Consider the following 144179-nt stretch of genomic DNA (forward strand, 5'->3'; position numbering starts at 1 on the left):
TAGCAATTTGCCTGCAAGTTGATATGAGTCACATTTCTATTTCTCCATAACTTTCTTGTTGATTTTTATTTTCTTCTGCAAGCTCTGCTTTCTAGCTTCCGAATATAACAACATAAAAAAAACATGGATAAAGCATTGACTTCATCGCCAACTTTCAGCAGGAAACCTCCAACACATTAATTGTCATATTACAAATTATTAATCACATTATCTGATGAGTTATTCATCAGCTTGCAACCACAGCAGAAGCCTGGAATGGAACACTGTGAGTGATGTAAGGTTGACTTTAGGTGTGTTTGCTTCTCTGCTCTCCCTCCGCATCCAATAACAGGTATCTGACAGATGGGTGGGAAACGGCAGCCGAATAAGCAAAACAAAGTTGTTATCCTCAAATGACTGTATCTAGTCATGGCAACTTTGCAAACTATTTTGTTCTCTCTTTTTATACACAGTTTTTTTTTTATTGAGTATGCAGTTTTGTAACTGATATTAATCATTTAAATATATCTGGTAGATTGTTCTTTTAGCTGCCTTCTAAAAGGAACAACACTGTTACAGTTCTGTGCTGGCACTTCAATGAATCATCCGCAAAAAGAAAAGGCCCTTTAGTTAGATGAGTGATTTACTGATGGAGCAGAAGAAAACAAGAAAACGAGTGTTGCAGAGGATTGTCTGAGAATATCCAACTGTTCTGAACCACTCTTCTCTCTACTTTCAAGTTCCCCCTCTTTCCATGCCACAGCTTAGCTGGAACCCCTACTAACCATTCCCTAAGCTACATATTTTAGTCTCACTTTATTCTCAGCGAAATGGCTGATGGAGGAGGAACATCAGAGTCAGTACTACAGCTATGGGTTATAATAGACATTTACATTTACATTTAAGTCATTTAGCAGACGCTCTTATCCAGAGCGACTTACAAATTGGTGCATTCACCTTATAATATCCAGTGGAACAACCACTTTACAATAGTGCATCTAAATCTTTTAAGGGGGGGGTTAGAAGGATTACTTTATCCTATCCCAGGTATTCCTTGAAGAGGTGGGGTTTCAGGTGTCTCCGGAAGGTGGTGATTGACTCCGCTGTCCTGGCGTCGTGAGGGAGCTTGTTCCACCATTGGGGTGCCAGAGACAAAGGAAACACTTAAAAAGCTACCATTACAGAGGCTGTCCTAAATATTCCTGTTGGGTGTCTGGTAACACACAAACACACACATATACACTCAAAGTTTTCCATCTCAAATCAATTCAAATCAAATTGTATTTGTCACATACACGTGTTTAGCAGATGTTCTTGTGGGTGTAGCGAAATGCTTGTGTTTCTAGCTCTAACATTGTAGTAATATCTAACAGTAATATCTAACGAGTTCACAACAATACACACAAATATAAAGTAAAGGAATGGAATTAAGCATATATATATATATATATATATATATATATATATATATATTTGGTTGAGCAATGTCAGAGTGTAAGATACAGCAGAATAGGTTAGAATAAAGCATATACATATGAGATGAGTAATGCAAAATATGTAAACATTATTAAAGTGACTAGTGTTCCATTATTAAAGTGGCCAGTGATTCCAAGCCTATGTATACAGGGCAGCAGCCTCTAATGTGCTATTGATGGCTATTTAACAGAATTTAACAGTCTGATGGCCTTGAGATAGATTCTGTTTTTCAGTCTCTCAGTCCCAGCTTTGATGCACCTGTACTGACCTCACTTTCTGGATGATAACGGGGTGAACAGGCAGTGGCTCGGGTGGTTGTTGTCCTTGAGGATCTTTTTGGCCTTCCTGTGACATCGTTTATGAGGGTTTTAGGTGACAAGCCAAATTTGTTGCGCCTTCTTCACCACACTGTCTGTGTGGGTGGACCGTTTCAGTTTGTCAGTGATATATACGCCGAGGAACTTGAAGCTTTCCACCTTCTCTTCTGCGGTCCCGTCGATGTGGATGAGGCGTGCTCCCGCCGCTGTTTCCTGAAGTCCACGATCAGCTCCTTTGTTTTGTTGACATTGGGTGAGAGGTTATTTTCCTGGCACTAGACTCCTAGGGCCCTCACCTCCTCCCTGTAGGCTGTCTCGTCATTGTTGGTAATCAGGCCTACTACTGTTGTGTCATCTGCAAACTTGATGATTGAGTTGGAGGTGAACAGGGAGTACAGGAGGGGGTTGAGCACATCCTTGTGGGGCCCCAGTGTTGAGTATCAGCAAAGTGGAGGTGTTTTGTCCTACCTTCACCACCTGGGGGAGGCCTGTCAGAAAGTCCAGGACCCAGTTGCACAGGGTAGGAATCAGACCCAGAGCCTCAAGCTTAATGATGACATTGGAGGGTACTATGGTGCTGAATGCTGAGCTATAGTCAATGAACAGCATTGTTACATACGTATTCCTCTTGTCCAGATTGGATAGGGCAGTGTGCAGTGTGATTGCATCGTCTGTGGATCTATTTGGGCAGTAAGCAAATTGAAGTGGGTCTAGGGTGTCAGGTAAGGTAGAGGTGATATGATCCTTGATTAGTCTCTCAAATTACTTCATGATGACAGAAGTTAGTGCTATGGGGTGATAGTAATTTAGTTCAGTTACCTTTGCTTTCTTGGGTACAGGAACAATGGTGGACATGGTGAAGCATGTGGGGACAGTAGATTGGGATAGGAAGAGATTGAATATGTCTGTAAACACTCCAGCCAGCTGGTCTGCGCATGCTCTGAGGACACGGCTAGGGATGCCATCTGCTCCTGTTCTTCTGTGATCCATCACTTAAAGCAGCTTCCATTGCATTACAGTAATTGAGTTTTTTTGACAGGCGATATCTTAATTCCAGCATAAAACTACTGACTCCATTACCGTATTAATTAGGCTTCCATGATGTGTGATGAGCTCTGGGGTGCCTCAGTTCTGGCTGCCAGATTCACTTAGTGGCGTATGTTTCCTGTTGTCAAGCATCTCAGAGACAATAGAAAGCTGAAAGAAACCTCTGAAAAAAGTTTCACTATGTGCTGCCTGTTGTGTTTGCAAAGCTGCATGTTCTCGTCTCATTGTACGGGCTTCATTAGCAAGTCCTCAGAGCAGGTGTCTGTCACGTCTTTATCTCATTTTTATCCTTCTCCGCCTCCTCTATCTCTACGCGTGTCAGTTTTTCTGTTTCACAAAGCCCAGGGTGCACAATGTTTATGCTCCAGCGCTGCACAGTCTATTTGTGGTGCTATAAAGTTGAAAGTCATTACAACCCCCCCGGAAGAAATAAAATGGCTTCAAAGAGTTCGCTACGAGCTGGTGAAACCTCAGGCCTCACACTGACTGGATATGTCATAGCTCCAACAATACTTACCACAACAACAAAAAATCACACCTGATCAAAGTTAAATTAAATTAAAAATGTAATTAAAATACAAATCATTAAAATCCAGATGGAACATATTTACACAAGAAGCAACCTAATATCACACAGTCAAACTCTGTCATTTAGTAATGACACGGTTGTCATGACAACCACCATTAGATCAATTATAAATGATTTAAGGAGAAAAGGCTGATGAGATGGAATTTCAAGGTAGCCCATGGAGTCACCCACATCTTGGTTTAGAACTCCTCCCCCAAAGATGTTTTACCTGCAAATCACCATGCTTTTACTTAATCAGGTTCCCTTGAACCATGAATCATAGTCTTCCTTCTCATGGACATAGAATCAAAATATAGATTAACAAAGAGGCCAATAGTAGTTTTCCTGGCATGTCGTTTTGAGCTTAAAGTTTGTCTCATGGCATGGCACTTTATTTAACTAGGCAAGTTAGTTAAGAACAAATTCTAATTTACAATGATGGCCTACCCTGGCCAAACCCTAACGACGCTGGGCCAATTGCGCACTGCCCTATGGGACTCCCAATCACGGCCGGTTGTGATACAGCCTGGAATCGAACGAGGGTCTGTAGTGAAGCCTCTAGCACTGAGATGCAGTGCATAGACCGCAGCGCCACTCGGGAGCCCCAGAAAACATGACATCTATTGAGTAACTTTAATTACTTAGTGTTCACATTACTGCAATATAATTACTGACTCATATTGCCATCACAATCACTTTCATTGTATGAGGCCTTAACTTTTAATAGCAGCTTGAACGTTTGCAGTTCCTACAGGAAATTCAAGAAAAGATTTCAGAACATGTTTCACCTGAGAACCTCAGGTCTGCCACTCATAGACTGACTCAGTCAAAATTCTTTAATGATGTGACTTGCTGTGCTCATCCACTTCCTCTCTGCCATGATGGTGACAAAGCCATCCCAGTCTTCTTCAATCAGCGGAGTAATTTAACATCTCTACACTTCATGGTAAGGACACTATCTTCCCCTCTGGCTTTCCAGTAATAACATTTGAGACAGAGGATGGAGGTCAGTATATTCTGAGAAGTGTTAGTAGTTCACGGGAAATGAGAGAAATGAGCTCTCGACAGATCCTCTCTCACGTTGGGCTCCTAAAGGTCTCCGATGAGGGGTAGCATTTGCAGTGTCTTTGATGGTGTTTCTCTGACCTTTAGTGTTGATCTGCTTTAAAGTCTGACTGATCTGATACAATGTGAATAAGCAATGCCCAAAGAGGAGGCATACTGTTCTCAAGCACTCTGTGAATGCTGGTTACTATTGCCACTCAGAACTATGTACGTTTTGAGAGTATAGAGCAGTGGTTCCCAGCCAGGGGTACTAGGCCCCCTGGGGGGTATTTGGCCTATCCGCAGGGGGTGCTTGAGAAGACTCATGAGGCCATAGGCCTACTGATAAAGTGCCCTTGCAACAGGGAATAGAGCTATAACCATGTGTAGCTTATGTGTCACGCTCGTCGTAAAGATGGGACCAAGGCGCAGCAGGAATGTGTAAACTCATCTTCTTATTTATTGTGAAGAAACCGTGAACACAGAAAAACAAAATAACAAACAATGACGAAGACACTAACAGTCCTGTAAGGCACAACACTATACCAGGAACAACTACCCACAAAAACCCATAGACAAAACACCCCTATTAAATAGGACCTTCAATTAGAGGCAACGAGAAACAGCTGCCTCCAATTGAAGGTCAAACCAAATAAACTAAACATAGAAATAGAAAAACTAGAACGAACATAGAAATATACTAACATAGAACATTAACCAAAAAAACCGAAACACATAAAACAAACACCCCCTGCCACGCCCTGACCAAACTACAATAACAAACAACCCCTTTTACTGGTCAGGACGTGACATTATGTCTCTTTATACAAGGTCTTAGAGGACATTAACAGACATACCTGTCAATCCACTGCATACCTGTCAATCCAGACTTGATACAGCAAAATTCACAGGCCAAATTTAAAAGGGCAACACACTCCATAATCTTTGTTTCCTGCAGTTATGTCAAATGTCTCTATTTTCAGAGGTAGCGTTGGAAATGAATTCACCGTACTTCCATTGTTGGGTAACACTTACAGTATGTTGAGTAACACATGTTAGGTAACACTTGTTTACAGATATCCAGGTCTTCAGAGTATGCAGAGTTTCCTGGGTTAAGGTATATCAACACTCTTCATGCACTGGGAGAGTGCTGACTTGATAGTTGAGTTTCTTTTGATTCACACAGTGTTTGATTTAATCAGAACAATCAAAACTCTCATTCTAGCAGTACACTCAGTACAAAAGCCACAGTTAGAGCTATCATCTGTTATTCGATATAGTGTGTATAGAAATGGCTTATAAAGGCTTCAACTTAAAAATCAAAGATGCACAATCAAAGGCTCGCTCTCTTCTTCTCACATCAAGGACTTTGAACAGGAAAAGCTGATGTAGCCAGTCCTTCACAGACAGATTTGACAGTATGATTCTTACCCCTCATCATCCCATCTTGTGAAAAAATCCTGTGCGCCTCATTTTGAGACAAACACTTGCTTCTCCTATCGCCTCCAGCAATAACAAGATATGACAGTTGAGATGCCAAAGCAAACTTAATATGAAAGGCAGGAGGGTTTTTTTGCACCACAGACTACTTTGTGTAATAATGACGGTAATAGCCCTTCTCCTTCCTCTATGGGGTGAATGCAACTGAGACCACCTGTCTCACTGTCTGCTTTTCAAAGGTGAAAGGCTTTTAAAGCTGCAAATGTTACCTCTGAGCACCAGTGAATTAGCCATGCTCTGTCACCTTTCTCGCAAGCCAGGGAAAACAGTCAGGACCTGGAGAGAAGCTAAAATAGCCAGTGTTTTGATTGCGCTGTGAACAAAAATGCACAATCAATGCGACACATAGTTGAAGAATAATGCATGTCAGCTGGTCGGATGGTTTGTTCCATTATTCATCTGTTTAATATTTCATCCATTGGCCTCTTTACATGAATGGGTGCCATGTTGAAACGTGTCGTGCCGCAGGACTTGACCAATTACTACACACAATGTACAAAATGGGCCTGCCTGTCTGGGGCTATTTGTCCTGGCGATCGACGCCTCAGATTCAACCAGTCTTTGAGATTTTAGTGGTCAACTGGTGTGATCAATGCACGCACTACATAATTTACAAATTACAGCCCTCAGTGCTTCATGTGGTAATGTAAATCCCAAAGAGATATGTGCTTTTGTGGATCTGATTATTTATTGCTGACACAGACAAGAGGTCAGCGGTACTTACCTAGAGACAATTCAATTCCTAGATGGTTCATTCAGCAACAAACACATGAACATATGATGCATCACCATCCCATGATCTTTAACATAGTGGGTGAAATGGTGATGCTTATGTCCTTGCACTTTAATAGCCAGTTTTGAGGGCTAAAAACATGGTCTGATGTTAAAATCTCTTGCACAAACATACCAGTCCTATTTCCTGTTATTTACCAAATGGACAATTACTTTGTTTATTTGACTTGCTTAGTATACTGTAGGGGGCATGTCAGTGCTAAATAAATGGTTCAAAAAGTTTAGTGCCACACAAGGCCGTGAGACAAGCTGTCCTTTTCCCCTTTTCTGTCACTAGGGTCTCTTTCCCCCAAAAGGACACACTCTGTAGTCACCTTACATATAGTCACACAAAGATTACATACCCTCAGGCCAAACTAAATTATTAAATTTAGAGCATTAATGTATTATTTAGGAATACTCAATTATATATTTGTTTTGTGTTTCAACCGAATCTCAACAACTACAGTAACTAACTCCCATAAGGCATATTCCTGGTACTTGCTTCAGAAGCAAAATTACCATGGGAGAGCCGGGTGAATTCCACAACGTAGAGGCCTTTTGATGCCACCCTGGTGTTACTGCTATGTGTAAATTTAATATTTAAACAGCAAAAGCCATAATTGTAAACTAACAAGACACTGTTTAGTAAAATGGCATTCCAAAGCAAAGTTGTTCTTTCCCTATGTAATCTAATGATCTCCCAGTTGGTAGTGCTCGTGCACACCTCTCTTTTAATTACTTTTAACAACACACTGTAAGAGCTCAGCGTTCTATCTGTTGCTTGGATATGAAAGAGAGCGTTCGCATCCCAGTGAATAATACAGATCTTGAACATTTTAGCCTTGTAGGAGTGTTTGTTATATCAGTCATTGTAGTTTCAATTAAACAAATCAAGTGTCCAATGAACACATCAATTGTAAAACATCCATTATATTATTTGGGTATTTAAAAAAAATCTATTTTCAACTAAGAACATCAAGTGATAATCACTAGTGCATGTGTTGCCGACGACAGGCATCAAACCCTTTACCATCTGCACAACTCTAGATGACAGTATAGCCCGGTGAGCTAAAGCCAAGACATTGGTTCTTGCAGCTAACACAAGTCTTCAGGTCTGAGTTAAGGTTATACTCTTCATGAAGGAGTGGTTCAGTGAACCATCTCTGATACATATGAAGTGACAGTGGTACCTTGCATTCCTCCTCCTACTCATCTCATTAGTCATTCTATATTGTCCAGTACCATGGTGACATTCCTGTTGAGGTGACATCCACACTCACCCTCAACTGTCTCCAAACACATTCACAAGTCAAACCATATTCCTTCTTACCACATAGTGTTTGTGTTCTAACCAATACACTGAAATGTTCATATTTCAGAAATATTTATCTTCTTGTACGCATTGTGAATTTAACAATGGCTGACACTCTGCTTGTGAAATTCTGTGATTCATTGTGGCGGTAAAAATGCCATCTTTACTCTGTACTACTATATTGCTGTATTTACGATATGTACATTTTAATCTGGAATCCAAGGTGAGGAAATGTGTTTGGATGACACTGCATCTTGCATAATGTGTTATGAATATCACAAAACAACATGCCATGGATGTAAGAGCAATGAATGGGCTTTACTCCCGCTCCCTGCTGCAAACTGTGCCCACAGCACATAGCAGAACTGATTTAAACAGCGTTTAATTTCTCAGGTTTGTAATGCATTGTCATTCTGCATTTTATAGATGCTGTGTATGCACAATGCATTCATAATTTATTAATTTCCTGGCTTCCCACTGTAGTTTATGGAAAATAGTAAGTTAACATGAATCATTCATGAGCTCTTGCTGTGAGTTTTCAATGTATAGAACTGCGCAGTAGATGCTCCTGACAACAATGTTGTTTTAAAATATTGCTTTACTGCTAGCATGGAAACATTGTAAACTCTGGGATGTGGATAAAGATATGTAAGAGATGAACAACTCAGTCTTTTTTTATCAGAGTAGGCCTTTCACAAATCCAGTGTGAACGAGAGAGTCTTCACTTGGACTAGAGACTCCTTTATTTAACCGTTGAAGCAAGTAATGTGTTTGTCTTTGTATTTGCCATTCCATTCAAACATTCCATATAGCCTGCGCTGATTTCCACGCACACCACAATTGCTAATCAGTGGTGGGAAAGGTACCCAATTGTCATACTTGAGTAAAAGTAAAGATACCCGAATAGAAAATGACTTGAGTAAAAGTGAGTCACCCAATAAAATACTACTTTAGTAAAAGTATTTGGTTTAAAATATACATAATTATCAAAAGTAAATGTAATTGCTCAAATATATCTAAGTATCAAAAGTAAAAGCAAAAGTTTAAATAATTTCAAATTCCCTACATTTTGTAAACCGGACGACATAATTTTATTGTTAGTCCAACACTCATACTTAATTTACAAACGAAGCATGTGTGTTTAGTGAGTCTGCCAGATCAGAGGCAGTAGGGATGACCATGCTACACATTCAAAATGTAAGAAATACTTTTGGGTGTCAAGGAAAATGTATGGAGTAAAAAGTACATTATTTTCAATAGGAATCTAGTGAAGTAAAACTATAAAAATCTAAAATCTAAATATTAAAGTACAGATACCCCAGAAAACTACTTAAGTAATACTTTCAAATATTTTTACTTAAGTACTTTACACCACTGCTGATAATTGTCTTGTCAATTGTTACTGTGTTCTCATTGGTTGTTCAGACTGACACAGGTGCACATGCTTTTACCTAGTAAAGAAACATGCATTTTTAACCTGTGTCAGAAGTAATTGGAGAGTTGTCCTGCCAAGGGGATGTTTTACTACCTATGGTTTTACTTTTGCTCTGCAGTTTTAAGTAATGTTGAACCTCTTTGTATCGCTGCATTGTCCCGTGTCGTTTAGTTGGTAGAGTATGCTACTGTCACGCCCTGACCTGAGAGAGCCTTTTTTATGTCTCTATTTAGGTTGGTCAGGGTGTGATTTGGGTGGGCATTCTATGTCCTTTTTTCTATGCTTTGTATTTCTTTGTTTTGGCCTGGTATGGCTCTCAATCAGGGACAGCTGTACATCGTTGTCGCTGATTGGGAGTCATACTTAGGCAGCCTGTTTTCCTTTGGGGTTTGTGGGTAGTTCATTTCTGTTTAGTGTGTTGGGATACATGACATGACATGACATGACATGACATGACATGACATGACATGACATGACATGACATGACTGTTTGGCTGTCGTTTGTGGGTTCTTTGTGAAGTGCCTTTTTTCATCCAAAATAAAAGATGAACAAATTCCACGCTGCACCTTGGTCTACTTCTTCAGACAGCCGTTACAGCTACTTGCAACGTCAGCGGTATGGGTTTGATTTAGTTGGTAGAGCATGGTGCTTACAATGCCAGGGTTGTGGGTTCGATTCCCACTGGGGAAAAGTATGAACATATATGCACTCATTATTGTAAATTGCTCGGGATAAGAGCATCTACTAAATTCTAAAAAATATATATTGTTTTAAGCCTTTCAAGTGTTCGAATAGACAGGACCAATTGTTTCTGCCGTTTGCAAAAACATACACTATGGCGCCAAATCCGCCAATCTAAACAGAAAAACAAATATTATGCTGTCCAAAAAGAGCAAACACTCTCAAATATATTCTCTGTCAGTGTCTCTCCCATGATCCAAAGTCATAAGGCTCCAGACAAGAGAACAGTCGTGGGTTCAAACAAGGCTGTAATGAGGTTATTATCAGGCCAATCAGGCGCCCATTCTTTTCCGATGTTCTTGAATAGTGCGCGCAGAGTTGATCTCGGTTGCCAGTGAAGACAAATCCGTAGTCTTGTTTTCTTATTTCTGCTCCAGCAGCGGAATTTAGAAAACTTTGTCCTATATGCTATTATGTGAAAGAGCAGTTGATCGGGCTATACATTTTATAATCTGCAATAACCTAATAAAGTGTCAATATTTTTACTATTCTTGTGTACATAAATATCATTATTAACTAATCCGTTTAGGTTACACTTTATTACCAAAAATAGACAGGTAAAGAGCTGCATGCACAATCATTATGCCATAAACGTCTTGGCAACTCCACTACTTTAACAGTTACGAAAGTAGTACAGTCTGGGCAAGGGATTTGGGCATTCCCAGTGCTGTACCAATTTATTTAACCGTCATTTTCAGAGTGGGTGAATACTGCGCTAGAATGACAAAACCATCGTTCCCTCCCATTTCATACTGATATAATAATTGAAGCTCCGCAGACTATATCTAATGTAGGTAGGGCTCTCAGTCGGTTCGTTTATTGGCATGGTTATTCTTCTTAGGTCTGCGCGCACAGCAGAGTCAGCGAAAGAGAGCGCTACCATAGGGAGAGAGCGGTTCTGACGCTGCTATGAGACCAGGCTGCAATACAGTTCTGCAAATTCAGTTGGTCTATTACAACTATGGATGCATTGTGAGTCAGTGAACTGACAGAGCCTTGTGAGGAACAGAAGCAGACCTTTTGGAATTTGTCTCTTTGTTCGTCGCCAATGCAAAAGGAAATATGCAGCGAAGCTTTACCTTGGTCTTTGTCAGTTTTTGTGTTGGGTTTTGCTATGGGTCAAGTTTCCCAAGTAATATAAATATAGGTGAGTATTATCAACACGGAATGCTTATTATATCACTACTACATCTTGTTAGTTTGACATCTAAACTGAGTTGCATGACAGTCTCCATACGTCAAATGTTGTAATACATTCAAATATTCGTTGTATGATGACAGTTGACGTGAACCTACTTTCAACCTTGTCTTCAATGATTTTTTTTGTCTTGCTAACAGGGGGATTGTTCCCAAAGGGCTCCCATGAAAATGAGGTTTTTCATTTTGCACTCTCCCATCACCAGGATATCCCCAAACTGGTACCACAAGTGGATATGGTCGACACTGCAAGTAGCTTTGCTATGACATATGCATGTAAGTTTAGCCTTTATCTCCCGAATGAAGAGTACATGTAATTGCAGTGTTCCCACTTTGATGACAGTTAGTGTTCAAGGTGTTCAAATGCTGCCTGGATTGCATTAACATCTGTTGCTTTAATAAATGTCAAAGATAATGTCATTCACCCCTTCTACATTCTGACATTTTGATTTTGGAGTTAGGAAATGATCCTACCTAGGCACACATACCTCCATAAATCTGCAGTTTTCTGATAGATTAAAACATTTTAATGCACCATATGTTGGCATCATGCAACTACTTTTTTTTTTTGTCTTTCATTTTGTCTAAGGAAGCTGCCCAACAGTTGGAGAATAATGGGCATTAAGGGCGCCAGAAACTACTGAGAGGTGTTCTTTTATTAATCATTTATCAACCAACAGGGGGAGTTCAGCTGTGTGGGGGGGGGGGGGTGATGTGCAACAGCACTATCAGGGAACCATCATTTACGAAATATGAGAAGCAAATTAACAGCACTACCAGGGAACCATCATTTACGAAATATGAGGAGCAAATTAACAGCACTACCAGGGAACCATCATTTACGAAATATGAGGAGCAAATTATCTGAAAAATACACAACCTGCTCAATTGAGTAGCCTATAATAAAAACATTTCAGGCTGTCTTCCTAAGTTTTCCTCAAGCTTCCAAGAATGTTAACCTCAGCCCTGTCTACATAAAAGGCATTCGACTACCAGGCAGTGGCTTTGTGTTCAGGGCTCTTGTTATAAGAGATCAGTGATTCAGTATTGTTCCTGTCAATGCCTCCTGATTCTAGACATTCGTGTGAGCTGTTCAGGATATCAGGATTTGCTTTAGGAAGGAGAAGCTGTGTTTTTATCAGTTGATTTAAATAGTCAATGTCTATCTAGGTTATGTACTGTACATGTAAATGAACTGGGCTATCTAGGTTACGTGTATGTATTGTACATTTAAATAGACTGGACAATCTAGATTCTGTACTTTACATTTAAATAGACTGGACAATCTAGATTCTGTACTTTACATTTAAATAGACTGGACTAATCTAGCTGTGTGGACTAACACAGCTAGATTATGTATTGTGCGTTTAAAAAGATGTAGACTATGTAGGTTATGCACTGTAAATTAAAATTTTTCTTCAGATAGCACAATTGATCTTAGTCATGATCAACGTCATACTGATACTTGGCTGTATAAGACAGTAGACAACCTATTGATGGATTTCACGGTCGCGTCACTCTATTGTTATGGACGTTCTCAGCCCGACTGACTCCCATTCTGACTGTGCTGCCCCAGGCATTCTCAATGGGGGCCAATGATGATTTTGTCTTAAGTACACTATAGTGTCTTGGGAATACAAGGATATTTTTTAAGAAAGCAAACCATTAGTAGGAAACCCTTTTTGTCATCGTTATGGTACTGTCAGATTTACTTTAGACAGATGGCTATGTTGCCATAATCTAGCAACCATCATCATGAAAAACATAATTGAATTGCCCAGGGTGAGTGAGAGGAATGACAAGACATGGAGAGCCATAATAACAGTTACAATAATAATGTATAGTAGAATAATAATAACATCCAATTATTCTATTAGAACCATTTGCTAGGCTACCAATAACTCAGAGAAACTACTTGATGCCTACCATGGTGAAGGATTAATGCGGAATGCATTGAGGTTATTCAGGCTAATGTGTCTGCATGCATCACAAACACGTTCACACACATCTACAGCCAGGGTCTCAGGAAGTGCAGACACAGCTGCCTGCTTTTCCGAGGCAGCACAGTATCACACCTGGTAGAGAGCTCGGACACACATGGGAAATGGAGTTAGTGGACTCTTGACAGTCTCTTGTGCCACACATGACTTAAGGTGTCCCACATAGCTACATGTCTTAAAGGGATATTTCAGGATTTTGTCAATTCTCCAGAGTCAGATGAACTTGTGGATCAAAATGTTATGTCTCTGTGTGCAGTTTGAAGGAAGTTGCTAACAAACGTTAGCGCAATTGCTAACTAGCTTCACCGCAATAACTGGGAGTCTATGTTAACTGCTAGCATGCTGTCATTGCGCTAACGCTAGTTAGCATTGGCACACAAAACTAGATCTACCTTCATACTGGATGCAGAATCATCAAAATGGTATCCATGGGTTCATCTGATTCTGGGGAAGTAGAATTTGCCAATATCTAATAAGAAATGCACATATTTGCAACATGTTTTTTTTCTGGAAACATGAATGAAGTCGGCCTAAATATTTTGGTTACATTTTGTTAATACACTCCAGGACTTGTCCAGAGCAGATTGTGGATAAATACTTTTCATCTTTTTATCTGTAAAATACTAAAGACATAAAATGTACGTAAGACATAACAGTTACGTAAAATGCATTTTTGGCGCATTTTTCCAAAGAAAATGTTATCTAGAATAAAAAATGTACAACATATTAACCAATTCCCTCTGGGCAGGTCTGGATAATATAGCTAAGCATAACCACACAAAATGTGAAATGTGGTGAATGCAGATTCTTCTGAAGCTGAGAAAAATTTATTGCCGTATGGGAAGAGTCTGACTTTTGGGAAATTGCAGTTAAAGACAAGTACACTGAAATAAGACTACCAAATGCCAAACGCCAGTTTAGATCAAGCCACCATCTCTTCAAGTAAGTTAGTGAATATAGTCCAGGTTGTAACATTCTGTATGAAATGGGCTTTTAAATTATGTGTAATTCAATGTAGCGAGCTTTGAAATGAATGATCTATGTACATTTTAAAGTGGTTAAAATTCAAAATTTGACATTTTTATGTTTATTTTTTGCAAATACTATAGAACGGACCAAAATGTCAACACATCTCAAAATTGATAGTTCGATGGAAAAATGCCATTTCAGCCTGGTCTTAAAATACCTATAATGTATTCAAACATTTCTATAAATACTTGATAGCTCCAGTGCAGACTCTCTGACCACCTAAAGCTAACCACCACAAGTGTATCGGTTGAAGCCATAATGTCATGCCCTGTATCCTGACATCAGGCCTATAGAGGGCAATGTTGGGGCATAGACAAAATAAGTGGTGATGGTTACAGTGTATTCTAGTCCAGTAAAACCAAGTGCTGTTTATTCAAAAGACTGGTTTTCCAGTGAAAAGGTTGAGAAAACCAATTTCATTGACTAGATATACTAGTTCACTAATCAATCGTGTCTAGAATTGTCATTCATTTTGGAGGCACAAACAGATAAAGATGGACTAAGTCCATCCCAAACCGCTATCTGTATGATTTATCAGTGCTGGAGTATTGTTTTGTTGAATTATACATTGTACTAGAAGCTAATCCTCCTTGAGTGAAGAAGTTTCCTCAGTAGTCCATGGGTCAGACTAGAAGTTTGTCCACTTTGGGGTGGCAAAGATTTGATGGTATTAAATTGTTCCCCACTAGCCCCTGATCAAATTGATATATGATAACCTCTCCAAAAATGTAGTTATCTATGTTTTTCACACCTATATATGTCTTGTTGTATGGGAGTCTATGCAATTGAATGTTCACAGGCAGATTTTTGATAAAGGATTGTTGAGACAAGTAGGAACGTTCACATGCTCATTGAAAATTAGTTTATCAAAAAACAATACTCGAACATTCTATTGGATCTATTGGATCTCATCTTAAGACCAGGCACCACAGGCTAAAATGACATTTTGAGATTTGGGTATTTCGATGATTTAAAATGAGTATTTTCAAAAAGTCATATCATACTACCGTCATCAAAATGTCATGAATTGCAATTACTTTTAAAAGGCCATTTCATATAAAATGTTACGAACTGGAATATATGTAGTAACTTACTTCGAAGAGATGGTGATTGGTTCTAAATAGGTGTTTGAGGTTTGGTAGTGTACTTGTCTTTAACTGACATTTTCCACACACCAACTCATTTTTATAAGCCTCAGAAGCATCTGTATTCACCACATTTGTGTTGTTATCCTTAGACGCATTCTCCAGACGAATACATAGGGAATTGTTGATATGTTGTCAAACTTTTATTCTAGATACCATTTCATTTTTTTTTAAATGCCAAAAATGTATTTTAGGTACAGTTGAAGTCGGAAGTTTACATCCACTACACAAATTTCTTGTTAACAAACTATAGTTTTGGCAAGTTGGTTAGGACATCTACTTTGTGCATGACACAAGTCATTTTTCCAACAATTGTTTACGAACAGATTATTTCACTTATAATTCACTGTATCACAATTCCAGTGGGTCAGAAGTTTACATACACTAAGTTGACTGCTTGGAAAATTCTACAAAATTATGTCATGGCTTTAGAAGCTTCTGATAGGCTAATTGACATCATTTGAGTCAATTGGAGGTGTTCCTGTGGATTATTTCAAGGCCTACCTTCAAACTCAGTGCCTCTTTGCTTGACATCATGGGAAAATCAAAAGAAATCAGCCAAGACCTCAGAAAAAAATTGTAGACCTCCACAAGTGTGGTTCATCCTTGGGAGCAATTTCCAAACGCCTAAAGGTACCACGTTCATCTGTACAAACAATAGTACGCAAGTATAAACACCATGGGACCACACAACCTTCATACCACTCAGAAAGGAGACGCATTCTGTCTCCAAGAGATGAATGTACTTTGGTGCGAAAAGTGCAAATCAATCGCAGAACAACAGCAAAGGACCTTGTGAAGATGCTGTAGGAAGCAGGTAAAACGTATCTATATCCACAGTAAAACAAGTCTTATATCGACATAACCTGAAAGGCCGCTCAGCAAGGAAGAAGCCACTGCTCCAAAACCGCCATAAAAATGCCAGACTACAGTTTGCAACTGCACATTGGGACAAAGATCGTACTTTTTGGAGAAATGTCCTCTGTTCTGATGAAACAAAAATAGAACTGTTTGGCCATTATGCCTATCGTTATGTTTGGAGGCAAAAGGGGAAGCTTGCAAGCCGAAGAACACCATCCCAACCGTGAAGCATGGGGGTGGCAGCATCATGTTGTGGGGGTGCTTTGCTGCAGGAGGGACTGCTGCACTTCACAAAATAGATTATGTGGATATATTGAAGCAACATCTCAAGACATCAGTCAGGAAGTTAAAGCTTGGTCGCAAATGGGTCTTCCAAATGGACAATGACCCCAAGCATACTTCCAAAATTATGGCAAAATGACTTAAGGACAATAAAGTCAAGGTATTGGAGTGGCCATCACAAAGCCCTGACCTCAATCCCATAGACATTTTTGGGGCAGAACTGAAAAGGCGTGTGCGAGCAACGAGGCCTTCAAACCTGACTCAGTTACACCAGCTCTGTCAGGAGGAATGGGCCAAAATTTACCCAACTTATTGTGGGAAGCTTGTGGAAGGCTACCCGAAACGTTTGACCCAAGTTAAACAATTTAAAGGCAATGCTATCAAATACTAATTGAATGTATGTAATCTTCTGACCCACTGGGAATGTGATGAAAGAAATTATAGCTGAAATAAATCATTCTCTCTACTATTATTCTGACATTTCACATTCTTAAAATAAAGTGGTGATATTAACTGACCTTAGACAGGGAATTTTTACTCTGATTAAATGTCAGGAATTGTGAAATACTGAGTTTAAGTGTATTTGGCTAAGGAGTATGTAAACTTCCGACTTCAACTATACCTTTCTGTAGTATTTAACAAAGAAAAAATGAAAAAAGGATTTATCCACAATCTGCTATGTAGAAGTACCGTCCTGGACTGTCTTAACAAAATGAAACCAAAACGTTTAGGCAACTCAATATTAGGAAGGTGTTCTTAATGTTTGCTGTACTCAATGTATATATTCTTTATTTATATATACACACTACCGTTCAAAAGTTTGGGGTCACTTACAAATGTCCTTGTTTTTGAAAGAAAAGCACATTTTTTGTCCATTAAAATAACATAGAATTTATCAGAAATACAGTGTAGACATTGATAATGTTATAAATTACTATTGTAGCTGGAAACGGCAGATTTTTAATGGAATATCTACATAGGCGTACAAAGGCTCATTATCAGCAACCATCACTTCTGTGTTCCAATGGCACGTTGTGTTAGCGAATCTAAGTTTATCATTTTAAAAGGCTAATTGATCATCAGAAAACCCTTTTGCAAGTTTGTTAGTATAGCTGAAAACGGTTGTCCTGATTAAAGAAGCAATACAACTTGCCTTCTTTAGACTAGCTGTGTATCGGGAGCATCAGCATTTGTGGGTTCAATTACAGGCTCAAAATGGCCAAAAAACAAAGAACTTTCTTCTGAAACTCATCAGTCTATTCTTGTTCTGAGAAATGAAGGCTATTCCATGCGAGAAATTGCCAAGAAACTGAAGATCTCGTACAACACTGTGTACTACTCCCTTCACAGAACAGCGCAAACTGTCTCTAACCAGAATAGAAAGAGGAGCGGGAGGCCCCGGTGCACAACTGAGCAAGAGGACAAGTACATTAGAGTGTCTGGTTTGAGAAACAGACACCTCACAAGTCCTCAACTGACATAGTAGTACCCGCAAAACACTAGTCTCAACATCAACAGTGAAGAGGCGACTCCGTGATGCTGGCCTTCTAGGCAGAGTTCCTCTGTCTAGTGTCTGTGTTCTTTTGCCCAATCTTAATATTTTATTTTTATTGGCCAGTCTGAGATATGGCTTTTTCTTTGCAACTCTGCCTAGAATGCCACCATAACGGAGTCGCCTCTTCACTGTTGACATTGAGACTGGTGTTATTTAATGAAGCTTCCAGTTGATGACTTGTGAGGCGTCTGTTTCTGGTGACCGGTTTGCTGATTTCAATGTTGTGAATAGAGTGCCCCCTGGTGGCGTTGGGGTTATGGTATGGGCAGGCATGAGCTACGCATAACGAACACGATTGCATTTTATCGATCGCGATTTGAATGCACAGAGATACTGTGACGAGATCCTAAAGCCCATTGTCATGCCATTCATCCACCGCCTTCACATCATGTTTCAGCATGATAATGCATGGCCCCATGTCACAAGGATCTGTACACGATTCCTGGAAGCTTAAAATGTCCCAGTTCTGCCATGGCCTGCATACTCACCAGACATGTGACCCATTGAGCATGTTTGGGATAATCTGGATCAATGTGTTTGATAGCATGTTCCAGTTCCCACCAATATCCAACTTTGTACACCCATTGAAGATTGGGACAACATTCCACAGACCATAATCAATAGCCTGATCAACTTTTTGTGAAGGAGATGTGTAACGCTGCATGAGGCAAATGGTGGTCACACCAGATACTGACAGGTTTTCTTTTTTTAAGGAATCTGTGACCAACAGATGCATATCTGTATTCCAAATCATGTGAAATCCTATATTAGGGAATTATTTATTTATTTCAATTGACTGATTTCCTTATATGAACTGTAACTCAGTAAAATCTTTGAAATTGTTGCATGTTGCATTTATATTTTTGTTCAGTCAAGTTAAAGTAAAATCTGTTTCCATTTATAAAGCGTTTATAGCTAAGCACTTAATATTAATCAATTGTACAGTTTGCCACTGCTCTATAACAACAAACATTTATATATGAATTCTATGCAGTCAATGTAATTTAATTAATATTTTCCCATTCATAATGGATTTATGAAGAATTTAAAAAGAACACGGACACAACACAGAATTGTAAAGGAAATATTAACATTTTATATCAATTTTCCAGATGTAGAACATAAAACATTTGCTGAGGAGATCGCCGAAGAATCCTACTATTGACATATTTCAGTTTGACTTTCAACAAATATTCACTGCATTGAAATTCAATTCCCCATTTCAGACTCGTAGCTCGCAATAACAATTTTAGTGAGTAAAACATACTTACACAGGGTGGTATAGATAGCTAGCATTTCCCCCTTATTCACTAATGTAGCTAGCTAGCAGCAAGCTAAGCCCCTGGCAATGTCAACACGTTTTCCAACTTGGTCAATAAACATTACAAAATCATCATAAAAACTCATAAAACATTTAGTTAACAATGGTATCTATCTTACTATTTGAAGACTTACATTGTACTTTTGCACATTATGAACCTTTTAACATGACAAATTAAGCGACAGAAACATTATGCCTTTTTTTTCAATTTGTCTGCACAGCCACAGAAGGAAAGTGTGACAGGTCTTTGAAATGTCACTTCCTGGTGACCTCTCGCTTCTACAGAAATTGTCCATAAAACTAATTAAACATTTAGTTAACCTTTTGGTTCACTATTTCATGACTGAAAGTGTACGTACAATGGCTTGCGAAAGTGTTCACCCCTTAGCATTTTTCCTATTTTGTTGCCTTACAACCTGGAATTAAAATGTTTTTTTTGGGGGGGGGGGTTGTATCATTTGATTTACAGAACATGCCTACCACTTTTAAGATGCAAAATAAGACAAACAAGAAATAAGACAAAAAACGGAAAACTTGAGCGTACATAACTATTCACCCACCCAAAGTCAATACTTTGTAGAGCCACCTTTTGCAGCAATTACAGCTGCAAGTCTCTTAGGGTATGTCTCTATAAGCTTGGCACATCTAGCCACTGGGAGCTTTGCCCATTCTTCAAGGCAAAACTGCTCCAACTCCTTCAAGTTGGATGGGTTCCACTTGTGTACAGCAATCACAGATTCTCATTTGGATTGAGGTCTGGGCTTTGCCTAGGCCATTCCAAGACATTTAAATGTTTCCCCTTAAACCACTCAAGTGTTGCTTTAGTATTACACTTAAGGTCATTGTCCTGCTGAAAGGTGAAGTTCCGTCCCAGTCTCAAATCTCTGGAAGACTGAAACAGGTTTCCCTCAAGAATTTCCCTGTATTTAGCACCATCCATCATTCCTTCAATTCTGAAAAATTTCCCAGTCCCTGCCGATGAAAAACATCCACACAGCTTGATGCTGCCACCACCATGCTTCACTGTAGGGATGGTGTTCTCTGGGTGATGAGAGGTGTTGGGGTGGCACCAGACATAGCGTTTTCCTTGATGGCCAAAAGCTCAATTTTAGTCTCATCTGACCAGAGTACCTTCTTCCATATGTTTGGGGAGTCTCCCACATGCCTTTTGGCAAACACCAAACATGTTTGCTTATTTTTTTCTGGCCACTCTTCCGTAAAGCCCACCTCTGTGGAGTGTACTTCTTAAAGTGGTCCTATGGACAGATACGCCAATCTCCACTGTGGAGCTTTACAGCTTCTTCAGGGATATCTTTGGTCTCTTTGTTGCTTCTCTGATAAATGCCCTCCTTGCCTGGTCTGTGAGATTTGGTGGGTAGCCCTCTCTTGGCAGGTTTGTTGTGGTGCCATATTCTTTCCATTTTTTAATAATGGATTTAATGGTGCTCCGTGGGATGTTCAAAGTTTCTGATATTTTTTTACAACCCAACCCTGATCTGTACTTCTCCACAACTTTGTCCTGACCTGTTTGGAGAGCTCCTTGGTCTTCATAGTGCCGCTTGCTTGGTGTTGCCCCTTGCTTAGTGGTGTTGCAGACTCTGGGGCCTTTCTGAACAGGTGTGTATATATACTGAGATCATGTGACAGATCATGTGACACTTAGATTGCACACAGGTGGACTTTATTTAACTAATTATGTGACTTCCGAAGGTAATTGGTTACACCAAATGTTATTTAGGAGCTTCATAGCAAAGGGGGTGAATACATACAGTGGGGGAAAAAAGTATTTCATCCCCTGCTGATTTTGTATGTTTGCCCACTTACAAAGAAATGATCAGTCTATAATTGTAATGGTAGGTTTATATGAACAGTGAGAGACAGAATAACAAAAAAATCCAGAAAAACGCATGTCAAAAATGTTATAAAATGATTTCCATTTTAAAGAGGGAAATAAGTATTTGACCCCTCTGCAAAACATGACTTAGTACTTGGTGGCAAAACCCTTGTTGGCAATCACAGAGGTCAGACGTTTCTTGTAGTTGGCCACCAGGTTTGCACACATCTCAGGAGGGATTTTGTCCCACTCCTCTTTGCAGATCTTCTCCAAGTCATTAAGGTTTCGAGGCTGACGTTTGGCAACTCAAACCTTCAGCTCCCTCCACAGATTTTCTATGGGATTAAGGTCTGGAGACTGGCTAGGCCACTCCAGGACCTTAATGTGCTTCTTCTTGAGCTACTCCTTTGTTGCCTTGGCCGTGTGTTTTGGGTCATTGTCATGCTGGAATACCCATCCACGACCCATTTTCAATGCCCTGGCTGAGGGAAGGAGGTTCTCACCCAAGATTTGACAGGTCAAATGATGCGGTGAAGTTGTCCTGTTCCCTTAGCAGAAAAACACCCCCAAAGCATAATGTTTCCACCTCCATGTTTGACGGTGGAGATGGTGTTCTTGGGGTCATAGGCAGCATTCCTCCTCCTCCAAACACGGCGAGTTGAGTTGATGCCAAAGAGCTCCATTTTGGTCTCATCTAACCACAACACTTTCACCAGTTGTCCTCTGAATCATTCAGATGTTCATTGGTAAACTTCAGACGGGCATGTATATGTATTCTTGAGCAGGGGTACCTTGCGGGCGCTGCAGGATTTCAGTCCTTCACAGTGTAGTGTGTTACCAATTGTTTTCTTGGTGACAATGGTCCCAGCTGCACAAGATCCTCCCGTGTAGTTCTGGGCTGATTCCTCACCGTTCTCATGATCATTGCAACCCCACGAGGTGAGATCTTGCATGGAGCCCCAGGCCGAGGGATATTGACAGTTCTTTTGTGTTTCTTCCATTTGCGAATTATCGCACCAAATGTTGTCACCTTCTCACCAAGCTGCTTGGCGATGGTCTTGTAGCCCATTCCAGCCTTGTGTAGGTCTACAATCTTGTCCCTGACATCCTTGGTGAGCTCTTTGGTCTTGGCCATGGTGGAGAGTTTGGAATCTGATTGATTGCTTCTGTGGACCGGTGTCTTTTATACAGGTAACAAGCTGCAGTTAGGAGCACTCCCTTTAAGAGTGTGCTCCTAATCTCAGCTCGTTACCTGTATAAAAGACACCTGGGAGCCAGAAATCTTTCTGATTGAGAGGGGGTCAAATACTTATTTCCCTCATTAAAATGCAAATCAATTTATAACATTCTTGACATGCGTTTTTCTGGATATTTTTGTTGTTATTCTGTCTCTCACTGTTCAAATAAACCTACCATTAAAATTATAGACTGATCATTTCTTTATCAGTGGGCAAACATACAAATCAGCAGGGGATCAAATACTTTTTTTTTTAAATTTCACTTCACCAATTTGGACTATTTTGTGTATGTCCATTACATGAAATCCAAATAAAAATGTTTAAATTACAGGTTTTAATGCAACAAAATATGAAAAACGCCAAGGGGGTGAATACTTTTGCAAGGCACCTTGCAAAGCTGTCATCAAGGCACAGGGTGGCTACTTTGAAGAATCTCACAATATAAAACATATTTTGATTTGTTTAACACTTTTTTGGTTACTACATGATTCCATATGTGTTATTTCAAAGTGTTGATGTCTTCACTATTATTCTACAACGTAGAAAATAGTCAAAATAACGGAAAACCATTAAATGGGTAGGTGTGTCCAAACTTTTGACTGGTACTGTACATGGTTTAGTGCTATCACTATGTTGAAGCCAATACTTTCGGCTATAGGGAAAACTGAGCTGTAAGCTACAGTATGTGTGTGTGGTGGAAGTGGTGAACAGCATATTTACAGTACACACCTGTTTCCCCTCATGACAGTTGTGAAAAGTCATAGCTGGGAAGACAATCATGTTAAAGGTCCATGTGTAATACAGAACTTATCCTGTGTGATTACGTCATTATAGCAAGAAATTGTTACCTAAGTGACGTTGGTGTCTCAATGGAGCTTGTGCCTGTTATGTGAATTGTTTAGCGGGGCCCTGCCTCAATGAACCCATTTAACCTTTTCATGAGCGAGTTCGAAATAACTCTAACGGTCGCCCCAGTGTGAGTTGTTTTATTCACGTGACGTCAGAATGCACTCACCGTTCCAAAATGTGATTGAATGCAACAAGACAGTTAACCCACACTGCCCTCAAACCAAGGTACACTGCCTGCTAGTTATCTATAGGCTATGTTTCAACTTGTCAATTTCAAATAAATTTCTAACAAATTAGATTTTCTTACAACAGTTTGAATTGAGGTGTGTTCCGCCTCATTAATTCACATAAGAAGTAGTCCCTTTCACTGTTGCGGACAATTTATGTTTGAGGCGGACAAACTTCTCTCTTTGACGAGAGCCCAAGCGTTTCCCCAATTAAGTATGAAGACATTGCGCATCTAGTCAGAACAGGCCTTGCACTAACTTTTTCCCCCTAAACATTTTCTGGCTGGCGGCCACATTGCCTTCCATTGTTTACAAATAACGTGTGCGTTACTATCAAAGTAAGGCCCTTATTTTCTGTATATCGTGTTGTCCTTTCTACTATTGCATACCGTATGTATGTATGGAGAATAATGTATTGTGTTTTATTCAAATTTCTTCAAGTACTGGTGACAAATCATGCATTCTGATTCTTGCATAGATTGTAATAGACACGTGTGTAAAATACTTTGAAGGTTGTACTGATTATGAGCTTATGCTAAGCTTTTGTCCAGCTATGTGTGGTGCCATGTTTGTTGACATTATACAATGCATTTTGGTTGCCACTTAAGGGTCTGTCAGACCAAAGGTGTTAGAAAAAAAAGGAGGCGAAGGGATAGTTCACTGGACTAACTTATGGTGCTAACAAGACAACTGGGAACTCGGAAAAATATGAGGTCAAATCATGACGTCAGTGATCTTCAGGTCGGAAAGTCAGAGCTCTAGAAAAATCATGGGAATGGAGAGGGGTTGATTGGGGGATGCCCAGCTCGGACGCCAGGGTAACGTCCATGATACTCATATTGGCCTCCCGAGTCGATGAGTACCTGGAGAGACTTGGACTGGTTGCTTCACAGCAGGGTGGCATGGAGAGGAGGGTGAGTAAGAGGAGAAGAACAATTATCTTTAGGACCCACCAGAGTACTCACGCCAACAAATGAGCTGGGTCTCTTGAAAGGACAGGTAAACACAAAATGACCGACAGTACCGCAATACAGACAGCTCTGGGTGTTCAGTATGCCAACGCGGTCGGCTGGAGGCACCCTAGCCCTGCATCGGCTCGGGAAGAGGCAACTCGGCAGTCTTCGGAGGCTCTTGGATTTACTCGGGTAAATTCGGATTCTCTCGGGGTCTTCCGTAGTTCATCAGATGCAAGGTGGGCTCCTTGAGTGAGCGATTGGGACGGCAATCAGACCTCTTCTCCCTCCTACATTCCCATAACCGTCCATTGATCTGGATGGTTAAGGTGATGAGTGAGTCGAGAGCCATCGGTAGTTTCCGGGCTGCAAGCTCGTCCTTTACCCCCACCGATAATCTGTGCATAATCTGTGCTCCAGTTCTTGTATACACTGTAACAAGTACTCAGAGTACGACCCTGCCTCACACAGGAAGCGGCGCAGGTCCTAATCCAGGCACTTGTCATCTCCCGTCTGGATTACTGCAACTCGCTGTTGGCTGGGCTCCCTGCCTGTGCCATTAAACCCCTACAACTCATCCAGAAGCCGCAGCCCGTCTGGTGTTCAACCTTCCCAAGTTCTCTCACGTCACCCCGCTCCTCCGCTCTCTCCACTGGCTTCCAGTTGAAGCTCGCATCCGCTACAAGACCATGGTGATTGTCTACGGAGCTGTGAAGGGAACGGCACCTCCATACCTTCAGGCTCTGATCAGGCCCTACACCCAAACAAGGGCACTGCGTTCATCCACCACTGGCCTGCTGGCCCCCCTACCTCTGAGGAAGCACAGTTCCCGCTCAGCCCAGTCAAAACTGTTCGCTGCTCTGGCACCCCAATGGTGGAACAAGCTCCCTCACGACGCCAGGACAGTGGAGTCAATCACCACCTTCCGGAGACACCTGAAACCCCACCTCTTTAAGGAATACCTAGGATAGGATAAAGTAATCCTTCTAACCCCCCCCTTAAAAGATTTAGATGCACTATTGTAAAGTGGTTGTTCCACTGGATATCATAAGGTGAATGCACCATTTTGTAAGTCGCTCTGGATAAGAGCGTCTGCTAAATGACTTAAATGTAAATGTAAATGTACTCAGTTAATATTTTTCAGGCAATGGGTGCAGTCATATTGACTTTGACTTTGTTTATTTGCCTCTTATAGTGAATGGCATTCTGGGATTAGGGCATTTTTGGTTGTCAAATATAAACAAACATGGCTGTCATCATAAAGAATTTGGCTGCCGTTAGCTGAGCTGACACATATCTCTTTTCTAAACAATATTACATTTCTCCCTTGTGCTCACCAGAGATGTGATACATTGTAAACAGCTAAATTAGGTTTCATTTTTTTGTCAGCGCATATGTTTGGCTGTGGGTGTGTTCCATGTGATGTTTGGATGATGAAGTTTGCATTTATCTTTTACAATAAAAGATCAAACTGAGGACTAAAGTTGTGAAGCCCTTTATTTCTCATCAGTACAAACATTGTTTAGATGCTTTTCAGACAAGAATGCTGTTTACACACATTTGTTGCATCATATGTTCTGTTGCTACTGTGCCAATCACGTATGTGCGATGGTACGCCGCAGGGATCACTCAACAATGATCACAAATATCTGATCGTACACGTCAAAGGGTTAATCTATTATTCATTACATCATAACTAAACTGATTATTTTCTGCAGTTAAGAATTGTGAATATGTGGTATTAACTCTGGGGTAATGCAGAAGGGGAAGTGCAGTTGTTAAAAATCTTTTTAAGTAGGAGGGGATTGAAAGTATTTAGCAGCTGTAGGACATATGTTCTCCTGTGGTTAGGCTCTGTAATGCTTAGATTACGATATCAAGGGGAGTAGCAGGTATCCAGATGATAGCCATACTCCATAAACGGTGGAAAGACATTGCTTGTTTGTAGAAAATGACAATGTGATCTGATACAAATGGGGTGCAGGAGCAGCATGCTTGATCAGGAGCCTGTGGTGTTGTCCTTCGGGGGAGGGCAGTGGCCACTAGGCATGACACGGACCTCAATGTGGGCAGTTGGACAGAAGAGTACGTGGGAATCAAAGGCTACGTGTTGTTGTCCTCTCCAGTGCGCATGGGCAATTCCATGGTAACGGAATTACGCTGAGACTCAGATTTTCACTTTCAAATGTATACCAAACAAAAAAACTTTGAATCAAAACTTTAACAAACCAAGCACTTTACGCACAAGGACTACTTTTAACTATTTCCACAGAAAATTTTACAAAAACACATTTACATTAAGAACTGTCCAGATACAAACTGAGGGAGATTTTACTATAATTCTGTTACCAAACTTTGGTTGTGCACATTTTTTCCAGTAAATGTTTTTTAGATTTGTATTTACTGTGTAAATTGTTCAAAATAGTCATTGTCCAAAGAGTCTCAGTGTAATTCCATTACAGGCAAAGATATTGTGCCGCCTTAAGCCCCTGGTCTCCTCCCATTGTTTGGGTATTCTATGCTTGTCAGTCCCAGACTACTGTCTCTCTATTGTGTGGCATACATCCATCAATGTGAGTGCATTGTTTGCCTCCTGCCTAAAGGTGTGGCTAGAATATTGAGGAATGAGTAACGTGACTATCTAATTTATTGTCTGATGCAGCAGCATCAATTTACATTGATTCTGAACAAAGGCACCATATTGTGTATGCCTGTAACAGCTGCTTTCAATAGAAAATGCAGAGCAATTGATCTTGGTAACTCTTGAGGCCTAAGGGAATTAATGTACAATATGTCTGGATAAAACAATTGTCATGTTGTCAAATTTTGAATCTGTGTATGTGTGCATTTTGTCACATGAATAGGACATCTGGACTAACATGTGCAATCCTGTACACATTGTCTTTCTCAGTTTGAGCATAACATGGGGCCTTGTATTTTTCTAAGTCAAGGTGTTTCCAATAGATGTGTAGGACTATGCATTCCAGCAGTAAGAGAGAGGCACAAATAAATTCAGTCCCCACTGTTCAGTCCTGTCAGGACACCCACACTAGTAGCACGTCATCCTTGTGTCAGGCTGTCCGGTGTGTTCGTTTCATCCGTCAGAGAGTGCTTTTGGTCATCCTCCCAACACGTCAGCTCCTTCATGGTGGTGACATGCAGCCAAGCCAGACGCCCCAGTCATGTCACTCAACCACAGCCCCACAGCAGCCTACATGGTGATAGCAGTGTTTATGTTAAACACACACAGAGAGCAGAAAGCCTCTCTCCTCTCCTTCCCCGCAGTCTTTTCAACAACAAGTCCTTCCTGGCTCTCTTTCTCCACACACTACCGCTGAAGGTTCTGAATCATGCAGCCAACACCTACATTTTGTGAGGCATTGTCTCTGAAGCAAGGATGAGCTGCAGGCCCTGCAGGCCCTATTAGCAGGGTTCTGGGATCTTTAAAAATAAAGCGCTGTCACACTTGGGCATTGTCTTTAGTTCGCTGTTGTGGAATAGGTTGGTTTTAGGGGGTTTCTATGTTGATTGTATGTGACATATCTCATTAGCTTGATATAATTTGCCGACAGGAACAGGCCCAAGGTCAGAGAGGACAGCTGGTCTCCTTGTGCAGGGTTGTTCAGATATACTGTCTGTTTTTTCAGTCCACTCATATATATATGAGCTTTAAGTATTTAGTTATACATGGTATGGCCATATTTCAGACCTATTTTATGAAATGGCTTAGAACCCCTAAACGACTTGGTCCACATTAAGTGACATTATGTCTGTATCCTTCTTACACTGGGTGAATTAGTGTCACAACAGTTGGGAGTGTCACTAGGGCAAATCACACAATTGACAGAGCTCATGTAGCTATAGTCTGGTGCAGTCTGGCTCTACTGATAGTGGCTATGGCAGATATCTTTTGGGAATCATAAAGCACCAAATCTCACTCAATAAACTCTGTAACAAGTTAACTTTTTTTGCACCAAAGCCAGCAGAACATGAGGGCAGATTGAAAGCATTACAATTCACGTTAAGAGCCTGAGTTTAGGCCTAAGAAGTGGATTGTATTGAGATCTGGCTCTGATTCATGATGAGGCCTGGCTCCAGTTCCAGCATGATGCTCGTAAAAGTCAATATGTGTTATCACTGTTTGTCAACACAAAGTGCTTCAGCAATGATACGGCTGTGTAAGACAGTCCCAACTGGACGGCCAGTCTTTATTTGATCCTCTCTGTAGCAAGAGAGCAGGCTGCCAGAACAGAGAGCCCCAGCTGCCATCAGCTGATCTTCACTGGGGAGCCAGAGGATCAGAGAGGATCGTTCACTTCTGGAGCGTTCTGCATCTCCCAAAAACACCCCAGGAGAAACACCTGTTTTTCTCACTGCTTAATCCAGGCTGTGACATGAACTACCTCAATTGAGAACAGTCCAAGGTCATGCTCATGAATAGCAATGTGTTGTATACAGTGATGGAAAAAAGTATTTTATCCCCTGCTGATTTTGTACGTTTGCCAAAGAAATGATCAGTCTATATTTTTAATGGGAGGTTTATTTGAACAGTGAGAGACAGTATAACAAAAAAATCCAGAAAACCGCATGTCAAAAATGTTATAAATTGATTTGCATTTTAATGAGGGAAATAAGTATTTGACCCCCTCTCAATCAGAAAGATTTCTGGCTCCCAGGTGTCTTTTATACAGGTAACGAGCTGAGATTAGGAGCATACTCTTAAAGGGAGTGCTCATAATCTCAGTTTGTTACCTGTATAAATGACACCGGTCCACAGAAGCAATCAATCAATCAGATTCCAAACTCTCCACCATGGCCAAGACCAAAGAGCTCTCCAAGGATGTCAGGGACAAGATTGTAGACCTACACAAGGCTGGGATGGGCAACAAGACCATCACCAAGCAGCTTGGTGAGAAGGTGACAACAGTTGGTGTGATTATTCGCAAATGGAAGAAACATAAAAGAACTGTCGATCTCCCTCGGCCTGGGGCTCCATGCAAGATCTCACCTCGTGGAGTTGCAATGATCATGAGAACGGTGAGGAATCAGCCCAGAACTACATGGGAGGATCTTGTCAATGATCTCAAGGTAGCTGGGACCATAGTCACCAAGAAAACAATTGGTAACACACTACGCCGTGAAGGACTGAAATCCTGCAGCGTCCGCAAGGTCCCCCTGCTCAAGAAAGCACATATACATGCCCGTCTGTAGTTTGCCAATGAACATCTGAATGATTCAGAGGACAACTGGGTGAAAGTGTTGTGGTCAGATGAGACCAAAATGGAGCTCTTTGGCATCAACTCAACTCGCCGTGTTTGGAGGAGGAGGAATGCTGCCTATGACCCCAAGAACACCATCCCCACCGTCAAACATGGAGGTGGAAAAATTATGCTTTGGGGGTGTTTTTCTGCTAAGGGGACAGGACAACTTCACCGCATCAAAGGGATGATGGACGGGGCCATGTACCGTCAAATCTTGGGTGAGAACCTCCTTCCCTCAGCCAGGGCATTGAAAATGGGTCGTGGATGTGTATTCCAGCATGACAATGACCCAAAACACACAGCCAAGGCAACAAAGGAGGAGCTCAAGAAGAAGCACATTAAGGTCCTGGAGTGGCCTAGCCAGTCTCCAGACCTTAATCCCATAGAAAATCTGTGGAGGGAGCTGAAGGTTTGAGTTGCCAAACGTCAGCCTCGAAACCTTAATGACTTGGAGAAGATCTGCGAAGAGGAGTGGGACAAAATCCCTCCTGAGATGTGTGCAAACCTGGTGGCCAACTACAAGAAACGTCTGACCTCTGTGATTGCCAACAAGGGTTTTGCCACCAAGTACTAAGTCATGTTTTGCAGAGGGGTCAAATACTTATTTCCCTCATTAAAATGCAAATCATTTTATAACATTTTTGACATGTGTTTTTCTTGATTTTTTTGTTGTTATTCTGTCTCTCACTGTTCAAATAAACCTACCATTAAAATTATAGACTGATCATTTCTTTGTCAGTGGGCAAACGTACAAAATCAGCAGGGGATCAAATACTTTTTTCCCTCACTGTAGTTTGTATGAAATACAATGCCGGGTAAATTATGACGAGATTAAAAGGTACATGGGAAAATGTACTGTGGTAAAAGGAGATAACAGAACTGTGGAGTCTTGTATTGCCTTTGTATCTGCTAAAGAGAAAGATGTGTATCTTGAAAGTAATAAAATATACTTTGTCAGCTTCTGGTATCTTTGGCATTGGAGGAAAAATGGCCCTGGCTTTTACAAGGACAAATTAATCAGTAGTTGTGATTTAAATGGAAACAACATAGCGTACACAGTAAAGCTAATCAAATCAGCACAATATAATCAGACAAATTAGCATAAGTATATTAATTCAAATCAGCATTACACAAGTCACTCCAATTCTGATACTTTTTTGGGTCTGTCTCCCCTAAAGGGGCAATCTGAATTTGAAACAATAACAACGCGTTCTCGTAGCCACTATTTCGGTAATAAGCTGATGGATGGGGCTGGATGCATTGACCATTCATGATATAAAATTATAGTTTAAAAAAAATACTTGTTTTGAGGCTATACAGTGTTTGTTTACATTTACTTTGTTTACAAACATTGTGTCACGGCTGTTAGAAGGATCTGACCAATACGCAGCATTATCGTAGTTCAACATCTTTTATTCAATAGTGAAACTAAATGCAATAAACAATAAACTGGGAATACAAAATAAGAAAGCCTTGACGCAGAGCAGGCATACACTACTCACAAAATTAATCACCCACAAACACCAGTGAGACAAACATCAACTTAAATATGGTCTCCAATTAGAGACAATGACAAACAGCTGCCTCTAATTGGAGGTCATGCCAAACAAAAACTAATCTAAAAATACAAAAACTAGAAACTAAACATAGAAATACACAAAACAGACAAACACCCCCTGTCACGCCCTGACCTACTCTACCATATAAAAGAACAACTTACTATGGTCAGGACGTGACACATTGAAGTAAAACAAGCTTATATTTTGTGTTCTGATGGGCTACGACAGTTAAACTTAGCTCATGAGGCATTTATAACTTATATTCTTCAAAAATCTATGGGTACCTACCAATAATTGAAGTCCATAAATTGATGTAGCAACTGCAGATTGCCCCTTTAAAAGGTACTGTTTGGTTAGCATTGTTTTCTTTCTCCACTGAACAGCCATGTCTACTTGAATGAAGGCAGCTGAGTCGCTAGCAGATGAAATACATACATCAAAGCGTTCTATATAGGCCATGTGTATACAGCACCATTGCTGCAGTCCTTTATCATGTCATTTTATGGCAGCAGCTCTTGTCTTTTTAGATGGCTTTTGGCTCCAGGCTGACTCCCTGCATGAGACTCATATTGAATAACAAGCAAACAATTGAAACTGAAACCTGCAGAGAGATGCAACAATGAGTGACAGTGCAGAAATGATTGCGCTAAACCATGGAAAGAAATTAAATATATACACAGACATGAATAAGATAAAAGGAACACCAGCTTAGAGAATCAATGGAGGACTGCAAAGACAGCTGTCACAAACATCCCATCCCACACACATTCTGTCTCTTCTTTAAAAGGTTCCCAGAATGTTTCATTAGGTTGTGGGAACAGTCTGGTGAGAATATTATGGGTTTCCAAAACACCACACCTGTCCAGTTGTGCTGACATTCAGATAGCTTTTGTATCAGGGTGAACAAAACAATCCTTTGATGTTGCTAGAATGTTTACAGAAAAGACGTTGAGTACTTTAAAAGGTTCCCAGAACATTTCATTAGGTTGTGGGACCAGTGTGGGTACATTTACAAGAGAGGTTCCCAAAACACAAGATATGCTCAGTTGTGTTGACATTTGTTAGGTTGCAAAGGACATTCCTATAGTGTTGTAAGAATGTTGACAAAAACACCTGGACTAAGTTATTATTTTTTTTGAATATTTAATTAAGTTATAGGAGTTGTCTGAGATGTTGCAAGAATATTCTTGTGATATTCACAGTTTCCACAGAACATTCCCACAATATTGCACAATTTCCAAATACAGTAATTCTGTTTTTATGACATTCATAACATATTTGTTTTAGGTTTAAAGTGGAGCTGACAGCATTTTAGCAACAAATATTATAAAAAATCTGTTCATATACACCCCCAGGAAGAATGACACTTCCAAATTTTTTTTAACTTAGGACATTCCTATAAGAATCAAAATGGGTACATAACAATACTTTAAGTCCAAAAATGTATGTAGCAACTGCAGATTGCCCCTTTAAAAAGGTACTCTTTGGTTAGCATTGTTTTCTTTCTCCACTGAACAGCCATGTCTACTTGAATGAAGGCAGCTGAGTCGCTAGCAGATGATATGCGTACATCAAAGCGTTCTATACAGGCCATGTGCTGAGTAGCGCAGCGGTCTAAGGCACTGCATCTCAGTGCAAGAGGTGTCACTACTGTCCCTGGTTTGAATCCAAGCTGTATCACATCTGGCCGTGATTGGGAGTCCCATAGGGCGGCGCACAATTGGCCCAGCGTCGTCCGGGGTAGGCTGTCATTGTTAATAAGAATTTGTTCTTGACTCACTTGCCTAGTTAAATAAAAGGTTAACTAAAAAATAAATGTAGACATGGTCATTATCACGTTTTCATAAATTCTTACAAATGTTTGAGAATTACGTATACTAAGGCATTTGTGAAAATCCTCTAGCAATATAGAGTGGGAAAGTGGCCGTGTGTTTGGACAATTAATAGACACTGCAGTAATTAAAAACAAATAAAACATCCGACTCGTCCAGGACCGGAGTGTACGCAGACCGGTGCAACATAGCCAAATCAGAGCTACTGAAGGCCTTTATGCAAACAAGCCATTGCCAGACAGGCCTGCCACCATTCCCTTTGAACTGGACTGTGTGTTTACAGGCAATTGAAACAGTGCGACTTTAAAAAGTTTGGACACACCTACTCATTCAAGGGTTTTTCTTTATTTGTACTATTTTCTACATTGTAGAATATTAATGATGAAATAACACATATGGAATCATGTAGTAACCAAAAAAAAAGTGTTACAACAAATCAAAATATAATGTATATATCTCAGATTCTTCAAAGTAGCCACCCTTTGCCTTGATGACAGCTTTGTACACTCTTAGGCTCCGTGTTTTTTATTATTATACATAAATAGAAATGCTAGCCTATTAGCCACATTATGACTGACTTGTCATCACTGCCCTTGTTAGTTTGATTGTATTGACATTCCTAGCCTTAGTTACATTCGTCCGTTTTTGTCCACATTATTGTGTCATTGAAAATGAAACAGTGCATCCCGAATGAAGGCAGCAAACAATGTAGCAGGCCAGCTGTGATTTACAACCTGATAGCAATATTTTTTGAACTACCAAGAAATGTATTGGTGAATTATATTAATCATGCATTGAACTGCCTCCATCTACGTTGAGTCAAATATGCTGTATATTATTTTTAAATTTCTTATATAGTTGGTTTTGTAGCAAAAACTGGGAATTTTATATTTTTTACTGATATTATGATCGTCACATTTTTTGTATTTTTTTTCTAAGTCCACAACAATGCTTAAACCACATCAATCTGATTGGGTGGGCCTGTCAGGGCCTGGCTCCCCAGTGGGTGGGTCTCTGTCAACCCAGGCCCATACATGTCTACACCCCTGATTCATTGTGCATCACAAACCACCACTTCGGAATAAACTTTTTCAATAACTGGCTTGCATACCCATTGTTGCCTTTACATGCTGACTAGACCTGGCACGTGCGTGCGTCTGCGTGCATGTTGATTTTGTCCATCCACACCAGACACGATCAGGACATGCAGGATGAAATATCAAAATGAACTCTGAATCAACTATATTAATTTGGGGACAGGTCAAAAAGCATTAAACAATCATGGCAATTTAGCTAGCTAATTTGCTGTTGCTAGCAAATTTTTCCTGGGATATAAACTTTGGGTTGTTATTTTACCTGAAATGCACATGGTCCTCTACTCTGACAATGAATCCACAGATAAAAGGGTAAACCGAGTTCATTTCTAGTAATCTCTTCTTCTTCTTCAAATGGCGGTTGACAACCAACTTTAAGGTGCATTACCACCACCAACTGCACTGTAATGTGGACCTCAGTTCATCTTTCAATCACCCACGTGAGAATATGTTCCTAAAAACCAATGAGGAGATGGGAGAGGCGGGACTTGCAGCACGTCAAGAGTCACAAATAGAACCAAGTTCTATTTTTGTGCTTGGCTACGCAGACGTTCGTTGACACGCGCGAGCAGTTTGGATGCAATGATTGAATAACATGTATGTGTACATTTATTTTGCAACGCTCACTCACGTAATGCGAACGGTGTGGTCAGCATTTACTGGTAGATACAAGTTGAAACCTCTTTCCTACCTGGGTATACGGCATATACCTGATAATAAACTGGGTGGTTCGAGCCCTGAATACTGATTGGCTGACAGCCATGGTATATTACAACGTATACCATTGGTATGACAAAACATTTATTTTTAATGCTCTAATTAGTTTAGTAACCAATTTATAATAACAATAAGGCACTTCGGGGGTTCGTCGTATAAAGCAAATATACCACGGCTAAACGCTGTATGCGCATGCCTAAGAACAGCCCTTAGCTGTGGTATATTGGCATATACCACACCCCCTCGTGCCTTATTGCTTAAGTGTAGCCTCCTCTCCACCACTGGCCCTTTGTGTTTTACAAAAAGTGCACTCTCCTACATGAGTGCACTGGTATTATGGTTGCTGTCCTTTCAGAATCACAAACCTGTTACACACTGAAAGCCTATAGGTTCACCACTTCGCAAAAATGTCTATAATAGATATAAAGGCTGTTATATATAAAAAGAAAGTATATATTTGGCCTTGTCTCCGCTCGTATTGGGAGGAAATTACGAGTCCTCACTGTCCGAGACTGAGTACAAATGTATCCACCGAGACATTCAATATGAGGTCTCGAGACCGAGACGAGTACTACAACACTGGTACAAGGAGAGCTAACATTAATATGCATGTCAATCTCTCCTGGCTCAAAGTAGAGGAGAGATTAACTTCATCACTTCTTGTATTTGTGAGAAGTTTTGACGTGTTGAATGCACTGAGATGTCTGTAAAAACTACTAGCATAGAGCTCAGACACCCCTGCACACCCCACAAGACATGCCACCAGAGGTCTCTTCACTGTCCCCAAGTCCAGAACAGAATATGGGAGGTGCACAGTACTACGTAGAGATATGACTACATGGAACTCTATTCCACATCAGATACTGTAACTCTTGCAAGCAGTAAAATGAGATTGAAAAACCAGATACAAATACACCTTATGGAATAGCGGACTGTGAGGAGACACACACATACACATGATAACATATGCACTATACACACACTACACATGGATTTTGTGTTGTATATATGATGTAGTAGAGTAGTGGTGTGATGACACACAATGTATTGTGAAATTGTGAAATGTATTGTAATGTTTAAAAATGGTTGTATAACTGCTTAAATGTTGCTGGACCCCAGGAAGAGTAGCTGGTGCCTTGGCAGCAGCTAATGGGGAGCGATAACAAATACAAATACCCCCAAGCCATAAGATTGCTAAAATAGTCCGGGTAGCTATTTGGTTAACTATCTGCTTTGACCCATGCACTAACCCTTTTTTACTCTATGCACACACACTGGACTCTGCCCACACTGACACTCCAACACATACACACCTACTGTCTATTATCTATCCTGTTGCCTAGTCACTTTTCTCCTATGTACACATTTACATGTTGTATTTAACCTTATTTTACCAGGTAAGTTGACTGCGAACACATTCTCATTTACAGCAACAACCTGGGGAATAGTTACAGTGGAGAGGAATGAGCCAATTGGAAGCTGGGGATGATTAGGTGGAAATTATAGTATGAGAGCCAGATTGGGAATTTAGCCAGGACACCGGGGTTAACACCCCTACTCTTACGATAAGTGCCATGGCATTTCTAATGACCACAGAGTCAGGACACCCGTTTAACGTCCTATCCAAAAGACAGCACCCTACACAGGATAATGTCCCCAATCACTGCCCTGGGGAATTGAGATATATATATGTGTTTAGACCAGAGGAAAGAGTGCCTCGTACTGGCCCTCCAACACCTCTTCCAGCAGCATCTGGTCTCCCATCCAGGACTAACCTTGCTTAGCTTCAGATGCAAGCAGGCAGTGGGATGTAGGGTGTTGGCACTGGTACCCCATGTATTTAGCCAAGCTATCATTGCTCATTGTGTATTTATTCCTCGTGTTACTATGTTTTTCTGTTAATATTGCATTCTTTTATTGTATTCTGCATTGTTGGGAAGGACCTAAGCATTTCACTGTTAGTTTGCACATGTTGTTTACGAAGCATGTGACAAACATTTGACTTGAAAGAAAATAAGATCCAAAATAGTCTACATGAGAAAGTATATCAATAACATCCATATTTATGGACTTGCAAACAGAAGTCATCATATTGTCCATTACTGTCCATAACGTTGCAACGTTATGTTAGAGCAAGTCATATAGCTAGCTACAGTTTGCTAACTAAGCTAGCTAGCTTATTGTCTTTGGGAAGTCCTGTTACTTATCCACTGCTAGCTAGGAGTACAATTAATGTTCAACTTTTTTTACCTTTATTTAACCAGGTAGGCCAGTTGAGAACAAGTTCTCATTTACAACTGCGACCTGGCCAAGATAAAGCAAAGCAGTGCGACAAAAACAACAAGGTTACACATGGGATAAACAATTGTACAGTCAATAACACAATAGAAAAATCTGTATACAGTGTGTGTAAATTAAGTAAGGAGGTAAGGCGACGAAGTAATTACAGTTTAGCAATTTACACAGGAGTGATAGATGTGCAAGTAGAATTACTGGTGTGCAAAAGAGCAGAAAAACAAATATGGGGATGAGGTAGATTGTTGGTTGGATGGGCTATTTACAGATGGGCTGTGTACAGCTGCAGCGATCGGTAAGCTGCTCTGCCAGCTGATGCTTAAAGTTAGTGAGGGAGATATAAGTCTCCAACTTCAGTGATTTTTGCAATTCGTTCCAGTCATTGGCAGCAGAGAACTGGAAGGAAAGGTGACCAAAGGAGGTGTTGGCTTTGGGGATGACCAGTGAAATATACCTGCTGGAACGCATGCTATGGGTGGGTGTTGCTATGGTGACCAGTGAGCTGAGATAAGGCGGAGCTTTATCTAGCAAAGACTTATAGATGACCTGGAGCCAGTGGGTTTGGCAAAGAATATGTGGTGAGGACCAGCCAACGAGAGCATACAGGTTGCAGTGGTGGATAGTATATGGGGCTTTGGTGACAAAACAGATGGCACTGTGATAGACTACACAGTCTGCTGAGTAGAGTGTTGGAGGCAATTTTGTAAATGACGTCGCCGAAGTCAAGGATTGGTAGGATAGTCATTTTTACGAGGGTATGTTTGGCAGCATGAGTGAAAGAGGCTTTGTTGCGAAATAGGAAGCCGATTCTAGATTTAACTTTGGAATGGAGATGCTTAATATGAGTCTGGAAGGAGAGTTTACAGTCTAACCAGACACCTGGGTATTTATAGTTGTCCACATGTTCTAAGTCAGAACCGTCCAGAGTAGTGATGCTAGTTGGGCGGGCAGCGATCGGTGGAAGAGCATGCATTTGTTTTACTAGCATTTAAGAGCAGTTGGAGGCCATAGAAGGAGTGTTGTATGGCGTTGAAGCTTGTTTGGAGGTTTGTTAAAACAGTGTCCGAAGAAGGACCAGATGTATACAGAATGGTGTCGTCTGAATAGAGGTGGATAAAAGAATCACCCGCAGCAAGAGCGACATCATTGATATATACAGAGAAAAGAGTTGGCCCAAGAATTTAACCCTGTGGCACCTCCATAGAGACTGCCAGAGGTCCGGACAACAGGCCCTACGATTTGACACACTGAACTCTATCTGAGAAGTAGTTAGTGAACCAGGTGAGGCAGTTATTAGAGAAACCAAGGCTGTTGAGTCTTGGAAGAATACGGTGATTGACAGAGTCAAAAGCCTTGGCCAGGTCGAAGACGACTGCACAGTATTGTCTTTTATCGATAGCAAGGACTCGTTTGATATCAAATTATGCAATTATGCAAATTATGCATCAGGTTCTTGGTTCTGATCAAGAACCCAATGTTCACTCTGACAGAGCTCCAGAGTTCCTCTGTGGAGGTGGGAGAATCTTCCAGAAGGACGCCCATCTCTACAGCACTCCACCAATCAGGCCTTTAAAGTAGAGTGGCCAGACAGAAGACTTTCATCAGTAAAAGGCACATGACAGCCCTCTTGGAGTTTGCCAAAAGGCACGTAAGGAACTCTCAGACCATGAGAAACAAGATTCTCTGGCCTGATGAAACCAATATTGAACTCTTTGGCCTGAATTCCAAGTGTCATGTCTGGAGGAAACCTGGCACCATCCCTACAGTGAAGCATGTTGGTGGCAGCATCATGCTGTGGGGATGTTTTTCAGCTTAAGGGACAGGGAGACTAGTCAGGATCGAGGGAAAGATGAACAGAGCAAAGTACAGAAAGATCCTTGTTGAAAACCTTCTCCAGAGCGCTCAGGACCTCAGACTGGGGCGAAGGTTCACCTTCCAACAGGACAATGACCCTAAGCAAACAGCCAAGACAATGCAGGAGAGGTTTCGGGACAAGTCTCTGAATGTCCTTGAGTGGCCCAGCCAGAGCCCGGACTTGAACCCGATCGAACATCTCTGGAGAGACTTGAAAAAATAGCTGTGCAGCGACGCTCTCCATCCAACCCAACAGAGCTTAAGGATCTGCAGAGAAGAATGGGAGAAACTTCCCAAATACAAGTGTGCCAAGCTTGTAGCATCATACCCAAGATGACTCGAGGCTGTAATATGTACTGAGCAAAGGGTCTGAATACTTATGTAAATGTGATATTTCAGTTTTTATTTTTAATACATATGCCCAAATTTCTAAAAAACAGTTTTTGCTTTGTCATTATGGGGTAGCTATATTGAGGAGGGAAGAAACTATTTAATCAATTTTAGAATAAGGCTGTAAAGTAAGTGTGGAAAAAGTCAAGGGATCTGAATACTTTCCAAATGCGCTGTATATTTACTATGTGTATGTGACGTGAACTTCCATGAGGGCGACCATTGACGACACTCGATCCATCCCATTTTCTTGTCTAAACGGAGCTAGCTGGTAAATCAAGCTCCTGGCGAACTCCAGTCGGGAAAAGAGCAAATGTGTCTTCACCCCTAAGAAAAGCCTTCAATGCTGTTATTTCTTTTCTTTCAATTAAGCTGTGCCCTCCAGTTCTGATATAACTGCTGCTATACCAGCATCAACACCAACCTCCTCAAGAGCAGCCAGTTTTGTTATGATTTGACTTCTGCAGCCAGTACAGGCGGTTCTCGTTGTCGTCATCATCTAAACCACCCCCACAGATTATCAGAGGATGCCGGCCATACAGGTCCTGTCACGTCCTGGCCAGTATAAGGGTTAATTGTTATTGTAGTTTGGTCAGGACGTGGCAGAGGGTATTTGTTTTATGTGGTTCGGGGTGGTGTTTTGGTAAAAGGGCGTTTGATTTAGTATTTCCGGGTTTTTGGTTTATGATCTATGTTTATGTAATTCTATGTTTAGTCTAGGTAGTCTATTTCTATGTAGAGTTAATTGGGGTGGACTTCCAATTGAAGGCAGCTGTGTGGTGTTGCCTTTGATTGGAAGTCCTATATTAGTTGGGTGTGTTTGTCTGTTTAATTGTGGGAGATTGTTCTGAGTTTAGCCTTGTGCCTTGCCAGACTGTTTTGTTGTTCGTGAGTTCGTTTCGTTTTTGTTGTTTTGGTGTTCATTTAGTTTGTAAATAAATACACACGATGAGCATACACATACCTGCTGCGTTTTGGTCCTCCTTAACCGACGACAACCGTGACAGGTCCGGCCATACAGTGGATGGAAGGGAGGGGCTCAAATAGTTTGAATCTGGTCGTGGCCAGACTATATTTGTAGCAAAACAGAATGTAAGCCTGCGAGATCAGGATGATCTGTGAGTTCGCGCCCAGTGCTGGGTGATCTTTAAAAAAAAATGTATATATGGACGTTCTACGACCTTTTCAAATCAACGTCTATTTCTAATGACCAGCTTGGATATTAGTTAGTGCACATAAAAATTAATCTCTATTGTACAAAAAGAAATCAAGACATTATGCAGTCCTAGTTTGACAGTAACTATAGTCTAATTGTCAACCCAAAATTCATGATAATCACTGGATTAAAGTTGCCCATTAAAATATCTTGAATCATGCATTCCTGCTTGGAACTGTTAGATGAAACAACTTATTTATTGAATACCTCAGTAGTCTATTTATCATTCTTGATAAAGCACTATGAATGACTTCACATGATGATTACTCATGATTTTGGGTCCGACCAAATCATGGGCTGGTCCCACAAACTGTAAAATTTAATGGCACCAGTGATACCAGGGGAAAATGTTAGTCGGGAGCCCTGTAATACTAATTAAAACTTAGGGTAGGAAAACACATGACAGACACTAATTTGCAACTTATCTTAAGTCCTTAGCTTGGCTTTAATAACATAAAGGCATAAAGACAGAGAACAAGAAGAAGCACATAATGACAGCAGAAAAGATGCTGAGACAGATAGACAGCACAACAGGGAGGCAAACAAAATGGCTAGAGCAGAGGCACAGGTATAGTATTGAGCTGTATCTCCAGTGGTGTTTTAACACATTGTATTTGTTTTAAACATGAGCTGGTTAAAAAAAGAGGAGCAGGACCATGTTTCAGTCACTTTTGTGTTTTGGAACTCTAGTCATATCCCCACAATGTTCCCAAAACCTAAAGAAACATTCTGAGAACCTTTACATATCAGACAAAATGTGTTCTGAGAATGTTCTTGTAACATCAGGTGAATGTTTTTTGTAGCCTAAAATAAACATTGTATAATCATCCACACAACTGGACAGTTTTGGGGTTTTGGGAACATATCTTTTGTGATGTCCCCACAATGTACCCATCAGACTGTTCCCACAACCTAATGAAACATTCTGTGAACCTTTAAAGAACAGACAAAATGTGTTCTGGCAAATGTTTTATACAAACATTGTCTAATCAACAGCACAACTGGACAGTTTTTGTGTTATGAAAACATTTGCCACAACCTTGACGAATGTTCTGGAAAACATTACAGGTACATTGTGTTATCACCTGGAAACCTAATGAGACCTTTTTGGGAATGTTCTACGGTGGTTGTTACAGAGGTTGTGCACAACATTTTAGTGAATGCTAGGAGAACATTCCAAGGATATTTCATTTAAAATAATTAAATAACATTTTTATTTATCAAAAACATTATCATCCCAATAGATAAAACCCTAAATAGAACTTAAAGCAAGGTTGCTGCAATTCACAAATTTTGCCATGGGGCAGAGAGAAGATTTAGAAATGTCATACGTAACTTCATGCAATTCTACTGATCCATAGGGTGGAGAGAAATGTTTGCCGTTTTTAATATGACATTCGAGAGTTACTAACAAAATCAAAATGGGGGCCGCCCGGGTCGGTAATTCAACCATGATCACTACACGTTTAGAAAGCTGGCTAGACTAACTTACCGATCACATTTTTTTTTTGCTGACAAGGGCTAATTGAGTGACTATCAGTGACTGACATAAGAGAAAAATTGCTGATGCACAAACAAATTTTGAATTTGCACTTTGTGTATACAGTAAGTTGAGACCCCGACTGAGTTCCTTTAAAAAAATGTATCCCCGGGCCTACTTAAGGCGGTCTCTGTTCTCGGGGAGTTAACAGTTAACATGTATGCCTACACCCATTCTTATGTCTCACCGATTTTCTGTCTGTTCAGTCTTTTTCATGAATAAACATAGCAATCAGATGTGATCACCTCTCCTCTTCTTTCTTTTTCCTCTCCACAGTTTGTTCACAGTTTTCCAAAGGAGTCTATGCCATCATCGGACTGTATGACAGGAAGACCATGAACATGCTCATGTCATTCTGCGGGGCTCTCCACGTCTGCTTTGTGACACCCAGTTTCCCCATAGAAACCAACAACCAGTTTGTAATCCAGCTGAGACCGGAACTCCAGGAGCCCCTCATTGCCCTGATCCAGCACTACAAATGGACCAAGTTCGTTTACATGTACAGCTCACATTCAGGTACTGTTCATCATTCTGTCATATTTGTTTTGTGGAACCTGTTGAGAAAGTCAAACTGTACAGTAGGCTACTTGGCAAAAAGAGATGCGTACTTTCACAATACACAGATAAAGCACAGTTGATCAATGTTAAGCTCAAGCATCTCTGCAATTGTTGTTGTGGATACATTTGAAGTAGCCTAGCTATTATTCTGGATACGTTCTATTATTAAAGTATTTGTGGATATATTGTTGATATTTGTTAATGTATTCTCTCTCAGTTCAGAGTGGCATTAATTGAAATGGTTTGGAATGTTGTAAAGTCAGACTCGTCCAATTAAAGTTTGCTGTACTGTTTCCTCTCTGACTACGAGTGTTGCCATGCTGTATATGGTATGTAATATTGTTGTACAACATCTGTGGATGTATTTGTGTTTGTTAAATGCATTGTTTGGTATTCTGCCAGAAGCTCCTCTGGATGTGTAAGCTGTACTCTGTAAACTGTACGTCCTCAATGCACATTTTGTGCTTGGATGGGCATATTTAACTGCGATGGTGTCCTATGGGAAATGAGCCCCTGGTGCGTGTTCCTCTTCAATTTGCAGCCACTCAACTGTAACCATCACTCAACTTCAGTGCCATCAGAAACAGATGCAGCTAGTAGGAGATGTGAACTGCTTAATGATGCAGAGTCTGGTTGATGCAGTGGATGTGCCAAAGATTTAGATGCACTATTGTAAAGTGGTTGTTCCACTGGATATTATAGGTGAATGCACCAATTTGTAAGTCGCTCTGGATAAGAGCGTCTGCTAAATGACTAAAATGTAAATGTAAATGTAAAGGCACTTAGACCTAAGTGTCTGAACCGTAGATGAACAAATATAATTACATAATGTGTACTTGCTTGCTTATTTTTAACATGTACAGTCTTTGATCTGCACATAAGTGGTTCTTTGACAATGGATCGTTTTTTGTTGTTGTATATTTCCGGTGAGATCCATGCAGCGGGACAAATGCTCCATCGATTTGTTTCTCTAGCCGTAGCACTTTAGTCTTGGACAAGGAACTCAAGGTTGTCGACTTCTTCATGACACATCCGAGTGACACACCCCCCTCGCCGCCATTGATTCAAGCCCTGTTGCCTGGATACTGCACCGCACAGTCAGTGGTTATTTAAGCCTTTTAGGGAACTTCACTCCAATGTTTATGTCTGTGACAATGTGTCTGTGTAGTGTGTGTGTGTGTGTGTGTGTGTGTGTGTGTGTGTGTGTGTGTGTGTGTGTGTGTGTGTGTGTGTGTGTGTGTGTGTGTGTGTGTGTGTGTCTGTGTGTGCGCGCGTGCGCTGAGGCTTACATTACATATGTACTCTTCAGGATGTAACCAGAGATGAATTACTCCTGCTTTACTCTAACTCTAAAGCCAGAGCTCAGGGCTCCAGAAGCCACACTGCCCTGCTCAGTAGTGTGACGCCTCAAGGCTAGACTCCAGAGAACAGTTTTGTAACCATACGACAAGACATGCTTCCCTGTAATCTGGTGGGTAGGACCATTGGGCCAGTAACTGAAAGGTTGCTGGATCAAATCCCTGAGCTGACAAGGTAAAACTCTGTAGTTCAGCCCCTGAGCAAAGCAGTTAACCCCAACAACTGCTCTCCGGGTGCAGATGATGTCAATGTAAGGCAGCCCCCTGCACCGCTCTGATTCAGAGGGGTTAAATGCGGAAGATGCATTCCGTTGTACAACTGACTAGGTATCCCACTTTCCCTTAAGTGCTACATTACAGTATGATTGCTAGGGCTGGAACGATAGCAGTTTCACAATATTTTTTTTCCATGGCTAAACTTCAAACATGAAGCAGACCTAACCTCTTTGGTAGAGGTGGATGAAGTTTGATTAGATTAACCCTTATTTTCCTGCCTTGCTAGTTTACACACATGTTTGCAATAGTAAAAAGGAAGGCAACTCTATTGTTTCGCAAAAAAGGCTCAGCCTCTTAACCTAGACAGGGACTATATTATAAAGACCAAAATCCGCTTAAATAAACACTTATGGGGGTTAAAAAAATCTACACTACACAAATGGAGACAATGCGGAAATTGAATTTGGATTTGTGCGACATTTGAGAGGAACTGTGATGGGCAGGTCAGTGAAAGCAGCAGAGAAAGGGGCCGATAGGAGCCCAGGCTGCTTTCTTTGCCAATCCCAACACTGATCTCTTCCGTTTCACTGCTGCAGTGGTGTGACACGTTGCTAGCGCTAGACAGATAGAGGGAGCACAGAGTTTGTCTCCCTAGTTTATCTGCAGGTTAGTGCTGCTCAGTGGATGATAAAGCTGGTTTGCTCTCCAGTGTGAGACAATTTCACAGCTGCTGAGACAAGCTCTATGTGCCTGTACAGAGACGACAGGAAGTGTATCGCAAGGCGAGCAGAGGCAGTTTAAAAATTTGATTCGACAAAGTGTTTTAATTAACATTAAATGCATTTCAACCTCACTGTTACTTCTGACAACCTACTTTTATCATCTGTTGCGTAATCCATGTCGCAACTAAAATTAGAAAAACGTCACTTTCTGTTTCTGTATATGACAGAAAATAACAGACTTAGTTAACCATTCAATCTCTCTCAGAGCATGAAATATTTGGTTTTTACTGCTAATGAATGCAAAGACAAAAGTATTATACATAGCACACATCACTAGGAGATTTTCCTTGTCAGGTCACATGGTCAGGAAAAATTCTTAGCCCTGTGCATCACGAATGCATAATGTAATTGCTCTATTTGCATACAAATTAAAAGCTGTGACTAATTTTATGAGTGCATTAATACATAGACTGCATGGCTCCAGTGATAGCTTGATATAGAAAAGGCAGCAGCTTGCTGTGGTTCCAAATGTATGATCTCCATTTGGGTGTACTTGGGTATTTTTGGTAAATTATATGCATTGTTAATGTTTATGCAAATCATATGCGGTGTAGAAAGATATCTATATTTATAATTTCCTCTCTACCCAGACCTAAATGTCATCTTATGCTCTTCCTCCTGAACAAAGCTGTTGTTTTAGAGATAATTCTGAGGACTTTGGTCCTGAGGTCGCCCACTGGTTGATTCAGACAACAAACACTACTATAAACAGAGGGCCAGAGAAAACAACAACAATCTCTCCCACATCACAACGAAAGAAATCATCTCCCACTTTGTTCATGCCAAGGAGGTTTTGGGGGGCTACCTTAATCAACATCTGCACCCAGGGAGCAATTATTAGGGCTTAACTGCCTTGCTCAAGGGCAGAATGGAATATTTTTCCACCTTGCCACCTTTGGGATTCAAACCTGAAACCTTTCAGTTACTGGCCCAGTGAACTTAACCACTAACCCATAGTTACTGTTTTACTTGACTAACAATAAGGATCATTTCAACTTCATTATTGTAAAAAAAAAGGCCAGCCATCTCAAGTGAACTGTTCTCACCACCAACTTCACATCACCTATCAATGTCCTAGCACACTACTGCCATTTTCCCAACCAATCAAGACGCTTGGTTGCATTGCAGACCCCCGTCTCCTTCCACTTCAGTTAGTGCACCTTTCTCAGGTATTTAAAGCACACTTCATTTTATCTGTCCTGTTATGGCGTCTGAGTCCCTCCCAGTTGGTGGAAGTCCTCATGCTAAAACAGGCTTTTGGGCACTAATGTTGTCTAAGTCTATGGGTATTTTACTCTAGGGTTAGGTTGAGAAGGCTTGCCTTAAGTGGCCTTGGACAAGACGAAAGGACAAAGAAAAATGGAGTGGGGGAGTGCACAAGACTTCTGGAAGATCTGGTGATGGAGAAGATGGCGGATAAGGAAAAAATAAAAAAAGTGGAATATGTTTTGAGGGAATACGGAATGGAGGATCACACGGAACTTTTGGAAGAGTTAGAGAAGGAAAGTGAACGTGAAGAGAGTAAGGGTGAATTAATTGTGGGGACGGTACAGTGATGACTGCTGAGAAGGAGCTGGGTGTAGAGGGAAGCGGTGTGGTGAGGAAGGTTGGCGCCAAGTGCAAAAAGAGGCATACAGGTTCTAGTTTCTCAGAGATGGAACCTACCGAAAGTATGGATGTAGTACGTGCAGTAAGGACCGCCGAGGTCGGGCCTCGTCCCGAGGATGAAAAGGATAATTCTGGCCCAGTGGGAGTGAGATTTGTGGTGAGAATTGATCCTTGCATTTTGGCTGATCCGAATGTGGTGTAAGGTTGGGTGGAAAAGAGGTTGGGGACTTTTGAGTTGGTGAGAGTAACTCGGAGTGGAATAGTGATGATTTATTGTGTTTCTTCAGTCCAGAGGGAGAGGGTGCTACAGATCACATGATTAGGGACAAGAAATGTGACTTTCTTTGCTCTCCGGAGCAGGGCGCCTTTAAAAGAAGTGATAACAGAGGTAGCATTAAGTGTTGAGGAGGATCAGAAATGTAATATGGCCGGTGTCTGTGACGCCCGCCATTTGGTGCGACACAGGTGGAGAGCGTGGGGTAACAGAGAAGTGATTGTCTGTCCTGCTGTGTTTTGATGTAGAGTCTTTGCCTGACAAGGACAAGTTAGGAAGTGTAAGTTATCCCTTGAGAGCTTTTGTTCTGAAATACTACAATGTTTAAGGTGTCAAGTTTATGTGTATGTTGCAGCAGTGTGTAGGAGGGAGATTCCTAGATAGGAAAAGTGTGCAGGAGGGCATGAGACGAAGGAATGTGTAGTATCGGTGAAGAAAGTTGTGGGGGTGCCAATGGGGCTGGAGATCCGAGGTGTCCGGTGAGAGAAAGGCAGGTTGAGGTTGCCAGGGTTAGAGTAGTAGAGAAAGTGTCGTATGCCGAAGCAGTGAAGAGCGTGGTAGAGGAAGATGGTTGCAGGGTGAGGGATACTGAAAGGATTCCTGTCAGTAGACAGAGAGCGATGGGAAGAATATGTGCTTCAGTAAGGTGGGCTTTTTAGCATTCATAGCCATGCTTGTCAATTGTACTGCATAAATGGATCAGAAGTCACAGAAAATAAAGGTTGTCGTGGCACCAGCTGAGAAGTACTTGGGATTGCGAGGATTTACTACAAAACAGTTGCAGGGGGCGTTGAGTGATAAAAGGAAATGGGCATACCTAGTCAGTTGTACAACTGAATGCATTCAACTGAAATGTGTCTTCCGCATTTAACCTAACCCCTCGGAATCGACATCCACGTCATCGGCACCCGGGTTAACTGCCTTGCTCAGGGACTGAATGACAGAATTCGAGTGTGTTCTGTCCTCTCAGACCGTTGGTCTGGAGGAGGATTAGATAGGGTTAAATAGTGGAATGGGGTGGTGTTTTTTTGTTGTTGAGAGGGCTAATAATTTTGTATTACCGTATGAAGAATTTAATGTAGGTAGGTCACACACCAGTACAGTAGGTGGTGGTGACGGCACCTAAAAGTTGAATGTGATCCTCCAACCAAATCCTAAAGGTAGCGGCTTGCCTTTTTAACAATGCCTGGAATTGCCTCTATACTATAGCGTATGAAAATGCTTAGTAGCCTACTTACCTGATGAAATATAAAGTAATTTATCAGGTGGGTCATTTTCAGGTCAGAGCTGAAGGTGGTGTGTTTAAATTGCATCTGATACTTTTGTTTTAGCTGTATTGTTAATTGTTGCCTTAACAAGATTGCCTAGCAGTGGTACTTTGTAGGAGACTGTCTGTTTTGATCAAAAATGTTATTTGAAGATAGTCACTCTGGCCCTGAGGTAAAGGTAGAATGGGGGCCTCTTTGAAGTGAGATTTATTTTTTTCAATTGTCTGCATGACTTCCAATCCTCCATAAATATATAGATTTTTAAATATATTTTCCAACTTTATTGTTTTTCCCCTAACCCTACCACCATCCCCTAATTGAAGTAATGGACAACAATTTAGGCTTAGGCTTCTACTTCCAGCTTATAGTGCATTCAGAAAGTATTCAGACCCCTTCCCTTTTTTCCACTTTTGTTACGTTACAGCCTTATTCTAAAATGTACACACCATACCCCATAGCAACAAAGTGAAAGAAAAAAAAATTCTCACATTTTTGGAAAAGTGCAGGACGGGCACATGCACAATGACTTCGGTCGCCAGTTGTACGGTGTTTCCTCTGACATATTGGTGTGGCTGGCTTCCGGGTTAAGCGAGCAGTGTGTCAAGAAGCAGTGCGGCTTGGCAGTGTCATGTTTTGGAGGACGTATGGCTCTTGACCTTACCCTCTCCCGAGTCCGTACGAGAGTTGCAGCGATGGGACAAATAAAAAACAGAAATACTTTATTCACATAAGTATTCAGACCCTTTGCTATTAGACACGAAATTGAGCTCAGGTGAATCCTGTTTCCATTGATCATCCTTGAGATGTTTCTACAACTTGATTGGAGTCCACTTGTGGTAAATTCAATTGATTGGACATGATTTGGAAAGGCACACACCTGTCTATATAAGATCCCACACTTGACAGTGCATGTCAGAGCAAAAACCAAGCCATGAGGTTGAAGGAATTGTCCATTGAGCTCCGAGACATGATTGTGTCGAAGCACAGATCTTGGGAAGGGTAACAAAACAATTCTGCAGCATTGAAGTTCCCCAAGAACACAGTTACAGTTTAGTCATTTAGCAGACGTTCCTATCCAGAGCAACTTACAGTAGTGCCCGTGTAGCTCAGTTGGTAGAGCATGGTGTTTGCAATGCCAGGGTTGTGGGTTCAATTCCCACAGGGGACCAGAAGAAAAAAAATGTATGAAATGTATGCATTCACTACTGTAAGTCGCTCTGGATAAGAGCGTCTGCTAAATGACTAAAATGTAAATGTAGTGAATGCATACATTTTATGCCCCCCCCCGTGGGAATCGAACCCACAACCCTGGCGTTGCACACACCATGCTGGCGTTGCAAACACCATGCTCTACCAACTGAGCCACAGGGAAACAGGGAAACAGTGGCCTCCATCTTTCTTAAATGGAAGAAGTTTGGAATCACCAAGACTCTTCCGAGAGCTGGCCGCCCGGCCAAACTGAGCAATCGGGGGAGAAGGGCCTTGGTCAGGGAGGTGACTAAGAACCGGATGGTCATCCATCTCCAGGTTATCAATGATTTTTCTCACTTTCTCCTCATACTCCATCCAGGTATCATGTGGAGACTCTGGGATTCCATCCTCAACAAAGTTATTTTGCCTTAATTTTCCTTCTAGGTTCTCCTGCTCTCTATCATTATTAACATCGATTTACAGACAGCGTTGATGTCTTTTCTCGAGGACTCACAGTTCTCATGTTGCTGCAGTCCTTTTTCAAGTCATCAAGCTCTCCTTAAGAGAAATGCACAGTTTTTTCAGGTCCTGGACCTCTCTGGTCAGATCGGCCATTCTTTTTTTTATTGAATCAGCCAGTATTTGGATAAAGCTTGTGAAGCTATTTTCCTGCAGTTTTAACAGCTTCCTGTAGACATTTTGTTTGTTGGTTTAAAATGTATTTCAACTGCGTACGTGTGATTCTGTCCTCCTTGTTTGACATGATAGCAGCGTAGGCTATCATGATGGCGCCAGAGGGGAGGGCTGCCATCTTATTGGCTCTTAACCAACCATGCACATTTTTTTTGCCCCGTTGTTCGTAACTTGTTTTCTACATAATGTTGCTGCTACCGTCTCTTATGACCGAAAAGAGCTTCTGGACTTCAGAACTGGGATTACTCACCTCAAATTGGACGAGGAGTTCTTCAATGAGTCGGACGAGAGGGATATACTACAGACACCCAACCAGGCCCAGATCCCCCGACCATAATTCTATCCTCCTGATTGCTGCTTACAAGCAAAAATTTAAGCAGGAAACACCAGTGACACGGCCTATAAAAAAGTGGGCAGATGAAGCAGATGCTAAACTCCAGGACTGTTTTGCTAGCACAGACTGGAATATGTTCTGGGATTCTTCCGATGGCATTGAGTACACTACAGTCACTGGCTTTATCAATAAGTAAATCGAGGACGTCCCCCCCGCAGTGACTGTACATACATACCCCAACCAGAAGCCATGGATTACAGGCAACATCCGCACTGAGCTACAGGGTAGAGCTGCCGCTTTCAAGGAGCGGGACTCTAACCCAGAAGCTTATAAGAAATCCCGCTATGCCCTCTGACAAACCATCAAACAGGCAAAGCATCAATACAGGACTAAGATTTGAATCGTACTACACCGGCACCGACGCTTGTCGGATGTGGCAGGGCTTGCAAACTATTAGACTACAAAGGGAAGCACAGCCGAGAGCTGCCCAGTGACACGAGTCTACCAGACGAGCTAAATTACTATGCTCGCTTCGAGGCAAGTAACACTGAAACATGCATGAGAGCATCAGCTGTTCCGGACAACTGTGTGATCACGCTCCCTGCAGCCGATGTGAGTAAGACCTTTAAACAGATCAACATTCACAAGGTCTCAGGGCCAGACAGATTACCAGGACGTGTACTCCGAGCATGCATCGACCAACTGGCAAGTGTCTACACTGACATTTTCAACCTCTCCCTGTCTGAGTGTAATACCAACATGCAGACAACCATAGTCTCTGTGCCCAAGAACACTAAGGAAACCTGCCTAAATGACTACCGACCTTTAGCTCTCACGTCTGTAGCCATGAAGTGCTTTGAAAGGCTGGTCATGGCTCACGTCAACACCATTATCCCAGAAACTCTAGACCCACTCTAATTTGCATACCGCCCCAACAGATCCACAGATGATGCAATCTCTATTGCACTCCACACTGCCCTTTCTCACCTGGACAAAAGGAACACCTATGTGAGAATGCTATTCATTGTCTACAGCTCAGCGTTCAACACCATAGTGCCCTCAAAGCTCATCACTAAGCTAAGGACCCTGGGACTAAACACCTTCCTCTGAAACTGGATCCTGGACTTCCTGACGGTCCACCCCCAGGTGGTAAGGGTAGGTAACAACATATCCGCCATGCTGATCCTCAACACGGGTCCCCTCAGGGGTGAGTTCTCAGTCCCCTCCTGTATTCCTTGTTCACTCGGCCAGGCACGACTCCAACACCATCATTAAGTTTGATGATGACAACAGTGGTAGGCCTGATCACCAACGAGACAGCCTATAGGGAGGAGGTCAGAGACCAGACCGTGTGGTGCAAGGACAACAACTTCTCCCTCAACGTGATCAAGACAAAGGAGATGATTGTGGACAACAGGAAAAAGAGGACCGAGCATGCCCCCAATTCTCATTGATGGGGCTGTAGTGGATCAAGTTGAGAGCTTCAAGTTCCTTGGCGTCCACATCACCAACAAAGTAACATGGTCCAAGCACTCCAAGACAGTTGTGAAAAGGGCATAACAAACCTATTCGCCCTCAGGAGACTGCAAAGATTTGGCATGGGGTCCTCAGATCCTCAAGAAAGATTCTACAGTTTCACCATCGAGAGCATCCTGACGGGTTGCATCACTGCCTGGTATGGCCACTGCTCCATGTTGCTTCAATATATCCACATAATTGTCCTGCCTCATGATGCCATCTATTTTGTAAGGTGCACCAGTCCCTCCTGCAGCAAAGCACCCCCACAACATGATGCTGCCACCCCCGTGCTTCACGGTTGGGATGGTGTTCTTCGGCTTGTAAGCCTCCCCCTTTTTCCTCCAAACATAATGATGGGCATTACGGCCAAACAGTTCTATTTTTGTTTCATCAGACCAGAGGACATTTCTCCAAAAGGTACGATCTTTGTCCCCATGTGCAGTTGCAAACCGTAGTCTGGCTTTTTTATGGCAGTTTTGGAACAGTGGCTTCTTCCTTGCTGTGTGGCCTTTCAGGTTTTGTCGATATGGGACTTGTTTTACTGTGGATATAGATACTTTTGTACCTGTATCCTCCAGCATCTTCACAAGGTCCTTTGCTGTTGTTCTGGGATTGATTTGCACTTTTCGCACCACAGTACGTTCATCTCTAGGATACAGAACACGTCTCCTTCCTGAGCGGTATGACGGCTGCGTGGTCCCATGGTGTTTATACTTGCGTACTATTGTTTGTACAGATGAACGTGGTACCTTCAGGCGTTTGGAAATTGCTCCCAATGATGATCCCGACTTGTGGAGATCTACAATTGTTTTTCTGAGGTCTTGGCTGATTTCTTTTGATTTTCCCATGATGTCAAGCAAAGAGGCACTGAGTTTGAAGGTAGGCCTTGTAATACATCCACAGGTACACCTCCAATTGACTCAAATGATGTCAATTAGCCTATCAGAAGCTTCTAAAGCCATGACATCATTTTCTGGAATTTTCCAAGCTGTTTAAAGGCACAGTCAACTTAGTGTATGTAAACTTCTGACCCACTGGAATTGTGATACATTGAATTATAAGGGAAATAATCAGTCTGTAAACAATTGTTGGAAAAATTACTTGTATCATGCACAAAGTAGATGTCCTAACTGACTTCCCAAATCTATAGTTTGTTAACAAGAAATTTGTGGAGTGGTTGAAAAACGAGTTTTAATGACTCCAACCTCAGTGCATGTAAACTTCCGACTTCAACTGTACATAAAGTGCTTTCATTTCTAAGTGGTAAAAAATATGTATGAAAATAACCTAAAATAAAAGGTGACGTTCTGCACTGTCACCTCATCTGACACATTTTATCCAAAAAAATGATGGAATATAGAGCGAAATTAAACATTTTAGCTTCACTGTCCAAATACATTAAATGTGTAGGGGAGTGTACGATATGTCAGAAACACTGTCTCAGAACAGAAGATCCTTATTTTCATGCTAATACTTCTGCTTCAAAACGGATTTACATAAACAGAAGGGTACACTAGAAAGAAAACCCAAGCCTCACTTCCTCCACCACATCATTAAACATACGGGTGAACTTAAATCGGAGGGAATTTATATGGGGGGAATATTGATGAGCCGGTGTTATTGATACAGGGAAGGAAAGGCATTTATACAGGGAAGGAATGGCATTAATTCAGATGGTTCAGCTGCAGTCGCACGTCACCCATCTAAGTTCCAAGTCATGTTCCTCAAGGAGAGAAGAGACGTGAGTGGGGGAAGGACAGGGAGAGGGGGGCCACTGAAGTAGTTCTCTCCACTTCATAGGCCCTTTTTACTATGATCACCCCCAACTGCATAATGTCTTCAGATTAACTGTCTTCAAACATACTTCCTTCTTGTCTTCCTCATTTCAAAATACTCAGCCTTTCCATTTCCAGTATTGAACGGGGTGGAAGCCATTTGAAATGCTAAATTTGTAAATTTTTAAACGTTGGGCCTTTGGGAAAGCAGATACGAAGCAGCACATTTAATTTGGCTGAGGAGAATAAATAGGCATGCAGACAGCAGCATGGTGCCTCAGCTTGGCTGTCAATTTTAGGTGTGGTGACAGTGATTTCAGGTGACTGGTGTGAAAACAACCTGGGCAGCTCTGCCTCGCACGCAGTATGCTGTTTAGCTCGGTGATATCCTCTGTTCTCTCTATGCAGTGGCACTCTGCTAAACAAACCACTCCTGATCAAAAAGCATTATGAATTTATAATACCCGTTTATTTACCAAGGTGGCTTTAAAGGCAAGAGTACACATAGTATGTACAGTGTCTTCAGAAAGTATTTACACCCCTTGACTTACACGTTTTGTTACAGCCTCAATTCCAAATTGATTAAATTGTTTGTTTTTTCTCACCCATCTACACACACAATACCCCATAAAGTGAAAACAACGTTGTTTTTTTTTCAAATCAAATTTTATTTGTCACATACACATGGTTAGCAGATGTTAATGCGAGTGTATTGAAATGCTTGTGCTTCTAATTCCGACAATGCAGTAATATCCAACGAGTAATCTAACCTAACAATTTCACAACAATTACCTTATACACACAAGTGTAAAGGAATGAATAAGAATATGTACATACAAAAAATATATGAATGAGTGATGGTATAGAACGGCATAGGCAAGATGCAGTGGATGGTATAGAGTACAGTATATACATATGAGATGAGTAATGTAGAGTATGTAACATATGAAAGTGGCATTGTTTAAAGTGGCTAGTGATACATTACATCAAGATGGCAAGATGCAGTAGATGGTATAGAGTACAGTATATACATACGAGATGAGTAATGTAGGGTATGTAAACATTATATGAAGTGGCATTGTTTAAAGTGGCTAGTGATACATTTATTACATTCATTTTTCCATTATTAAAGTGGCTGGAGTTGAGTCAGTATGTTGGCAGCAGCCACTCAATGTTAGTGATGGCTGTTTAACAGTCTGATGGCCTTGAGATAGAAGCTGTTTTTCAGTCTCTCGGTCCCAGCTTTGATGCACCTGTACTGACCTCGCCTTCTGGATGATAGTGGGGTGAACAGGCAGTGGCTTGGGTGGTTGTTGTCCTTGATGATCTTTTTGGCCTTCCTGTGACATCGGGTGGTGTAGGTGTCCTGGAGGGCAGGTAGTTTTCACCCGGTGATGCGTTGTGCAGACCTCCCTACCCTCGGGAGAGCCTTATGCTTATGGGCGGAGCAGTTGCCGTACCAGGCGGTGATACAGCCCGTCAGGATGCTCTCGATTGTGCATCTGTAAAAGTTTGCTAGTGTTTTAGTTGACAAGCCGAATTTCTTCAACCTCCTGAGGTTGCTGCGCCTTCTTCACCACGCTGTCTGTGTGGTTGGACCATTTCAGTTTGTCCATGATGTGTACGTCGAGGAACTTAAAACCTTCTACCCTCTCCACTACTGTCCCATCGATGTGGATAGTGGGGTGCTCCCTCTGCTGTTTCCTGAAGTCCACGATCATCTCCTTTGTTTTGTTGACGTTGAGTGTGAGGTTATTTTCCTGACACCACACTCCGAGGGCCCTCACCTCCTCCCTGTAGGCCGTCTCATCGTTGTTGGTAATCAAGCCTACCACTGTAGTGTCGTCTGCAAACTTGATGATTGAGTTGGAGGCGTGCATGGTCACGCAGTCGTGGGTGAACAGGGAGTACAGGAGAGGGCTGAGAACGCACCCTTGTGGGGCCCCAGTGTTGAGGATCAGCGGGGTGGAGATGTTGATACCTACCCTCACCACCTGGGGGCGGCCCGTCAGGAAGTCCAGGACCCAGTTGCACAGGGCGCGGTCGAGACCCAGCTTGATAACGAGTTTGGAGGGTACTATGGTGTTAAATGCTGAGCTGTAGTCGATGAACAGCATTCTCACATAGGTATTCCTCTTTTCCAGATGGGTTAGGGCAGTGTGCAGTGTGATTGCGTCGTCTGTGGACCTATTGGGGCGGTAAGCAAATTGGAGTGGGTCTAGGGTGTCAGGTAGGGTGGAGGTGATAGGGTCCTTGACTAGTCTCTCAAAGCACATTTCATGATGCCGGAAGTGAGTGCTACGGGGCGGTAGTCATTTAGCTCAGTTACCTTAGCTTTCTTGGGAACAGGAACAATGGTGGCCCTCTTGAAGCATGTGGGGACAGCAGACTGGGATAAGGATTGATTGAATATGTCCATAAACACACCAGCCAGCTGGTCTGCGCATGCTCTGAGGACGCAGCTAGGGATGCCATCTGGGCATGCAGCTTTGCGAGGGTTGACACATTTAAATGTTTTGCTCACGTCAGCTGCAGTGAAGGAGAGCCCACAGTTTTTGGTAGGGGGCCGTGTCAGTGGCACTGTATTGTCCTCAAAGCGAGCAAAGTTGTTTAGTCTGTCTGGGAGCAAGACATCCTGGTCCGCGACGGATTGACTGTAGACCCTGCCACATACCTGTCGTGTCTGAGCCGTTGAATTGCGACTCTACTTTGTCTCTATACTGACGCTTAGCTTATTTGATTGCCTTGCGGAGGGAATAGCTACACTGTTTGTATTCGGTCATGTTTCCGGTGACCTTGCCCTGATTAAAAGCAGTGGTTCGCGCTTTCAGTTTTGAGTGAATGTTGCCATCAATCCACGGTTTCTGGTTTGGGAATGTTTTAATAGACGCTGTGGGTACGACATCGCCGATGCACTTGCTAATAAACCCGCTCACCGACGTATTCGTCAATGTTGTTGTTCGCCGCAATGCGGAACATATCCCAGTCCACGTGATCGAAGCAATCTTGAAGCGCGGAATCTGATTGATCGGACCAGCGTTGAACAGACCTGAGCGCGGGAGCTTCTAATTTTAGTTTCTGTCTATAGGCTTGAAGCAACAAAATGGAGTCGTGGTCAGATTTTTCGAAAGGAGGGCGGGGGAGGGCCTTATATGCGTCGCGGAACTTAAAAGAGCAATGATCTACAGTTTTGCCAGCCCTGGTAGCGCAATCGATATGCTGATAGAATTTAGGGAGCCATGTTTTCAGATTAGCCTTGTTAAAATCCCCAGCTACAATAAATGCAGCCTCAGGGTATGTGGTTTCCAGTTTACATAGAGTCAAATGATGTTCGTTCAGGGCCATCGATGTGTCTGCTTGGGGGGATATATGTGGCAGTGATTATAATCGAAGATAATTCTCTAGGTAGATAATGCGGTCGGCATTTGATTGTGAGGAATTCTAAGTCAGGTGAACAGAAGGACTTGAGTTCCTGTATGTTGTTATGATGACACCACGTCTCGTTAATCATAAGGCATACACCCCCGCCCTTCTTCTTACCAGAAAGATGCTTGTTTCTGTCAGCACGATGCGTGAAGAAACCAGCTGGCTGTACCAACTCCGATAGCGTGTTTCGAGTGAGTCATGTTTCCGTGAAACGAAGAACGTTACAGTGTCTGATGTCTCTCTGGATGGCTACCCTTGCACGGATTTCGTCTACCTTGTTGTCAAGAGACTGGACATTGGCGACTAGTATGCTCGAGAGCGGTGCGCGATGTGCCCGTCTATGGAGCCTGACCAGAAGACCGCTCCGTCTGCCCCTTCTACGGCGTCATTGTTTTGGGTCACTGGCTGGGATCCGATCCATTGTCCTGGGTGGTGGGCAAAACAGAGGTTCCGCTTCGGGAAAGTCGTATTCCTGGTCATAATGTTGGTGAGTTGACGTTGCTCTTATATCCAATAGTTCCTCCCGACTGTATGTAATAAAACCTAAGATTACCTGGGGTAACAATGTAAGAAATAACACATAAAAAACGAAAAACTGCATAGTTTCCTAGGAACGCGAAGCGAGGCGGCCATCTCTGTCGGCGCCAGCAAATGTACTGAAAATGAAACATGTTAGAAACACATTTGGCAGTGATTACAGCTGCAAGTCTTTCCGGGTAAGTCTGTAAGAGCTTTGCACACCGGGATTGTACAAAATTATTCAAGCTCTGTCAAGTTGATTGTTGATCATTGCTCGACAGCCAAGTCTTGCCATAGATTTTCAAGCCGATTCAAGTCAAAACTGTAACTAGGCCACTCAGGAACATTCAATGAGATCTTGGTAAGCAGCTGCAGTGTACATTTGGCCTTGTGTTATGGGCTATTGTCCTGCTAAAAGGTGAATTTGGCTCCCAGCGTTTGTTGGAAAGCAGACTGAACCAGGTTATCCTGTAGGACTTTGCCAGTGCTTAGCTCTAGTTTCAAGTTTTGATATCACATGCACAGAGAAATGCCTTTCTTGCAAGCTCTAAACCCAACAATGAAGTAACAATAACAATGTAAAACTAAAAATAACAAGTTAAAACCAAAACACAGGAGAAATAAGAATAAGAACATGATAAAGTAAGCAAGCAAACAATACACAGGGTCAGTACCAGTACCATATTTACAATGTGAAGGGATACTGGATCGACATACATACATACATACATACATACATACATACATACATACATACATACATACACACCTCCAATTGACTCAAATGATGTAAATTTATCTATCAGAAGCTTCTAAAGCCATGACATCATTTTCTGGAATTTTCCAAGCTGTTTAAAGGCACAGTCAACTTAGTGTAGGTAAACTTTTTACCCACTGGAATTGTCATTCAGTGAATTAATTAAGTGAAATAATCAGTCTGTAAACAATTGTTGGAAAAATTACTTGTATCATGTACAAAGTAGATGTCCTAACTGACTTGCCAAAACTATAGTTTGTTTACAAGAAATTTGTGGAGTGGTTGAAAAACGAGTTTTAATGACTCCAACCTAAGTCTATGTAAACTTCCTACTTTAACTGTATACTACCACCGTTCAAAAGTTTGGGGTCACTTAGAAATGTCCTTGTTTTTGAAAGAAAAGCAAAAAAAATTGTCCATTAAAATACATCAAATTGATCAGAAATACATTGTCTACACTGTTACTGTTGTAAATGACAATTGTAGCTGGAAACGTCTGACTTTTAATGGAATATCTACATAGCCATACAGAGGCCCATTATCAGCAACCATCACTCCTGTGTTCCAATGGCATGTTGTGTTAGCTAACCCAAGTTTATCATTTTATCAGGCTAATTGATCATTATAAAACACTTTTGTAATTATGTTAGCACAGCAGAAAACTGTTGTCCTGATTAAAGAAGCAATAAAACTGGCCTTCTTTAGACTGTACGCCTATGTAGATATTCATTTTAAAAAAGCAGTTTCCAGCTACAATAGTCATTTACAACATTAACAATGTTTACACTGTATTTTTGATCAACTTTATGTTATTTTAATTTGCTTTTCTTTCAAAAACAAGGACATTTCTAAGTGATCCCAAACTTTTGAACGGTGGTAGTATACAGTTAAAGTCGGAAGTTTACATAGACTTAGGTTGGAGTCATTAAAACTCGTTTTTCAACCACTCCACAAATTTCTTGTAAACAAACTATAGTTTTGGCAAGTCGGTTAGGACATCTACTTTGTACATGATACAAGTAATTTTTCCAACAATTGTTTACAGACTGATTATTTCACTTAATTAATTCACTGTATGACAATTCCAGTGGGTCAAAAGTTTACCTACACTAAGTTGACTGTGCCTTTAAACAGCTTGGAAAATTCCAGAAAATGATGTCATGGCTTTAGAAGCTTCTGATAGATAAATTGACATCATTTGAGTCAATTGGAGGTGTACCTGTGGATGTATTTCAAGGCCTACCTTCAAACTCAGTGCCTCTTTGCTTGACATCATGGGAAAATCAAAAAAAAATGGTTCATCCTTGGGAGCAATTTCCAAAAGCCTGAAGGTACCACGTTCATCTGTACAAACAATAGTACGCAAGTATAAACACCATGGGACCATGCAGCCGTCATACCGCTCAGGAAGGAGACACATTCTGTCTCCTAGAGATGAACGTACTGTGGTGCGAAAAGTGCAAATCAATCCCAGAACAACAGCAAAGACCTTGTGAAGATGCTGGAGGAAACAGGTGCAAAAGTATCTATATCCACAGTAAAACGAGTCCTATATCGACATAACCTGAAAGGCCGCTCAGCATGGAAGAAGCCACTGCTCCAAAACCGCCATTAAAAAAGCCAGACTACCATTTGCAACTGCACATGGGGACAAAGATTGTACTTTTGGAGAAATGTCCTCCGGTTTGATGAAACAAAAATAAAACTGTTTGGCCGTAATGACCATCATTATGTTTGGAGGAAAATGGGGGAGGCTTGCAAGCCGATGAGCACCATATCAACTGCGAAGCACGGGGGTGGCAACATCATGTTGTGGGGGTGCTTTGCTGCAGGAGGGACTGGTGCACTTCACAAAATAGCATACTTCCAAAGTTGTGGCAAAATGGCTTAAGGACAACAAAGTCAAGGTATTGGAGTGGCCATCACAAAGCCCTGACCTCAATCCCATAGAACATTTGTGGGCAGAACTGAAAAAGTGTGTGCGAGCAAGGAGGCCTACAAACTTGACTCAGTTACACCAGCTCTGTCAGGAGGAATGTGCCAAAATTCACCCAACTCGTGGGAAGCTTGTGGAAGGCTACCTGTAACGTTTGACCCAAGTTAAACAATTTAAAGGCAATGCTACCAAATACTAATTGAGTGTATGTAAAGTTCTGACCCATTGGGAATGTGATGAAAGAAATAAAAGCTGAAATAAATCATTCTCTACTGTTATTCTGACATTTCACATTCTTAACATAAAGTGGTGATCCTAACTGACCTTAGACATGACATTTTTACTAGGATTAAATGTCAGGAATTGTGAAAAACGGAGTTTAAATGTATTTGGCTAAGGTGTCTAGGCATCAGGATATATGAAACAGTGGCAGCAGAGTATATGATGACTGTATGTGAGTGGATGTGTGTAGAGTCACTATACATGCATGTGCATGTTATGTGTGTGAGAGCAAATTATGGAGTGAGTGTTTGTATGTGTGTTTGAGTATCAATGTGATTAGTGTGTAGGGTCATGTGAATAGACAGTGAAAAAAATAAGAATAAAATACAAAATGTCAACTCAGCTGTTACCTACTTAGCAGTCATAGCAGTAACCTGTTCGGGAGCCTGTTGACGTCAGACTTGATGCACTGGTACTGCTTGCCGTGCGGAAGCAGAGAGAACAGTCTATGGCTTGGGTGGTTGAAGTTGTTAACAATTTTCCAGGCCTTCCTTTCACACTGCCTGATATAGAGGTTCTGGTTGGCATGAAGCTCGGCGCCAGTGACGTAATGGGCTGTCTGCACCACCTTCTGTAGCACCATGCAATTGAGTGCAGTGCTATTTTCATACCAAGCAGTGATGCAGCCAGCTAAGATGCTCTCAATGGTGCAACTGTATATATTTTTTGGGATTTGACGGCCCATGCCAAACCTTTTCAATGCGCTCTCTTCACGACTGCGTGCATGTGTGTGGACCATTTTAAGTTCTTAGTGATTTCGACATGAGGAACTTGAAGCTCTTGGCCCGCTTCACTGCAGCCCCGTCAATGTGGATGAGGGTGTGCTCATGCCCAAATTTCCTGTAGTTCTTCCGGCCCCACACTGCCAGGTCACTGACCACCTCCCTGTATGCTCTCATCGTCGCCAGTGATCTGGCCTACCATGTCTTGTCGTCAGCAAACTTGTGATGGTGGGTGAACAGGGTGTACAGGATGGGACTAAGCATACACCCCTGTGGGGTCCCTGTGTTGAGGGTCAGCTTAGCAAGGCGATGTTGCCTACCCTCTCCACCTGGGGTCGGCCCATCAGGAAGTCCAGGATCCAGTTTGCAGAGGGAGGTGTTCAGTCTCACTCCGTCAGTGTCCTAAGCTTGGTGACGAGCTTGGAGGGGACAATGGTGTTGACCAGTGAGCTATAAACAATGAACAGCATTTTTAACATAGGTATTCCTCTTATCTAGGTTGGGTGAGGACAGTGTGGGGTGCAATTGAGATTGCGTTGTCTATGGCTCTGTTGGGACGGTATGCAAATTGGATGGATCTAGTTGATGTGTCTCATAACCAGCCTCGCCTAAGCACTTCATGATTACAGATATGAGTGCTAAAGCCGGTACTCATTGTGGCATGAAGCCTTCGAGTTCTTGGGAACAGGAATGATGGTGGTCATCTTAAAACATGTAGGGATTACAGACTGGGACAAGGAGTGGTTGAAAATGACCTTGAGTATACGGGTTAGCTGTTCTGCAAATGCTCTGAGAAAGCACCCTGAAATACTATTGGGCCCCGCGGCCTTGTGGGTATTGACCTGATTAAAGACTTTACTCAAGTCGGCCCCAGAGAGCGAGATCACCCAATCTTCTGGGTTGGTGCGGCCCTCACTTTCTGTCCAAAAAAAACCTCCCTTGTCATTGCCGATGACAAGCATACCCATAACATGATGCATCCACCACCATACTTGAAAATATGGAGAGTGGTCCTCAGTGATGTGTTGGATTTGCCCGAAACACAATGCGTTGTATTCAGGACATAAAGTACATTTATTTGACATATTTTTTTGCAGTTTTACTTTAGTGCCTTATTGCAAATAGGATGCATGTTTTGAAATATTTGGGTTCTGTGCAGGCTTCCTTCTTTTCACTCTGTCATTTAGGTTAGTATTGTGGAGCAACTACAATGTTGTTCCATCCTCAGTTTTCTCCTATCACAGCTATTAAACTGTGTAATTGTTTTAAAGTCACCATTGAAATCCCTAAGCAGTTTCCTTCCTCTGCGGCAACTGAGTTAGGAAGGACACCTGTATCTTTGTAGTGACTGGGTGTATTGAGACACCATCCAAAGTGTAATTAATATACTCAAAGGGATATTCATTGTCTTTTTTTACCCATCTACCAATAGGTGCCCTTCTTTGAGAGGCATTGGAAAACCTCCCTGGTCTTTGTGGTTGAATCTGTGTTTGAAATTCATTGCTCGACTGAAGGACATTACAGATGATTGGATGTGTGAGGTACAGAGATGAGGTAGTCATTCAAAAATGTTCAAAACTATTATTGTCCACAGAGTGAGCCAATGCAACTTATTATATGACTTGTTAAGCACATTTTTACTCCTGAACTTAATTAGGCTTGCCATAACAAATGGGTTGAATACTTATTGACTCTGCTTTTCATTTTTAATACATTTTTGAAAAATATATTTCCACTTTAACATTATGGGGTATTGTGTGCAGGCCAGTTACACAAAATCTTCATTTAATACTTTTTAAATTCAGGCTGTAAAAGTCAAAGGGAGTGAATACTTTATGAAGGCACTCTACTATAGAAGCTGATTAGAGAAAATCAACTCTGTCAATTCAATAGGTTTTGTAGGTTGTTGTGACTTGCTCCATACAGTAGGTGAAGTCAAGTAAGCAGGTGTAAATGCAATTTAAGTGGCTACAAAGGATGAAAAGAAATTACATATATATACCTAAGTTTGGTTTACTCAAATATGCCCAGACTAATTAGTATTTACCTTTGGTGTTTCTTGTCATTTAGGCCTGACAGTACTCCAGAAGATTCTGGACACGGCAGCAGAAAAGACATGGCAGGTGACATCAGTGAACCTGGACAGTGGTATGGATCAGGCGGCCTTCCTGAAGGTGGTTCAGGACCTAGAGAATAAGAAGGAGTACAACATCATCCTGGACTGTGAGCTGGAGAGACTCAACATGATCCTCAACCTGGTAAATAACATTGGATTGACAGACTGTCCAGTAATGAAAAGGGAGATAGATGTAAACTAGACACATTACTTCAATGATGGGATGGGTTCACTCCAACAAGAGGACCACTCAGCTAGAGTGACAAAATAACCCTTTCTCCTCTTAAGTGTCACGTCTACTCCTGCTCCTCCCCTCCGGTGTGCGACGGCACTGGAATACTAACCACCGGTCCTGGGAATCATCCTTGCGCACACCTGGCACTCATCATTACGCGCACCTGGCACTCATCGTTATGACTCACACCTGGACCTCATTACCTCCCCTTTATAGGTCTCTTTTGTTCATTCCTCAGTTAGTATTGCACCTGTGTTCATGTTACCTCGCTTCTGTCACGCTGTCATGTTTCACATTTGTTGTGTTCATTAAACGTTTTACCTGCTTCTTGCCTCACGGTGTCATTGTTACAGAATACCAACTCAAACAATGGAAGCAGCAGGATATCTCTCAGACGGTCGACGAACAGGGTTACCTTCTGCTTCAGCACCATGACCAGATGGCACAACTGGGGATGCCCATGGATGAGGTCCTTCGCAGTTTGTAGGATCTCGAACATTTCCGGGAGGTGGAGAATACTCTAGAACCAGCCTACCCAGTGAGCCAGCCCAACAGCCCATTCAGCAAACTGCTCAGGTCAGCGATGCCCATTTATCCCTCCCAGAGAAATATGACGGTACCCAATCCAAATGACGTGGCTTCTTACTTTAGTGCACACTTTATTTTACACACCAGATGGAAACCCATACCACGAGAGGTGTAAGGTTGCCACGGTTATTTCTCTGCTGACAGGGCGGGCATTGGAATGGGCTACGGCAGTCGAAGAGAGGAAGTAAATTCATGAGGGGTTCATGGCTCTGTTTAAATGGATCTTTGATCATCCCCCGGAGGGTAGAGAGGGAAGTGAGCATCTACTTCAATCACGGCAGAGAGATCAGGCGGCTGCTGAGTACGCGCTCACCTTCCAGCGCTTCGCACACTATTTAGAAGAGGTCTGCACGACGAGGTCCAGACGGAATTGGCCTGCCGAGATGACAACCTTACCCTGGACGCGCTGATAACTTTGTCCGGGAGTGTCGGCACTCTCATCGCTTCTCTCCCTCCTTCAGCGAACACTCGGAATCAGAGCCTGAACCCATGGAGGTAGGGGTCACACACCTCCCCGTGGCGGAGTGCTGCAGACGGATACAACTGGGGCTCTGTATGTACTGTGGTCAAGGAGGGTACAGACTCCAGCACGTCCGAATCCTGTATCTACTAGAACAGAGGGACGGTCACGTGATCTGCCATCCCCTGGGCCAGGAGTGAATATTCCATCTTCATCACTTCCTGCTAGGCTCTTTTTGGTGTCCATCTCATTGGTTGACTGTCCCTCATGTCCTGTGTCAACAGTTTTAGTGGATTCCGGTGCCGCAGGGAATTTTATAGATCAGACCCTTGCCGCCTCTCTCAATATTACTTCATACCCGCTCTCCTCTATTTTCCAGTGCAAGACCTCGATTGTTGGCCATTAGGATCCGGAACCATTACACACATCACTCAACCACTTACCCTCACTGTGGAGTCCAATCATCAGGAGAATATCCCCTTCATCACCAGTTCACAAGATCATCCTTGGCCTACCTTGGCTTCAACGCCATAACCCCACCATTTCATGGCGAGGATGAGAATCACAGACTGGTAACCTGAATGTCAGAGGACCTGTTCCCTGTGGTTCAACGTTGGTTGCCCTTCAGCCCAACATCCCGGAGGTATACCAGGATCTGAGGGCGGTATTCTCCAAGACCCGGGCCACCTGTCTCTCTCATCGCCCCTGGGACTGTGCCCTCAACCTGCTTGCTGATGCAACACCTCTGTGCAGATGCATCTACCCTCTGTCTGTGCCTGAGACCCAGGCCATGGAGGATTACATTCAGGAGGCGCTCCAACAGTGGTTCATCCGCATGTCTACTTCTCTTGCGTCAGCTGGGTTCTTCTTCGTGGCCAAGAAGGGTGGAGGATTACACCCTTGCACTGGTTACAGAGGACTTGATGAAGTATTGGTGCCGTCTGCCATCGAGCAGCTCCGCGGGGCCCGCTTCTTCACCAAATTGGACCTGCGGAGTGCCTACAATCTCATCCGCATCCGGGAGGGGAATGAGTGGAAGACTGCATTCAGCATAATGTCTGGTCACTACGAGTACTTGGTAATGCCCCTTGGCTTAGCCAATGCCGTGTTCCAGGCATTCGTCAACGAGGTGTTCAGGGACCTGCTCAGACGCCAGGTGATCGTATACATTGATGACACCTTCATCTACTCAGTTAATCTGGAGGATCACATCACACACGTTCGAGCATTCCTGGAACGCCTCCTAGCCCATCAACTGTTCGTCAAGGCTGAGAAGTGTCAATTCCATCAGAGGGCGGTCTCCTTCTTGGGTTACCAAATCAGCCAGCAGGGAGTGAAGATGGATGACAAGAAAGTAGATGCAGTCAGGTCATGGCCAGTCCCAACCACACTTAAAGGGCTACAACGGATTTAGGGGTTTGCCAACTTCTACCGTCGATCATCAGGAATTTCAGCTCTCTCCTTAAGGGAGGCCCCCATAGGTTGGTGTGAGGTCCAGCAGCCGATGAGGCCTTTTGTCTTCTCAAGGGACGTGGAGTACATATGGACAGCGAGGAGTCTGAATCCACGCCAAGCCAGGTGGGCCCTTTTCTTCACCAGGTTTAACTTCACACTAACTTGTCACCCAGGCTCAAAGAACACCAAGGCCGATTCCTTGTCCCACCTCTATGATTCGGGAGAGGGCCCTGTCCTGGGTGAGCCTATAATCCTATCCTCCCGAGTAGTAGCTCCTGTGGTCTTGGACATAGTAGCTCCTGTGGTCTGGGACATATATGTGGAGAGTCGCCAGGCTCTGGAGAGGGAGCCCGCACCCCTGAACTGTCCTCCCAGGAACACCTATGTTCCTACAAGGATAAGGGATCGGCTGCTGACCTGGGCACACGCAGCTGTCGTCGCTGGACATCCAGGTATTTCTCACACCATCCACTCCATCACTGAGAAGTACTGGTGGCCCACCTTGGCACAGGATGTCACTTGTTATTTCAACTCCTGTTCCGTATGTGCCCATATCAAGTCTCCCTGGAATTCTCCAGCAGGGAAGTTCCTACTGCTTCGCGTGCCTCAGCCACCCTGGTCTCATCTATCCATTGACTTTGTAACCGATCTCCCTTCTGACGGTTTCACCACCATTCTGGTGGTGGTGGATAGATTTTCGAAGTCAGGTCTCCCCACTGCTCTCCAGGTTGGTGAGGCACTCTTCAAGCAGGTCTTCCGTCATTATGGTCTTCTGGAGGACATCGTCTCTGACTGTGGCCCCCAATTCACATCACGAGTATGGAGGGCCTTCATGGAGAAGCTCGGGGTCACGGTCAGCCTCACTTCTGTGTATCAGTCTCAGTCCAACAGGCAGGTAGAGAGGATGAACCAGGAGCTGGGGAGGTTCCTAAGGAGTCACTGTCTGGACCGGCAGTGGGCACAATTCCTTCCATGGGCAGAGTATGCCTAGAATTTGCTGCAACACTCCTCCACTGGGTTGACTCCTTTCCAGTATGTTCTGGGTTTTCAGCCGACCCATGGACTCCGGGCCAGACCGAGGCTCCTGCGGTTGAGTGGTTCCAGCATGCAGAAGTGTGTAGCGACGCTCACCTGAGACTCCAGCGCACCGTCCATCGTAAAAAAAAAGAACAGGCAGACAGCCACCACAGTGAGACCCCTGTGTTCCACCCTGGGGATCACGTCTGGCTCTCTACCAGGAACCTCCACCTGCCCTGCAAGAAACTGAGCCCCTGATTTGTGGGGCCTTTCAAGGCCTTTCAAGGAGGGTCAACGAGATGACGTATAGGTTATAGCTGCCCAATCACTACTGTATCTCACCCTCGTTTCATGTCTCCCTTCTCAGGCCTGTGGTTCCTGGTCCCCTAGTGGCTGCTGTCCCCCACGACACCCCCCCCCCCACCCACCCCCCCTGGACATCGAGGGCAGTCCGGCGTATGCTTTCAGATCTCTGCTGGATTCCCAGTGTCGTGGGGGTCGGCTCCGGTATCTGGTGGACTGGGAGGGGTATAGCCCTGAGGAGCGGTGTTGGGTTCCGGTGGAGGACATTCTGGATCCCAACATCATCTGTGATTTCCACCTTCACCACCCGAATTGACCCGCTCCTCGTCCCCGGGGTCATCCTCCTGGTCGGTACTGTCATGTCTGCTCCTGCCCTCCGGCGTGCGTCGCCGGAATACGAACCACTGGTCCTGGGAATTATTACACGCATCTGGCACTCATCGTTATGACTCACACCTGGACCTCATTACCTCTCCTTTATAGGTCCATTCCTTTTGTTCATTCCTCAGTTGGTATTGCACCTGTGTTCATGTTACCTCGCTTCTGTTACTGTCTTGTTTCATTAAACGTTTTACCTGCACCTGCTTCTCGACTCACGGCGTCATCATTACGTTAAGTTTTCCAACTCAAGGTATTGACAAGGGTTCAGGTAGCCCTTTACACTTCTACCTTTATACTGGTTGAAAATGGCAGATTTGGACACTAAGTGCCTAAATTGGAACGCAGTAACGTTATACATGACATTAGAGCTCAGGAAATGTATTTCGCAACTCTGTATGGGTTTTGCTTTACAACTGTTCAGAACTTGAACATTGTGCACGCAACAAGAAGTTGCTCCCATCCCTCCTGGTAATTGGGCAACTTTTGCAATTTTTTTGTTGTCTGAGTAAGGGAAATGCTGTAAATTATGAGGACTCGATGTATTTTGAAAGATGAGACATTAAGGATTATAAATTCCGCTCTAATGTCACAAACAAGCCAAACATCAGTGAGTCAAAGTGCACTTCACATTTCCATAAAACTCAAGTAATATACAGTGTTAACGTTCATGATCACTGTTTGATGTACAGTTACAAGATGCCATGGTGTTAAACCCTGAGTTGTCCTGAACAACTCAGGGTTTGTATTTTTAAGAAAATTATGTTCTATGTTCTATGTTCGTATTTTTAAGAAAATTTGAGATGGACCGCACATCTGAACGCGTTAATTACTCCATTCTATGCGCACAATAATGACAACAAGCTTTTCTGAAAAGCCTAACACTAAGATTGTATTTTATAATTTAACTAGTCATGTTGGCAGTAGAACACGCTTCCAAATGATTCCCCCTGACCCAGATTGCGATTTATAATGGGCCGTTTTTGGATTGTGTAAACAACAGTAATTGTGTAAAGGCGGGGATGCAGGCCTGTGTTCCAAACAAAACTAAGTGTGCTTGTTCTAGTTCCTCAACGACACAGCTAGGAGAGCTCAAAAAGCACTTTGTAGTTGAAGACTCTTTGTGTCACAAAAGTGCATTGAAATTACTTAGGAACTGTGCACACTTTGGACAGTTCCTACCCCAAATTTTCCAAGAATATTGTTACTGAGTGTATTTTCAGATTTAGTTCTCAACAAATGCAGCAAAAAGTACAGGAAATATCAAATGCACATAAAATCAAGTAATGATTGTATTCCATCTTGTGTCAAGTGAGCTGTTGTGTCCTCACGTTTAGTCTAATGTTCCCATAATCTCAACTGTTCTGTTTTTAAAATTGCAACCATGGTTATGCATTTCCATATTTTCTTCTGTACGAAACACTTCCTTTTAGCTCTATCCATAAAGTCCAATTCCCCTGAGTGTAAGCAGTTAAAAGGGTTCAGTTTGAACACATTGTAATGTTGATAGTGTCTCTGTGCTATACTTTGCCGGTCACTGGACAGGGGATAGTGGAGAGAGGTCTGTAGTGAAGAGAAAGATATGTATGATTTAGATCATAACATCAGTCTGTTCTCCGGGAACAACAACAGTTCCCTGGTAACAGTAATTTACTGTACTGGAAATGTCATCGCCCTCAGTGAGTATATTTAAAAAAAAAAACTTTTTATAAATGTAGTGTATCTTGTTTTAGAGAGAGAATAGTTCCTTTGAGCTATTTTGAATATGTAAGATCTCTTTAGTACTGTCTTTTTCCAATGGACAGAAGCTGTATGCTGATGTTAGAATTTGATGACATCAACATGAAGATATTGAGCAGAACAGACCCTGTACTCATACATGTTCCTCTGTGTCCACTTTGCCAACAGGTCACCCGATTCTGATCTTTTGCCAATTATTGGAAAATACAAATTAGTAGAAAAAGATACGAGATGGGCTGCCTGTGTAAACGCAGCCATGGTGTCTGAATAGCAGAGAGCTAGTGAAATTAGTATGTTCACAAACATGTAGGTTTCAGATGAGCATTTGGAAATCAGAGGTCAGGCTCAATTAACCCTGATGGCTGCTTCATTTTGTGTCCCCCAGCCAGAGGCTGTCCCGGGCCTGTCAATCACAGGTGTACTAGTGATTTTGATGCAGATTGTGCACATGTATTCATTAAAGATCTAATTGGGCTTCCCACAGTGACATATGCCAGATCCTTCCCAGCCCTCCACGGTGAGTTGTCCCAGCTGCCCATTTTCTACTGAGCCCTGATATTTTACTCAGACATCCAGGCAGAGATGGGTGATGAGCAATTAATTCCTAAAATATGGGACCAATTAGCTCCTATTTTGGGATGACCACGATTAATGGGACGCTTCAATCCACATCTGTAATGAAATAGCCTCATTTTAATTAGACGTGATGCAAAATGCTTGATCCAAATTACATAATTTTCCTTTCTATTATCCTTTCCAGATCGCTGCTCAGAAGAAAAACCTAAAAAAGTATCACTACATATTGGCTAACCTGGTAAGTCTGGCCGTCTCTGAAACGATGGAAGCTTTAATGCAATATGCAAGCTCCATTGCATAATACAATTTCATTATTTATTTTCAATCTATTTCAAATGTCATCGTAGATATTACTGAAACTCCCAGTAAGGAAACACTACTGTGAAAGTTGTATGAATGTGTGTTTTGTTCACAACACTACAGATGCCACAGTGAGAAGTAAAATAATAACTCCATCCGCACTGAAGGATCAAAAACTTTGAAGCACAACTGTAGCTTACTTTTATGCAGAATTGATAGAAACTGATTGTTTAGATTCATCGATGGTGGCGTTGTTCCGTGTATTGGTGCCTCTTCATCTTCTCTGTATCTGACTGACTGTAGCTCTTCTGCTTGTCTATGCAGAACACAATGTAGACAGATGGCTGATTACCCGCTGAGCAAGGGAATGATCCTCCTGCAAGGCATTGCAGGGCTCTGAGCTTTTTATGTGTAGGAAAATGTGTGTGCGTGCGTGTGTAAGTGTGTGTGCGTGTGTAAGAGTAAGGGCGTGCATGTTTACACTATACTTGTGCTTATATATTTGGTATTGGAATCTGTGTGTGTGTGTGTGTGTTTTCTTTGCATAACTAAACAGAAGTTATTCCTCCATTATTAATGGGATCAATTCATTGCTTGATGTTTATATTCATTGGCCACCATCATTTTATTATTGTTAGTAGGCTAAAATGATAAGCACTGTGATGGTAAATCAAATTCAGCAGGGACCTTATGAGCTTATAGTAGATACAATAAATATTAGGCAGAAGCTACTCTGTTAGAGTGCTTCTGCATTTACACTTACTGTATCCAGGTGTACTGTAGCATAGATGTTTCCATGGAAATAGAACTGTAATGTCTAGTAAGTTATTGTATTTCTTTGGTTGCCTCTCACGTTAGCATAGCTTCATACAGAGATCTGAAGTTAACTGTCGCCCTTGAGGCAACAAGCTAGCATCTTGCTCTAGTGGTATGTTGGGTTAACTTTTAGGTGTGTTATACAGAGTGCTTCTTTAGGAGAGGATGCTGTACGTTTGGCTTGAGGTTGCATGTCAAGAGCATGGTTTAAAAGTGCACTCCAGAGGGCTCAACTCAGAGATCTGAAAACATTTGTGGTAGACCTCATAATTGGACTGTGAAACAGAGAAAAAAACACAGTGACTTCACAGGCAGGATTGTTCAATTCATAATTGGATTGTGCTATAGGAAAAAGAAACACCCCAAAACTGCAATTGTACAAGTAGGATTTCTTAGTTTATAATTGGGTCCAGTAAACGGGGGAGCTGTCAACTCTAAAATAATGATGATCATAAAGGCAGCAAGATGCAACACTCTGTGTAAATAGGATCCCTGCGGTTCATTACCATGGGAGCTATTTTCTGGGGGGGGCACACACACACACAAACATAAACTCACAAACACATTCACACTCCCTCTCTTTTATTGATTAAGCATGGCCTATGTAACAAGACTTGATCTTAGTTATCAACCTGTGAAGATTCCCTATACTTCCAGCGCTCTTCTGATTAATTATAGCCTCAGGTTAAGAATGAAATATGTAATATGGGACTTTTTATCATTCAAGAAAGCATTAAAATAATGTTTGCTGAAGCCTGTTTCTGAGGCAAGCTGCAGTATGACTCCAGATGGGAGGTTTAATGTAGTTTGATGCTCTTAGACTGGAGATGCAGGTAATTAAATGCAAATACGGTGAGGGGAGTCTCTCCCACTTGGTTGCCCACCATATCCCTACGTCAATCAAAGAAAGCACTAGGAACAATTCAATTTGAAGTTCCAATTTGAAGTCCTCAGGCAATTTTCTTGATGTGTGTCTGCTGTATGTTTTAGTATGCACACTTACCCGTATGCTCAAAGACTGAGAGTGCCGTCCTGTGTTTGACTTGAAACAAATGTGTTATTCTATCTTTGCATGAATATAAGTAGTCATATTTGTAAATCAATATAGCAAAAGAGGGCAGATGAAGTTGAAAAGACAGCTGCGGAGATTGCTTGTCGAACTGTAGAAAAGTGTTTTTTGTCTTGCACTTCATAGATTTGTAATGATTGCCTGGACTTTTAATCTCTGGCTTCTCAAGTGGGGTTGAACAGCTGAATAGCAGCTCTGAGAAATCAAAACTTTCAATACCAGCACTCTGAAAAGACTGTCATACAATTATCTGCACCATCATTACGGCTGGGACATTTTTGGCTCTGTTTTGTTTACTTAGCTCAAGTTTGATTCTGTTTTGAAAGAAGTTGATTCCGTCTTTCCTAGGGCTTTTTGGACATGAACTTCACTGAGTTCCAGAAGAGTGGTGCCAATATCACCGGGTTCCAACTAATGAACTACTCAGACGAAAATGTCAGCAAGGCCATAGAGGAGTGGGTGGACTTTGACAGCAAAGACCTCAAACTACCCAAGGGAAGACTGAAGGTATGCTCGAACTGTCTCATTGTTCAGAGATCTTTCTATTCAAGTTTTCTTGGTTACAATAAACATATGTTAGCCTCTAATGTTGCCTCCTTGGATTTGCCCTCTCAGTACACAGGAGCCCTCACATACGACGGAGTGAGCGTCATGGCAACTGCATTTCAGAACCTTCGGAAGCAGCGTATTGACATTTCCCGGCGAGGTAATGCTGGCGAGTGTCTGGCTAACCCACCAGCTCCCTGGGGCCAGGGTATCGACATCCAGAGAGCCCTACAGCAGGTAGGCAGTTAGCATCACTCACTCCACAGCCACAGCTGGATGACAATGACTTGGAATTAAACTCAATACTAGCCGCACAGGTAATGAATCATGTATGACTATGACAAATACTGTACAATACAATAAAATGCAATGCAATAAAATACAATACCAGCTTAATTAAGTACTATTGTGTTAAAACCCTCAGTTTCAGGCCCACCAACATTTTAAGAAACTGCAATTGCAAGCCTATGAGCGATATGTAATTCTTAGATAGTTATCTTATGACCTGGAGACGTATATTATGTTAGACATCATGCAATGTCAACACAACCAGCTGGTAATATTACAATCCTGAGATAGCAATCTTGTGTTCTTGAGATAAGAAAAATGATGTTATGTTATTTTTGCTTGTAGCTATGATGATGTATACAGTATTGTGTGAAAATATAGCAGATGTTGATTTCTTTGTGTGCTGTACTTAAAAAGCCTTGAGCGTTATTCAGATTCCAGGTTGCACATATGTCCTAGAGTTAGCAGTTCTTCATACCAATCCTGGTCTATATCTGGTTTGTCCCACAGGTTCGGATTGAGGGATTGACTGGGCATGTCCAGTTTAACGAGAAAGGCCATCGGACCAACTTCACGGTCAGCATAATGGAGCTGAGCCCAAGTGGACCACTGAAGGTGAATCGGGACTTTTCTATAATCTCTATAATTATCAATCAACCTCTTTATCATCCTCAGGGGAAATCTGTTGTGTACAGTTAGACAGTATACTGTATGATATTTGACCTAAGCACAGTAGACACAGTAGGATAAATCCATCAGATTTGATTTAAATGTTTGATTTAATGATTGGTTTAATGTTAATGACAAATGGTTTTTCAATAAAAATGGACTGGTCATTTACTAGCAATATGCCCAGGATCAAGAACAGCTGGAGCCAAACAAAACATAACAGTAAAATGAACAAATTGGCATTGTCTATAATGAGTGTCTCCAATGTTCAGGTCATGTCAGAATGTGACATACTGTATTTGCTTTCATGGCGTAGTTGTTTTATTTTCATGTTATTTTATTCATATGCAAATCATTTCTTTACAATGAATCAGAAAATGAGTTACCCTAGTTCTTTGAGTTTATAATATACCCATTTATATTTCACATGACAAAATGTACATTTTATCAGAGTAAATACATTTATTCAACCAGTGGCACGTTAGCTATAGAACTTAGTGATCTTGCATATGTTGAGCAAATTCCTCTTATCATTTAGTATGCAGGGTGTTTGTGCATTAAGATGACTGTATATTTCTCTTTAATGTTATCACCAAGACAGTCTTACAACCTGAGAGTAGGACAGGCTGGCCAAGACGTACAGTAGGAGGTGTTGGTTCTCATGGAGTATGGTTTGAGGACTAGCTAGGGGATTAACCATAAGAGTTAAGGGATGTGCTTATCCCCACATTACACTACAGCATATTCATATTTATTACACTATAAATAGAAGTGTAGGATTTCCTCTGCTATGTGTGTTGATATACTGTACCCCTTCTGACTGCAGGTGGGCTACTGGAATGAGAATGAGAACTATGTGAACACAGCGGTATACACGCCGGTGGTTGAAGAATTCTTCGGACTGCAAAACAGGACCTACGTTGTGACCACTATCCTTGTAAGTCTCACTAGCTTACCTGAAAGGCTCAATGTTTGTATGATGATAATGTTCCGTGGACCAAAAGACAACAGTTGTTTAAAGCTGTGTTTGGTATGGAAACATAGAACAGTGGAGTCGCTTTTATCAACCCATGTAGCAGAATGGCAGTGCAGTATAATGTTACAAAGTCCTTAGAACTGTCTGTATTTTTTTTGGCATAGTGATATCTGCACAGCTTTGTAAACAGAAGGTAGCTGCAGCAAAAGAACAGATACACAAATTCTCTCATGTTGTCATATGACAATGACCTGGCAGCAGAAGCTGTGGTATTAGTGTGTCTTTGAGGGCTGTCCCAGAAGCGACTCTCCTGCCTGGCTATGAAGTCCGAGCGGTCAGAGTTGGCAAGCCTGCTGATTATGCTCTTTCCCTTTCTGCATGGTGACTGCATTCAGCTTCACCATTGTAGCTCTGCCATATCAACACATCAGAGAGGTTCAGGTCACCTCTGATCAGTCCCGTCGGCTGTGCTGAATAACACTGCCAGTAGAACTGGCATGAGAATGACGGCCAGGTGGAAAGGCTATACTGAAAAATAGGGATTTTTTTGGTTAGATTCACAAAGGGATAGAAATGATTGGCAACTATCCCAGATACATTGGAGAGTGTATTTATTTAAACTTTTCATATCCTAATTGCAGGGTTTCTATTTCGTACAGCACATTCATCCATGTAAGCAATCCCTGTTGAAATAGTCTATCAATACCAGTGGGTCAAGTCATCTACATGAGGTAGGAAGGGATCAGGGAGGGAGAGACCTTACCTGTTTCAAAATGCTTCTGGGCTAATCTAAACTCTTAATTCTGTCCTTTTGAAACCACCATCTCTACCACACTATGGTCTATTTCCAGATTGTACGCTATGCTTTGTCCACCTGTAGCCTTGCCACGAGGGCTGTTTTCACAGCAGCTCTGTTCTGCTTTATCTGGAGGGCAGAGCTCCACACAGACCCTTTACAGTCACACCGGCCTGGCCAGCCAGAAATAGCAGGAGTGCTGCTCGCCCATCAGATCTGAGTCAACCCACACTAAGGAGAAGGTGCGAGAGGGTGGCCATGAATAATGCCATTTGAAGGCCCCTTCGTGTAGGCTACATAAAGAAATGTACATCAATTGGTGTGAAGCCCTAAGGCCAGGGATGTAGTGCTACTATAGCACGGCTGGTAAAAATATTTCAGTACATTTTATTCTGATTTAATTACCACAAAAATTCCATGAAAACGATAGAACGAGTAACTACATAAATATGTAGGCTATAGCAGCCTATAGGTAGGTAAATGGTGGTTTCCTCCCTGTCTTCTCTCTCTCTGGCAGTGGCGCGAATTATGAATAACTGTAGTTGTGTGTGTGCGGAGGCCCGTCGGTCGGACGCTTGACCACTTTGAGCGGGCCAAATCCAACATAGCAAGATAGACAGAATACTCTACCAGGGGTTCCTAAAACGGCTGTCTTCAAAACAGTTTGTTATGGACTTGGGGCTAACGTATGAGGCACTTGAACTCACCCTACTGTCCGAGAGCTTAGCTCACAGAAAAGTACCACCTCTGTTGCGTATTCAGACAAACTGATCTACCGCATGAACCTCATCATCACACCAACGAGATCAAGGATACAAATTTACAGCGTGTCTGCCTTGACGTTCATAAAGCTCCACGGGACCCCTCTTGCGCAGTGGAACCCAGAACGATTTGCGAGCACTTGGTTACGGTGCTGTTCTTTCACCACCATGATTCAAAGCGTGTTCAAATCGCTTAAAATAACCCTCATCAAGATCTGTTGCCTATTAGTTCTACTCATCACTTAATAATAATAATAATAATGTTACAAATAGAAGCTTATCACTTCTCACAATGATGCTCAACTAGTAAAGGTACACCAAAGCTAAATCAATGTCTCGCAGATCACATAATGATTCATTAGTATTTTACATAACAGAACCAAATATACACTGAACAAAATATAAAGTCTTGGTCCCATGATTCATGAGCTAAAATATAAAATCACAGACATTTCCCATACTCAAAAAAAAGTTTTTCTCTCAAATGTTGTGCACAAATTTGTTACCATCCCTGTTTGTGAGCATTTCTCCATTGCCAAGATAATCCATCCACCTGACAGGTGTGGCGTATCAAGAAGCTGATTAAATAGCATGATCATTACACAGGTGCACCTTGTGCTTGGTACAATAAAAGGCCAATTTCAAATGTGCAGTTTTGTCGCACAACACAATGCCACAGATGTCTCAAGTTTTGAGGGGGAGTGCAATTGGCATGCTGACAGCAGGAATGACCACCAGAGCTGTTGCCAGAGAATTTAATGTCCATTTCCCTACCATAAGCTGCCTCCAATGTCGTTTTAGAGAATTTGGCAGTACATCCAACAGGCCTCACAACCACAGACCACGTGTCTGGCGTTGTGTGGGCAAGCGGTTTGCTGATGTCAACGTTGTGAACAGAGTGCCCCATGGTGGCGGTGGGGTTATGGTATGGGCAGGCATAAGCTACGGACCACAAACACAATTGCATTTTATGGATGTCATGCCATTCATCCACCGCTATCATCTCATGTTTCAGCATGATAATGCACAGCCCCATGTCACAAGGATCTGTACACAATTCCTGGAAGCAGAAAATATCCCAGTTCTTACATGGCCTGCATTTTCTCTAAGACATGTCACCCATTTAAGCTTGTTTGGGATGCTCTGGATCGACATGTACGACAGTGTGTTCCAGTTCCCGTCAATATCCAGCAACTTCGCACAGCCATTGAAGAGGAGTGGAACAACATTCCACAGGCCACAATCAACAGCCTGATCAACTGTATGCGAAGGAGATGTGTCACGCTGCATGAGGCAAGCAAATGGCGGTCACACCAGATAGACTGGTTTTCTGACCCACACCCCTACCTTTTTTTAAGGTGTCTGTGACCAACAGATGCATATCTGTATTCCCATTAGGCCCTAATTGACAGATTGTTGCATGTTGCATTTATATTTTGGTTCAGTATAATAGCATATACTGTAGCATAGTAGGCCTATAATATGTTACACCAAAAACACCTCAGTCATTTCTTATCTGAAGCTGAATAAACCAAAAAAATATCAACTGCACGCGCCACTGGGCAGGATAAATGCTTTGATTTAAACAAAATAAGCCTACAAGAAAGGCTAATAGTTTGTTAACACCATTTGCTTTAATTTGCTCATGAAACAGTAATTCAAGAAGATCTAAATGCATATTTCCATGAAACTGATTGAGATCAGTTGATAGGCATGCAGTTTGGATATTTCACTGGTAAAACGTGAAGAATAATCATTCACGATTGACAGTGATAATGGCCTATTTTGATAATAGGTAGGCCTATGCCTAACTTGTTGTTTGAGAATATAAAAAATATTATATTTTCTTAAGGCTTTCTGTGGTCATAGGCAGATGTTGCAATTGGAGGATGCATTTTATGCATAGGCCTATTCTACAATGATATTCAATAGGCTACATCTGTCAGTACAAACTTTGATTGAGAAATGATGACATCATAACAAAATAATTGCACTATACCACTGCACAATGTTTGCATAGAAGGTGATATAGTATACCGTACTGTGTACATTATCCCAAAGAAAGGTAGACAAGGAAAGCTTTATAATAAGTGCCCCTGAAAGAGTCATGGTGAATGCATGCAATATGTGATGAAAATGTTTAAAAGAACCAGGCATCAATGTTGTCCTTCATGTTTCCAAGGAATCTCCATATGTGATGCTAAAGAAGAACCATGAGCAGCTGGTGGGGAACGATAAGTATGAGGGCTATTGTGTGGAGCTGGCCGCCGAGATCGCAAAGCATGTGGGCTACACCTATAAACTAGAGGTCGTAAGTGATGGCAAGTACGGAGCCAGAGACGCTGAGTCCAAGATGTGGAACGGGATGGTGGGCGAGCTGGTTTATGGGGTTAGTAACCATCTCATGAACATACCGGGCACCTCACTAGGCTCTAAGAGGACAAATGTGTTTATCATACACTCTCAGACAACACAGCAGTCCATGGAATTCATCCAATGGCAATGACAATAATAGCTTTTTAATTTGACACAGCCTGACTCATTTTTAATGTAACCGCTCATTCGGTTTATAAAGTTGCAGTAACTAAAATGGAATGCTGCAAATGTGGTACAATATTTGCAGCAGTACACACCATTTTACCATTCCTGTTCGCAAACTTTTTATAGTCCTGTACCCCTTCAAACATTCAACCTCCAGCTGCGTACCCCCTCTAGCACCAGGGTCAGCACACTCTCAAATGTTGTTTTTTTGCCATCATTGTAAGCCTGCAACACACACAGAACTGCTTGTTGCAATTTCAATGAGGCTCTCTTGTTCAGATATCGGTAAGTGGACTAGAGGCAGGGCATGAAAGGGATAACGAATCCAGTTGTTTGTGCCATCTGTTTCGGGAAAGTACCTGCGTAATTGCGCACCCAACTCGCTCAGGTGCTTCGCTATATCACATTTGACATTGTCCGTAAGCTTGAGTTCATTTTCACACAAAAAAAAATCATACAATGATGAAAAGACCTGTGTGTTGTCCTTGTTAATGCAGACAGAGAAGAGCCCCAACTTCTTAATCATAGCCTCAATTTTGTCCCGCACATTGAATATAGATGCAGAGAGTCCCTGTAATCCAAGATTCAGATCATTCAGGCGAGAAAAAACATCACCCAGATAGGCCAGTTGTGTGAGAAACACGTCATCATGCAAGCGGTCAGATAAGTGAAAATGATGATGGTCAGTAAAGAAAACTTTAAGCTCGTCTCTCAATTTAAAAAAAGTGTCAATACTTTGCCCCTTGTTAACCAACGTATGTTGTAAAAGCGTTACATGGTCGCTGCCCATATCATTGCATAATGCAGAAAAAACACGAGAGTTCAGGGGCCTTGCTTTAACAAAGTTAACCATTTTCACTGTAGTGTCCAAAACATCTTTCAAGCTGTCAGGCATTCCCTTGGCAGCAAGAGCCTCTTCGTGGATGCTGCAGTGTACCCAAGTGGCGTCGGGAACAACTACTTGCACGCGCGTTACCACTCCACTATGTCTCCCTGTCATGGCTTTCATGCCATCAGTAGAGATACTAACATGAGCAGAAGCTACGTTTGGCTACATACGGACTGTTAGTGGAATTCCTGCGAGAGAGTAACGGTTAATGTGATTGATGTTCATTATTTGACTGGGCTACCTGTATTTGACATTGTGTTGTTATTTCGCTGAAAACTAGATGGTTTAATTAGATTTTTGGCAGTGAAACAAGGCTACTCAGGCGAGGAAGAAAAAAAAAAATCACCCAAATGTATAGCCCCGTTGGAAAATATAAATGGACTGTTTGAAAATGTGAAGAAAAAATGTGAATCACATTTTTATTTGGCGTACCGCCAGTGGCATTGCGCGTACCCCACTTTATATAATTTTTTACATACCCTACATTACTCATCTCATATGTATATACTGTACTCTATACCATCTACTGCATCTTGCCTATGCCGTTTGGCCATCACTCATTCATATATTTTTATGTACAAATTCTTATTCATTCCTTTACACTTGTGTGTATAAGGTAGTTGTTGTGAAATTGTTAGGTTAGACTACTTGTTAGATATTACTGCATGGTTGGAACTAGAAGCACAAGCATTTTGTTACACTCGGATTAACATTTGCTAACCACGTGTATGTGACAAATAAAATTTGATTTGATTTGGGCATACCCCAGTTTGGGAATAGCTGCATCACAACCTTCACTATAGCTCTTCCCCAGTGATATGCTTCAATATTCAACCAGACACTACCTTAAACCTATTTTAACCTAACAAATGTCTACAAAAGACAATGATCATATTAGTGGATGTTTGTCACATACTAAATACACAAAACAAATTCAATGTGGCTTTTCGTATAAATACTGTTCTGTTCTCTGGAACACGTACAGATCTACACTGTACGTTATGTTGCTGCTGTAGACAAAGGACATACTGTAGTGCAGTTTATTTCTTTCCAATACTATGTAGGGTTAACATAATATCTTTGAGAAGAATGACAATGTGTTGGAGAAGTGTGTCACAGCTTGGCTTCAGCCAGGACACAATGTGTCCCTATGAGCTCTAAGATATGTTCTGTCCATCAGCTCCCTCAATGTCAAAACATAACTACACAATGCAGATGGGCCCAGATAGGCTGTCAATGTTGAAGTGGTAAGGTACCAAATAGTCAAAAGCTGTTGCCCGTTACCCCCCAAAAGTTGAGTAACAGGCAACATAATGAGCACAATACAGTAGCTGGATGTGTATTCCAGGAAGTCTGTTATTGAAATGTCCCTTACCAAACTGTCACTTCCCATATCTTCAATTCTTCATGGGAATCATGTCAAACCCTATTTCTCTGCCCTCAGGAACTTGATATGAAAGATACGCTCTAACAGTTTGGTCTAGGGTAATGTAGAATATGTTCTGTCCATACAATGACAGAGGTGCTGGGTGGACTCAACCAAATCAAGTCTCGCTTGGAGGGTTTTTGTTTTTTCTCTCAGAGTAGTAAGCCTAATATTTCTTGAAAGCGATTCATTATTATTCAGCTTGAAAAGACTGAGAGTTTATGTAAGCTGGAGCTCTCTAGAGAGAGTTATCTCAGAAAGTCCTCTCTTATGAAAAGAGAGTTTACTATTACTGATGTGTATGCTAATCCCTGCCCATGGGAATAGTTATTTACATTCCTTACCTCACCTTAAGGAAATACTTTTGTCATCTCCACTTGAAGACTTTATGGGTGGAAGGACGAGTACAGAGATGGGATTTCTGAGAGTAGGGATACTGTTGGTGAATTGATTTTAATTAAATTGATGGATACATAGATAAACACGTAATTATCTCCTTGCCTCCTAGAAAGCGGACGTGGCAGTAGCGCCGTTGACCATCACCCTGGTAAGAGAGGAGGTGATCGACTTCTCCAAGCCCTTCATGTCCCTGGGCATCTCCATCATGATCAAGAAGCCTACCAAGTCCAAACCTGGAGTCTTTTCCTTCCTGGATCCTCTGGCCTATGAGATCTGGATGTGCATTGTGTTTGCTTACATCGGCGTGAGCGTGGTTCTCTTCCTGGTCAGTCGCTTCAGCCCGTACGAGTGGCAGGGGGACGACTCCGATGGGGAGGAGGGTCAAGAGCAGCAGCAGAGACAGCAGCACAACCAGCCATCGTCCTCCAGTCCCAGGAGAGAGCCAGGTCAGTCCCAGTCCCAACAGGGCCAAAACCAGGGCCAAGGACAGGGACAGGGCCAGGGGCAGAACGAGGGGCACACCAATGAGTTTGGGATATTCAACAGCTTGTGGTTCTCGCTGGGCGCCTTCATGCAGCAGGGCTGTGACATCTCGCCAAGGTAGGTGATCTGTTTTCTACCCCCGCTGTTACCTGTAGTGTTTCTATCAACAACGTTAACGTCCTTCCTCATCCATCAGTATTACTGTGTGTCATCATCAGCAGACATAATCTTGAATTGTGTTTTTTTGTTGTTGTACTTGAGTAATACTGTATTTGTTATCGGTGAGATCCTCCATACAATGTCTTACAACAAAATACATTATTATGATTAATACCAAGGAAATGAAAATACAATTAACCCAGGTAATGCGTGAAAACATTTGAACTGATGAAGGCAGGTGACCATTGTCAATCTACTGCAACTGCACTCTGCTGAAGATAAATCCTCCAGTGTGATGAAATGCATTGTCCCCCCCATACCCCCTTCCACATGGTGATGAATTAGGTCAAGAACAAAAGTAGTTAGAATAATTACCCCACAGTGAAGACAGCGGAGATGCGTCATCAGCAGACAGGATACAGAGGCATCCTGCAGAACAGAACAGAAGCAGAGCAGAGTGACAGACTGACCGGCAGACAGTATGGCTGGACTGGGCCTTGAGGAGGTTATGTTCTATTCACAACCCAAGGCAGCTGCAATGAGGTCCAGGTCAGACCCAGGCCAGGTGTACCCTAGCCCAGGTCAAGCCCCAGGGCTTAGTGCACAGAGTCCAGTCTGGGCCAGGAGGCTGCTGTTGGAGGGGCTAGTTGTTGTGCTCTTATCAGGGCAGACAGGGACATCAACAGACGCTTCTCAGAGAGGATATCCAAAGGTTTCCTTAAGATAGTGTTATTTTTGGGACACAAAAGAGTGTTTCTTTTTCATGCTGTTTCTCTGTAAGTAGATATATCAATTTCAAAAGAAGAATTGGAGTATCTAGATAGATTCGGTTATGTTTCTTACCTGATGCATTCCTTCCAGTGAGTTAACAATAAAGCAACACTTTTTTGACATTGTGCCACCTGTGTATCTCACAGAAATAAAAGAAAAAATACATATTGGATTGCAATTGCTTTGGTCATATCTATGTGACTCCTTATGTACTGCTCTCTTGGCATAGGGCAGGAGTTCCATTCTCATTATCACAATTCCCCGCCTTGCGCCTTTGTTTTCAACTGACCGTACTGTCCTGCGTTCCTGCCTGCAGGTAAAGATACTATGATCCTCACCTGGCATCCTTTGTTCTTTCATATTCCACTGTCACCTCAGCTCAGTTAACATTTGTGTATTATACATTTCTTCTCTCATAAAGTCATATGGGGATTCTTTACAAGATCAATAGTGCAGGTCAGTCTGGTGACGTTCCTGCTGATGGCTCACTGCCTCCTCCTCCTCTGGGCGCTTGGCTTGTGCTAACTGCTGGCTCCTCAGCCACTGTCTGACATTTAGGTAGGACATGTGTATCCTTTTACTTTGGGGGAACTAATGGGCTCAAATTAGATTATATTTGCAGAAAGCTGCCTGTGGCAGATGTTGTTTTCCCTGTCATAGATGCGTCCGTTTAGCTCTGCCAGAATGGTTAAGCTTCAGGAGAAGAACCTCCCAAGCACTCCGTCTTAGTTTGTACTGTACATGTTTATTTCCCTCTCCCCTATTCCTCTGTCCCTTTATACTCTCCAACCAGGCATGGTGGTGTACTGCAGATGGGTGATTGCTCTAAATCAAATCTTTACAAATGCGTTGATCATCTCTTATCTGCTATTTTGCCCAACATTTAAGTGCCTTCTCCTCAGTTGACTTGCTTGGGAGCGCTCTCCCTCTCTCTCTCTCTTTCTCTGTCTGTCTCTCGGGTTTCATATAGTCTAAGCCTCTGGGCGGACGGGTGATTTGACTTTGTCTCCTAGGCTGCCAGAGGAGAGGAGGTCTGCCTGACACAGTGGTGATTCACCTCCCTGCTACCTCAGGGGGTCAGACAGTGATGAAAGAACTCAGTGGGATGAGTAGCTCTTTACCCATGGAGCCAGAGCACAGATGAGCTACATTCATGTCTCACACACATAGGGGGTCTCTTAATCAGTAACACATCACAATGGAGGTACTACTTATATAAGAACACATCTCCAATTAGTTTGAAGACTCTTATGCTTCGCTCTTTCTCATTCTGAGATTGTTTATGGCAAGAAACTGCACTGAGTATACCAAACATTAGGAACACCTTCCTAGTATTGAGTTGCGCACCCCCCCCTTTTTGCCCTCAGAACAGCCTCAATTTTGGGGGGAATGTACTCTACAAGGTGTCAAAGGAATTCCACAGGGATGTTGGCCCACAGTTGTGTCAAGTTGGCTGGATGTCCTATGGGTGGTGGACCATTTTTGATACACATGGGAAACTTTTGAGCGTGAAAAACCCAGCAGCGTTGCAGTTCTTGATACAAACCTGCGTGCCTGACACCTACTACCATACCCTGTTCAAAGGCACTTCAATCTTTTGGCTTGCCCATTTGCCCTCTGAATGGCACACAAACAAATCCATGTGTCAATTGTCTCAAGGCTTAAAAATCCTTCTTTAACCTATCTCCTCCTCTTCATCTACACTGATTGAAGTGGATTTAACAAGTGACATCATTAAGGGATCATAGCTTTCACCTGGATTGACCTGGTCAGTCTGTCATGGAAAAAGCAGGTGTTCTAAGTGTTTTGTATACACATGTAGGTTCGTCAGTATTGCATACATTTCACAGTGTGCAATGTGAGGCTGAGCGAGTATGTACACTACAGTGATGGTACTGTATCTCTGAGGGGGCTAATTTGCTGCTGAGATGTGGGGGATTGTGAAAGGTCACCTGAAGGTCAGTATAAATAGAAAGGTCAACTAGCTACCCATACTGGGGAGTTCAGTGAGAAGGCCTGCAGTGCAACAACTCAAATGTTATATATAGACAACAGCTCTGAGGGAGCAGTTTAAAGACTGGTCGGCCAGCTGCGTTTGGCAGGATGTTATTTGTCAGAGAATGCGGTAACTAGCATACCTGCCATGTTGGGCATAATGATGATAATCTCCAAACAGCCAGATCGAAACGTGACTTTGAAGAACAACATCTTTACAAGAGCAATGGGAGACGGAAGGAGCAGCTTTGTGGGCAAACCCCAGCTATTTATTCATGGTAAAAATGTGTTTGTTCTCTGTAAATGTCAGCACTGCCACTCGGAGAGGGCTCGTCACATTGCAACTCACAGGAGCCGCTTAACGCCTAGTTTAACTTCTGAGGTAAATGTCTGTGTGTGATGTCTTAATGCATGCTGATTACAGATTACTGATTAGCTTAACAGACATAAAGCTGCATTAATCCATCCATCATTAATTAATTAATTAATTATATAAAACATTAACAACACCTGCTCTTTCCATGACATACTGACCCTGACCAGGTGAATCCAGGTGAAAACTTTGATCCCTTATCGATGTCACTTGTTTTAATCCACTGCAATCAGTGTAGATGAATGGGAGGAGACAGGTTAAAGAAGGATTTTCACAACTTAAGACAATTGATACATGGATTGTCTATGTGTGCAATTCAGAGGGTGAATTGGCAAGACAAAATATTTAAGTGCCTTTGAACAGGGTATGGTAGTAGTTGCCAGGCGCACCGATTTGTGTCAAGAACTGCAATGCTGCTGGCTTTTTCATGCTCAACAGTTTCTCTTGTGTATCAAGAATGGTCCACCACCCAAAGGACATCCAGCCAACTTGACACAACTGTGGGAAGCATTGGAGTCAACATGAGCCAGCATCCCTCTAGAATGCTTTCTACACTTTGTAGAATCCATACACCAATGAATTGAGGCTATTCTGAAGACAAAAGGGGGAGGTGCAACTCAATATGAGGAAGGTATTCCTTATGTTTGGTATACTGAGTGTATACATGACAGCTAGATTTAGAGCGAACACTAACCTTTTTGTTCTCCCCTGTGTAAAGCTGATGAGATTCTCTCCCATTCAACGAGACAATCTAATAGTTTGAGTTTTACTGAGGGATTGAGTGAGGCAGTGAAGAAGTGGCAGTGTTGATTATGAACACCTTCGCCAGGCCTCGCCCCTCTCACTCTGTCTCATACACTCCGCTTCTATTGCTGGAGGAATGTGTGCTGCACCTCTAACATTACTGTAACGTTTCACACCATATTCATGTAATTTACTGGACAAGCATTGCATACTTACCTATGTCATACAGAGGCTTCTGTAGATAGGTGAGTTGTGAAAGGGTTAAGATGGGTTTTAATATAATTAAATATAATCTGGCTTTTTCTGACAGCACATCTTTTGCCACTAGCCAGGGTGATATCAACTTACTGAAAGAAACGTGTATGTTTGTGCATACGTACAGTACGTACGTGTGTGCACACCAGTAGCGGTCAGTGCCATTTAAGATGAAAGGACACTTTTCTTTTTTTTCAATGAGCACGCCCTCATTTCTATTGCAACATATTGGATGACTGTCATTCATATTCCATTCACCCAGTTCAATGTAACAGTGATAGGTTTAAGCTACTACATGATACTCAAGTTTTTCCTATACACATCATGAGGTTGCTACAACCTAGCCTATGAATGAAAGTTTATAACGTAGGTTATAACGTAGGTTACGTCTCTGATCCTTTGATTGGGTGGACAAAATGTCAGTTCATGCTGCAAGAGCTCTGATAGGTTGGATGTCCGCTGGAAGTTGTCATAATTACTGTGTGAGTATATGGAAGGGGGTGAGAACCATGAGCCTCCTAGATTTTGTATTGAAGTCAATGTACCCAGAGGAGGACAGAAGCTAGGTGTCTAAACCATGGTGCTTCCCTACAGAGTACTGCAAAATAGTGTTTTAGTCAATTATTTGGTGACATTAATATATTTAGTATAGTTTTATCTAAAAAGGACAACTGTTTTTAATGTTTAACAATTTACAAAAAATTTAAATCCACTGAAGAGGATGGTCCTCCCCTTCCTCTTCTGAGGAGCCTCCGCTGGTGTACACAGTGGAGAAGGATCACTGTGTAATCATTGGCTAGTCCCCCTGTCCTCCTGTCTGTGTGTCTGCAGTGAGCCATGGTCTTGAAAGGGTCAGATCTCCAGGCCCCAGGCAGATGTGATCAGCGTGACCAGATGCCCAGACGCTCCTCTTCCTCCCCCAGGCACAGCCTGTCATTTCAGCTCTGCTGTTACACACACACACCCCAACACTCAGCCATCCCATAGCTACAAATGTGTACACACTCACACATTCTCCTCCTTTTACAGTACACACTGTTTCCCCGACCCACACACACATACACACATAGGCATGCACGTACACACACACACACACACACACACACACACACACACACACACACACACACACACACACACACACACACACACACACACACACACACACACACACACACACACACACACTCACAAACTCACAAACTCAACCCTGCGTGCCTCACAGCCCTTTCCCAGTGCAGAGGTGACCCAGTCACCCTGAGTGTTATGACATGCTCAACATTGTTTAACAGAACAACAGTTCTGTCAAAAACAGAGATGACCGTCACATCTGAGCTGTGTACTGCTATCATTGCACTGTCCTGTTCAGATAATACAGACCGACAGAATGCAAGTTGTGAAGTTAAGCGTTGTCTCTGGAGACTCGTTACCTGCTCAGACTTGGCTGAAAGACCTACTGACATAACACTGCCTCCCTCTAATGAGCTCAAATGTTTGGAGAGGACAGTTCACCGTGACGGAGAACTTAGTGTTATGTGTGTATGCGTGTGGGCATGTGTGTTTGCTGTAGCACACACTTGGGAAATTATGTAATTTTCATTTTAGTGTTGCCATTGGCAATTTGTGTATCGTTATTGTACCTCATTACCTCTTATATTGAATTGATGGCAGTGTTATAGCTATCCACGTTTCATATCAACCCTGCTGACCAGTTAGTTGCATTTTCATGAAAATGTAAGTAAAGAAATTTCAATTTTAGAAGAGTTCCCTGCTGCTAACATGCTGGAAGTGTAACTGGACGACGATGCTGAGGTTTTTCCCATCTTGTGGCTGGATTTGGAGCATTCCCCTGTGTCCAGTTCTTGTGCCTGTTAGCTGTCATGAATTGAAGTTGAACAGAAGAAATGGCTTATTAGTGTGCCTGCTGAAGGCAAGAACACTAGATTTCTTACATACTTACATTATTATTATTATTATTATTATTATTATTCCGCTCTATCTAGCGCTTAAACTGCTTAAGTTATTAACACCAAATCAACGTTAGAATGTGCTGACAGACCACTTCAGGTTCCTTAACAATATATTTTTGAAACCACTTTTACTTTTTTTACTACAACCATATTTGCATAAAACTCAATGCAAGTCAATAGCCATAGACTTGAATGGTGAAACATTTGAAAATGGATACGCATCTCCTCTTTCACCGTTTAAACCAACGTTAAGATGTTGAGAACGACCCTACTTAGATTTCATATCAAAAGCTTTTTGATACTATTTATTATTTTTGCTATGTATTTAAAACTTACAATATTTACATTACAGTAAATGGTGACAATAAGAGGTAGATTTTCACAGTGCCAGTACTTTCTAACCGTTTAAGATAGAAACTCTAAATCAACTTCATTATTTAATTTCTCCGTCCGTTAATGAATGAAAATGTTCATACATTTCCATATTAGAGCAAAAGCCATAACTCTGTCACCATATAAACTATAAACTACAATAATACTTAAATTAGCTACCAATGCATTTCAATGGCAAAAAGGGGCGAGACTTTAATGGTAAAAATAAACCTATCTCCTCTTTCACCGTTTAAGCTATCAACACTAAACCAACGTTGAGATATTCAGACTGACCCAACTTATATTGTTTGCATTCAGATTTTTTTATACTATCATTTTTTTTTCAACAATAACAATTACAAATATGATTTGCATAAAATAACATGGGTTTGAATAAGAACCATAGGAATACAGTGGTAGCTATTCCAAATGGTCCTGCTCCTTGGCCAATTACAAGACCAACTTTAAAATCTTTATGAACTATAAAGCAATTTAATTTGCATAAATTTGCATATAACTTAATGTGTTCAATGCCAACTATAAAACCACAGTGGTAAACATGTTAAATGCTACTGCTCTTTAACAATTTAATCTACAAACATTTAAACAACGTTAACATCTATTTATATTTGCATAACTGTGCATAAAATAACCCACCAACTCTTGAATTGTTTAAGAGAGAGTCACCAAAACAACTTTCACATGTTCAAGCTATCATATCCTATGAATAATTCGATCAATGAATCAATCTATCAATTCTCCCATCTACCTACTTTTTTAACTCTAACAAGTCACTACCATTACTACTGCAGTTACTTCCTCTACTATAACTTATTTCACAACCACAAGCTAGCAAACACACATTTTCTTCTGGAAATGTACTTCTCTAGTTGTTTTTGCTTTGCTTTGTTGGTATTATCAGTGGCATTCTCACACGCCACCCCCCCCACCCCTATTCCTGGGCTCCCTCTGTTGTTGCTGTTTTTAAATTCTCTTTTAGTGTGTGAGCTGCATTGTGCAGCAGGGATTCAGGGCACTAAAATGAGCTTTTGTTCAGCAAATCTTCCAGAGTAACGGTTGCCGTGATTTCTGGATTTGGAAACAGGTCTGTGGGTGAGGATGTTCTTCTCCCCGAATATGCAGGGTGAATCCAAATACTGGAGTCAGCTTATCCTCTGCTTTGCATAAAACAACAGCGAACAACACTTTGCTATTTTTATTTTCACACAATTACTCTGCTTTGGTTAGCTGCCTTGCTGCTTCCAAGAGAGAAGTGTCATCTTTGAGAAATCTGCATTTACCCTCAGTGCTCCTGTAATGCAGAACGCCATTTGCTACAGATCTATCAGCTTTCCCCATCTTCCCCTCAGCCCACACAACTTTCATGTTTGTTTACGCCTGATCTGCCTGAATTTGAGAAGATTGTTTCATACAATGCATAATAATTGGATGGGTGCAGCCTACAAAAGACAATCCAACAATACGTGTTTCTGTTTACATAAATGTGATCACTGTTTCGCAGCGACGCTGTGATCTTTGGAGCAGACATGCTGCAGCAGCTATCTCTGTCCCTGCTGCGGTTTAGAACACATTTGTAGCAGAACGTAGAAGGCGCTCAGATTTAGACCTAGGATGGGTTCAGGGTCCTCATTTATCAAAGGTTTGCGTGCGCCAGTTTTCCCGCAAAAGTTGGTATTGATCCCTTTTGAACTTGACGGGAAAGTGTGCGTATCTCCATGCAAATCTCAGACCATGCGTACGCACAATTTCTAGCGGTTGATCAACTGCATTGCAAGCAAATATAGTTATTTTGGGGAAAATACCGTTGTTTGATGCACAGGAATTATAATAATGTTAGTCTAATAAAAATATAAAAATGTAGCCCTAATGATAAAACAGATGCATTTGCCATTGGAGGAGAAATTGTTTGAATACACAATCGATCTTGCAGATTGTGCGGCCAGTGTTTGGCACTTGTTATAGGCGGCGTGCATTTTCAGTTTGAAAAAGTCACTGAAAAAGATTAGCCATTGTGCTTTCTTTTAGAAACTGACATGGCCCAGTTCCAACATTTCCAAATCATACAGCAAATGAGGGTTTTTGTTACCATAAAAGTTGAATGGAAGGCATTTTCCAAGTGGGGTTGTAGCACTCGTTCACGAGCGCACAAATATAGTATGCCTATATGTCACGATTGTTTGTAGAGAATGACCAAGGCGTAGCGTGAGTATCGTTCCACATCTTTATTAATATGTGAAACTTCGCAAGACATACAATAAACTATAAACAAAATAACAAACCGTGACGACAGAGGTGCAACATGCACTAACTCAAAATAAGATCCCACAAACAACAGGTGGGAAAAAACTGCCTAAATATGATCCCCAATCAGAGACAACGATAGACAGCTGCCTCTGATTGGGAACCATATCAGGCCAACATAGAAATATAACATCTAGATTACCCACCCTAGTCACACCCTGAACTAACCAAAAATATAGAATAAAAAGATCTCTAAGGTCAGGGCGTGACAGTACCCCCCCCCAAAGGTGCGGACTCCGGCCGCAAAACCTGACTCTATAGGGGAAGGTCCGGGTGGGCATCTAGCCTCGGTGGCGGCTCCGGTGCGGGACATAGACCCCGCTCCGCTCGCGGATCCGCCATCTTCGGTGGCGGCTCTGGTTCAAGGATGGTCGCCGGAAGCTCTGGACCATGGATCGTCGCCGGAAGCTCCGGACCATGGATCGTCGCCGGAGGAACCGGACTGTGGATCGTCGCCGGAGGAACCGGACCGTGGATCGTCGCCGGAGGAACCGGACCGTGGATCGTCGCCGGAGGAACCGGACAGTGGATCGTCGCCGGAGGAACCGGACCGCGGACCGTCGCTGGAGGCTCCGAACTGCAGACCGTCGCTGGAGGCTCCGAACCGCAGACCGTCGCTGGAGGCTCCGGACCGTAAGCCGTCGCAGGAAGTTCCGGACTGTAAGCCGTCTCAGGAGGTTCCGGACTGTGGACCGTCTCAGGAGGTTCCGGACTGTGGCCCGTCTCAGGAGGTTCCGGACTGTGGACCGTCTCAGGAGGTTCCGGACTGTGGATCGTCTCAGGAGGTTCCGGACTGTGGACCGTCTCAGGAGGTTCCGGACTGTAAGCCGTCTCAGGAGGTTCCGGACTGTGGACCGTTTCAGGAGGTTCCGGACTGTGGACCGTCTCAGGAGGTTCTGGACTGTGAAACGTCTCAGGTTCCGGACTGTGAAACGTCACATAACATGGTGCCTGACCGGTCACACGCTCCCCACGGTAAGCACGGGGAGTTGGCTCAGATCTAAACCCTGACTCCGCCAATTTCCCCATGTCGAGCTGCCTCTCGGGCTTCCGTTGTCGTTCTAACTCCTCGTATCGTCGCCGTTCCTCTCTTGCTGCCTCCATCTGCTTCCTTGAACGGCGATACTCTCCACTTCGTGTCCAGGGCCCTGCTCCACTCATGATCTCCTCCCATGTCCAGGATGTCTGCTCCTCCTGGCCACGCTGCTTGGTCCATTTTTGGTGGGATCTTCTGTCACGATTGTTTGTAGAGAAGGACCAAGGCACAGCGTGAGTATCGTTCCACATTTTTATTAATATGTGAAACTTCACAAGACATACAATAAACTATAAACAAAATAACAAACCGTGACGACAGAGGTGCAACATGCGCTAATTCAAAATAAGATCCCACAAACAACAGGTGGGAAAAAACTGCCTAAATATGATCCCCAATCAGAGACAATGATAGACAGCTGCCTCTGATTGGGAACCATATCAGGCCAACATAGAAATATAACATCTAGATTACCCACCCTAGTCACACCCTGACCTAACAAAATAGAGAATAAAAAGATCTCTAAGGTCAGGGAGTGACACTCTAATTTATCGATGAAAACACGAGTATATGTTACATGCGACAGTTTGATAAACCCCCAAAATTTGTACGCAAATCCTAGAATCTCCACATATGCCAGAATTTAGTGAGAAATTTACGCACAGTTGATAAATGACGTGCCAGGTCTTTTGAAGGTAGAAATATTGCTATGATTGATGGCTAATATTTTAAGTGCTTGTCTTTTGCTCATATTGTGTATGTTAGACATCTCACTATACCTGTGACATTGTGAGAAACTGTGGTTATCCAATTGATTGAGTGATTATCCATAGTGTCAACAGAATGTAATGCAGTGTCATTGTGTGCCAAGAAACGATTAGTGTTACTTTTGAAAAATGGATTTGTCACTCCCCTCACGCAACACTTTCGCTTTTCATTTGCTTCTATCGTAGATTGGCAATGTTTTGATAATTAAAGATACTTCTCTCTTCTCTCTAGGTCCCTCTCTGGTCGCATCGTGGGGGGCGTGTGGTGGTTCTTCACCCTCATCATCATCTCCTCCTACACGGCCAACCTGGCTGCTTTCCTCACAGTAGAGAGGATGGTGTCACCCATAGAGAGCGCTGAGGACCTGGCCAAGCAGACAGAGATCGCCTATGGTACACTAGACGGAGGCTCCACCAAAGAGTTCTTCAGGGTGAACTGCTGCTCAAAATGTTTTTATTTAACCTTCATTTAACTAGGCAAGTCAGTTAAGAACAAATTCTTATTTACAATGACGGCCTACCCCGGCTAAACCCTCCCCTAACCCGGATGACGCTGAGCCAATTGTGCGCTGCCCTATGGGACTCCCGATCACACCCGGGATCGAACCAGGGTCTGTAGTGACGCCTCTAGCCCTGAAATGCAGTGCCTTAGACCGCTGCGCCACTCTGGAGCAAGTCATGATGTGGCTATATCTGTAGCCTTTATAGTTCACTCAAGTCATTCATGTTTTTGCACCCCAGAGATCGAAGATCGCCGTGTTTGAGAAGATGTGGTCCTACATGAAGTCTGCCGACCCGTCAGTGTTTGTGAAGACCACAGACGAGGGCGTGGTGCGGGTCAGGAAGTCCAAAGGGAGGTATGCTTACCTGCTGGAGTCCACCATGAACGAGTACATCGAGCAGAGGAAACCATGTGACACTATGAAGGTGGGCGGGAACCTGGACTCTAAAGGATACGGCATTGCCACGCCCAAGGGATCAGCACTAAGGTAATTACAGGCTGGTCACATCACCATGACGATCGACCACATGTTGTGTTTTACATGTGAATGCCAAAGACACAATGAGGTGAGTGAGCTTACATAAATTATGAATTTTTTTTCAGTGGTAATTCTAAAGTAGATAATAATGAGTGAAGAGATAATTGCTTCAATACATTTAGTTAAATGTTATATTCATTTCACAATTCATGGGTAAATTATGCACATTTTGTCTGTTTCAGTAATAATGCATAACACTTACATAATAGTTCATGTAGTGGTATAGTGAGATCTCATTCAGCCATAGCTAACTATACTGTACTTATGGTTTGTAACTACTCTCACCAGAAGTCTAGAATGCTTGTGTCCCCACTGTCTCAACTCAGTTAATAAAGTATCATCAACACGTACTTATGTTGGAAGCATTACTGTTCAGTCTTTTTACTTATTCATACAATATCATGTTACAATGTCTTTCTCCATTAAATAACTAAGCAAATGGGACGACAACGGTTATGACAATATAAATTCAGTCTTGACATATAGTACATGAAAGCCAATTAAAAGGAACTTTAAATGAAGCCCTGATGTTATTACCTGCAGCTTTTTACCTTCGAGCTCTGTGGTGCTGTTACACTCCTTAATTTGGAAACACAGTAGACAATGGAGACACTACAAGAGATGTGTACTTTGGTAGTAAATATCAAATCAGCATTTTTGCAAGAAAGAGCCCTAGAAATAAAATCCTACATTTTAGTTGTTACCTTTCCTGTACCATCTCTCATGATTTAATTACCATTTTAATTTAGTACCAAAAAACAATTATTAGCCAGTATTTGCCTAGTTATTTCAGGGCAAAGGCACTGTGACCCAGTTTTATTTATGTCAAATTTAGGAAGTCATGAGTTACACCACTTTTCATGCATCTGTGTTCAATCAGATTTTATTTTCCTCATATTAACATGCCCGTCTTAATGAACCATTCACAAAGCCCATAGGCTTTGACAACCACACCTAGCAGCCTTTTTGATTGATCACTCATGTCATTTACCTAGTTTATAGTTTACCAATTCCACATTACCTGCACCACATATGTTTGATACACATATAATATCTGTATCAATGTGACTGAAGAGAGTGGTGTTTCACAAAGGCTTTCATAGTTACACTCACTGATGTGATGGCTGGTACAGACTGGGCTGGACTGCCTCATGCATGCTCTGAGATTAACTGTCTTGTATCACGCTGTGGCTGGGAATTCAAATTCGCTATCAAGTTCTGAGCCAATTATGTGAATTGATCTTTATTTGGATTTACGTACTGTATATGGGATTGATGTTTTCCTATTCTATATTCTTGAAGTTGTAAAAATCTTCCTCTTGAAAACAAACCATCTAAAACTAGCTTTAACCAATCAATGATCACCATGCCACAGTGTACTATATTTGCACTTTAATGATAGTTTGTGTATGTTGGAAGTAGAAAATGCTGTTGAAATAACTACTGTATGAACTGTAGCAACTGTGCCACATCAGATGCACAGTATTCTATATGAGCTTTGTTTTTGATCATTTGGAAAATCTCTTAACCATGAGTTCTAAATACAACCAATGTTGCTCTGTCAGATTCGGACAACACCCTTGTCCACCATCATAAAGTAGTAAACTGTAATCAGTTCTGCATAATATCCATGAAACACAAATGGACCAAGAGTCATTCATTGCTATGCTTCTGATGTGGCCCACCATTCCATCTCACCCTTGCCTAATCTTGCCTTACCAGTTGAAAACGTAATGTTCTTCCTTCCTGTTTTTCCCCACATCAACGTCACTCACATCCCTTTATTTTGTCAGCTGCATCGCAAGAAAACTGATGCTCTCAAAGATAAATGCTACTAATCCTAATACAGGATGTGGATTTCTTTTACTCATCCATAAAGCAGACTGACCTCTTTCTTTCCAATTCTCTCTTGATAAGAAAGAATTCAGGGGTTTTACTGAGAAAGACTAGTTTGCTGAGGTTCATGCTGCTATATGTTTCCATTAGTCTTCTTTTCAGCAGCACCTTCTGCCATGTTAGTAATGAGAGGGTTGTCCACAGTGGACCAGCAATAGCAAAGGGTGAAGACAAGGGAATGGACCACAATGGACAATATCAGTAATCCTTTGGATGGTGCTCCTTGACCACAACAATAACACAATGAATGATGATGACTGACGGAAACTGAATATTGCAAAGTGAATCAGCAAGTTGGCTATTTACGTCTTTTCCTTATCCAGGGAACTACTTATTTCAGGAAATGTTCATAGAACGATATGATCACACACTAAAATCTAAGACATTACTGACATGTATAGTTCTCCTACCTACAACCCTTGTCTTGCTTGGTAAAATCTGTCATGGTTTAGCCATATTATATCATTTTTACATACTAGAAACAAATGTTTTTCTTAATTGTACAGTGTCAGCCACATTATTAGTTACTTCTTTTTTATACATTTCTCATTGTTCTGACGACAATACCTACTTTTTAGTATTTAGACTTTATTTCTGAACTACCTCTGCCACACATCACATCTCCATAAATGCTGACCAGTATTATTCTATTATCATTTCAAGAAACCCAGTAAACTTGGCAGTGTTAAAACTGAACGAGCAGGGCCTGTTGGACAAATTGAAAAACAAATGGTGGTACGACAAGGGCGAATGCGGCAGCGGGGGAGGTGATTCCAAGGTCAGCCCCAGTATGAGAAACCTAGCGGGTAACCACGACGATGGGGGTAACCGGCAATGTACCTTCAAAAACACACTGGCTGCAATACCACAAATCCCCCTTCGTCCTTGGTGACGTTAGTTTGTGTAACCGTAGAACTATATTGTACTATAAATTCTTCAAAAATGTGCCGTTTACTTTCAAAGTAGTTGTATTAGCAATCCCCGAAAGAACACAGTTTTGAGTATGTTTTCTCAACTACTGTTTTTATAGAGCAACAATAATCGACAGGTTTGCATATCTGAGTGTTTACATTTTGCCGGTTACCCAAAGTGATATAGTAATACACATCTTGCAGTAGGGAGAAAGGACACAAAGCTAGATGGAGTATTAATGCATATCACTTTGGCAGTGACAGTTTCAAGTTGTGATTGTGTTTTTTTGTTTATCTATCTAGATATCTATACATAATAATGGGTGTATGTTTACTATGTGCTGAATAACATAAGATAACATGGGTAATGTTATTTATGTTATTTCCCTGGTTGAAGAATCCCCGTAAACCTAGCGGTGTTGAAACTCAATGAGCAAGCCGTCTTAGACAAACTAAAGAACAAATGGTGGTACGATAAGGGAGAGTGTGGAAGCAAGGACTCCGGAAGAAAGGTCAGTCCATGTGTTGGTCCTATACTTAACACCAAGATTGAGCATTAGCACTTCTGTAAGGTCCCTCGTCCCCTCCCTAGCACTCAGCACTTTTTCTCTTTGTCTCCAATCTGCCATTTACCCAAACTGGTGTCCTTATAACTGCGATTCATGTCAGCTGTGGAACTCAGACACCTTAGTGATTAGTGTTAATTGCTGTGTCCTCACATCCTATAGATAAGTCATCGGCCCGTAATTAGATCTTGGCAAATGCTTGTTTCATCTTACCAAAACGTATACCTAGGGTTGGATTCTTTTCTCCAAAATCCGAGTAGCTAATGCTGATGCAATGATAACAATAGAAGTTGTATAGTATATGAAAAACATGGCTAAAAACCATAAAGTTACTGTCAGCTCCAATACCATCTTTTCCAATGTCTGGGATATTCTTGAGTCATCAAAGGACAAAGAATTCAGAGTTTGCTGACTGAATTTAATTTTGATTGATTTGTGATCTTAACTTTCAAAATCAAATAAAGAGACACAAGTGTAAATGACGGTGCGGAGAGAAAGCCCTTGATACGAGACCAACTCCATATCTCGATCTTCTCTCCCAGAATCGGCCCCTCAAGTGCTGTTTTCCTCGTCTCTGTCTTTTATTTAGACAGTGTGCATGCTATTGTATAAGACCCAAGGCACGGCCTGTCGGCCACCAAACCCAGACTATGCATGTCATGGATGTGCACAACCCCTCTTGTGATGTCATGACTACCATGGCTTGTCGAACCAATTGCCCTCCCTTATTTGGTGCATTTATTTGAAAATGTAATGATATTTTATAGAGATACCCTTACCTATGAAGTAAACCTAAAACAATGTTGACCTTTTTTCCTCTTGCATGGTTCCACTCTACTAGTCTTGAAATTATTTAGAATACACAACACCAACTACATATAATTGTGGGACTTCCTGGTTAAGTAAAGGATAAATAAATAAGCGAGGAGATATAGAATGGAATTCATGGTTTTTAATGCATATGTGATTTTGACTGACTGGACATTATGTCATATAAAAGATACAGTATACCATAAATGCACATTAATTTGCTACTTTCTGAGGATATGTTCTCCCCAAGCTTGTTAGATATGCATGACTCTGCATGTTTCTGTCAGTCTTAGATACATACTGTATCAAGTTTGTTGTTGATAGTAGTCACTTAAATTAGAAAGACATGCCAGCACCTTTATAGGTGATAAACAATAACCTGTTGATTAATCATGAAGGCACGCTCAAGGGTATGTGCCTTTATAAGGTCACTATGACAGAGTAGTAGCCTTAGAGAGCAGTTGTATGGTTATCCTACCTTTATACTTGTGTATTATGATGTGATGTGGTGTGTCTCTTGGGCATTATTTGGTGCATCTCACCCTGTGTCTCTGTGCCTGTAGGACAAGACCAGTGCTCTGAGCCTCAGCAATGTGGCTGGGGTGTTCTACATCTTGATTGGCGGGCTGGGGCTGGCTATGCTCGTGGCCTTGGTCGAGTTCTGTTACAAGTCCAGGATTGAGTCCAGGAGGATGAAGGTAAGCTAAGTGCAGGACTACAGGCAGCGCTTGCCATGGTCTTTATGCAATGACGAAGGCTCTGTAATGTAATAAGAGCCAATATTCATGACTCTACCTTGGCACCCGTTATTATCTACTTATGCCGCCCCTATGACTCATACAGAGATACTGTACATCCCCCTGAACTACAGGACTGAAGACTAAAGCACTTTGTGGGGCATAGAGCTGTTTTAATGAAGGGTTCTATGCAGTCCTACTGCTACTAGAGGACTATGATTTGAGTAATTGTGCTGAAGTGTTTGTGTGTAGGTGGAGAATATGTCACACCACTTCTTAGTTGTACAGTACTTATTCTCTCCTGTGGTGTATTGTATCTTCTGGAAATAGAGACGTTTGTGTTATGTTTGTAATCTCCGTCTCTGATGACCCTTGAAAACAATCACATTTTAACTGGCAGATGCATTTGATCATGCTGCAGTAGAAGTTCCTATTTAGATCAAAGATGTGGGTATCTTTTCATCTCATCAGAGAATTAGTTCAGACTTGTATTGAACTTTCATTTGCAACTTCTCATTAACCTCATGAACTTCATGCTTAATATTAGAATGTATTTTTTTTTTTTTTTTACATTGTATTCATTTAGCAGAACCTCTTATCCAGAACTACTTACAGTTAGTGCAGGGTTTCCCAAACAACGTTATGGTTTTTCCAATTGTAGCAGACAGTAGTTAATTCATTACAACAGGTGTGTTTATTACATCAGTTAAGAAGACATGAAACTAGGGACTTTTTTTGTTGTTGCATGTGAGCAACAAAAGTGATTTAATGACATGATTATATTTCAATGTGTATATAATACATGCCTGCTTTACAGTACATGTTCAACTCTCCAGCATGAACAGCCATTCTGTTGAAATTTCTTCCTTGTCATATCGTGTAGACAGCAGAATCACATAACTGCTGTGTTTAAAGTATCACAGCCACAAATCGCTGCTGCGAATATACCAATTAGTCTGCATCATCCGGAGAGCATAATCCTCGGAATCCATTGAAGTGTGCTGGATTTAAATCATTTATACACAGAGGATGTAGCAGCCCACATCTAGATCATTAGCTCCAGTTTCAAGCCTACAGGGTTTCATTATGTTAAACTAATGCAAAAGAGACTAGGCTGGGAGCTAGCGCCGCGCGGTTCTGCTTGCATTATTGTTATGGGTTCGGCCTCATATTTTGCATGGTACAATTATTGCACATGGCTCTCCACTGTGTGAAATAAACAGAGAGAAATAAGCAGAGAGAATGAGTTCATGCTCTCATCTTTCACAAGAGTTTACGAAGGAATTAAAGCAACTGAGTGACTCAGAGTACAGAAGTCAGGATTGTCTGTTTGCAAACCCCTGCTTTAGACAAAGTCACTGAACCGATAATGATGACTTAGTGGCTGTTTCAAGTCATTTTTTATTGTTTTTACGCATAACCGAGGGATTGAACTCAGAAAAGGAAAATTAACCCAGTAGAGTTCAATAGTTCAACAGATTACCTTAGCGGAGTTCAGCAGAGTTCATGCATAACTATCATGTGTTTCTCTGTGTTGTTATGTAACCCAGTAGTGTAATGAAACTCTCCCATGCAGCAAATCATTGATGCGGCCATGCTGAGCTCCACCCTGAGCAGAATGACCAGGACAGGGAGCGGGGGAGAGAACGGACGGCTGGTCGCCCATGACTTCCCCAAAGCTGCACAGACTCTCCCCTGCATGAGCCAGGCGGGCATGGGCCTAAGCACCACGGGCATGTGATCGGGCAGCCTTTCCCCAAACCCCACAAAAATGAGGAAAGGAAAAAGAGAAGATGGGAAAGTGTTGCACTGCGGCATTTCGCTCAACCACCACTGAACTACTGCCAAAAGGATTCACTGACTGCTCACGCTGGACTCCTGAAGATAGAAAGAACGAACAAAATTACTTGTCTGAAGAGATTTATTCGGATCTCTTCTGCTGCAATAAAGAGGCTGTCTTGGACTTTGATTGAGGGCATAATTGTGGTGTATCTAAAAAGAGAAGCTCTTCCCCAACCCAATAATAGTGACACTTATTGCACTATGCCAATTCAGTTTGTCCTGTTTACTTTGATATGTCAATAACAGTCATGAACAGCTATGTCGTCTGCCTTATACTGAACAGTGGTTTTGTTCCTTGAAACACAAAGATTCAAGCATTTCCAATTCCAAACATTTTACTCACATCCACTTAGTACACTATCTATAGTTGCATACAGTATGCTGAATAAAATTATTGTTGTATGTTTGTACTGGAAGGACACATCACAGGACTGGAGGATTTTTTCTGTTAATGCCACTCATTGAAATGGAATGCCTCCTACTTACAGATTTCCTCTCTAATTTGCTCAACACCTGACATGGAGAAAAATGTGACATTTTGAAATGACTGTTTAGAGAGAAGTTTTTGTGCAGCCATTACATATTTCCCAACCATTTTGTCTGTTCATAAATGTCTTAAACCACCAGTCTGTGGGCAATCGATTAACCTGTCATTTGATACCACAGTGATATCCTTTAAGTGCAGTGACGTGTGGCAAGACTCCAACTAGATTTCAAACTAAGGTGAAAGGATTAAAACGGAGTACAGATAGAAGAGATTATAATTTCTACCTGATATTTCATGATGCATTTTTCCATTAATACTTCAGGGTTGAAGTATAAGCCATTGACAAAGAGATGGAAATGTTCCACTACCAATTAGCTGGTAAGTAGATGGCAGTACAACATCTAGTGGTTTAACATCTTTGACATTAATGAGATGATTAATAGAGTGGCTTTAGAGCTGGAAATGAGCGGATGTGAGAGGATGGCAGAATTAGCCCACAAATGAAGGTGTGCCTTTTTATTTAACTCTACAAATCCACTGACGTTTCATTCTTTTAAACCTACTAAATGAATTTGTGGATGGTGATTTTGAAATAAGGCATATGATTGAAGACAGTTTTCCACAGCTGATCCATAGTACATCCAAGGTGAGTACCAGTACATGAATGGATTTGTGATAAAGATTCCCTTTTAAGAACACTCTTAAAATGGACTCAAAATACACACTGTATATTATACTGTATGTACTGTAACATGGTATTCTACTGTTAAGGGAAAGCATCTCATAGTTCATTGAGCAGCCATCCATCATATCTCTTACTATACATCACCTAATATGTTACTGTATGACTTGAGAGTAATTGTATTCTATACATTTTCTCCCTATTTGTCATCATCTTTGGCATAGCACAATAAAAGGGAGTGTCACATAACTGAAAATGTTTTTGTACCATAATCAATTTGTTTAAAAAAAGTAAATAATATCCACATTTGTATGATATGAACTATATGTGCAGACACCCTGATGATGTTGAAATGGTGTTCCATTCAGTTGACTATTGGTTCAGCCAGTTTTGTTTTAATCTATTTTCAGTCCAATTCATTTTGTGCATTTATAGTGAGATTCAATGTATATTGTCCTTTAAATACTATTTTTGGTCTGCCACTACTTTGTTTAATTTACTTCTAACAATGCAAGAGAAAAGCTACCTTATGTCTTTGTGTTCACATTTGTCTCAAGAGATAGCTTTTAGAAAAGACTAATCCAAGATGTGACTTGGATTTCAATAGGTGGGGAAATAAAACTTTGTTTAGTAACAGTGCTCTCAATAAAGATGACTTTTGTAACCACATGACTGGGATTTCCCTGGATTCTCTTTTCCTTTACTCAGCGCTCTAGGGAGGATGGATGATGAGGCTAAGAGTGAAAATAGTCTGGGGAGAGAGAAAGAGACTCTCCCCTTGTGTGTATCTCTGTAGTCTATAGTGTCATTAAATCAGTGAACTGAAGATGGGTAATTGTTTTAAGAGTGCCTTTTAGAATCCTCACAAAAGGCCTGAAACTGGAGGTATCAAGTGGATCCCACCTCATTACTACGTAGGAGTAAAACTTTGTCTTCACTTTTTCTCCTATTTACCCTCCCCTGATTTCTCTACAGGTGAGTACCAGTACATGAATGTGTGTTTTGGTGTTGAGTACATAGATACATTGTCTCAATGGTCTTCTTTTCACATGGCCTGCTGTGCTGTGAGACTCTTCCTGTTGGCCCAGAGTGGGGTATTGATCATAATAAATGCCACATTTGTTCTCACTTTCATTTCCCCCACGGAGCTGACCTTTCCAGGCAAGGCGCTGTCGGAGAAACCCCAGCCCATTTTCACTCGATACCAAACACAGGAAACATCCTGAGGCTTTTTTGTGGTTTTAAAAGAAAGAAAAAAAGGTTCAGACGTGATACAATTTCAGGGCTTGCTGAAACCTACTGGGCCTCAAATGGCAGTGTTTAAGATTTTATCTCTCTGTTTCCCTCTGTTCCTTTCTGTTCCTTTCTTTCTGTTATTTTCTCTGAGTGAAAGAGTTTTTACTCTTCAAACTAAAGAGACAAAATGTCCAATGCATCAAACATCTAGGACAGGGTTCCTCAACTGGCTACTGATCATTTATTTTTATTGTTGGACATAATGGACTGTAAAAACACCAGCATATCCAAGTGATTTTAATTTTGGAAATCTGTTTCAAAGTATTCCCATACATAACAGAGAGATATACACTGAGTATGACACTGACACTGACCAGGTGATTCCAGGTGAAAGCTATGATCCCTTATTGATGTCACTTGTTAAATCTCTTTCAGTCAGTGTAGATGAAAGGGGGAGACATGTTAAAGAAGGATTTTTAAACCTTGAGACAACTGAGACATGGATTGTGTATGTGTGCCATTCAGAGCGTGAATTGGCAAGACAAAATATTTAAGTGCCTTTGAACAGGGTATGTTAGTAGGTGCCTGACGCATCAGTTTGAGTCAAGAACTGCAACGCTGCTGGGTTTTTCACGCTCAACAGTTTCCTGTGTGTGTGTATCAAGAATGGTCCACCACCCAAAGGACATCCAGTGAACTTGACACAGCTGTGGGAAGCATTGGAGTCAACATGAGCTAGTATCCCTGGGGAACGCTTTCAACACCTTTGAAGATTCCATGCCCTGACGAATTGAGGCTGTTCTGAGGGCAAAAGGGGGCTTGTTTGGGCTTCTTGCTGTGAATTTGCAGTCTACAAATGATCCGCTCAAGCTGAATCTAGTTGATTATCCCTGGTTCAGGACCTTTTGTTCTTTGTGTTGTGAACTGGAGGCATCAGACAGCATAACACAACATTAATCACTGCACTGGCATCAGGAGGAGAGAGACACGCTAAAAAAGAGCTGGCAATTAGTTGAGCAGCCCATAATTGTGAGTTAATGGGTCATTACATTATATTGTTCCCTCATTAAAACTTTCTGGGGAAGTCTTGTAGTGTCACAGGGCTAAGTCACTAGTTCAATCTGTAATGTTTTATGTATTGCAGTTTCCTGCATGTCAATGTTCCATAGGCCTACATAGAGTGCCAGTACAATTCGTACAGTATCTGCACATGCCTACGGTACTAGAATGGTTTAGTAGATCTACCCCACACTGTAAAAAATGTTATTCAGATGAATATCTAATTCAGTGAGCCTACTGTATCTCTGCACACAGATAACAGACACATCATCTGCACAGCATTGCAGCACTACAGGATGAAATGGATTCTAAAATAACTTTATCACAATGTCTGAGAGCGAAATATAGAAATGGAAGAGTTTCAAGTAAAACCATAGGAGATATTGACGCTCCCGGATGTTCCAGCAGCTGTCCACTGATAAGGCACTCCAGCATCCTGAGTGGGCTCCTGAGTGGCGCAGCGGTCTAAGGCACTGCATCTCAGTGCAAGAGGTATCACAACAGTCCCTGGTTTGAATCCAGGCTGTATCACATCCGACTGTGATTGGGAGTCCCATAGGCGGCGTATAATTGGCCCAGCGTCGTTCAGGTTTGGCTGGTGTAGGCCGTCAATGTAAAGAAGAATTTGTTCTTAACTGACTTGTTAAATAAATAACATTATTTGTAAAGAATCTGTACTGTAGATTCACCCAGGTTCAAGCCTACCTGCCTGTGTGAAGAAGCACCTGTATCAATGGCTATGGAATCAACCACTGAACCAATTTGCATGAAATTGGACATCATCTACACACTTGGACTAAAATGTCAGACAACATGTCAGAAAAGCTTCAGATTGGATAAACAGCATGTTCCATTCCTACCTTACGTACAGCATGGTAGCCTAGTGGTTAGAGTGTTGGACTAGCAATTGGAAGGTTGCAAGTTCAAATACCAGAGCTGACAAGGTACAAATCTGATGTTCTGCCCCTGAACAAGGCAGTTAACCCACTATTCCAAGGCTGTCATTGAAAATAAGAATTTGTTCTTAACTGACCTGCCTAGTTAAATAAAGGTCAAATAAAAATTTGTGTCACCTTAATGGATAGGATAAAGTAATCCTTCTACCCCCCCCCCCAAAAAAGATATAGATGTACTATTGTAAAGTGGTTGTTCCACTGGGTATCATAAGGTGAATGCACCAATGTGTAAGTCGCTCTGGATAAGAGCGTCTGCTAAATGATGTAAATGTAATGATATGGAGCTATTTGACCATATACAGTTGAAGTCGGAAGTTTACATACACTTAAATTGGAGTCATTAAAACTTGTTTCTCAACCACTTGTTAACAAACTATAGTTTTGGCAAGTCGGTTAGGACATCTACTTTGTGCATGACACAAGTAATTTTTCCAACAATTGTTTACAGAGATAATTTCCCTTCTAATTCACTATCACAATTCCAGTGGGTCAGAAGTTTACATACACTAAATTGACTGTGCCTTTAAACAGCTTGGAAAATTCCAGAAAATTATGTCATGGCTTTTCTGATAGGCTAATTGACATCATTTGAGTCAATTGGAGGTGTACCTGTGGATGTATTTCAAGGCCTAACTTCAAACTCAGTGCCTCTTTGCTTAACATCATGGGAAAATCTAAAGAAATCAGCCAAGACCTCAGAAAAAAAACTTGGAGACCTCCACAAGTCTGGTTCATTCTTGGGAGCAATTTCAAAATGCCTGAAGGTACCACGTTCATCTGTACAAACAATAGTACGCAAGTATAAACACCATGGGACCACGCAGCCGTCATACCGCTCAGGAAGGAGACGTGTTCTGTCTCCTAGAGATGAACGTACTTTGGTGCGTTCCAGAACAACAGCAAAGGACCTTGTGAAGATGCTGGAGGAAACAGGTACAAAAGTGTATGTATCCACAGGAAAACAAGTCCTATATCGACATAACCTGAAAGGCCGCTCAGCAAGGAAGAAGTCATTGGTCCAAATAAAAAAGCCAGACTACAGTTTGCAACTGCACGTGGGGACAAACATTGTACTTTTTGGAGAAATGTCCTCTGGTCTGATGAAACAAAAATTGAACTGCATGGCCATAATGACCATCATTATGTTTGGAGGAAAAAGGGGGACGCTTGCAAGCTGAAGAAAACCATCCCAACCGTGAAGCACGGGGGTGGCAGCATCATGTTGTGGGGGTGCCATGCTGCAGGAGGGACTGGTGCACTTCACAAAATAGATGGCATCATGGGGAAAGACAATTATGTGAATATATTGAAGCAACATCTCAAGACATCAGTCAGGAAGTTAAAGCTTTTTCGCAAATGGGTCTTCCAAATGGACAGTGACCCCAAGCATACTTCCAAAGTTGTTGCAAAATAGCTTAAGGACAACAAAGTCAAGGTATTGGAGTGGCCATCACAAAGCCCTGACCTCAATCCCACAGAAAATGTGTGGCAGAACTGAAAAAGCATGTGCGAGCAAGGAGGCCTACAAACCTGACTCAGTTACACCAGCTCTGTCAGGAGGAATGGGCCAACATTCAGCCAACTTATTGTGGGAAGCTTGTGGAAGGCTACCCGAAATGTTTGACCCAAGTTAAACTATTTAAAGACAATGCTACCAAATACTAATTGAGTGTATGTAATCTTCTGACCCACTGGGAATGTGACGAAAGAAACAAAAGCTGAAATAAACAATTTTCTCTATTTATTCTGACATTTCACATTCTTAAAATAAAGTGGTGATCCTAACTGACCAAAGAAGGAATCTTTACTAGGATTAAATGTCAAGAATTGTGAAAAACTGAGTTGAAATGTATTTGGCTGTATGTAAACTTCCGACTTCAACTGTAGTTCTTTATATTTTAGCAGATGTTTTTATCCAGAGCAATTGGGGTTAAGTGCCTTGCTCAAGGGCACATCAACAAATGTTATGTTTCATCTAGTCGGCTCGAGGATTCAAACCAGCGACCTTTTGGTTACTGGCCCAACGCTCTTAACTGCTAGGCTACCTGCTGCCACCTTCATATATCTGTTACCCACAAGGTGCCAGGGTTCCTTGAGTGTGTATAGTCTCTGGGCTCCACCCTGGTTACCCTCTAGCCACACCGGATCCTTGGGACGTCTCTGCCCTAAACCCTAATCTTAAACCCTACCTTTACCCTAAATTGAACTATAATAACCCTTACCTAACCCTAACCTTAACCCTTACCTTAACAGTTTTACATTTCAACTCAATGGGGTGACGTCCGTGTTGGACATCCCAAGGATCCCGCCTTTTCCTTCCTGTTTTGAGTTGATACAGCAAGTGAGTGTGTTAGGAAGAGATGAAGTAATCCAACAATGTGTACAGGGGTACACATTGTTGGATTAGTTCATGGAGCAAAACATTAATTTAATAATGGAGCATTTTCTAAATTCAAACTAACCCCCTGCAACTAGACATGGAAGTTTAGAAGTCTTCCAAGTCGGGAATTAAGTATTGCCAAGTAAAGGTTGGTCGAACATTCTCTCTGCTATGCTTTACCCTACCTACTGTGTACCGGCTGTATGGAAGCATTCACATTTAGCTAACTAAAACAGATAGTTTATTTGCATTTTAATTTGGCTGAGCATATACATTTGAGTTTAAAAAATATATATATATTCTGTTATGCCATCGGATTTACATGATATTTGTGCCCTCCCTTGTATTTCTATTAGCAGCGTTGGGTCCAGTGATAACTGACCGTTATATGGTTGCAAAATTTCTAGGCCTACTTGATTGTCTCTTGAAGCTAATATTATTGTTTTATTATTTCATGACTGTTTGATAGTGAGACCATTTATACATTTTTTTGTTGTTCAGTATAGTATTTTGCTAGTTGACAGTATTCTCCAAGTTTCAACCATTAGATGTCTTCTAAAGCAGTTCATATTTTAGCTTTAGAGAGCCAAATTGATCTCCATCATCCACCAAAGAAAACCTTCCTTATCTGCAGTCACACTTACTGCCAACCTCTGAATTTGAATGAACTGGCTTTTTTACATGGACTGACAGGCTATTGAGAGTTATAAATCTTCATACAGGTAGTAAAGTGACTTATTTTCCTTTGTGAGTAAAATACGTTTGTGCATACAGTATGGGGCTCTTAAATATAATAATTTTGTCCCACTCTTATCTCTTCCACCCACCTTTGCATCTTAAAAGGTTTGCAGCTGAAATCCCAAACTCACTATGTACAGAGTGAGCTTGCTGATTGTTGACATCGCATAGCCACCATAAGCTCATATGAAAAGGTGCCTTTTCATCAGGAATATTCAGGAATATTTGCAAGTATTTATCAAATAAAAAAGACACCATTCCTGATATACCACGCAATAATGACAGCACTTTATTATCCCTCTCTTGCTCTCTCTGTCTCTCTCCTTCACACTTCCAGTTGAATAAGTCCCTGAGTGGGGAGCATTATGGGAGCATTGTTACAGCTGATAAGAGAATTTTGATTCAAGGAGAAGGAGCTGAAGATTTCTGTTGTTGTTGACTTTACTTTTTCATTTTCTCTCTTGTGCCTTATGCAATGCTTGCAGTACGCACTGTATAAACCATAGCATCTTCATCTAAGACCTCTCCAGGATAGATGAGTGCTGGCTCAATCACTCTGTACATCACGTGATCTAATGTGTTGTCAACCTCTGGCCATCGTTCCATGTGGCGACAACAAATTAACAATAGCTCGTCCCTCCAGAGTGGACTGACCCTTATTGCCTGCATGGGCTAATCAAGCAGATCTCCCAGAGCCCAGGGTGGAGAAGAATGAACCCGTCTTGTATCAAGTCAACTGTTTGTGTCTGGTCTTAGACTAGTGGGCTAGGGGGCCTAGGCAGCACAGCAGTATCATTACACACTCAAGGAGAACTTCATTGTTCAAGGTGTTAACACTCTACCTCTCCATTTTCAGTCCCCCAAAATGTTGCCATGCCAACCTTGCAATTCTACGGACATGACTTGAGTCCTTGAATGAGCCTGGTTGCTGCAGAGTCAGTAGCGTTTCTGTTTTCTTACATCTCTCTTATTGTTACACAATGGTAAACTTCAGCCCAATGTGCTGAGAATGTGATATTATGAAATGTATTCAAACTGAGTGCTAAACTGTACGATATCAAGTGTGCCATAAGGCACAAGATCGAATCCTTGCACAAAGATGATTGGACATTATTTCACAGACACAGAGATTTCTCTAATAGCAGGTAGCCTAAAGTTGGTCCATGGACAGGTTGTGTTGTCCATAAAGTGTGCATGAAGAAAATCCTTTCAAAGTGTTGCCTCCGGTTGGCAGCCTAGACATCCAGATGTTTAACAGATGGACACGTGCACATTGACCTTACCACACATTATAATGCCTCTTCCTTATGTACTTAGGATGACAGCGCCACAACGTCTAATGCATTTTCTATGTATTAGGAGAGGGAAATGCCTGATTGAAGTTAATCAGATTATGGTGGCATTGGAGGTCCACTTGCATCTGGAGAGGCTTGAAAGTCTATAGTCAACAAATAATTGAGTTGTGCGTTCAGAAGATTGACGAGCATTTCTAACATATTACTTCTATAACATGCACAAAGGAGTTATATGACATGCATTACAACTATCCTTGCTGCCTATATCATATAGTTGCAGTGCCTTCAGAAAGTACTCACACCCTTTTACTTTTTCTGTATTTTGTTTTGTTACAGCCTGAAAATGTAAAATTGATAAAATTGAGATTGTGTCACTGGCCTACACACAATACCCCATAATATCAAAGTGGAATTATGTTTTTAATTTTAACAAATGTATTAAAAATTAAAAGCTGAAATGGCTGGAGTCAGTAAGTATTGAACCTCTTTGTTATGGCAAGCGTAAATAAATGTAGGCGTAAAAATGTGCTTAACAAGTCACATAATAAGTTGCATGGACTTTTTAATAAGTACCTAATCTCTGTGCCCCACATATACAATTAACTGTAAGGTCCCTCAATCGAGCAGTGAATTTCAAACACAGATTCAACCACAAAGATCAATGGAGATTTTGTTGAAACACCTTTGGACTTTGGAAAGCTTGGCACACCTGTATTTGGGGAGTTTCTCCCATTCTTCTCTGCAGATCCTCTCAAGCTCTGTCAGGTTGGATGTGGAGCGTCGCTGCACAACTATTTTCAGGTCTCTCCAGAGATGTTCGATTGGGTTTAATTCCGGGCTATGGCTGGGCCACTCAAGGACATTCAGAGACTTGTCACGAAGCCACTCCTGCATTGTCCTGTTGGAAGGTCTTAGGTCCTGGAAGGTCTTCAACCCAGTCTTAGGACCTGAGCACTCTGGAGCAGGTTTTCATCAAGGATCTCTCTGTATTTTTCTCCGTTCATCTTTCCCTCGATCCTGACTAGTCTCCTAGTCCCTGCCGCTGAAAAACATCCCCACAGCATGATGCTGCCTCCACCATTTTTACCGTAGGGATTGTGTCAGGTTTCCTCCAGATGTGACACTTGGCATTCAGGCCAAAGTGTTCAATCATGGTTTCATCAGACCAGAGAATCTTGTTTCTCATGGTCTGAGAGGTCTCGTTAGGTGCCTTTTGGCGAACTCCAAGTGGGCAGTCATGTGCCTTTTACTGAGGAGTGGCTTCCGTCTGGCCACTCTGCAATAAAGGCCTGAATGGATGGAGTGCTGCAGAGATGGTTATCCTTCTGTAACTTTCTCCCATCTCCACAGAGGAACTCTGGATCTCTGTCAGTGTGACCATCGGGTTCTTGGTCACCTCCTTGACTAAGGCTCTTCTCCCCAGATTGCTCAGTTTGGCCGAGCGGCCAGCTCTCGGAAGACTCTTGGTGGTTACAAACTTCTTCCACGTAAGAATGATGGAGGCCATTGTGTTTTTGGGGACCTTCAATGCTGCAGAATAATTTTGGTACCCTTAACCAGATCTGTGCCTCGACACTATCCTGTCTTTTTTGCTCTGACATGCACTGTCAACTGTGGGACCTTATATGAACAGGTGTGTGCCTTTCCAAATCATGTCCAATTAATTGAATTTACTACAAATGGACTCCAATCAAGTTGTAGAAACATTTCAAGGATGATCAATGGAAACAGGATGCAACTGAGCTCAATTCGAGTCTCATAGCAAAGGGTCTGAATACTTACATTATGTAAATAAGTTATTTCTGTTTTGTATTTTTTATACTTTTGCAAACATTTTTAAAAACCTGTTTTCGCTTTGTAATTATGGTGTATTATGTGTAGATTGACGAGGAATTGTTTTATTTAATCAATTTTAGAATAAGGCTGTAACGTAACAAAATGTGGAAAAAGTCAAAAAGTGAATACTTTCCGAATGCACTGTACTTACTGCACGTAATGGTTAGCTACATGTAAGCTTTATGAGTATATTACAAAGATGTCTCCACTTGGTACAATCTAGCCAGCGGTAGACAATTTATAGTGTGGTTTAGTTGATCATTTAGTTTCTGTGCATCCTTCATTTGAGTGGGAGGCAGCTGAAACCCCGAGCGGGACTCAATGGTGAGTGATCGCAGTAATTAACACAACACACAATGAGGGTGAACAAAAGGCATTTTACAAAAAGGAAATATGCACAGAGTTATGAAGGCCTATGCATTTAATCTTTTGCCACTTTCAGATAATAACATGTTTTTGTCACTATATACAACTAGAACGATTGAAGGAGGGAAGCACAACATAATATATTACTGTGACCAAAATGTTGTTTCAAGTTGAGTGGCGGCGAGACAAATCCCTTTGAGAAGATTAGGGATTTAAATGACCATCAAAGGCAGAAACCAACTGGTTGATAAACATGAGGAGGAACAGGGTGTGATGAGCTCACTGACGCACTGGCTGATGAATGACTGAGACTAATAACTTCATCAACACTACATTATGGTCAATGAAGCAAACAACAACGATATCTTCTATTTTTTCTATTACAGAACAGAATGAGTCCTTCTCCTCCTCAGCCTTCGACATAATCAGCCCTTCCTCATAATCATAATGCCGATGATTGGAGAAGAAAAACACAAGATGATCATCTCTTAGCTATACTGATTGCAAATTGAAGGAAAGTTTAGAAAGTCATATATTTCCATATTGCTTGTGCTTCTGGGACATTATCACACAAGTATAAACTCCATTCACAGTCAAAGAGCTGATTAACTAAATCGTGGACAACAATTCTATTGACATCTGTGTTGCAGTTAAACTACTTTGTTCTAAGCCACAACCCTGACCTTTGACTGATGCTGACTGGTTCATAATGTCTGCCACTAATGTGTAGGCTGCTAATGCGTCTATATTAAGATAGTACAATAGTCCCTAATACACCCTAAGTGGGCATTTCTCTTAAGAGTCTAAGCTGTTTTTGTATGATATGTACGAACTTACCATATCTGTTATTCTGCATGCTGGTATTGTGTTCTTGTCGTCTATGGTAGTATGGGTGATAAGCAGCCTAAACCAGAAGAATGGTTAGATTTGTCTATAACTGGATGCAGAACTCCATCTACTGGACATCTTGTGTATTGCTTGTGACACCATTATGTCTTGGTGCTTTTATTGGAGCTATTAAGTTTGGCTATCAGTCAAGCTTTATTTTCTACTGTATGCTTAATATTAAATGCCCAATGTGAAACATGAACCATTCATGTTCTAAAACTCCAAGGCAGTCCTTCGATTATCATTTAAAAGTCATACAATTAATGTAAAGAACAGACCGTGACCACGAGCGTTTTAACAAATTATTGGGGGTATTATTTTGAATTACTATCAGATAATTGGATATGATGAGGATTTTCATAAGGGAACAGGGATTGAAGTGTGAGGATGGGGGAAACGTGCTCTCCTCTCCACAGTACACCTTGCTTAGACTGGGATAGTGATACACAAGGAACCAGAGCAGGCTTAGTTTACCATATGATAGAATCAATCTCTTAGTAACACTAGGCTACCCATTAACCCTTACATGACCTGTGGGTTTTAGATACTTCAGTGATGGTGTAGTCACACTGAAACCCTCATTTGTGTATTTGCATCCCACGTGGAAAATTATACTGTAATATTAATGATATTTTTTTTGTTTTTGGGGCTTTCTCCTTACTGGACAAACTCTAAAAGTGCAAATTGTCCATAACCTCTAGGTAGGTAGGTCGGTCAGATTGCAGTCTGACCAGCTCAGTTCAGTACTTCTGCTTTTTTCCCCTATAACATGTAAGGATCACAATATATGATCTATACTTGGCCAGTAAATTTTTCAGTCATGGGTGGCACAATTTGGATTAAGAGGGAGGGAAAGGGGCGGGACATATGCAAACTTGATATTAGCATATCAATACAGTGTGTGGTATAGTATTCTACAGTATACTACAATATTATATACTAAACACTACATGATCGAGGGATACTACGTAGTGTAGTATAGTATTCTATAGTAAACTAGTATTTTTTATGTAGGGTTGATATTATGTTAGTATGTTACCTTTCTGATGGCTCTATAGCAACCTGTCCCTGGGCTCTGTCTGAGAGAGTATGGTCCCGCTCTCAGCTCAGCCGTTAATAACAAACCCACATCGTTAGTCTGCTCTGCTCCTGACAAAGCTCAGTGCTGCAGACACCTGACACTTCTTTGTTGACTGGGACCAGTTCACACCTCCTCCTGGAAAGAAAGCAGGGAAACCTGTTTGTCACAATGTGGAATATAGTTAGGAGGCCAAAACAAGTACACTGAATAACTTACTGAATATTAATTCAATGTTCAACTGCACTGTTACAGTTTAAGGGGTTCTGTGTTGGCATTCAATCACTTGACCTGTAATAAGAAACGTTGTTGAAAAAGGATAATGACTTCACATTACAGTAATTATTTCACTTTTAAATGGTTCTGGATCCTGTTTACAAAGAGGAATATCATAGTGTTCATATTGTAGCAAAATTATTAGATCCTACATACTGTGGATTGAATTATTAGACTCCAATTCCTAAAACAAACACACACACGCATGTACAGGCACACATACGTGTGCGCACAGACACCAGCACACACGAACACACACACAATGAAGTGACTCAGACAAAACAATGCCTCTACAAAAGATATGAAAAGAAGCTAAAAATCTAATCAAATGTTATTTGTCACATGCGCTGAATACAACATGTGTAGACCTTACCGTGAAATGCTTACTTACAAGCCCTCTTACGGCTCGGTGTCCCGCTAGCGTTCCACTACGACAACATCCGGTGAAATTGCAGAGCGCGAAATTTAAAATCGTAATATTAAACATTCATGAAAATACAAGTGTCTTACATCATTTAAAAGCTTAACTACTTGTTAATCCAACCGCGTTGTCAGATTTCCAAAAGGCTTTACGGTGAAAGCATACCATGCGATTATCTTAGGACAGTGCGCCACATCAAAATACCTTTTCAAACCAGCACAGGCGTCACAAAATCACAAATAGCGATAAAATAAATCTCTTACCTTTGAAGATCTTCCTCTGTTTGCAATCCCAAGTGTCCCAGCTACACAATGAATGGTCATTTTGTTTCTTCAATTGTAGGTATTACAGACTCGGCCAGGGACAGGTTGAAAATGTCAGTGAAGACGCTTGCCAGTTGGTCAGCGCATGTTTGGTGTACACATCCTGGTAATCTGTCTGGCCCTGCTGCCTTGTGAATATTGACCTGTTTAAAGGTCTTACTCACATAGGCTACAGTGGGTTGGAGTCCCGATCCTTGAAAGCGGCAGCTCTACCCTTTAGCTCAGTGAGGAAGTTGCCTGTAATCCATGGCTTCTGTTTGGGTTATGTACGTACGGTCACTGTGGGGACAATGTCATTGATGCACTTATTGATGAACCCGGTGACTGATGTGGTATACTCCTCGATGCCATCGGATGAGTCCCGGAACATATTCCAGTCTGTGCTAGCAAACCAGTCCTGTAGCTTAGCATCTGCGTCATCTGACCACTTCCGTATTGAGCAAGTAAAGGTGGTCTAGAGTTTTTTTTTCTTAATGCACATGTAACATGGTGGTAGAAATGAGGTTAACCAGATTTAAGTTTATTTACTTTGAAGAACTTCTAAAATAATGTTTTTTATTTGTCAGACAGCAGCAGCTCTATAGAGATGAGATGATGACTTGGAATGAAATAATTAAGTCATCCAATAAAACAAATGTGAACAAATGATGGTTAATAAGTGATAAGCAGTATTGGGACAGTCACTACCATCATGAGACTTCTATTAATTGTTTTATTCTGTGTTGTTACAGCATTGAACCCACATAATGCATAACGTATTTAATGTAAAAAAATAATGAAACGAACAGACCTCAAAAAGCACTAATCACTCAGCACTCATTCACATATACCAACATAAGGGTACAACATGATAACATTAGCTAGGTTTCCATCTAATTGGCAACAGATTTTCATGCGAATATTCTAAAATGTGCATATAAACAATATGCGCATTTTCCCACCAGAGATGTGTTTCCATCAAATTGACTTTTAGCAGATAAAAGGCTGTGCTTGATGAGGTATAGCACATAAAAATACCTTTAGCGGTTAAATTACCATGTACCGAATAAAAAAATATTCCATGGCATTTTCAACTCTGCTCTCACAAAAAATGGTGGATTTCTCACAAAACATTAGAAACACCTCCTTAGAACAGCCTCAATTCATCGGCCCATGGTGACTCTAATGTTTCCCACAGTTGTGTCAAGCTGGCTGGATGTCCTTTGGGTGGTGGACCATTCTTGATACACATGGGAAACTGTTGAGCATGAGAAACCCAGCAGCGCTGCAGTTCTTGACACACTGAAACCGTTTCGCCTGGCACCTACTATCATACCATGTTCAAAGGCACTTAAATATTTTGTCTTGCTAATTCACGCTCTGAATGACACACATACACCATCCATGTCTCAATTGTTTTAAGGCTTAAAAATCCTTTAACCTGTCTCCTCCACTTTATCTACACTGATGGAAGTGGATTTAACAAGTGACATCAATAAGGGATCATATCTTTCACCTGGATTCACCTGGTCAATCTATGTCATGGAAAGAGCAGGTGTTCCTAATGTTTTGTACACTCAGTGTATAGCAACTGTGCACATTTTGGTATTGGCACAGGCTCTCTCGCCAACAGCTCGCCGATGCAGTGCAGGTATAGCTTACATGATGAAATTATTATGGACAAAATAAAAAATGTATTTGTCACATGGCAGCCAAGCATAGATGATCATGTCACCAGAATTAGACCCTCAATATTAATTGGAAAGGGCCATCAAGCTCATCACCTTGCACTTTCACCACTCTGTGAAGTTCATCATCATTTATTTGCTTTATAGCCTAATAAACTGCATGCTTCCCCGACGAGTCGTAGTGGGAGGACCACACCACATCATGGCGTGACTCCAAGTTTACTTCGATATGATAGTTATTATATCAATATTTGCACATAAAAGCATTTCCACCGTCATTTCTCGCATAATTAATTTTACCGACACAAAAAGATCACTTCTTGTCTAGCATATTTTGTTTTGTCGACATTTGGAAAGTTTACAGACAAATGTTCTGTTTCCATCAGGCCTGTCGTGACATTTTTTATCTGACATGTACTTTGCTTGTTACCCGCATAAAAATGTTGGATGGGTACCTGGTTTGTGACATAGGTATTCGGTTTTCCACAGTCATGGAAAGTGAGGCACCAGAGAGAATGCAATGATAGCTAGCTGTATGTAGATATAAGCCAGGTAACAGAGAGGTAAGGGTACCTGATAAGGACACTCAGAGTACCCAAAGGAGTCAACACACTAGCTGGGGCAAACGTGTATGCTGCAAAGTTAGCCGCTTCGCCGGCACCCACTGTGGGAAGCAGAAAAGAACAAACATTTATGTAACCCAACAGAAATATAGTGAAACTACTCATAAAATACAAGTATTCCCACATGACATATAGTTAGTGATGAGGGGAAAATATTTATACAGTTACATATCGCAATATTATTACTTTGACTCCAAGTATCGATTTGTAAAAAATAAATAAATTGCTCGGTAGCGTTAGCTAACACTAGTAGCTTGTTGGCTGTACCTGAGCCAAAACAAATGTATTTTCATCCTATAGACTGTTCTCCTTTTTAAATAGTGAGCCAACATGTTTACAGTACTTTTATTTCCATGACTGATCCGAAAAATGTATCATTCTCTTTCTCGTCTCTCTGCAGCAGACATAATGGTGAGCATTATGTTTGGAACATCAAATTGCAATTAAATCGCAGTATCGAATCGCAATACACATAGAACTGTGAGAATCACAATACATATCGTATCGGCACCTAAGTATGGTAATAATATTGTATTGTGAGGTCCCTGGCAATTTCCAGCCCTACAAGTGCTTCTGGCGAATATTGAGAGTAGATTTTGCTACTTGACAAAACAAACTCACTGGTTAGAAGGCCACCCCACCATAGCCAGTCCTTTAAATATCCATGACCACCTTCAATTGAACAAACACAGACAACCTCCTGTAAAGGCCATAAAGTTGTTTCATGCCCTCAGAAATCCTTGATGCTAGTACAGTTTGTGCAATCAAATGTTATATAACTGACTAAGAGAACCCTTTATAGACAGTGCATTGCTCCGGTCAGGGTTCGTGCCCAGTTTCGAGTGCTACAACAACCTTTAAGAGTGGCTGGATGTACTGTTCAATTTCCCTTTCCTTATGGATAGCTGAAATATCATACTGTAAGGTCATAGTGCAAGAACTACTGTCAGTTGATACCACTTCATTTCAATGAACAGGAACAAAGCCCTATACTGTAGATGTCTTTTTGTTTTTCTACACCCTTAAACATTGTTTCCTGAGAAGACACTCACCTGCTCTTGTCTGTCCATTACAAGCTATTTTGAATTTTTTAATTTTACCTTTATTTAACCAGGTAGGCCAGTTGAGAACAAGTTCTCATTTACAACTGCGACCTGTCAAAGATAAAGCAAAGCAGTGCGACACAAACAACACAGAGTTACACATGGGATAAACAAACGTACAGTCAATAACACAATAGAAAAATCTATATACAGTGTGTGCAAATGTAGTAAGATTAGGGAGGTAAGGCAATAAATAGGCCATAGTGGCGAAATAATTACAATTTAGCAATTAAACACTGGAGTTATAGATGTGCAAGTAGAGATACTGGGGTGCAAAGGAGCAAAAAAATAGGCTAGACGAAGCAGAGCCTTCTTCTTCAGCATCACACTTCCTCCAATCAGGAAGGCAGACAGCACCGTCAGGGTCAAACCAATCCAGAAGTTATAACTGCTCCAATTGTTGCCGACGGCTGATAGCCCTGTCTCAGTGGCATTGTGATTGTCAGTGAACGAGGTGTTAAGTAAGCCTGTCTCCCCATTGACTATACACACAGCAGTCTTTGACAGACACAGCAGCCTCATTATGGAACCTGGATAAACAAGCAGAGTGCAGTAACATTTAACATTATAGCTTTATAAAAGCTATGATGCTATTATTGTGTATTTACCATGTACTTTTTAAGTAAATACCTGGTATTTCTGTAAAATAAAGTATATTCCTGCTATCAGAATATCTGTTGAAAAGAAACCAATCCAAAACACCCAGTTCATATTGAAATGAGCAACAGAGATAATGGACTACATAGAGATGCAGATTGCTTAAAGGTCCAATGCAGCCATTTTTATATGAACATCAAATAATTTCTGGATAACAATTAAGTACCTTACTGTGAATATTTTCAATTAAAATTGTCAAAAAGAAACAAAAATAGCTTGGCAAAGAGCAATTTTGCAAGCAATAATTTTGCTAGGACTGTCTGGGAGTGGTCTGAGTTGGGAGGGGAAAACTGAAAATTAGCTGTTATTGGCAGAGAGGTTTGGAACTCTCTTTCTTATTGGTCTATTAACTAATTCAGCACCTGGTGATGTCACAAGGCAGGAGATAACTCCATCCCACCAAAACAGGCAAACATTTCAGGCGGTCTTTTCAAAATGTTTTTTTTTGACTGCACTGGGCCTTTAAAGCTAGAATCCTTAGTTGATGTCCATCTTAGGACTTATAAATGAATAATATATACCCATTTGTTCAACTGTAATACCACATCAGAACCCAAAATATAAGCTTGTTTTATTCCAATGTTTGTAAACAATGTAAATGTAAACAAACATTGTATCATTTAAGGATCGACGTTCCGTCAACGGAACAGTTGAAAATCATGCAGCACGTTTTGTCAAGATCGCAAATTTGAAATACACAACAAATGTCGGTACATATAAGTGTCTTATATCAGCTCAAAGCTTAAATTCTTGTTAATACAACTTCACTGTCCAATTTACAGTAGCTATTACTGCGAAAAAATGCTATTGTTTGAGGAGAGCTCCTAACAACAAAACACTTTTTTCTTTGTGATTTGTGGTTTGATAAATTCACCTCTGAAGGTGAAATGTGTACTTACATTCTGAAATCATGCTCTGATTTATCATCCAAAGGCTCCCAGAGATAACATGAAGTGTCATTTTGTTAGATAAAATCATTTTTCATATCCTTAAAAGATCCATATAGCATGCACGATCGATTTTGTATTTCCACTCGTTCAATTTGCAAGAAAGGAATCTGCGCAAAAATCACCCTAAACGTTGTTTAAATGAGTCAAATCACATTCCTATCTGTTCCTCAGAGATCCTAGAAGGTAACTAGACTTCACTATTTCATTAGGGGTGTAGTATGTCCTATAGGACATCATATTTGGTCAGAGAGCGAAGCCTTCATGGCACGCCGATGACGCGGGCGGCCATCACTTGAACAACTGTACCTTTGTCAAATAAGCACCAATCGGGGTCAAACAAAGCTAGCTAGATAGCCAATGAGCTGGGCTTTACGGGAGTATCCGGAAACCATGTATATGTCGTAAAATATAGCTACTTACCTTACCTTACCTTTCCTACAGCATGCCTTTTCATTTTGGACAAAAATTATAAGGATATTCAGAGTTATGAAGTCATGAAAATTGGTTGTTTGCAAATGTTGAACTTATAATATGGCTACTAATACTTGGAAAGCTAAAACAAATTCCAAGTATATAGATTTGACGATATTCTTGCAGAAAAATGGAATATGAATGTGAATGTCTCCTTCACGATTTGCCCAAATGTACTTGGGGACTTCACACTAAAAGTCTTGTTGTTCACTCATTTTTCAAGTTATCCATCTGACACATACACTGCTGCCATCTTGTGGACACTATCGGAATTGCAACCAGAGTGATGGCTATGAAGTGAACTGCAAGACCTATCTCTTGCATTTCAAAGATGGTGGTAGAAAAAGACAGGTTGGTTTATTCTTTGTATTTTCTTCTACCAGATCTATTGTGTTATATTCTCCTACATTCAGTTAACATTTCCACAAACTTCAAAGTGTTTCCTTTCAAATGGTATCAATAATATGCATATCCTTGCTTCAGGGCCTGAGCTACAGGCAGTTAGATTTGGGTATGTCATTTAGGTGAAAATAGAAAAAAGGGGGCTATGTTTATAAACAATGTAAATGTAAACAAATATTGTATAACCTCAAAACATGGTTAAAACTATAATTTGGATATCATGGACGGTCAGTCCTTGCATCCATAGCTCTGTCTATGAATTTGAGAATGGTTTCATTTCTCCAGGCTTATCCCTTTTTACCGAAACAGTGACAGGGTATCCGCTTTGCTATTGTTTTAATTAAGGACTATCTTTACTGAGGTCATTTGATGACTGACTGTTATGTCACACCAGTTACAACCATGACAATTATCAGAATGATACCATTGTATTCATGTTGTTTTTTATCAACACTGGCCTATCCACACAAAGCCCAATTAAATATTGTAATGGTCAAATAAAATGAGGCTCAATTTCTTCGGAAGGACAAAAATGTAAGAAGATACTTTAGAAATCCATGTGACATTTCAGGTTAGTGAGACTGACAGTTTCTGTAGTTCAATACATGACCTCACTATTTGAAAAAGGCCCACACTTTTGTACCATGATGCAATGACATGTTTTCTCTGTCAACGAAGGTGTTCTTAAACACACGGATGACTATTCTTGTGAGTTTAGAAATCACCAATTATATGGACATTTCAACTGGTATGTCCTGAAAATTGGCCTTTTAAAATATTTCAAAGACATGAACAACCAAACTTAATATTCAAAAACATTTTAAAAACACATACAAAATCAGCTGCTGTTATCCTAAAATGTGTCCTGGTCAAAATGAAGACGTTCTGACAATATCATATTTTTTTTAATGTAAGCTTTATGTGTATTCATGTATGTCAACCCAACAGTTCTTATTTTCTAGGCTCTGCCAACAACGCCCTTCACGAATAAGACTACTGTAAATCAATAACCTACAAGCATTTTAAATACTGAAGGCCTCCATTCAAAAAGAGGATATAGCCTACATTTACATTTACATTTACATTTAAGTCATTTAGCAGAATTTAATTTAATTTAAATTTTAAATAAAATAAAAATAAAATAAAATAAAATTTTAATTTAGTAGTAGTAGTAGTAGTAGTAGTAGTAGTAGTAGTAGTGGAACAAGGCAGTTAACCCACTGTTCATAGGATGTCATTGAAAATAAGAATTTGTTCTTGACTGACTTGCCAAGTTAAATAAAAGACATGTATAAAATAATGTGTTCCTTCTCTATCCACACAGTTTGGATGGACTTTTCATTCCAAGCAGAAATAAAATGTTTAACCAAAACAAATCGATGCTACAGGGTTATTATGGCATCCAGTGTGGACAAACAAAACAAACAAGTCAACCTGACCTGCTCAGGTATATGTGTATATATGTATGTCTGGCTTGCCCAATTTCCTCCGTCAAAATACAGCGCTGTGCTTTCACATCTAATCAATTCCATGCCCCTTTCAATACTTTGCAGTTGTAGAGTATTTTATGTTCTAGAATATGTAGAAACATTTGCCAAATCAAAAAAACGGTTCATTTTCTATATATTTTTCAGAATCCATACATTTAAGTAAGAATATACTCATGTTACAGAGCAAGCTGTAAACCTCCATATGACACCTACTTTTGTTTTGTAGCACCTACAGATGAAACATTATGGTGTCTTAAGTGAGACCTGAGTGAGGCCAAAATGTCTCAAATATTCAATAAAGTCAATAAATGATTTCTCGATTATGCTTTAAGATATAAATGTCAAATATGTCAACAATGTCTTTCCTCCAACAGACCTCTCTATGGTCTTTTTTTGTTCCAGTTTTGTGAGGAATCACCCTTCTCCGCTAGCGCATCATCAGGCAAATTACATTCACAGAGAAGTAATCCCAAAATAGTGAAAGAAAGTGCAAGTGTGTCAGTTGTCATGGCGGAGACACCACAGTCTAGTTCTGTTTGTCAGCTGTAGGATCCCGATACCCTCATAGTGAAATAATAATTTTTGGCATTTATTGCTATGGTGATAAACTGCACTGCCAGAGTCCATAAGAACTCAAGAAAGATCAATATCATCATATTTACAGCTGAACGCTTCTTGGGATTGAAGGATATCATAGACAAGAACCTGCCCGGAATACTGTCTGGAGTAGTTTCGTCCTCTCATACCCCTACGATGGTTATTTGTTGCTGAAGTTAGAGTTTTCAGAATCAGTAGTAGGTGCAGCAGAGGCAATTGAAGCACTTGTGTTGGTTTGTCCAGACACTGCCATGGAAGCGTAAGTCTCTATCCTGGTTGCTAAGAACATTTATGTGGTAAGAAGGCTAATGACGGCTTGCAAAGAGAAAGGACGTGAAGACTGCCTGAGCACACTAAGAGTTCATCCTACCATCAAAGAGGCTTATGAGCAATATTACCTCTAAACTGCTCGTGAAATCAGCCTGTGCAGAGAAGCACGAGATTGAACTTCACTCAACTTTCTTGTTTTCTCCGTTAGTTAACAACTATCAACGTTTCCCTTTACTTTGGGAATTGTGATTGAATCAACGCAACATTAGCCACGTTCAATGCAACATACTGAATCAAAACAAACTATGCAAGCTTTAGTATGCAAAACTAACTATGGAAGAGATTTTGTTGTAGGCAAAGCTCATTGGAGTAGGATTCTATTGCATTGACAGGCAGTACTCAGGCCTGTACTCTACACAGACTTGTGCATCATAACCAGTTAGAGCTGCAGTAGACCTACACTACCGGTCAAAAGTTTAAGAACACCTACTCATTCAAGGGTTTTTCTTTATTTTGACTATTTTCTACATTGTACAATAATAGTGAAGACATCTAAACTATGAAATAACACATATAGAAACATGTAGTAACCAAAAAAGTGTTAAACAAATTTTATAGTTGAGATTCTTCAAATAGCATTGCCTTGTCAATTCTGCTGAAGTCAGTCAACTATGTTGGACACACAGTTTCCCAAGATCGAATGGCTATAGATCCATCAAAGATTGAAGCAGTAACCACATGGCCGAGACCAGACGCTGTGTCGTCACAGGTGCGGGTTGGTGCAGGCTCTTGAAAGCCATATATACTACATATCGGTGTAAGCGGCTAAGCGTTAGGCGGAATACTGTAACGAGAATACAAGGATCAAATCCTGCGTCCAGTCACATTAATCAGTAGAAGTTCATCCCCGTCTGAACTTTGAATTTCAAGTTTTGAAGTGGGCCGTCGTTGATAAACTGCACAATTACCTGTATGGAGAAACGTTTGAGGTGACAACAGATAATTCAAATGATGCATGTCATAACAAGAAGAGGCCCAGAACTTCATGTCCAGCGCTCTCCTCACACGCAAAATTTCAGTCGCATGTCGCACCATACACTACACTTGTCTGTCCAATGGATATACATAGCTTGCCCACTCCATAGCAAGCTGCTCTATCCATTGGTGAAGTAATTTTTTATAGATTTTTTTTCGGGTGTAAATCAGCTTTAATAATGCAAATAGATTGTGGCTTCCAACAAAGTTCTTGTCTGGGTTTTTCTTTATTTGTACTATTTTCTACATTGTAGAAAGTAGTGAAGACATCAGAACTATGAAATAACACATATGGAATCACGTAGTAACCAAAAAAGTATGAAACACCTCAATAATCATTTTATATTTGAGATTCTTCAAAGTAGCCCCCCTTTGCCTTGATGACAGCTTTGCACACGCTTGGCATTCTCTCAACCAGCTTCATGAGGTAGTCAACTGGAATGCATTTCAATTAACAGTTGTGCCTTGTTAAAAGTTAATATATGGAATTTATTTCCTTCTTAATGCATTTCAGCCAGTCAGTTGTGTTGTGTCAAGGTAGAGGTGGTATACAGAACATAGCCCTATTTGGTAAAAGACCAAGTCCATATTATGGCAAGAACAGCTCAAATAAGCAAAGAGAAACAACAGTCCATCATTACTTTAAGACATGAAGGTCAGTCAATGTGGAAAATTTCAAGAACTTTGAAAGTTTCTTCAAGTGCAGTTGCAAAAACCATCACCAAACTGAGGACTGCCACAGGAAAGGAAGACCCAGAGTTATAACTGTTCAGAGGAGACTTTGTGAATCAGGCCTTCATGGTCGAATTGCTGCAAAGAAACCACAACTAAAGGACACCATTAATAAGAAGAGACTTGTTTGGGCCAAGAAACACAAGCAATGGACATGAGACCGGTGGAAATCTCTCCTTTGGTATGATGAGTCCAAATATGAGATTTTTGGTTCCAACCGCCGTGTCTTTGTGAGATGCAGAGTAGGTGAAAGGATTATTTCCGCATGCGTGTTTCCAACCATGAAGCATGGAGGAGATGTGATGGTGATTTGCTGGTGACACTGTCTGTGATTTATTTACAATTCAAGGCACACTTAACCAGCATGGCTTCCACAGCATTCTGCAGCGATATGCCATCCCATCTGGTTTGCGCTTAGTGTGACTGTCATTTGTTTTTCAACAGGACAATGACCCAAAACACACCTCCAGGCTGTGTAAGGGCTATTTGACCAAGGAGAGTGATGGAGAGCTTTTTTTTGGTTTGAACCGGTTCAGAACTTTATTTTGCTGCTCGGAACAGCGGAACGGGAAAAAAAATAATGTTTCTGTTCAGAACTAAACAATAGAAAAATTATTTTGGTTGTAACTTCCATCAACTTAATTGTCTGCATAATTTCCAATCCCCCATATATTTGTTTAGTAAATATATTTATATATATATACAGTTGAAGTCGGAAGTTTACACACACCTTAGCCAAACACATTTAAACTCAGTTTTTCACAATTCCTGACATTTAATACAAGTAAAAATAAGTTTACATACACTCAATTAGTATTTGGTAGCATTGCCTTTAAATTGTTTAACTTGGGTCAAACGTTTCGGGTAGCCTTCCACAAGCTCCCAACAATAAGTTGGGTGAATTTTGGCCCATTCCTTCTGACAGAGCTGGTGTAAGTGAGTCAGGTTTGTAGGCCTCCTTGCTCGCACACACTTTCTAAGTTCTGCCCACACATTTTCGATGGGATTGAGGTCAGGGCTTTGTGATGGCCACCCCAATACCTTGACTTTGTTGTCCTTAAGCCATTTTGCCACAACTTTGTAAGTATGCTGTCCATTTGGAAGACCCATTTGCGACTAAGCTTTAACTTCCTGACTGATGTCTTGAAATGTTGCTTCAATATATCCACATCATTTTCCCCCCTCATGATGCCATTTATTTTGTGAAGTGCACCAATCCCTCCTGCAGCAAAGCACCCCAAAACATGATGCTGCCACCCCCGTGCTTCATGGTTGGGATGGTGTTCTTCGGCTTGCAAGCCTCCCCCTTTTTCCTCCAAACATAACGATGGTCATTATTGTCAAACAGTTATATTTTTGTTTCATCAGACCAGAAGACATTTCTACAAAAAGTACGATGTTTGTCCCCATGTGTAGTTGCAAACTGTAGTCTGACTTTTTTTATGGCGGTTTTGGAGAAGTGGCTTCTTACTTGCTGAGCAGCCTTTCAGGTTATGTGAATATAGGACTCGTTTTACTGTGGATATAGATACTGTTGTACCTGTTTCCTGCAGCATCTTCACAAGGTCATTTGCTGTTGTTCTGGGATTGATTTGCACTTTTCGCACCAAAGTACGTTCATCTCTAGGAGACAGAACGTGTCTCCTTCCTGAGCGGTATGACACCTGCATGGTCCCATGGTGTTTATACTTGCGTACTATTGTTTGTACAGATGAACGTGGTACCTTCAGGTTTTTGGAAATTGCTCCCAAGAATGAACCAGACTTGTGGAGGTCTCCAATATTTGTTCTGAGGTCTTGGCTGATTTCTTTTGATTTTCCCATGATGTTAAGCAAAGAGACACTGAGTTTGAAGGTAGGCCTTGAAATACATCCACAGATACACCTCCAGTTGACTCAAATGATGTCAATTAGCCTATCAGAAGCTTCTAAAGCCATGACATCGTTTTCTGGAATTTTCCAAGCTGTTTAAAGGCACAGTCAACTTAGTGTATGTAAACTTCTGACCAACTGGAATTGTGATACTGTGAATTATAAGGGAAATAATCTGTCTGTAAACAATTGTTGGAAAAATGACTTGTGTCATGCTTAAAGTAGATGTCCTAACCGACATGCTAAAACTATAGTTTGTTTATTCGTTTTCTCCATTTAGGGGAAGGGTGGTAGGGTTTGCGGGATTTGTATGTATATTGTATATGTATATATATATATATATATATATATATATATATATATATATATATATATATATATATATATATATATATATATATATATATATATATATATATATATATATATATATATATATATATATATATATATATGTATTTTATATGTATATATATGTAGTGTATATATGTATACACATACATACATACGTACATACATACAACAAAACACTTAGGCTTCTACTTCCAGCTTATACATACTATATACTTTTTACTGACGCAATCTATTTTACAATAGTTATATTTTGTTTGTTTTTAGTCCTGGCCTTCCTCGAACCTCCACCTCTCCCATCTATTCGTTTTCTCCATTTAGGGGAAGGGTGGTAGGGTTTGTATGTTGTATTTGTATATATATATATATATATATATATATATATATATATATATATATATATATATATATACACGTATGTATATATATATGTATATATATATATGTATATATGTATACACATACATACGTACATACATACATACAAAACACTTAGGCTTCTACTTCCAGCTTATACATACTATATACTTTTTACTGACGCAATCTATTTTACAATAGTTATATTTTGTTTGTTTTTAGTCCTGGCCTTCCTCAAACCTCCACCTCTCCCATCTATTTCTGATGTCCATCCAGTTTGATTTCTATTTGCTATATATTTTTAACTGTGCAATTTCATGAAGTTCTGGACCTATATACATTTTACAGACTCAGAATCTTTTACATTTGTGTTCTTGTTGTTATTAGTCTCACCCTACAGCTCCATGCAACCCCTCCCATATATCTCTTAACACCATCCATATTGGATTTCTATTTGCTATATATTTTGCTATACAAATCCTCTAAACAGACCTCACTGAAAGCAGCTACTTCTGCCAGAGAAGTTTGGTGTTGAAGTCACTACATGTGTTGAAGTCACTACACGGTGACTCAGGTCATCTGGGGTTTCGACAATACTTATGGATTAGTAAGAGACAGTTTCTAGTGGCCACATATGAAACCAGAGGTCAAAGACTACTGCATTTCCTGTGCTCACTGTATCTATAGAAAGACTAAATAGTTGCTCCTTTGTCTCATAAACATAGTGACGGACCTTTGGATCTTGTCTGCATGGATTTCCTGTCCATTGAACCAGATTCCAGTAACGCAGCAAATGTCCTAGTCAATACAGATCGCTATATTAGACATGCTTGTCTTTCCTACTAAGAATCAGACAGCATCCATGGTTGCAAAAGGGTTGTGGGAGAAGTATTTAACCATTATGGTTATCCTCAACCTGAGACATCTTGTATATTCGTACAATTGCACTCATAACAAAGCAACCGGATATTCTCTGTACTTTATCATGTTGGCCGTGAAGCAAGGTTACCTGTAGATCTATGCTTTGGAGTCTCGAGTGATGGTGCATCAGAAAAGTCTGACATAAAGAGTTGCAAGCTGTATACAAACTCGCAGAGACCACTGCAGGAAAAACAGAACATAGAGAACACAGGAAATGATCAAGATTCGCCATTCTATTGCATTGACAGGCAGTACTCAGGCCCTTTTAGATACTCTAGGCAACAGAAAACAAGGAATGACACATTGCCTGTGTTTGTACATTATGTTCTTTACACTAGTTTACTTGTCATGAGGACGTGCCTATTTTGGTAAAGCCTGTTGTTTGCATCGCATCAAACACTTATGCTACTTTCATGTGCAAGCTTCAAAGAAACAACATACCAATAGTTTAAGAATTAGTGTTGGTTTTAATTCAATATAAGTATTTTGACGTTTACGTTCATGTTAACTAATGTAAGTTTACTTTCATGTGAATTAATGTAACCGGAGGTGAGTTCAACAAGGCTTCTGTCTGTTGCGAACATGTAACATGTTAACGATTTGAATGAACATTCCTACTTTTTGTAAGGATTCCTGTGGCATTTTAGTGGCAATAATCAAACTGAAAAGGACTTTGCTATGCTACATGTCACAGAAAGCCTACAGGGTTTCCCAGTAACATTTGGTTTCCCATTCATTCGCTGAATCATTCGTCTTCTATCAACATTCATTCATCTCCAATGCGCTCCAACATTAGCTTGCAAGCTAGATCTAACAGTGTCAGTTACTGAGGTTTTATTTATTCTTTTTTTATATATTGTATTGTATTGTATTTATGATTGTCTTTCTTCATAACAGTAATAACACATTCAAGTCAAATTGTATTCAGTGTGTGGTTGTATTTTTATTGAGTCATACTGCATTTATTCTTATTACATGGGAAAACATTCTGGAAACAGGAATCTTAGCCTTTAAATATCTATTAGTAATATCCCTAGCTTCTCATTTCCCCCCTAACGAGTCAATTTCATACAAGTTCATCCTTTTCACGATTATTTCCATGCTGAGCCTTTGGTGAGAGGGCTATATCAGTATTTTTTTTCTTCTAAAAAACAGCCCGATCGATCTGAATCCGGACCACTCAGATCCAGATGAAAAGTTTTGAAAAACTGGGCCCACGTGATTAAGATTTCAGAAGTGAATAATGAATGAATTTTAAAGACAGAAAAATGCATAATAATTAGCAAATACAAAATAAAGTTTCATAAACCAAAAGCTTGTCTGAGAGCTATAACATGATGGTGAATGAACCAAGCACAGTAGCAAGGTGAATGAAGCTGTGCATATGCCTATCTCAAAAACACTGACTGATGTTAGCAAAGAGCATAATAGATTTGAAAACACTGTAACATTAGTTGATTATGATAAGGTAGACGGTCAAAAGAATGCAATACCGGGAGAAATAGGGGTCATTGTGCAAGGCCGCTCTTAACTGCATAGTACCACAATCGAGGCAACTAAGAGGACATGATATGAACATGTCTGAATTACCGCAATATGCATTTACAATATCATGTAAACTCAAAACCACAAATTGCACAGAAGTCATAGTAGCCTACTCAGAACATAAGGCCCATTCACTAAAGCAAAACTCAAATTCCTTGCTAATTTTATATTATTTTATTTTCTGTGAAAAATAAAACACGTCTAGACCATTTCTTGTTTGCATTACATGTTTGCAAATCTTTGAAATAGGATGCTGTCTCTGAGAATTTGACCGTGGCAGTGGGTGAAAGCAGGCTAAGTGGTGCGACAGGCCTCAGTTGCAGTAGTTCTGCAGGTCGAAGATGTTGCAGGGCTTGTGACAGCACTGCTCTACACTACCTCTCTTTACCATCATCTCCATCTGGTCTTTGAAGGGGAACTCTTCGTCCTCCTGGGCTGATTTTGGAGAGAGGAACCCTGCAAGAGGAGAAAAATATTTTGAGTGAGTGCTATACCACAACATAAACCAGCATATGTTGTATGGACTACTGTATATGCCTTTTCCTGTGTCTCATCCTTGCCTTCACATTCATTTAAATATTTGTAGGTTTTACATTGTTCCACAACATTGTTCTTCATAGTGACCCTGAGTTTCCTACATGCTATTTCTACACACACAAAAACAGGAAAGCATCTTGTGGTCTTAGATCAAGTTGAGTATTCGAGCAGCTATGAAGTCTTTGAATTCAGACAGTGCTAGAGGTGTCTTGCCTATAAGGGGATCCACATCTCTCTTTGGGTTGTAAAATAATCCTTTCTCTCCACACACCAGATAGAGGGCGTCCACCAGGTGAGAGCCACACAGGTGCTGGACAGCTGCAGCGTCTGCCCCGGGGGAGAGTGCCAGCAGCACCAGCAGAGACGCAGCTTGGAGCCAGAAGGCCATAGTGATGGTAGGCTGGAGGAAGGAAACACAATGAAACAGATATATTCACACTGCTTACAGTACACTATGGGAGCTTCATGCAATGTATGAGAACAATCTCTATTCTAGTTCTTGGATTGATATTACTCATTTTGTGTGATGCTGACGACCCATATCCTGTCTATATGTTGTCATTCAGTATGTTCTAAAATAAACCATATCCCTACATCAACAAAACTACAGTTATTGGGTACTAGATGAAGTAAAGTACATAGTACATAGAAATACATTTGTTCAACAAAAACGGTAAGAGTTCTGAGGCATTTTCATATTCCAGTTGCATTTACATCCCCAAGATCTACCACTCTAACCCTACTGTTGTTCCCAATCCTCCAGTGAAACACATAGACCCCTAAGCTCTTACCTATGGAGTTGTTGGTGGTGAAGAAGCTCTGTAGAAGAGTAGCAAAAATGCTGAGAGAAGAATTACCTGAGGCAGAACACCAGGTCATCTCCCCATTTATACCCCTGGAGCAGACGGGTCTCGGAACAAGGGCCTGTGGTCTTTGCCAGCGTCAGCGGAAAAAAGAGAAGTCACTCAATGAAATCAAATGGTAAGTGGCAATCCAATTGTTCGCCTCGTTAGGCATGTTTGTCTTACTGAGTGACATTAGTGGTCCAAGCAGAGGGCCAGTGAATCGGACATAACTAATGTGACCTGTGTCTGAGATGTACAGAGGATTTCAGGGATTGGTGACCTATGTATTGGCTACCTGCTCCTGATTCAGCCATGCTAAAGAGCATAGGAGGTGTTTGTTTGAAGAAGATAGTGAGAGACAGCTGGTGGCTCAATGAGTGTCCTTTGCATCAGTTTTTGGAGGTGAAGGTACTTACCATGACCTGTTGTGATGTTAGCAGGATATTTCATGTTGACACATTGCCCATTTAACAGAGTCAGATCATTTTGTGACAACTTTTTCCATGATGCACTCACTAAGTTCTTGTCATGGCTAGCTTTACAATGATGGCAATAAAACAAATATTCTTGGCTCAGTCAGTGTGACGAGAAATGAACTTTCCGAGAACATTAATTTGTATAATGTTTCAATGTAGTTGCCATAACTACATTTAGTTGGTTTTGATGAGGCAACAGCAGTATTGACCCAACAACCTCCAGTATTCTGATGAAAAGGTGTGCAGTGCATAACATTTGATTCTGTTTTTGCCGGGCCTCCTTCTACAGAAAAATCTATATTGCACAATATTATCCACAAAATGCAACACAATCGTATTCTAACAGAGCTAAAACTACTGCAAGTGGGCTGCATCGCATCAGCATCCCCTCCAGTAGTACTGCTGAGTACCAGCAGGTGTTACACTTGTCTCACAGAACACAACCTTTGACTCCCCCCTCCTCTCTCAAGTTTGCTGTCAGTACAAATGATGGCTAAAGGTTCTATGGATTTTTTAGCTTTTCTTAAAGTAAATAATAAAAAATATATATAATATACTGTTTGCTCATACCCAAATAAATTCGTTCTCCTTGTACTTGTGGACAATTCATACATTTGAGAAAAAACACTGAGTAAAACCCCATCTCAAACTTGTTTTTTAAACAAACTGTTAAAAAAAACACAATTTGCTTGTATAATGCAATCATCCTCTTTGGCCGAGACAGGCCCGTATGTGATTGGCCCAGCAGCTTTAAAAATGTTTTCAAATTTTTTTTGGTCCCGAAATGGTCGCCTAAAATGGTCAGGATGCTGTGTCATGATCCCCGGGCGGTTTTGTCTAGTTCCCGGTTTGTCCCGGGGACATCCCTGAGGATGTTTTTAGGACATTCTTGGAATGATGTGTCATGGTCCCCTGGAGGTTTTGTCTTATTCCTGGTTTGTTCCAGGGAAATCCTCAAGGACTTTTATAGGACGCTCTTAGAATGTTCTGTCATGGTCCCGTGGAGGTTTTTGTCTAGTTCCCGGCTTGTTCCGGGGACGTCACCCACTGGTTGTAAAGAAACATACTATCCCCACCCAAAAAAGGTCACACTTTATTTGGATAGTCCAGATTTTCCATCTGTAGATGTTCTACATATGGTCACACTATCAACAAACTATCTGTTGATAAGCAACTGCTTGCTAAGGTTACAGTTAGGGTTAGGTTTATAATAAGGTTTAGGGTAAGGGTTAAGGTTAGGGCTAGGGTTAGGGTAAGGGTTAAGTTTAGGGTTAGGGTTAAGATTAGGGTTAGAACCAGTGTTAGGGTTAGCAGATAATTAGTTGAAATGTTACTGATAGTCTGTAGAGCATCTACACATTCTACCCAGGGCACGGCCATCCTAGCTTCCGAAGAACCCGTTTGGTCACCCCTTGTTACTGTTGCCAAGCCCATCAAGGCCCTGAATGGTGAACCATTGATCAATTCACAGTTTAGTTTTCAACTTACATACTACATTTGATACACTTTGACATACATTATTAGATTTGTGTTTATTTATTCAATAATTATTATTCAACATGTTCTCACCTGGGATTTGAACTCACAACCTCTATGGTTTACAGCATTTTGAGATTTCCTAAATTTTGCACATGTTAAAAATACAACTTAAAGGCTCAGCGCATTCAAAAGCATGATTTTCCTGTGGTTTATATGTATTTCCACACTATGTTGGAATAATACTATTAAATTGTGAAAATTATGATAACGCCCTTTTAGTATAAGAGTTGCCTGAAATTTCAGCTTATTTTGTTGCGATGGAGTTTTGGCCTGCTTGGTGATGTCACCAGGTGGTAAATTAGTTAAAGACAGTGAGTTCCAAACCTCTCTGCCAATCACAGCTAGTTTTCAGTTTTCCTCTCCCAAGTCAAACCACGCCCAGACAGTCCTATAAAACGTATTGCTTGAGATATTGGTCTTTGTTAAGAAGCTATTTTTGTTTCTTTTTGACTATTTTAATTGAAAACAATCACAGTAAGGTACTTAACCCCCTAGAGTCAATCTAAGTAACATAATAAAAAAAGTCCCCATCAAAATCTGTCAGTTTAAGCTAGAGATATATTTTTTTGCATTGGATGTGTCTCAATCCACCACATCCGCCGATATCGCACTTCCGCATCTGCGTTAAAGGTGGCAGAGCTAGAGCGGTGTTTGTCAGACCATGAGATATCCCAGAAATCGGTCTTCTCGTGAAAACGTTTGTAGCGTCTGAATGGTTTCACCTACTAACTATTAACTACCACTCTCATGATGGTGGTCTTCGTTTTGCTCTACGACCCCCACAAGTGTCGCCTAATGTGCTTAGGATGTCCCCTGTTTGCTAGGTAGATCCTTCTTGAGACTAGGGAAGACAGGCTCAGGAGTGCACACTCAATGCACACAAAAAAGCTAGCTAGCAAGCCAAGCAATCCGCAGCTGGTGTCAGAAAAAGGACAAAGCATATGAAGCAACTTTCTCGCCAGTCACTTCTATTTGAAATGATGCGGTTTGTAAGAGTTGGCTTGCTGGCTGTTTAGAAGCAGTTAACTGTTGTTGACTGATATAGGTGGAAGCAGTAGCTAGATAGCTGGCTTCACGAACAGTGACAAACCAAAGGACAGAAACGACTCACGCTTGTGAAATAATCACTCTGCATTTATTGTGCCCTAGTAGTTCCATAGTGCATTTCCTGAATCCATCCTTACTATTTGACTTGGTGCAGCTGGGCTCGGGCAATCTGCCCCAGTGCCCCCACATGGGAGCTAATTTGAATAACCAAGGGTATGCATGTCTCATTGACAATTTTTACCAGTACATACCCAAACCACTCTGTTATTTTCTAACCGGCCAAGCAGGGGCACTGAGAAAAGCTGCTTTTTAGCATCATTAATTATAATGTTTTGGAAGGACATCTATTTAATTAATAGCGTAATACATTTTAGGTAATATTTCATTAAAAAAATATGGATCACTGGACAAATACTTTAAGACATTGTCGAAAGCTCAAGGACTAGAGTCTCAGTCTTCTCAAAAATTACATCTTCTCAAACCATCATAGTTGGGTATGTGCTTACTTATTTCTGGACAAACATCTATGTGAATTAAAGGCCAGTAAAGCTCATTAGGTTGTCTTTCCAAAGGACTCAGACTTCACAAAAGCCATTAAGCCTGACTGATGTGCTTTATGAAATGAGTTCAGGGAGAGAGAACAAAAAGTAGACTTTTGTTATAAGTTTCAAAAGTGGTGTCTGATAACAATGGGCAAGATTAATAATGTTTGCTCTTTAAAGTGCTGGCAGTCTTATGAACATAATGAACAGCATAATGTAAGGAGGACAGAACTATAAATGTTTTTCTGCAAGAAAAATGTGCTTGATAATCACTGGGTTGATTAATGTACTCTATCTCACAGTGAGACCAGAGTACAGAGGCTCATCTTTAATGTTTATTTTTGTCTTGAAAGCTCAAACTGAGCAGCGCCTGTAATTTAGCACCGCTCTTGTGATGTGTGGCTGATTAGTGTGTGGGCATGACATATTGTAAAATAAAAGAAAGAAGAGTGGATTATAATTATACCTACACTCTTAGAAAAAAAAGGTGCCATAGGAGAACCCTTTGAAGAACCCTTTTTGGTTCCAAGTAGAACCCTTTTGAGTTCCATGTAGACCCCTTTCCACAGAGGGTTCTACATGGAATGCAAAACAGTTCTACCTGGAACCAAAAAGGGTTCTACCTGGAACCAAAACAAGTTATCCTATGGAGACAGCCGAAGAATCCGTTTGGAACAAAAAAAATTCTAAGTGTATTATACAGTAGGTTTAGATTTTCTAAGAACAACATTTTTTAACACTTAAACTGCCGAGCCTCACTACACCCCTTATTACGTCAATGAGCAAACAATTTTACTGCAACATTCTAACGTCTAATAAACACATTTAATATATACTATTGGGAAAATAATATTTTGGTTGTGTTTATGGAGGTCTTGGGTAACATAATATATATTTCAAGGAACACAATAGTAGTTTCAATCGTTTATTTTACTGTAGGTGATCTGCTACCCCCGTGCTCAGATGTGGAGCGCAATGGAACAGCGGTTATTCTTGGAAAAGTGATATTCTGAAATAGAGCTCATATCTTAAATTGTTTTGGGCAAAGGTAAGTGTTTTGGAAACCTCAGAATCTGCTCTGTCCTCTTCAAACTGCTTATAACACAAATTCTATTCGTGATATTGAAATTCTAACAACATATGTCTGTTAAATAGACTTATTTAGGAAAAGTCAAGGATGGAGGGCTGCGTGACTTAAAAAATTGCAGAGGTATTTACATTTTAAATTAATACGCTGTCAAAATGACTGCATCTGCGCTTCTAGTGTTAAACTCTCAGGTGTAACTTTAAAACAAACGATAAAAAACAGGGAAGATTTGCTCCTCGATCTTACTAGTAGTCCTGTTGGCAGAGTACAGTACAGTTAATGTGAAACTTGCTTCATCATGTTTTCCACTAATGCTAGGTGTATAGCTGATTGTTTACCTTGGAACTTTGAGGCTTTCTAGGATGGTAGAAGAATGATAGGATGTTCAAGGATGTTAACAGGCTTATGGAGATGACCAGAAGGTGGAATATTATTCAGCTGTGGAACATTTGCATCTACAGAACATGCATCCTCAGAGATGCTATGTGGGGATATTACCTCCACCATTGTCCACGTGAAATATAATGGGCTTAACTTGGATCTCTGTGCTTGAGAACATAACAATAATGAGATTAACCCTCAGGTCCTGTTAGTGACAGTGGGCATGAATGTACAGTATGAGAGACTACAGTAACATAATGTGGATGTGAGTTCAGCCCATGGCAGCCCGTGTCAATTCCAAGAATACCTGTTCTGTTATTTGTATGTCAAAGATCACTGCAGAGTAGCAAATGGTGGAAAGGGATGAGAGACAGCTCAACTCAATATCCTGAAGTAACTGTTTAATAGTAATACAGGCTACATGTTGATTTAGATTAATTTCAAATAGACTTTTAAAAGTTTTAAAATCCAATTGAATTCATGTAATGCTTGGCATGAAACAAGAGGAAGCCCCACACAACCTTTTGGGACAAAATATGGACTTAAATGCTACTTTATTAATTAATTCAAGGGCACATTGAATAAGGTTATACATAATTACTTGTTGAAATGGAAAGTGGCTTTTATAAATGGGACTAACCAGGTGGAGCCAAATTTTTACAAATCTTAAATTTAAATGAAATAGCAATTTTGAGTAATGACTATTTAAGCAATCATTTCAATTGTATTTTATTTAATTGTATGTGATTCAACATTTCAGTTGTTCCAAAAGTTCAAAGGTTTTTATGCTTGCCCTCCCTTACCATGTAATGAAGACACACTCAGGATCCACTGGTCTTTATATACCACTTCTGAATGAAGTCCGGAAATGAGAGAAAGAGATGGGTTGAAAGGAACTCTGATTATGAAGTTAGGTAGATTCATTGGCATCAAGGAATCTATGAAATGTCATTACTGTATGCTCTGTTCTACTAAAGTAGCCAACTGTAAGTGATACAATGATTTCCTATGTCTTTACGTCCTGTCATTTCCTTATTTCCAACTTAAGTAACTAAAATGACCCTACATGATATGAAATAGTTCTCTGGGTGACAAATCTGTTTTATCTCTTTCCTTATGTGTCATCTGTGGCTCTAGATTACCTTATGTGATCATGTCAACATATAGCATAGACATTTACATGGCAACACATTTTTATGATGAGAGAGAGGGAGAGAGGGAGAGAGAGAGATGGAGGGCTCTATTTTTAGCTGGTGCTAAGGAGGACGGAAGTGTCAAGCGCACGTTAGCCGCAATTGTGTCACGTAAAACAGGCGCACTGGCATTTTCCACCCCTTACACCAGGTTCGGCAATTTACCTGTCTAACATCATCTCGCTTGAGCTGAGGTGGGAGGGGTGGCAATATTTAAAGTGTGTCCTTAAAAACAAAAGTGCCGTTTTAATGCAGTGCTCATTATTCACAATTGAGGGAAAAAAAGAAACCCTCACACTGCTCTTTATCAAGCTTTATGCATCGGCCTCAAGACCTTCATCAAAGCTCTGAAATAGGCCTTGAAGCCGATATGTAAACCTTAATAAAGAGCAATGATACTAGCAAGATCAGTGTGCGGGTTTGCTCTATTTTCTCATCTTATTCAACTGTTACCATGCACCTGCAACACATTTTGAATCATTATTCACAATTCCCATACCTGCTTTTTCGCTTGTTCAAGTAGGCTATCCATCCCCATTTTCAAAGAGCGCCCCTCATCTGATTACCAAAGACACGATCCTCCAAACTATTGTATTCAGTCCTCCTATAATGCCATACCAACGGTACATAGGCAACGATACAATTGACAGGAGCCTAGTATTGTGTATAGTGCGAATGTTATGAGTAAAGACATTTAGGCCTACCTGTCCGCACAGTGCCATGGAACAAGAGAAGCGATTTAAGATATCATGCTTCTGACTCATGCCATTTTTTTTTATTTGATTAAAAAAGAAACTTATTAGAAAGATTCACCGTCCATGGGTTTATGGTGAGAACGTCCATGGCTCGAATGCGGCGAAATCTAGTCTGCTATTTCTGGAAAAGCTGGAATATGATCTGTAAGATGGCTCCATGATGTTTATAAAACATTACATTTGCGATCAGCACATTCAGCCTTTCTCTTTATATTGGATCTTTATCCAGCAAAAGTTGGGATGTGCATACAACTGTTTGGATGTGTGTAAAACCGTCCATAGTCTAAGTTGTCTTGTCTTTACTATATGCCCCCGGGAAGCAATTGTGGTACCTGTAACTGTATTTAAACAGACTATTCAAAACAAGTTATTATTTTGTTTTTAATAGAATCTGATTAGAATTATACACTGTCTTTTAAGGCTGTATAAAGAGCCAAGTGAATTTAATCTCGCTTATTGATTACGTTTGGCATGTCCATGTCCAGACTACGATTTAGAGTAGGCCTATCCCTTATATCACTGCTAATGCCATAGCCTATGTTGAACAATGTATTTCCATTTTGAAGCAATGCAGTTAGAACAATGTGGACTGCAAACATGTTCAACATATTTAGCAAATATGGGACAGGCTATTTAACGAACAAGGCTATGACGGACTAGCATTCGTATTGAAGTTGATGACAATGCAATGCATAAAATACCCTAAATACACAATTCGAAGCAGCCGCATATTTAGCCATGGAGCACATTCTGATTGGCCAGTGAGGGGCCAAGCCTCAACAAGCCCACAACATATTCATTCATCAAAACCCATCCCTTTCGCGCCACTGCCAGCTACTGAGCCCATAATTCTGCTTATGAAAAAAGCAAAAATGTTTCTGACACACCCCCGAACCTATAGCGCTACTACCAGCACTAACATTTATCATTGCGTTAGGTTTATTAAAATAGAGCCAGGAGAGAGAGATATGTGTATGTGCTGACGTGTCATCCATATGCAATTGGCTCAGAACAGGGCAGCATGTCTGGCCCTTTTAATGTACACAGAGACCTAATGTTAATAATATGCATGTCAATCTCTCCTGGCTCAAAGTGGAGGAGAGATTGACTTCATCACTACTTGTATTTATGAGAGGTATTGACATGTTGAATGCACCAAGCTGTCTGTCTGAACTACTGGCACACAGCTTGGAAACCCATGCATTCCACAGAAGACATGCCACAAGAGGTCTCTTCACAGTCCCCAAGACTATGGGAGGCAAACAGTACTACATAGAGCCATGACTACATGGAACTCTATTCCACATCAAGTAACTGATGCAAGCAGTAAAATTAGATTAAAAAAAAACTGATAAAAAAAACACCTTATGGAACAGTGGGGACTGTGAAGCAACACAAACATAGGCACAGACACATGCATACACACGATAGCATATGCAGTATACACATGGATTTAGTACTGTAGATATGTGCTAGATATGTGGTAGTGGTGGAGTACGGGCCTGAGGGCACACAGTGAGTTGTGAAATCTGTGAATGTATTGAAATGTTTATAAAATTGTATTAACAGCCTTAATTTTACTGGACACCAGGAAGGCACCAGGAAGGCAAAGCGTCAATACAGGACTAAGATTAAATCGTACTACACAGGCGCCGACGCTCGTTGGATGTGGCAGGGCTTGCAAATTATTACAGACTACAAAGGGAAGCACAGCCGAGAGCTGCCCAGTGACACGAGCCTACCAGATGAGCTAAATAACTTCTATGCTCGCGTCGAGGCAAGTAACACTGAAACATGCATGAGCGTGTTCCGGACGACTGTGTGATCACACTCTCCGCAGCCGATGTGGGTAAGAGTTTCAAACAGGTCAACATTCACAAGGCCACAGGGCCAGACGGATTACCAGAACGTGTACTCAAACAATCAATCAAATGTATTTATAAAGCCCTTCTTGCATCACCATCAAACTAACATGGTCCAAGCATACCAAGACAGTCGTGAAGAGGGCACGACAAAACCTATCCCCCCTCAGGAGACTGAAAGGATTTGGCATGGGTCCTCAGATCCTCAAAAGGTTTTACAGCTGCATCATCAAGAGCATCCTGATGGGTTGCATCACTGCCTGGTATGGCAACTGCTCGGCCTCCAACCGTAAGGCACTACAGAGGGTAGTGTGTACGGCCCAGTACATCACTGGAGCCAAGCTTCCTGCCATCCAGGACCTCTATACCAGGCGGTGTCAGAGGAAGGCCCTACAAATTGTCAAAGACTCCAGCCACCCTAGTCATAGACTGTTCTCTCTGCTACCGCACGGCAAGCGGTACCAGAGCAAAAAGTCTAGGTCCAAGAGGCTCCTAAATAGCTTCTACCCCCAAGCCATAAGACCTCTGAATAGCTAATAAAATGGCTACCCAGACTATTTGCATTTTCCAACCACTGTGTCTTTGTGAGATGCAGAATAGGTGAACAGATGATCTCCGCATGTGTGTTTCCCACCGTGAAGCACGGAGGAGGAGGTGTGATGGTGTGGGGGTGCTTTACTGGTGGCACTGTCTGTGATTCATTTAGAATTCAAGGCACACTTAACCAGTATGGCTACCACAGCATTCTGCTGCTACCACAGCAGTCATCTGGTTTGCACTTAGTGGGACTAGCATTTTTTTTTCAACAGGACAATGACCCAACACACCTCCAGGCTGTGTAAGGGCTATTTGACAAAGAAGGAGAGTGATGGAGTGCTGTATAAAATGACCTGGCCTCAACAATCACATGACCTCAACCCAATGGAGATGGATTGGGATGAGTTGGACTGCAGAGTGAAGGAAAAGCAGCCAAGAAGTGCTCAGAATATTTGGGAATTCCTTCAAGACTGTTGGAAAAGCATTCCAGGTGAAACTGGTTGAGAGAATGCCAAGAGTGTGTAAAGCTGTCGGCAAGGCAAAGGGGGGCTACTTTGAAGAATCCCAAATATAAAATATATTTTGATTTGTTTAACACTTTTTTGGTTCCTACATGATTCCATATGTGTTATTTCATAGTTTTTACTTTTAACTGGCACTGTATATACATATATACACAGTATCTAATGGTGTGTATAGACAGTATGGGCAGTATATGAATTGATAATTAGTGTACAGCAGTAGTTATAAAGGATGAGCCATGACTAGTATGCAGTATATACAAATAAAGTGGGTAAAACAGTATGTAAACATTATTAAAGTGACCAGTGTTTTTGGTTACTACATGAATCCATGTGTTATTTCATATTTTTATGTCTTGACTATTATCCTACGATGTAGAAAATAGTCAAAATAAATAAAAACCCTAGAAAATGATATGTATGTCCTAACTTTTGACTCGTACTGTACTTTATACACTACCTGTCAAAAGTTTGGACTCACCTACTCATTGAAGGGTTTTTCTTTATTTTTACTATTTTTCCAAATATTTCCAAATATTTTTCCAAATATTTCCAGTTCTAATATGTTACAATCAGAACATTTCACCGTTGATAGCAGCAGATATGGAGAAAGCGTGAAAATGTACCTACCTTTGCCGTGTGCTGTCACACTTGCAAGTAATTACAAATTATTACTGTATTGAAGTGGTCTGTTTCGTTCTTCGACTTGACAGTTTCTACATTAGAACAATAGACTGAAGTTTTAATTGGCTTTGAGAAAACTCAACACAACAGTCAGTGCTTTGTTCTGCATTCATTTTGAACTTTAGCGATAGATAACATATTTTCAAACAAAACACACACAAAAATCTCTCTTTAAAAACCTAAGTGGTTAATGTGTCGTTAATTGTCTGGCATACGCAACCGTTTGATGGAGGATATTATAATACCAGATCAGAGAAAGACGATAAAACAGCAGAGGATTTAATAAGCATCTTGCATTTTGGCTAAATTATCACTCCCACATTGCACACAGTAACTAAGATAATTTAATTTTATGATCTCATATCATTGGATCTCTCCATTTAAAGGGATTGGCATTTTTATATATAATGATAATCATTGGATTCTGCCCAGGGGTTTAATCAGAAATAATGTGTGTGTGTTCCAAAAGCTATATGACAAATGTATCATAGAATAGAGAGATGGGCTAAGGCTATTATAGATGGTTTGAGGGGAAGGTATATGACTTCAGGAAATGAGTTGTAGAAATGTTGTTGATCATGTTTTTCTGCACAATAATCTCCACAGTGGGCGAGGAGACTGTGATTGGCATTTCATCAATACCAGGATCTTCTGATGATGACTCCTACAGTATATGAGAGATTTGTTCCTGTCAACATTTCCTCTTTTCAAGATCTGCTGCAGTTGCGATAAAAGTTTGAAAGAAGTTTGAACTGCCTGAACTTATAAGAGGTCACTCAATTACCTTATCTAAGCCAAACGTGTACAGTATGACCTTAGATGTCATTGGGTTATTTTGCTTTAGGCCCATGGTTCCTTGATTTCATTGAATCCATTCTCAGTCCTTGGTAGCCTTCAACGTGGCACTCTTTGTTCAGCCACATTTTCTGGATTTACAGTAAATTGGATTATCAAGTGTGTATCAGATGCTCTTGTTAGTCTTGTGAATGTAATACTACTGTAATTAGTCACCATAGACTCTTAAGTATCAACATGTCTTTGTCAATGCTGCTTCATTATTCAGAGTCGTTCCACAACTTCCACAGTGATTAGAGTTCTGCTTAAAGTTGCTTGGCAAGATGTGACTAAGTAACTGAGACATTATTTTGACAGCCTCAAGGTGACTTCACACTATAGGATCTCTATCTAATACATTTATTCTTCAGGTTGAGACAGAAAGTCAGTGACTTTAGCAGCATATCCAAAACAGACTATCTAAGCAAATGATCTCAGTATCACTTTATGATTTGCATATAGATGGCACATTTCTGGGAAGTTAAGCACCTAATGCCTCAGACTGTAAATGTACCCATTTTAGGACTGTTTTCTTACCTGCCTTTATTTTGACGCAGCTTGATTATATTTTCAGATATCTCATTTGGAGAAGAAATATGGTTAGGTTGTTTTTGTCAAACTTGCAAATATGTACAGTATATATTTGTCTTGTCAGACTACAACAGTAAGATGAGATTAATGTTAGCTGCTAACTCTTAGTATCATTGGTGCTACAGTATACTGCTGTAATACTATCTTAAGTATTTTAATACTATGTTGTTTGCTATTCATTTTTATATTTCAAGAAAACGAATTGATGTTCATCCTCATATTCCACAGTATTCTGCAGTATTTCAACTGGCAATCCAAATTAGGCCATCAGTGCGATTCAGCTTTTCATGATGAGGCTCGCTTTCACTTGGCATTCTGCTGTTGGCCATCTTTCTTAAGTGTCAGGGAATTGAGTATACTTCAAGGAGCCTATCATCAATGATTTTCAGCACATCAAATGAGAATTTTCCCTCACCCCCACCCTTCCTCCTCTCTCCCTCTTCTCTCGCTCCCTTTCCTTTTCCCTCGCCATCTCTCTTTACCCTCTCCCTAGCCCTGTAGATTGACATTGTGTAGCTTGACCATTTTAATCAAGCACTTAACATACTTTTAATTTAGAATGGAAGTGACATTGAGAACAGGCTATCCTGAAATCCAGGTCCATCACTGCAGAATTTGTATTGCTTCTATGT

The 144179-nt window shown here is 41.1% G+C and overlaps 2 protein-coding genes across 6 annotated transcripts; one reads left to right on the forward strand and one right to left on the reverse strand.

The window, feature by feature from the left end:
* The first annotated feature begins 10909 nt into the window (after positions 1–10909).
* On the forward strand, positions 10910–102891 carry LOC106567417 (glutamate receptor 1). 5 transcript variants are annotated; one of them, XM_014136625.2, is made up of 16 exons: positions 10915–11341; positions 11533–11667; positions 42720–42959; positions 63731–63918; positions 70713–70766; positions 73062–73220; positions 73329–73496; positions 74058–74162; positions 75043–75153; positions 78932–79138; positions 82114–82604; positions 93484–93682; positions 93993–94240; positions 96851–96965; positions 99038–99172; positions 100788–102891. In XM_014136625.2, exons 1-16 carry the CDS (start codon positions 11257–11259, stop codon positions 100950–100952), a joined length of 2805 nt encoding a protein of 934 aa, XP_013992100.1. In that variant the 5' UTR covers positions 10915–11256; the 3' UTR covers positions 100953–102891. The 5 variants fall into 5 exon arrangements, 3 of the variants coding, with proteins under 3 accessions (XP_013992102.1, XP_013992100.1, XP_013992101.1); XM_014136626.2 differs by lacking the exon at positions 96851–96965 and adding an exon at positions 97496–97610 and having other exon boundaries at positions 10916–11341; XM_014136627.2 differs by lacking the exon at positions 100788–102891 and having other exon boundaries at positions 10910–11341; positions 99038–99181.
* Positions 102892–130275: 27384 nt separating this feature from the next.
* Positions 130276–131514, reverse strand: LOC106567474 (insulin). The gene is made up of 3 exons (XM_014136745.2): positions 131445–131514; positions 130867–131053; positions 130276–130572 (listed from the first exon to the last, which is right to left on the reverse strand). Exons 2-3 carry the CDS (start codon positions 131039–131041, stop codon positions 130430–130432), a joined length of 318 nt encoding a protein of 105 aa, XP_013992220.2. The 5' UTR covers positions 131042–131053; positions 131445–131514; the 3' UTR covers positions 130276–130429.
* Between the last annotated feature and the right edge of the window lie 12665 nt (positions 131515–144179).

Source organism: Salmo salar, chromosome ssa13, assembly GCF_905237065.1.
Source record: "Salmo salar chromosome ssa13, Ssal_v3.1, whole genome shotgun sequence".
Taxonomy (NCBI): domain Eukaryota; kingdom Metazoa; phylum Chordata; class Actinopteri; order Salmoniformes; family Salmonidae; genus Salmo; species Salmo salar.

Excerpts from the sequence above, each read along its gene's own strand:
- LOC106567417 (XM_014136625.2), top strand. The coding sequence starts at position 11,257 with ATGCAGCGAAGCTTTACCTTGGTCTTTGTCAGTTTTTGTGTTGGGTTT. Across the intron at positions 93,683-93,992 it reads CCACCAAAGAGTTCTTCAGG|AGATCGAAGATCGCCGTGTT; the intron begins GTGAACTGCTGC and ends TTTGCACCCCAG. Across the intron at positions 99,173-100,787 it reads TTGAGTCCAGGAGGATGAAG|CAAATCATTGATGCGGCCAT; the intron begins GTAAGCTAAGTG and ends TCTCCCATGCAG.
- LOC106567474 (XM_014136745.2), bottom strand. The coding sequence starts at position 131,041 with ATGGCCTTCTGGCTCCAAGCTGCGTCTCTGCTGGTGCTGCTGGCACTC. Across the intron at positions 130,573-130,866 it reads AGATGTGGATCCCCTTATAG|GGTTCCTCTCTCCAAAATCA; the intron begins GCAAGACACCTC and ends CTCCTCTTGCAG.